This window comes from Dysidea avara, chromosome 12 (assembly GCF_963678975.1).
Source record: "Dysidea avara chromosome 12, odDysAvar1.4, whole genome shotgun sequence".
NCBI lineage: Eukaryota > Metazoa > Porifera > Demospongiae > Dictyoceratida > Dysideidae > Dysidea > Dysidea avara.
The window spans coordinates 2928813-3054279 of record NC_089283.1 but is presented as its reverse complement, the minus strand read 5'-3'; the positions used below and the strand labels follow the sequence as shown (position 1 = coordinate 3054279).

Below are 125467 nucleotides of genomic sequence, written 5' to 3'. Positions count from 1 at the left end.
AAAGCATTGGCTAACTGATAACCTGGGCAACAAAAAAGTAAGAAAACAAATAATCACATCTCAATATAAACTGTGCTACACTTTACAAAACTAGTTGGTGTGAAGACTATACTTAAATACCACTGTATTAGTTTGTAATTCCTAACAGATATTTCTTTATCATGAAATATTTCTCACTAATCTGATAAGTACAAAATACCCCATGGACATATGAGAAGGTATACAAAAAACTTGGTGCTAAGATTATGTATGAAAAACATCAGACTACAAACTCAGACATTTGTTTATTTTATTGGCTATCTTCAATGTTGCTACAAGCAAAATGCAATTACTACATTTAAGAGCATGAATTTGTAACAAGGTGAGCAACTAGTTAACTATCACCATCTAGTATTACAAACTAATCTCACTGGACAAAGAGATATTGTGAATTGAAGCCTGCATAATGTGGACCAGTTGGAACAAGTAATGGTTATAAAGGCATCCTGGTTTTACAGCTAAATTTTCAATATCCTTATTTTTTAAGATCAGGTATTACTGTATACAAGAAGGACGCAGCTGCTCTATGTTCTCTGCTTCATATCTATGACTGTGTCAACCATGAAATATCCCACAAGTTATGCAGTACGTCATAATGAAAGTTTGAGATACATTTTTTTTTATTTTAATCCTACACAGATGCGCTTACAGCATCACGGGGCTAGCCAGAAATATTTCAGGAAATCCTTGTGACATATTCCACAGTGGCAACATGGGCTGGGGAACTTATTACTAAGGCTTAAACAACACAACTGAGGCTACCAGTAATTTTAATACAAAGTAGAGCATGTCATGTCATGCCCTGTCCACAACTGTGAGTTCAGGAAGTTAAATGTCATCACTATGGCAATTGAATTATACACCTTAACACTACCAGCTGGAGAAAAGCAAAATATGTAGCAATCACTACAAGAGCTTGTTCAAGTACAGCTATAATTGAGCAACTTTTTTTCCTAAAGCAAAGCTTGTTTTACTACATTGCTTCTGTATACTTCCTTATTATTTGCAGACCAACGAGAACCAATCAGTTTGTTGTGAATTAAGAATAGAACTGTAACTTTTGAAATATTGTTGATGTAGCTTACCAATCACCATGCTACTTTAATCATGATGTACTCAGGATTGAAATGATCTTTAGGGTTTACCATATAAAGAAAGTATGGTGATTAAGTGGGTAACCAATTCTCTGTACTGATAAAATCTTTAGCTAATTATTAAGTAAACAATCTGTTAGTGTATGGTTTTAGGTTAATGGATTTAGACAAGTCAACCAATTTTAGAAGCAATATATTAATCTCAGTGAATAATTAAGCATTTCTTAAAAACAGATAATATGGGTTAGCTTTGTCAGGTGCCAACAGTTTTTCCTGTAACTAAAAATTCATTTATCATCGACTAAATTCAGCCATCTTCTATGTATCAAGCTGAATTTACAATGGTAAAAAAAATCCATTCACTTTGTGGTTGCTTTTTACAGGTGGCTTCCTGTAGTATTCTTGCAGGACAGTGTAAGTGGAGACAACTTTTATGCTTTGATTTTATTGTGACCTCTGGTTCCCCTTGAATGAAACATTATGACAATGGTAATATGAATGATATGCCTACTTCAATGGATAACATGATAAGGCCTCCTAATGGTTTACTGTTGGTGAACTCAACACTGGAACCCCACAGTGAGATGCCCTCAGAGTGTGCATATATATATATGTCCAAGACACTTGCTCTACTACATTCAGCTATCCCCAATATGAACACGGTTCACTTTCTTTAATTCCAATTCCTTGTATATATAAACCACTACTATGACATACTTATACTGGTATCACAATCCCAACCCTGTAGTGAAACCACACACAGCTTTAAGCCTTCTCACAGGTCCGGCCTAGTAAGATAGTATTTACAGAGAAAACCTGGCCTGTGTATTTAGGACCTCATGAACCAACTAAAAGTGTCCTGATGATCAAGAAGTCCTGATTTTTTCCAGGTTAGTTTACATGCTAATGGATACTTTGGGACCATCACCAAACGTCTAGATTATTAGATTAAGCAGATACCAATTGCTATGTCCTCACCTCCTGAATCAAAGTTAATTATCATGGTTCTATTTTGTTTTAGTGCACACAATCTTTAATGCAAATACTCATATTTGATTGGTTGCTGGCCAGGGATGTAAATCCCACAGATCCCTTTTGTTAAGGTCAATAGATCCCTGAGGCAATACAAAACATATGATCATCACATTCCTACCTGTAAATCTGACAATGTGTGGGCACTAATGGAGCCATTGCTACTGGAGGATGGTTTAGTAGTGTTTACTACTACATTTTCTCAATTGTTCCTATGAATATGAGCAGCTGTGAGATGTACGTAAAGTAGATACAATACACAAGGTCCCATGGAATTTAGACCATACATTGTACGGATGTATCTAGCACCTGAGCGTAGTAAGGAAATTCAGTGAGAAACCCTGTGTTTCAAAGTATGCCTCAGAATATCAATGAAATCAGAACACCTTAACAATCAGGACACTTATCCATGACCCCATTTGTATTAGTGTACAAACATGAACCCCCCTCATTGCAAAGAAATCAAGAAAAATTTCCAAATCCACCAAATTAATAAAAGCTTATAATGGCCAATACAGCATCTTCATAAAATAGTACGTTGGATCACATGAGACTCATGGGTAGCACTCAACTGGCAATTAAAGCACTGACAATAAAAGAATTTTATGATTGGAACTACAAATCACATTTGTTCTCCTTGACACTAACCTGATATACACAATAATTACATGGTGACTAGTATACTTTCATTGGATTGGTTGGTTGAATGGAGATACTGTGCACACGTTCACATGTACCTGTTACACTGAAATCTGTTCTATGTATTTTAGCAGGTGCCGTTGGGCAAAATGTTTCTGACCTATTATAAGAAGGTAGCTGATCTTATTGCACATAAATCATGTTTGGATTAATATATTTGGCAGCATGTAAATGGAATCAATTTGGGGATTTTTACAATGGCCAATTTAGACAGGCAAATTTAATATATATATACAAGTTACTTAGCTATATTCAAATATCACAAATACTCTCTGAAAATAATGACCTTTACATATATGGTATTACATAATGTAAACTACTTTTCTTCTAACATTTGGCAAGTAAAATACTTGACAAAGTCCTCATTAAGCATGAAAAGTTTTGTACACTATGTCTATTTATATGAAATGAACATCATTCAATTCACTATCCAGTGACAGATCTCATCATACAAAGAGTATATGTGACCGGATTTGCGAAAAGGTACCTTTTTCACACACAAAATTTGACCCATTTTTTGAACTTTGAAGTTTCATAACTTTTGTATCTTTGCATGTATTTGCCTGAAATTTTCCTTGAGTGCAGCTAAAGTATCTGGCTACAGTTTGAAACTAAGAGCAAGTTAATCAGTATAAGGAGTCAAATGTTGCATTATTTTGTTTGCTAACATGTAAAATGTGTGGAAAAGGTACCTTTTTGCAAATCCGGTCACATATGACAAAACGGCTGTCACACAATGTGAAAAAATTACTACAACCATTCTTTGTGGCTGGGTTAAAAACAGGTGAGCAGCTGTTGTTACGGTGATTGTTTAGACTCTTGATACATGATTTGGGTTAGGAAGGATTGTCCAGCTGATTTAGAAGCAATTAAGGCTAACACACATTCTATAAACAATACATGCAAAGCCAATAATATAGCAAAGAATTTTTCAGGCATAGCTAAATATCTCAGTATGAAATAACTCTAAAACAACACATCATCCAAAATAATTATCCCATTGATAATGTATCCTTGTGCATCAAAGTAACCGGTAACCATGGGAACAACCACTAAGAAAATAATACCCTTTCCACTGAGGCAGTTTATTACCATACAAGGAATACATCAACATTGTGTTAGCTGATTCCAGCCATGTCATAACCTTTACAAGTTGTTCTATACCTACACTACCACACAGTTGACAAGAATGTTCTAGCGATGAAACCGCTAACACCATCCATAGGATGTTCATTACAAATTTTACAAGTTTATAGTGAACTGGAAGCTATTAGGATAATTTAAAAATTAAAATTCTGTAAACTTTATTGTCATATAGCTGTACAATCTAATGTACTATAAAGTTTCTTAGGCACATAATATAAAACAAGTTGCCTCAGGTAAGAATTTATGCAGGTGATGATGTCACTATTGGTAGGAGATCTTATCTATAGAAGGTTGATTGTTGTAAAACATAAACATTATAGCTGCAACCATCACATGGCAAATCACTCAAAAACCACTAGATCCCATTTCTTACCCAGGTAGTTGTGCACTATCAATACTGTTTGTTACATCACTTGTACTAAAAACTTTCCATGTAACAAGTTAACACTAACAGTAAAATGACAGGTCATAGTGACGGTATAGTGTGAAAGTTGTGCCATTTGTAGGAAAAGCATGAAACATTTAATATCAATTGTTACAGTACTTGTAATGATCAATTTTGATATATATGTATATGTTATACTACAGATATCATGGTATTCGAAATATATACCAAAAGATATACAAACTTAGAAAAGATGTTATAGTGCGAGGCGAAGCCTCGCACTATGGCACCCTTTCCTAAATATGTATATCTTTTGGTATATATTTCGAATACCATGATATCTGTAGTATAATATGTTAATACAACATCTCGTCTCCCACTTGGAAGCAGTAACAGCAATTTCTAATGTTTTTACACCATTATTAGTACTGGTAAGTAATTCCTTGTGATTAGCATGCTCAAGGAGTATGCACATGTGTTGCAGCCTGCAATCTTCTTGAAAATCGGTCCAACAATCCATAGCAACTGTTGCTAGGCAACAAAATGTAAACCTGACCTAGTTACATGCTTTATGGTGGTTGCTTAGCAACCGTTGCTATGGTGTCAAAATCATTTCTAAAATCAGTAGTGGTTACCTAGCAACGGTTGCTAGGCAACGATGTTGTTGCTAGGTAACAGGTATTGGTTACTATGGTACCACTAGTTGTCAAGTCGGACATACCTAACTGGTAAAACAACTAAACACTATCAAAAAATTTTAGCCAATCAGATGCGTATATCAAATGTACAAGTGATATACTGATTCTATTGGCTAGTTTGCTGTAGTATATCAAAAATATACCACAAGCTGCTATTGGAGTTTTTCTACAGGACACGATATTGATGTTGTATTAATATATATATATACAGTATATATAGTTTCATCATAGATTTGACCTTTGGTGACTTTGCAGCCATTTTGTACTGAAAATTCAGTATATTTGTCTTCATCTCCCCGAATATTTCTCACTGCCAAAACTTGGCTCCAAATTAAAGGTGCTATCCAAGTGAATTTTGTTTGAAGTCAATGACTCATTCGAGTCCAGAAGTAAATTATTTTTAATAGTCATAAAATTCTTTAGATTTATCCACCCAATTACCTATGGGCAGATAACTTTATAGAATTTCATAGCTAACAAAAACTGATCATTACTTTGGAATGAAATTAGCTATATTGACTTAGCTCTTTTAGTAAGACCATTAGTTTGAAGCCATGTTTTAAGTGTGCCTCAGGGAGATTGGGACAAAAATGATGAATTCTTAAATATAAAAGTAACCATAAAGGTCACCAAATAATTGCTAATAGACTTTGACTGCTGTACACTAACAGAAACAATTCAGAGTAGCTATTCAAAAGCACACTCATTAATTTTAATGGCAACCGCAATGCTTCGCTATCAGCAGATGTACATGTGAGCTAAACCTCATTAACATCAAAATTTTCTATGGTACGCTATGTATGTATGACATACGTATGGAATCTAAACCAAACCTTGCCATGAAACTAACCTTTTTATAAGAAACAAAAATATTTAATTAGAAAACAATAATTATGCTATTTCAGTGAAATAAATGCCTATCATTTTTAATTACAATTTAATAGCTTATAATATAGGAATGCAAAATAAAATAGTTATATGACGTAGTTCCTGCTCCACGGTAGGCACCTGTTGTTTACGGTGATTATTCAGCCTTTAACCACCAGTGAATTTTACAAACTAAAGCAATCAAGTAATGGACAATGCAGCACCTTCATTAATAACATACATCACAACTTGCTGAGACTCATGGTAGCACTCAACTGGTAACTAAATCACTGATAAAAAGGAATTTTATGATTGGAACATCAAATCACATTTGATCTCCTTAACAATAACCTGCTATACTCCCCAGACTATTGTGACTATTATAAATTCAATGGATTGATTGGTTGAATGGATACATTGAGTAAGACTATGTACATGTACCCATGTGTAGCTACACTGAAATTAGTCTAATTCCAGTGGCTGTCATTGGGCAAAAATTTTTCTGACCTTATTAAGAAAGTGGCTGGATTTAGCAGGTCATATTGTAAATAAATCATATGTTTGGGGATTTAAGGTTGGTTGGTGATCTTATTAAGCAGGTGACTATAATAAATTTGTCTTTCAATTTGGGAATGACCAGTCTATTATAATTAAAGTACCTGGTAAAGGCAGAGCCTGTATACCAGAAGGCCTTATAAAGGCCTAAGATGTTTATATTAACTGCACTAAGTATGTTTGAAAAGTAGGAGAAAGAAGAAAAAATCCATGACTGGATCTGGGCAGCCTCGAACCTGCAGCCATCCGATCAACGCTCGAACGCTTACAGTAGTCTGCCAGGCGGTCAGGATATTTTCTTCTTACTATTTCATGTATTTGTATCCATAGGAACCCTAGAGAGTGACTTTAGTTTAGACAGGCTAATCTATATGCACAAGGTATACTTAGCTAAGTACAGTAGTTGTTTCAAATATCACAAAATGATGACCTTCACAAAATTCTTCTCTAACATTTGACAAGTAAAATACTTGAGAGAACTATAAGCATGAACTGTAGTCCTGTACACTCTGCCTGTTTATTTGAAATGAACATCATTCAATTGGCTATCCAGTGACAGATCATGCTCATGTGGGTGTATAACAAAACGGTTGTCACACGATGTGCAAAAATTGTGGAAAACCAACCACCTTTCAGTGTTGTTACAGTGTGTAGACTCTCCCAAGTAGCCCATTAAACAATCTGCCTGTTGATGTATGGTTTGGGCTAGGAAAGAATGTCCAGCCAGCCAATTTAGAAGCAATTACACATTTTGTGTGAAGATGTATAATTATAAGGTCAACAATATAGCAAAATATTTTTATCAGGCTGTACATACAGTTTCGCAAAATCGTACAGTAACTAAATATCTCAGTATAAAATAACTCTAAAACAACGCATCATCTAATATAATTATCCCATTGATAAATGTATCCATATGCATCAAAGTAACTAGTAACCATGGGAACAACCACTAAGAAAATTACCCTTTCCAGTACTCACTGAGGCAGTTTATTACCATACAAGGAATACACCAACATTGTGTTAGCTGATTCCAGCCATGTCATAACCTTTTACAAGTTGTTCTACCTACACTACCACACAATTGACAAGAATGTTATAGGGATGAACTGTTAGCACCATCCATAGGATGCTTGTTACAAGTTCTACAAATTTTACAAGTTTATAGTGACCTGGAAACTATTGTGATAATATTAAACATTATAACTCTGTAAACTTTATTGTCATAAAGCTGTACTAATCTAATGTACTAGGCTTATAAAATAAAACAAGTTGTTTCTGATAAGAATTTTCACAGGTAATGGTGTCACTATTGGTAGGAGATCTGATGATTTATGATGGTTGTGATGTTGGCTGCAACCATCACATGGCAGATCACTAATAATAAACATACAGTTTCATATGCTTCCACAGCATGTTGCCCCTATCCTGAACTGCACATGCCCACTAGATCCCATTTCTGAGACACTAAAATTCTTGGTGTACTATTAATGATGACATCACCTGTTAAAACTATCTATATTCAAGTTGCAACTAGTGTTTTTGAATACGCCAAATTGTTCCTGATGGCTAAAGTCTAATAGCAAATATTTTGAGGTGTGGTTACTAAGTAACTTAGTGTTCAGGTATACTGGACAATTTGGTGATAACAGAGTAGCATATTATGATTATTATAATTAAAGTACTTGGTAAAGGCAGAGCCTGTATACCAGAAGGCCTTATAAAGGCCTAAGATGTTTATATTAACTTCACTAAGTATGTTTTAAAAAGTAGAAGAAAGAAGAAAAAATCCATGACTGGACCTGGCAAGCTCAAACCTGCAGCCATCCGATTAATGCTCAAACGCTTACAGGAGTCTGCCAGGTGGTCAAGATATTTTCTTCTTACTATTTTCATGTATTTGTATCCATAGGAACCCTAGAGAGTGACTTATCATCTCCAAGTACCCCAAGTGGAACATTGTTTTATTATGATTAAAGTACTTGGTAAAGGCAGAGCCTGTATACCAGAAGGCCTTATAAAGGCCTAAGATGTTTATATTATTATTTAATTAAGTATGTTTTGAAAAGTAGGAGAAAGAAGAAAAAATCCATGACTGGACCTGGGCAGCCTCGAACCTGCAGCCATCCAATTAACGTTCGAAATATAGCATCTAATATATATAAATATTGTCATTTTTTGTACTTTGTGGGAAAAGCATCAAACTTGTACATAGACTATTAGACTGTGCTACCAATGACATTTATTTTTGGATATAGTTTTTTTTATCTTTCTTCTGTTTGGTGACCTTTATGGCTACTAATTTTATATTAAAATTTATGTCTATATACTACAAATGAGACCTATATATGTATATAAAATCTCAATGTTAATGAATTTAGCTCTGATAACAAAGCATTGTGGTTGTCACTAAATGAACACTGAAATGACACCTAACAAACAATATATATATACACTGTTTAACATCCTACGTCAGCTGGGCTGCATGCACTAACGCTCTATGGCAAGTATTAGAGCTATGCATAGTTTGGGGATAAATGGGGCAGTCCAGGACATTACTAGATGCTAGGTGCTAACTGCACCTGCATTTGCCCTAGTGAGGAATTTAGCTGCTCTATTTCTATTGCTATAGCCAGTACTTAGTTATATCAAGCAGCCTGACTGCTCCCTGACTGTTCTTGGCATGTTTGCTGCAACTTTAATCTTAACTCAGTATGAGCAATTCCAAATAGCGTCCCTTCTGCCACGAGTAGAGATCGCGTGATTGTGCAATGGTGTTGAGTATTAACAATTGTGGGTTTCAGTTCTATTAACTAGGATTCACTACCAACCATACCCGAGGCTTCCTTGTCTGTTAACCTTATTTACAGTGGTAACTGAATTGTGTATAATTTATGGGAACTAAACTAAACCTTGCCATGAAATTAATCTTCTTTTTTTTGTAAGCAAAAAACAATATTAGATAATAGCAAGAGTAAATAATAAAAGATCATTCCCCTTTATCATACACTCTTGATAATTCCTTTATTTTGGTGAAGTGTATGCCTACATATCACTTTACCATAAAATAGATCATGTGGCAATAAACAAAGCAGAAGGAATAAGTCATATGATGTAGTTTTGCAAGCATCTGTTGTTTACGGTGATTATTCAGCCTTCCAAGTACTATATATATAGCCCATTAAATACACTATTGTAGTGGCTCATTACATAAACTTCATGCTAGCTAGTACATGACATTATAGGATAATCAAGGTACTAGCTACATGCCAACGTACAAATTACATAGTAGTACATGCATTTCAACTTGTTGAGAGGTTTATGAAAAAAGTCATGGTGGGGTGACTGGGGTCCATAAATGATACATACAATTGTACACATACCGATGTGACATGTTTTAAACTGCTCCATAAGCAGTTTTTAAGTACTACAATATTACACAAGATACTTCAGTGTGTTAAATTCTACAAACGAAACTTCACGGTTCTACTATACTGAACAATCAGTACAGAATTCCCATTTCAGACCTTGAGCAAGACTAGAGAGATTCGTTAACGTTTTTCATCAATTTACTCTTCTGGCTCCTTACATTTAATCTCACTTTGTGACTTTGGCTGAACGTCTTAGATTTTATACTTCCATGCAAGTTTATAAGATCTTAACAAAGTTGTCACCCTCCTGCCTGCATACCACATTCAAATCTGCAATGTCTGTCACAGGCTGCACAGGGCGCAATTCACATCGCTTGTATATATGTGCCTGCTGTGCACTCAAAGTGTAGCCTCTATTATCATGGCACAACTATCTGGAACAGCCTGCCCACCTCGTGAACTGAAATGAAGTCATTAAACTAGCTTATTTAAGTTATATTTAATATTGTCATTGCTGTAATTGTATGCATGTACCTTTGTTAATGTATGCTTGTCCAGGGAACAGCTGAAAACAGCTTTAGCTGATGCTCTCTCTCTGCGTTTTAAATAAAAGGGAAAAGTCAGAAAACATTACTACAGCCTATACCCTCCTGTACATGGGGACTGTAACAAACTCCAACTGTCCATATCTAGTTTCTTGCTAAATTTCAGGCACACATGGGAAGTCAATACCCACAGTACAGCCCCCCTGTGGAAGACTAGTCCTATACCTACCAGAATCTGCCTGCATTATTTATGGGCGCCTGAAAAGTGCATAGGCAGCCTGCTGGATATGATAACCATGTAAGTGAAGGCTTGCTTTTGTGAAATACAAGCAGCATCATTCACACCTGTTGTGTTCTCCGGTTTATGAGATATGAGCAAACTTATAAATCACTTACAAAAGGCACAGCTTTTTAATAAACAGAGTGAGCAATACAATATTGTGACCTCCTTAATTCCTTACGGACTGTCTTCTCCCTGTTACAGTATTTAGTTCCTCAATAGCAGCTGCTTTATATGTACTATTGGATAGTCTCAAAAAAAGATCTTATCTTACTGATTACTCCTTGGTAGCGAGTGAAGGAAAGCTGGCTGAAACGAAGCTTGACTCATGTAAGCCATGCACATACATTCAAATACTTTTAGAGAATTTTGCATTTATACATCTATCCACATCTATGTGGGCAAAAGTTTTTATTGTGTGACAAGAAATGAAGCTCTTTAAGACATGTAAGCTTTGCTCTATTTGCGCTGGCTCTTAACACTGGGTTTGCAAACATGTAGTGAATGCCTTCTTAATGAGTTCTACAGGTGATTGAATGAGTGTGAAGCTACACTGCTGGCTTCTACATAAGTGTACCAAGAATACTGAATTAATAAGTTTGAAGTAGGCGTGTCCCTTTCACGTGCATAAGAATAAAGAGTACCCTTGAGACATTGTCTGGAGAATTTGTGTAAGAAAATATGACATTCAAACTATTACATTGATTAAAAGATGCCTCTTGTAAGCAATAATTAGTAATTAATGAAATACAGAATAGTTGATTAATTACATATGCATTATTATTTATCTCAGTATTTGCATGGCACTTTTTACCGGGCACCTGCAGCTGATTCTGTGAAATATGTCCACCGCTCTTTCCCTGAAAGATGTGAATAAGCTTACAAGTAAGCAAACAACAGAATGCATAGACAACTTACATAATTCCAGAGAACTAGTAATTGCTGATTTGTTAAAATGTATCCAGTCAATTTTCAGAGTAGACAGAGTACGTACACAAGAGTGTACTGGTGTACGGTCTTGTATTCTGCTACATAAAAGCTGCTGCACAACAAATGACTGGAAAGTGATTGCAGGTACATACTACAAGCACATGTCGTGGTAAATACTTCTGCATCATGTTACTGTCAACAATAACTCTTTACCGGCCAAGAAACTTCAAACACATTGTGTTATTGGAACTATGATAGCTACGTTATGTAGACAAGGCCCAAAATAGAAATGGATGATACTAAATCTCCATATAAGGCCAGGGAGATCACTTACGTACTGGAACAGCTTGTCCAACTTAATTTATCTGTCTGTAACACTCTGACTAGTAGTACAGCAATACACAATATATGTGCAGTATGGTAGCCACTGACACCAAGATGTCTGTGGTATCTGTGTGGGAACAAAGTATCTAGCACAGAATGCGGTAACATGATGTAAATAGTAACATAGAGTGTGCTACCAGCATGATGATGGCATGTGATCCAAAAATCTTATTATAGGGAAACAACCTTTTAGCAATCACCATGGTAAACTTGTATGGGTGCAGTAATATTGTATATCATTGTATTTTGAAAGGTTTCATCACTCAAGTGACAATTTAATTGGTACCACCAATAGCTAGTACATAGGTCAAGCAGTGATACTTCATTACATTAAAACATTCACGCCTTATATATTACTAATGAGAATGCTTGTAAGAAAAATTTTACTATGATTATAGTGCAGAATACACAGTACTGCATAAGATATAAATTGTACAGTGCATAAACATAATTAATTAAGTAATTGCTTGTTAACTTTAAAAAATAGTGTTATCAACGTATTATGAGATTAGTTTAATCACTTTTGTTTCTCCTGACAAGTTACTAGCACAAGCTAAGAATTGTTCATCACCATTGCTGTATAGTTCCCAGGAGGCTGCTCCATGTAATTTAATGGAGTGTACTGGGACAAACTGTTCTAATCCCTGATATTGATACACCACTGATGTGATTTCATCATTGTCATCTGGACCAGAGTTGGAAACTATGAGATAATGACTACAGCCAACTTTGAATGCCTCCCAGTCACTGGCCTTGAATGTTCTGATTTCTTGGTATGGTTTAAACTGTATTTGTGCAGTGTCCAGCTTATAGATGGTGGAGTGAACTGCTGTGTTGCTAGTCGTAGGGTTTAATATGCTTGATATCTGTGTTTGGGCAGTTGTTTGCTTTGTGTATGCTACGGTGTTAGCAACAACCAAATAGTGATTTCCGTTGACCTCAAAATACTCCCAATCAGTTGCTCCAATTGTTGGAATACTCTGCAAGGTACGGAACAGTTTAGTGTTAGAATCAAAGTAATAGATGGTAGAGTCTACCCTGGTTGTTGATCCATCAAGTACATTAGCCACAGCTAACAGGTCATATTGCTGGATCTTGAATTGTTCAATATCAATTGCTCCTTTAGTAGGGATTTGCTGGTACTCCACAAAGTTACTACCATCCCATTTGTAGATGACACTGTTGATGTTGTAATCTAAGCCTAGACCAACTGTTTTAGCATGATTGGCCACTGCCAAGTATGATACTCCTGAGATCTCAAAGGATTCAACATCTCTCGCCTTCAGCGTAGAAATCTTCTGGTGTAAAGTGAATTGTTTAGAGGTATAATCCCATTTGTACACTGGTGATGTGGTCCCAGCCTTGTTAGCTACAACTAATAGTGGAGTATTAGATGGTGTGGCTATTAGGAACTCAACTGCTTCAGCATTGTGTGTCTCAAAGTACTGGTAGAACACCCACTTGCCATTGACGAATAGATAGAGGAGTGAGTTTGTGGGTGCACTGCCATTATTCTGGTAAATTGCCACTGCTAAGAAAGAGCCAACTCCATCAATGATAAATTGTTTAACATGTGAAGATTTGATAAATGAATCGAGGTCTTGAGAAAGTTCCAAATAGTTCAGTTTCTTGGAACCTACAAAGGTAATAGGGAATATAATGTGTCATTCTGTGAACTTTTATTATAATTCTCTTACAATGTTTGTTATTTTCAGTAGTCGGCTGCACATATCCTATTATGCTCCACTCATGATATGGCTCCTCACACTTGTACAGGACACTGCTAGTGTAATTGTACCACAATAGTCCTTCAGAAGAATTGTCACAGTGTGGCCTACTACTCTCCAGATGCACCACAGCTTCTCCACCGCAACAACTCTGGTATTGACTAGTGGGTGAAATTTCCAAATGATCAATGATTCCCTAAAATGACACAGAGTTTGTATTTTGAAGGACATATACTCTTTAGCTCCATAAATTGTAGATTATATATACCATTTTACAGTTTTAGACACAATTCTTATTCTTACCACAAATACTGGAGATGTGATTCCTCCCAAGTGAAATGATCCATTGTTACTCACAGGGTATGCATTGGTATGAGTTAGTGGTAGAGTTTGTGTAGTAGCACAGTCAATGGTGACAGTAACAGAGTTGAGGGTGACTGAGATTACAATCTTGTGAGTCTCAAACAAATCAAAGATTTCAGCTGGAGCATTAAACTGAAAAGTTTGAGACTGGTACTCCACCCTTAGTTTATTGTCTTCTGGCTCAAAGCAAAGAGCCAAAGCTGCTTCACTGTCTGTGGCTGGGTTATCAAAGTAGAACAAGCATCTGTCCTTTCTGTTCTTCCCACTAGAGCTGTAGCTGATGCACATAGTGAATTCACTGGATAGTCCACATGGAAATAATTCTTTAGCAGGAAACTTGACATTGCTGTGCCTCTCCAAGTTGATTTCACCATTCTTCCCAATGTGACTGACAATATCAACCAGTTTGTGAGAGTAATCTACAATAGCAAGCAATACATTAATAACATTTGCAGCTATTTCACTACCTCACTCTTACCACTGCAGCTAGTAGTAGCTGGAACTACTCTGGTTAGCAGCGAGCTAGCCAAGATCAAAAGCAGAAATTTCAGCATCTTCAAATTCTCTTCACTACTATGACAGCATAGATGAGTGATATACAGTGAGCTTTTTATAGTATTCTATTGAATTCTTACAAGTGCAGCATAAGATAGCATTGTTACTTCCTGTTATTTGAGCTGTTAGTGATATATTAAATGATTGTGAGTTCTGAGCAGCCATATACACACTGAGGCCGATGACTAGTGATAACTGAGTTCTCCATCACATTCCACGTGTATTAGCAGCTAGGCCTGAAATGGTATACTTCATTTGTTTGGTAAACTAGTCCCTACCACAACTGAAGCTGTTGTCAACTTTGTATGGAGACCATCCTTGTTAAATGTGAACTGGTATTACAGATCTACACCTCTACCAAGCTGTACACATTATATATACATGCGTACCTTATCATTGCTCTATTCATTAACAAGGTTTGTATATGTATGTTCTAATAAATAACCTTAATACTTCCCATCTGATCATATTGTAAATAGCCAGCCAGGAAGAAAACTGGTTTAAAATTCCGACCAGTTTTACTACAGACACATTAAACTACATTTAAATCATTGGAACTGATGTTGTTGTTTACTGACCTAACAATAGTCCCTTTGTCTGAGTGGATATAGTGTGATAGGTATGTTGTCAACTGTCAGTCTTCATCACAAGAATGCTTGTTATAATTATTCACTATATGTTCAACTGCACATCAAACAGCTTTTGTGTTAGCTTTGTCTATCATGTGGTTGGTAAGTTTTGCTTTCAATGTAGTGAAGGAATTTCATCACAATTCTCCATTCTCCATGGCAATCTTACCATAGAAATGATGTATTGCATTCATGATGGAGTCATTGTGCACCTGCACTCAGGAGCCAAAAAGTGCCAAATCTGCTACACCATGAAGCTAAAATTTGATCATGTAGCTAATGCCACAAAAGCAGATTAACCTATGTATGTAGTAGATCCAGTTCTTTGAGTGTAGATAAGTGGGAGAATTTGTTTTTCTGCCATATTTTATGAGACAGTGACGTGAGTATTAAAACTTTTATGAGGGGGTAAAGAGTATGATATATAACCACTAAAATTATGCATTATTTGAGCAAGTATGAACATCAAAGCATTACACCGTACCAGTTAGAGTGTGCCCTGACTTTTCATTACCATATACAGTATGTTTTCTTTGTATGCTCCCCCCTCAAACAAATAGCTTCTCACACAAGAAAAGGTTACGTAGTAAGTCAATCTTCCTTGTAATAACAATAATAATATTTTAAGCCTATCAAGTTATCCAATCAAGTAGGAATGAAGTGTGCACCTGTTCAGTGGCTACAATGACTGCATACACTACAGCCATCACTATAATTAGGTAGGAATTTTGTTAGTTGTGTATCCTGTATATATACAAAATTTTTAAAATTAAATGACCTAATACTGACATATCTCACTATACAAAAACAATTTATCAATTAAAATGATTTTAAATTCATTGTGTGTGTGTGTGTGCAAGACGTGATCCTGCTATGTAGTAGAATGGATAAACAACTATTACTTGTATAATAAGTTAATTGCTGCCTATTACTTTTATACTCCTTATAGCCATAACAATATGAAGTGGTTGCTATATATCCCATTCTGCTTGTGTGTCTCTTGTCTGTAGCCAAGGTTGTTAATTGTCGTTACTAGAGCGAAGAGTTGCTCAAAATGATGTTGCAAGGAAGCCAAACAGTCACTGATACTAGATGTGAGCTGATGTGGTCCCAGATGTTGTGTTTTTATTCTGAAGAATATAACACTAAAAGAGGTCAACATATCCCACAACTGTATCAAGAAACTCCCTAACAAATTGAGCATAACGTTTTCTACAATCACATGTAAAGGATGAGGTTGTTTTCAGTGTGTGTTGTTAACTTGTTCTGCTATACATTAAATTTGCCACATAACAAGCTTACCTGACAATGGTTACTAACAACTGTGTATCATTAAATCTCAGCTCTAACTGCGCATCCACCTTGGAAACTTAAAATTTCAGATACAACTTTCTAACCAGCATGGACATAAATCAATTGTCTCATGATCAAAGCCCTGCTTTGCAAGACATCCAGTAGATTAATAATACGTAGTTTTATAGCTTTAATTTAGAGTGCATTGAACTACAATATATGTATGTTGTAATTAAAATTTATTTTTAATTTCAGGCACTGAACTGGAATACAATACAACACAATGTGTATATGTGTACACTGGTGTGTGTGATGGTACATTCACTCCTAGCAGTTTATCAATGTGTACTTCTTTGCAAATAATTACAATTTTAAGGTTTAATCATTTCTCATTAATGATTGTCTTCCTCTAACCATATATCAATCAATTCTATAGTACATAACTATGTAGAAAGCCATGCAAGCAAGCATCATTGGCTAGCCTGGATGAAATCCTTGTTATATATTCTCAAACAATGCTGCCAACTGTGCAACCACAAAACAAAGAACTTCTCACTAATGTGAGAAGCTGAAACTAAGGCTTAATCAACACAACAATTAGCAGTACAAATTTTGACCAGTATTTTAATACAAAAGTAATAAATTTAGTAGAACAAACAGGTTACTTGTGCCTTGTACAAATCTCCAAACCTTTAGGTATAACAGCACACAGCTCTAGAAAATTAATTTCTATGTTTTAGATGATTAAATTTCATCACTATGGCAAATGAATTACACCATAACAACAGTGCCACCTAGAGAAAAATACAAAGGAAAATATGTAGCAACTATACTACACAGCTTTGTTCAAGTACAGCTAAAATGAACAACTCCTTATAAGGTCATAATTCTTCCCTTAAAGCAAAGTTTGTTTGACTACATTTCCTATCTGTAGTTCCTATGATTACCAGACCAGAGGGAGTCAGTATTTTAAGCCACATAGCAACATTTATGCACAGCTGTAAACAAAGTATTGTCCATACAATTTAGCAATCAGCACTGCATGTAACCTGGATTGAAAAATAATATATATAGTTTAGCCATACAATGAAAGTATCACATAGTTAAGTATGGTGACCACACTATAATGAAGCCAACTTTTTGTGAAATAAGCATACGAACCTTTAAAATGTTCAGAAAATAATATAAAATAAATGCTGGCAAACTATGTTGCATATAATAAAAGCTAGCCCAACGAGTAAACAAAGAGCCAAACTGATCACTACCTAATGCCTAAAATAAACAGCTACATATCTCATTACAGGTCAACCTTACCCAAGTAGCATGATTTTAAAAAGCAAGTAATATTGGTAAACAAGCATTCAATAAAATTATATGGATTAGCCTTATCATGTGAACAGTTGTGTTTGTGTAATATTTTACACTAAATTCAGTTATCTTCATGTAAATTCAAAATGGCAAAACAAAATCATTCACTTTGTGTCTGCTTTTTGTAAACAAATTCTTGGGTTGAATTTAATTTACCAAAACCTTGCAGTTTTAGTTCACAGCTCTTCAATGACCCAGGTAAAACTTTTTAAATAAAACACCTGCTTTTGTCAACTCTCAATACATTCATGCAGTTATGCAGGTAATTCTGAATAGTCAGCTATTATTTTGGCCGGATCACACTAGCTACTGGGTGCAAGAAACTTAAGCGCTAACACCAGATGGTGTTTGAGCAGCTTTTATAGCATGGGTCACTGCACAAAACTAGGAAATGTAATGGAGTCATGGAGGATGGTTTAGTAGTGTTTCTGGTACATGCAGCTGTCCAACTAAACTGGGATCTAAAACATATATTTATACTACAATACACAGGGCTATATGGAATATCATAGGCCCTGTTGTATGACATCTGATAATGTGTAAATTCAATGAACTTTATAGTATGAACATTGTTTTAACTTTTGGAACTTAGGACACCTCAGTAATCAAGCCAGATAAAACCCTGGGACACTGTATTAGTGTACACACATTTAGACTCCTTAAATCAGCACACCTCACTAATAAGGACACCTTGATATAATCAGGACACTTGCCCATGGTTCCATTTGTATTAGTGTGCACACATTTAGACCCCTGAAATCAGGGCACATAAAGACATTTTGATAATCAAGACATTTGTCCATGTATGCATGGTCTCATTTGTATAGCTACATATAGCTACACACATTAAGGACGCCTCAATGATAATCTGACACTTATCCATGATAAGGGCTTCACTTCAGTCATCCTATAGATGATGTCAAAACCCTAATTAGGGGTTTGTTGATGTAGCTAATGCCCTTGAATAAGCTCAGCACAAGAAAACATCGATCACAAAAAGAGTTTAGTAAGTGACAAGGTAAAACAAAAGTTTGTAACTATTCAGCTACTCCTACTGTGAATGCAGATGCCACAATATCCTAATTCCTCACATTTTCAGTATTTAATATTTCAGCATCAGAGTTTCAGTTTTCAGACAGTAATGTGGCCTAGTTAATATGGTCTACAAATTTTGACTCAAGCCAAGTAAAATACTGAATTAGCCACCTACCAGGTATGTAAATCCCCCAAATTCCTTGTTAATTACGGCATCACTGTCTCTGTGGTATTACAAAACATGACAACTATACATGCTTGCCTGTAACATTGACAGTGTGTGGACACTAATGGAGCCATTGCTACTGGAGGATGGTTTAGCAGTGTTTTCTACTACATTTGTGTCCATTAATATGCTGAAAGCAGCTGTCCCATGAGATCTGTTAGAATGCAATAAATAGGATTCATGGTTTACAAATATATGTATGTAGCCATAGCATTTTTGCTATAGGTGGGGAAACATAATTTTGTGAACCACCAAACTGGTAAGACACTGACAGAAAAGAATTTTATGATTGCCGGAACACCAAATCACATTGGTTCTCCTTAACACTAACATATATACACAGCAATTACACAGACCATAGTGACTATTACACTTTCATTGGATTGATTGGTTGAATGAATATTGATCATGAATAGGTCTACCTATACACATGTCGGGTATACTGAAACCTGTTCTATTCTGGTGGCTGTGTTATAGGCTATTGTTTTGACCTGATTAAACAGTCAAACACTCACTAATAATCACTGGAAGCCAAACACAAACACTCACTGGAAGCCAAACACTCACTAATAATATATTTGAGCTGATGCAATCCCAGATGCTGTGTTCTTTATTCCAAAATATATGGCACTTACAGAGGTCAAATTATTTCACAGCAGTATCAAGAAACTCCCTAACAAACTGAACACAAAGTTTTCTACAATCATGTGTAAAGGATGAGTTAGAGATTGTTTTTAGTGTGTGTGTGTGTGTGTGTGCGTGCGTGCGTGCGTGCGTGCGTGTGTGTGTGTGTGATGTGTGTGTTGTTAATTTGTTCTGATATATATATATATATATATGTAATAGTTATACCACGGGCAAGAGTGTTTTACCTGATATATACGCACAAGCCCGAGGGTGAGTGCGTATATACAGGCAAAGCACGAGTGCCCATGGTATAACTATTTAAGCATACAGACTTGTCTAATTGGCAAAATGTTTGGTTTCTATGCCCTTCTCTTATATAGGGAACGAAGTAGGCTGTGATTGTGAGATTGAATTTTGCCAAACAAACTGTGATTGTGGGATTCAATTTTAATACATCAAACAGTAGTTTGATTTTACTTTTGCTAATATAGCAATGTTAAGAGACTAGTGTTAATTATGTTACTTTAATCACTACATTTACAAAAGCAAAAAACAAACTACTGTTGATGTATTAAAATTGAATCCCACAATCACAGCTTGTTTGGCAAAATTTAAACCCACAATCATAGCTTTCTTGCTTCCCTATATATGAGAAGAGAGATAAAGTATAACATCAAAGAAATCTAATGATTTCTGGATATAGTGTGCACTCCTATTAGGTGTGCAATAGCACTGGCTTAACGAGATATACGTACAGTGCATATATCTCGTTAACTTTTCTGAACCAGTGCAATATGTGATATATATGCACTGGCTTTCCTTTGATCTGAGGTGTGAAAGTGGTACATATATACATAAATATATACATTAAATTTGTCCAATAACAAACTGACCTTTTTTATCTGACAATCTCAACTATAGTTGGTCAATTTTGTATCATTAAATCTCAGCTTTCAGATCTTCTAAACAAATCAATTGTCTCAAAGCCCTGCTGTGCAAGACATCCTGTACATCAATACTAAATAAAAATAGTTTTATTGCTTTAATTTAGAGTTCGTTGAACTACAGATGACTTAATATATGTATGTTGTAATTAAAATTATATTTTTAACATGAAGAAAAGTTTCAGGCACTGAACTGCAATACAATACAACACAATGTGTGTATGTGTACACTGGTGTGTGTGATGGTACATTCACTCCTAGCAGTTTATCAATGTGTACTTTTCATTGCAGATGATTACAATATTTGCAAACAATTACAATTTTAAAGTTCAAGCATTTTGAATTCTTTAGTGCTAAACACAACCCACCATTCTTTTGACCAGGCCCATCTCTGAAGCAAAATCAGATCACCAAAGATTGTCTTCCTTTGACCATATCATATAGAAAGTCATGCAATCATGTGCTGGCCCAGAAGAAAGTTGTTATATGTTCTCAAACAACACTGTCAACTGTACAGCCCCAAAATAAAGAGTTTTCACTAATCTGATCATGAGAAGCTAGCTAAGGCTTAATCAACACAACAATTGGGACCAGTATTTTTAATATGAATTTAGCAGAGTAAGCAGGGTACTCATGCCCCATACAGATCTCCATAATCTTTAGCACACAGCTCTAGGCAATTGGATTCTGTTTTAGATGATTAAATTTCATCACTATGGCAAATGAATTACACCATAACAACAGTGCCACCTGGAAAATACAAAGGAAAATATGTAGCAACTTTGTTCAAGTACAGCTAAAATGAACAACTCCTTATAAGGTCATAATTCTTTCCATAAAGAAAATCTTGTTTGGCTACATTTCCTTCTATAGTTACCATGGCTACCAGACCAGTGGGAGTCAAAATTTGTATATGCATAAGTCATGTAGCAACATTCATGCATAGCTGTAACTTTTGAATTATTGTCCATACAGTTTAGCTATCAACACTGCATGTAACTTGGATTGAAATGATGCCTTTATAGCTATACAATGATAGCATCACATATTTAAGTGTGGTGACCATGTTATAATGAAGCCAACTTTCTGTGAAATAAGCATATGAATCTTTTTATATGTTGCCTAAAATTAAACACTGGCAAACCATATTGCATAAAACTCACATGAGTAAACAAAGAACAAAAATTGATTGCTACCTAATACTAACAAACCGAAAATAAATAGCTACAAATCTCATTAGAGAAATTATTCAACCTTACCCAAGTAGCACAGTCTGGTAAACAAGCATTCCACAAAATTAATACTTGTTATGTGCTAACAGTTGTGTATGTGTAACTAAATGCCAATACCTTCCACTAAATTCAGTAATCTTCCATGTCTCAAACTAAGTTCAAAATGACAAAGAGATCATTCACTTAATCTGTGTCTGCTTTTTGCAAGTAATTTCAAATTCTTAGGCTGAATTTAATTTATCAAACTCTTGCAGTTTTAGTTCAAGGATCTTCAACAACCCAAGTAAAACCTTTTAATAAAGCATCTTTAATTCCGGTCTGCTGAACTCAATAATCAAGCCAATTTAGATAAACTCAAGACACTTGCTCATGGCCTCATTTGTATTAGTGTACATACACTTACCTGAAATCAGGTAATAAGGACACTTTGATAATCAGAACACTTGTCCATGGCCCCATTTAGTGTACACACATTTAGACCCCTTAAACCAGGATATTTCGCAAAGAGGATAATCAGGATACTTGTCCATGGTCCCATTTGTATTAGCATACACACATTTGGACCCCTGAAATCAGGACACCTCACTAATAAGGACGTCTTAATAATCAGGACACTTGTCTGCTTGTTTGTGGTCCCATTTGACATGCATTAGTGTATGCACAGTTTAAAATCTCTATGAAGTCAGGATACCTCGCTAATCAGGGTCCATGTACCTTTGTATTACACATATCAAAGACACCTCACTGATAATCATGACACTTATCCCCATGCTAAGGGTTTGGTCACCTTTTAGATGATATTTGATATTTGTATATTGCCTTTTAAATGATATTTGGTTTTTTGATGTAATGCCCTTAAATGGACAGAGCACAAGAAAACACTGATCACGAATACAGTCAGTAAGTGGTAGGCCAAAATAAGTTTGTATTCAGCTATCCCCACTATGAATGCACTTTATTTAGATGCCACAATATTCTAATTCCTTGCTTTTCCAGTATATATAATTTAGCATTACCGCTTCAGTTTTCAGATTTAAATTTACTATTGTGACTTTTTTAAATATGCCATTTTTAAGACTCAGGCCAGGTGAAATACTGAATTAGCTGCCTACTAGCTTTGTAAATCCCACAAATCCCTTCACTATTGGATAATTTGGCCTTGAAAATCCAATGAAAGTTTCAAAAAAAAACTTATGAAAAGTCAAAATTTTATTGGTACAGCCCCAATGAATTTTTCTTTGTATTTTCATTGGAAAAATCAATGAAAGGATTCATTGGTAAAGTTTCAATGGATTTTCATGGGTTTAGTATGTGAAAAATGTAATGAATTTTTTTGGCCACTCATTGATATTTTCACTATTTCTTTCGTCTGGTTTTCATGTAGTTCTTGTTAATTTTAATGCGTCACTGTCTCTGTGGTATTGCAAACGTGACAACCACATTCCTGCCTGTAACATTGACAATGTGTGGGCACTAACGGAGCCATCACTACTTGAGGATGGTTTAGTAGTGTTTTCTACTACATTTCTTATGCTACAAGCAGCTATCCAACTAAACTGATCATGAAATCTGTAACATAGGGCTTAGGCCCTGCAAGGGAAGTAATCTCACAAATAGCTGATATATGTAGCTACAGCATTTTCACCAATGATTACAGGTTACTATCATGGGGAAACATAATTTGTAAACCAACAAACTGGTAGGGCTGATTGAAACATCAAATCACATTGACACTAAACATGGATCATGATGACTATTATACTTTCATGGGATTGAAAAGATACTGAGTAAGACTACACATGTGCCTGGTACACTGTAATCTATTCTATCCCGGTAGCTGACTTTTTACCTGGTTAAGCGATCTGTCTTTGCAGTAACCTTATGATTCAGGTAGCTAGATCATTTTGTAAACAATGACACATTAGGTAGCCAGTTTTGACAGGTGACCTCATTATACAGGTTCTACTGTTTACAGCTCAGTGAGATTGAAATATGTACTAGTTACTTAAATAGTGATTATGCTGCTCTATAAAACTACTAGATCTTTGACATATTTGTCATTACATACACAATGCAAACTCTCTTGCTTTCTATATGTAAGTAGACAAATACACCTGTTACCTACATTGTCCCTCAGTCCTATTCGTTTGGAATTAACACCAACTGATTCACTGCAGATTACATCATACAGGAAAAGTTCACCTTAGCAACATAGTGAAAATGGGTGTTGCACAATATACATGAAAAACCAACCACTATTCTTTGCAGCTTTAAAGCCAGTAGGTAGCTGTTGTTACGGTGATAGTTTAGACTCTCACAAGTAGTGCAATAAGTAAACGTTTTGGTATGGGGGCAAACAGCTAATTTATAATTATAAGTAGTTGGGGCTAAAACACATTATAACACAAAAGAAAAGAATTCTATAAAGAATAATAAAGAACAAAACTCCACACAACATGAATATCAGTAATTGAAAAAATGTGTTTATGCCTATCGAGGTGATAACCATGCATCAAAATAACCAATAATAAAGATTTTCATTTACAAATAATCACTAAAAAGATTATTTTACAACCACTGCGGCAATTAATTATCATACAAGGATTACACAACATTGTGTTAGCTGATTCCAGTCATGTTATAACCTTTTACAAGTTGTTATACCTACACTACCACATAAAATCTTCTAGATGAAACTGCTATCACCATTCATAGAATATTTTTTACAAATTCACTATCTGGATAGTGACCCATAGCCAGAAACAATCAGGATACTTTCCAATATTTTCAAGCAATTTTATTTTTGGTAATCCATCCACAAACTATATTATTTTCACTGCTGTGCTCCATGCAACAGGAAATTTTAGAATTGAAATGAGTATAATTCATCAAATTACAATAAGTAGCTTTAAAAGTAAGTGTCTAGATCGGCTATGATTCAGAAAAATTAAGTACTACTCAAGTTTTCCTTCCATAAAAACTTCTTGTTGTTCAGTAGTTAAAGCAACTAGTTTCATTATATACTGATTAAAGTAATGGTGCTACTATCTTTAGGATATGGTCCTTTGTAAAGGTTACTTTTAATTAGTACTTTAAATATGACTTGTGTGAATATTTTGTACTTTACATGGCTCTAAGCAAAGCATTGTAACTTACAATTAACTGTCCAGTTATAACTACAGTACAAGGAATGTGAAATAAATTGCTACACACCATAGTCTCTGTAGCACGCACCTGTTGTTTACAGTACATATAGTCCATTAAAATTAATACACCATAGCAAATTGTAGCAGCCCATTAAATAAAGCTTTGTAGATTATTATTATTATTATTAGCACTTTACAGTGACCAGCACTGAAGGTCTGACAGCAACATGTGCTGCAGCCTAAGGACTACCTACCCTACAAGGACTTAGACCTAGTGACTTAACTTACTGACTGAATAAGGTGTAACAGAAAAGGGGCCAAAGTAAGGAAAAAAATCCCTCCAACCCCAGGATTCGAACTGCAGGTCACCCAATGTCTAGTCGGGGCCACACTCAGTCTTCCTCCAGGAGGGATGGACTTTCTTCCTTAAACCTAGATATAAACTTTTATACTGGTACATAACATTATAAGTTACTAACTACAGTGAGAAACACAAATTGCATGTAATATTACATACAGTTCTAAGAATCGAGAGGCTGAGAGGTTTATGACAACCTGGAAAAAGACCATGATAATTTTTATATAGTAGCTATTGGGGTTACCCTGAAAGCCTGAATAGGAGGAATACTACATGTTACCGGGCACTATACTTACGATCTTTTCAAGTAAAAACAATGATACACACACTGTTTTGACAAGCAACATGCATTACATTCCACGAATCAAATTTCATAGCTCTACTAAACAACATAGAATGCCCAATTCCTATCTTGAGCAAAAAAATTTACCCACGTTACTCTTGTCTACCCAGCTAAATTCCAACTGCCCATGTGGTGAGGATCAGCTAGGTATGTAAGTCAAAAACCCATACCTTTACCCATGAAGGCATGTTCATGTGGAGTAACTGTACTGATTCTGATAAGTGCACAGGTGGCTGGCTGAATAGGTAAATGGCAGACATATTCGTATTCATATGTCTGCCCACATCCATGTTAGCAAGACATTTTATGATATGCAGCCAGTGTGTTTGTGAGGAATGAATGCTCTTCAAGACAAGCTTTGTTATGAGGTGATTTCTTTGTGCTGGTTCCAAATACAGGTGAAACAGGCTCTACAGGTGATGTAGTGATACTACACTGCTGGCTTGTAATGGTACCAAACAATTGAGTTTATGCACTGCCACATGAAAGAGCATGCCTAGATATTGTACATAAGAAAACATGATAGACAGCTATGAAACAGACGTTTACATTTCAGCCCCAAAGTATAGTGAAATCAGAACACACCATTGTAAGTAGTCTTGTACAATCGACCATGTTCGTAATATTATGATCGACCACTATACGTACTTGTTGAGCAAGTACAATCATAACCACTCATTGTAATAGCCATAATTATGTCATGGACAACTTTTGTTCTGTATAAACATCATGTTGCAAATAGACATTTAGCAGTAATGCTAATTTCTCTAAATGGAGTAAGATACGTAAAAATAACTGTTACACACCCCCTCCTCCCCTCTTAAGGTGTTTCCCAATAGTGAGTCATTGCCAGTTGTCAAAAACCAAATTCCCTACTGAGAAGTATTATACATAAGTTATCATTAACTTACTAATTGCTGGCACAACATTCTGTGAAAATTTCCATTCTACAAGACGGTGTAAAAAGAGTTGTTAAAATGAATTATCAACATGTCGGCATGTAACAACAACCAACTGTTATGTCTTGTGGCATCATACCATGTCCACATATTTATTTACTGACATATTTGTGTATTTATTGATATGCAACAGCTGGCTTTATAGGGTGTAAGGTTTCTAATAGTGAAGGCACTAGTTATTGACTTCACTGTCACCTACAAGTATATTATAGCATGAAGTGTTCGTGTATGACTAACATCAAACAGAAATTTACACTGTAAGATACAAACTTTGAGTTTAAACTTGAGCAAACCATTTTGGCAAACCAAAAGTAGTATTGTGGTAAATCATTCTGCACAAACTGGGAATTTTAGGCAGACTCCAAGCATCTCTTGTTATATACTTGCATCAGGGACACATACGTATGATTTTTATTTAATTGTAAAATTTTTAGCAACCACTCTGACTGAATACTGAATTCATCATTGCAAATCATTCTAAAGAGCCTTGATAGTTGCCATCTGGCTACCCAAAGATTTTATTCTCCAAATCACCAGAACTAGTAGACTGTCATTATCTTGTGATGCATGTAATTCATATGACTCAACATGATGATAATTTTTAAAAAAGAGTTTCATTTCTTTTCCAAGTTGAAACTACTGCAGCAAACATACCAAGCAGCTACGTTTATACAAAACCACATGATACAGGAGATGTACACAATGCACATACAACCTATGATGAAATGTGATCCATTAAGATTATAAAACAATACTTTGACAATCACCATGGTAATCTTGTATGGGTGCATGAGTTCCACTGATCTTGTTATCATTGTAATTTGAAAGATTTCACCCCCCCCCCAGTGAAAATTTGATCTATCCATAGTACCACCTATTGGTTAGTAGGCCAAGCATGCGGCAATTCTCTACTGAATTAAAAATAGCTAAAGAGTACATTTCCAAGGTTTCATTTGAAAGTACTTAAATTATTTCATGTAAAAAGGAAGACATTTAATTGTACAGTACATTAGATGACTGCTGTAGTATACTATTATATACACACATTACTTTAATCATTTAAAATTAAGCAATTACTTAATGTAAAACAGTGTTATCAATGTATTTATGACATTAGTTTAATCACTTTTGTTTCTCCTGACAAGTTACTAGCACAAGCTAAGAATTGTTCATCACCATCGCTGTATAGTTCCCAGGAAGCTGCTCCATGTAATTTAATGGAGTGTACTGGTACAAACTGTTCTAATCCCTGATATTGATATACCACTGATGTGATTTCATCATTGTCGTCTGGGCCAGAGTTGGAAACTATGAGATAATGACTACAGCCGACTTTGAATGCCTCCCAGTCACTGGCTTTAAATGTTTCAATCTCTTGGTATAGTTTAAACTGTACTTGAGCAGTGTCCAGCTTGTAAATTGTGGAATGAACTGGTGCGTTGCTAGTCGTAGGGTTTAATATCCCTGATAACTGTGTTGGGGCAGTTGCTTTCCTTGTGTATGCTACAGTGTTAGCAACTACCAAATAGTGATCTCCGTTGACCTCAAAATGCTCCCAATCTGTTGCTCCAATCGTTGGAATACTCTGCAAGGTACGGAACAATTTAGTGTTAGAATCAAAGAAGTAGATAGTAGAGTCCACCCTGGTCGTTGATCCATCAAGTACATTAGCCACTGCTAACAGGTCATATTGCTGGATCTTGAAATGTTCAAAATCAATTGCTCCTTTAGTAGGGATCTGCTGGTACTCCACAAAGTTACTACCATCCCATTTGTAGATGACACTGTTGATGTTGTACTGTAAGCCTAGACCAACAGTTTTAGCATGGTTGGCCACTGCCAAGTATGATACTCCTGAGATCTCAAAGGATTCAACATCTCTCGCCTTCGGTGTAGAAATCTTCTGGTGTAAAGTGAACTGTTTAGAGGTGTAATCCCATTTGTACACTGGTGATGTGGTCCCAGCCTTGTTAGCTACAACTAATAGTGGAGTATTAGATGGTGTGGCTATTAGGAATTCAATTGCTTGGGCATTGTGTGTCTCAAAGTACTGGTAGAACACCCACTTGCCATTATTGCCTTTTATGTAGAGGAGTGAGTTTGTGGGAACACTGTCATTATCCTGATAAATTGCCACTGCTAAGAAAGAGCCAACTCCATAAATCACGAACTGTTTAACATGTGAAGATTTGATAAATGAATCAAGGTCTTGTGAGAGCTCCAAATAGTTCAGCTTCTTAGAACCTATGTACGTATAAAGAAAAAAATATAATACACTATGCTACAGTATAACTACTTTACAATTATCTTACATTGATTATCATCACACAAAGCCTGGTAGACATCTCCTATTCTAGTCCACTCATTCTCCTCACACTTGTACAAGATGTTGTTAGTGTGGTTGTACCACAATAGTCCCTCAGTGGAGTTGTCACAGTGTGGCCTACCACTCCCCAGATTCTCTTTTCCACAACAACTCTGGTATTGACTGGTGGGAGAAATCTCCAACTGGTTGATGATACCCTAGGAGGGTGCAGAAGTGGTAATGTGGAGGACATGTTTTTTGTTTACCACTAGCTCTAGTTGTAAGATTACATACATTTCTGATTGTAGCTACTATTATATTCTTACCACAAATACTGGAGATGTGATTCCTCCCAAGTGAAATGTTCCTTCGTTGATAACAGGAGATGTGTTGCTGTGAGTTAGTGGTAGAGTTTGTGTAGTGGTAGAGTCGATGGTGACAGTAACAGAGTTGAGGGTGACTGTGACGACAATCTTGTGAGTTTGAAACAATTCAAAGATTTCCTCTGGAGCATCAAATCGCAAGTTTTGAGAGGGGCTCTCACTTCCATCCTTGTACTCCACCTTCATTTTATTTTCTTCTGGCTCAAAGCAAACAGCCAAAGCTGCTTGGCTGTCTGTGGCTGGGTTATTAAGGTAGAACAAGCATCTGTCCTTTCTGTTCTTCCCACTAGAACTGTAGCTGATGCACATGGTGAATTCACTGGGTAGTCCACATGGGAATAATTCTTTTGCAGGAAACTTTACTTTGCTGCTCTTGTCTAAGTTGATTTCCCCATTCTCCCCAATGTGACTGACAATATCAACCAGTTTGTGAGAATAATCTACAATAGCAAACAACACATTAATAACATCTGCAGCTATTTCACTACCTCACTCTTACCACTGCAGTTAGTAGTAGCTGGAACTGGTACTGCTTGTGTTAGCAGTGAACTAGCTAAAATCATCAACAGAAACTTCAACATCTTTGAAATTCTCTCCACTGTTTCTTTGCTAAACAGATGAGTAATAGACTTGGTTGCCACAGTTTGCCTTTTTATAGCTTTCTACTGAATTCTTATAAGTGCAGCATAAGATGACATTGCTACTTCCTGTTTTTTGAGGTGTCAGTGACATAAGTGATTGTGAATTCTGATAAGTCATACACCTCACATCTAAGGCCAATTGACTTGTACTAGCTGAGTTCTCCATCACATCCCATGTGTATTGCTACAGCTAGGCCTGACGTTGATAAACTATATAGGCCCTATAACACAAAGCCATTGTCATTCATAACAATGTGTGTAATGTCTTCAACTTAGTATGGAGGACATCTTTGTTAAACATGAACCATTACTGATGTATCTTTTTAATGGTATTGTGAGCGTTTTGCAAACCAACAGTGCCATGCTATACACATCACATACCTTATAACTATCATCACTCCATTTAGGTTTGCATGTGTACACTGTTGCACTAACTATAAATCATATTCTTCTTTCTCCTCTGATCATTCTGTTCAGTAGTGAGGTAGTACTTAAGAAATTTGGTTTAAAAGCTAGCAGCAGGTATTTTACAGCCACCACAATAAAAACTGAGATATCAGATATCATGATGTTGTTATTTTAGTAACCTACTAACAGTTCCTTATCAGACATAATCGTGTGCTGTGGAGAGTGTATAGTGTGAACTACCATCACAAGAATGCTGGTAAACATTATTCACAATTACACATTTAACAGATGTGGTTGGCAAGTTTCACTTTTAAGGTACTGAATGAATTTCATAAAAGTTCTCTGTCCAAACAAAATACCATAGCTTTGTTAATTTTTCATCGGGATACTTATAATCTGCTCTGTGCTGCACTGAAATTTACAACAGGATGATGTGAGACTAACAATTGTACTGTCCCATTCCTCCACAGAATCCAGTATGGTCTGTGGCTGCTGTAGGTGAGTGATACTTCACAATACTATGGAATCAAGAAGCGCATGCATGCGGAGTACAGAGGTGATGTGGTGATGTACACATGACAAGTGAAGTTACCTCATCAACAAGAGAAGTATGTAAGAATACTACACTTGTTACACGTGTATTAACAGTAGGGTAACGCCTGAGGGGGCTTATCTGCTGTTTGGACTAGGGACTTGGGCTTGTCAAAATCTTAGCTAACAACCCAGTATAGCCTACATTGGGTATCAAACCTGAAGCTAGATTTAATGATAGAAACTGATCTGCAGCTGTACCTCTCAGAATAGAAAACACCTGTTATTATAGCCTGAGGGGCTGTTTGAACTAGGGGCTTGGGCTTGTTAAAATCTTGTTAACAACCTTTTTGGATACAACAAAATGCTACATAAGGTATCAATCCTAAGAGAGGATTTACGAAAAAGCACAAAATCTGCCCCTTACAAATTTTCTTACCTGCTACAAATTTTCTTACCTGCCGGCTACACTAGCAACACATCCCATGGAGCCACCAATCATAATATGTATAATTACAGGGACTTGGGCATTAAATGGACATGGTGCACATGATCTTACCACTAATGGCATTATTCTAGTCCACTAGTCATCCAAGCATACCAGTAGTAGTGTAAGTGCTTTTCTAAGAATCCATTAATCACTGACAGCTGGTTCTCTTCATATGCTTTCCCCTCAAGCAAATAGTTTCCCATACAAATATTATGTTGGTAGTTGTTTACTTAGTCAATCTTCCTCGTAATAATAATATTTTAAGCCTATCAAGTTATCCAATCAAGTAGTAATAAAGTGTACGCTTGTGATTAAACTGCTCAGTAGCTACAATGACTGCATATCAATAGTAATCTGATTACCTTGTAATGTTTTACTTGTGGAGTTCTTGTCTAATAAATTTGACAGGTCTCTTTTGATCATGTGAATTCTAACCATAGAAGTTAGTTGGAATCCAATGTAGTCATGTTGTCTGTATTTTTTTTACTCTCAACCATTATGTAGATGTCTCAGTACATGGTCACCATGTAACCTCAGGCTAGTATGCTTTCAATAATAGTTCATAAATAAATTAACTAAAACAACTTAAACCTTGTATGTGCAAGACATGATCACAGTATGTAATGGAATGGCTGCACTTGTATTGGCTAATTGTTTTAGTCACAGTACTGTGTAGTGGTTACTGCATTTCGTATTCTATTTGTGTTCTTTATTGCTCATGTATGTAGCTAAGGGTCTGTACTAGAGTTAAGATGGCCGAAGAAGTAATCAAAGTTGCCACAATCACTAGCTATTAAGTCATTGCGAGTCAATGTCAATCCCAGATGTTGTGTTCTTTACATGTGGCAATTACAAATAGCTATCACAACTGTGTAAGATTAGCCATTCATCAATTACCCATAACAAGGTGACCTTGCTATTCAACAATCTCAATACTGGCTAAGTCTCAGCCCTAACCAGTTCACCCAGTTACCCAACACAATGTCCGTGATGGAAACACACAACCTTTTAACCAACAAAACTACTATACTCACTGCCAACCTACTTGACGACAATTGAAAATCAGTACTTATCAGAATATAGTGTTATAACTTCAAGAGTATGTTGTTCAATTACAAATTAAATTAAACTGTGTGATTAAAATTTTTAGCATGACGAAAAATTTATTAGGCACTGAACTGCAATACAATACAACACAATGTGTGTATGTGTACACTGGTGTGTGTGATGGTACATTCACTCCTAGCAGTTTATCAATGTGTACTTCAAATAATTACAATTTTAAGGAAAGTTTTCCTTTAATTTCAACTAGCGTTTGGAATTCTTTGGGGCCGAACGTGATCCTCCACCTCTTTGGCCGGAACCTGGAGGCCCATCTCGGCGAAATCCAGGACGCACACGCACAGCTTCGCTTGGTTTCTTCTTTTCAATGTTCAGTTGTTTGCCTCGAATTTTAGGTGGCTCCTTGTCCTTCTTAGCTAATATTGTCTTAACAGGTTTCTCGCTGTCAAACACAAGGAATGCAAAATTGTTGGGGTTATTTCTGATCTCCAAAATACGGCCATATTGCTCGAAAACATTTCTCAATTCTTGTTCAGTTGTGCTGGAAGGCAGACCACCCACAAATAGTTGGTAAGTATCTGGCACGGAACGACTGCTGTATCTCTTTGAGGATTCCTGGTTTCCAAAACCACCACCACGACTGCCACTGGACACATTCTCTGACAATGGCTTCTTGCGAGTCTCTTGAGGCAGTGGCTGACTGGTAACCTAGACAACAAAAATTTAAAAATAAAATAACCACATCTCACAAACTTGTTACATTTGCAAAACTATCTGGTGTGAAGACAATATGGATATAAATTTTTTTACATGTCACCCTGTTAGTTTGTACATTTTTTATCATGAAATATTTCACTAATCTGATAAATACAATACTCCATTAATAGTAAGAAGATACACAAAAGACTTGGAAAAACATCAAATTAACTCCAGATGTTTGTTTATATGCTACTTTCGTTGTTGCTACAGGCAAAATGCCATTCAATCGATTTGTGACATTTTAAGACGATGAATTAGTACACTAGTTAACTGTCACCGTCTAGTATTACATGCTAATCTCATTGAGCGAAGGGATGCCATGAAACCTGTATAATGTGATCACCTCAGAACCAACTAATAGCGTCTGGATTTTCCAAGTTAGTTGTACGTGTTCACATTCTCCAAGAGCAGGTATTACAATATACAAAGAGGCAGCTTGCTTTATATGCTCTGCTACCTTTGACTATCTACGATCGTGTCAACCAAATACGACAGAAATTATGTCAAATACATCAGTAACATCAAGCCCCAAAACAATGCCATTTTATTCCTATACACTTACAGATGCCAACAGCATCATGGTGCTGGCCTGGGATACTTTAGGAAATCCTTGCTACAGTCTACAACTGTACGGCTATATATGGTAACACAAATAACTTTTGAGCAAGAGGCTAGCCAAGACTTTATCAACACAAGCAAAAATGGCTAGGAGTAGTTTTAATATGAAAAGTAGAAACGTTACGCAGAGCAAACATTACAAATCCAGGAGGAATGAAAACACAGCTTTACTGGTTTTGGCAATTGAAATTCTACCAAGTTAAATTTCATCACTATGATAATTGAATTATTCCTTAACAACAGTACCAGCTGGAGAAAAGCAAAATGTGTAGCAACCACTACAAGCATTTGTTAAAGTACAGCTGTAATTCTCTCCCTAAAGCAAAACCCGTTTTACTACACTTGCTTTGGTACTTACTAGACCAACGAGAGGCATTAGTTATGAATTAAAACATACATAAGCCATGTAGCAGCATTCATCCACAGCTGTAAACAAAGTACTGTGACTTGCAAATTATTGTCCACACAGTTTAGCAATCAATGCTAATTCAATCGTGATGTAACCACCAAGACTGAAACCAAATTTTCTACATGAAAATCTTTTTTTTAACCCTTCAGATCTGGAATTCATTTTGAACATAAAATAATGTGTAAGTGTGTATTTTAGGCAGAACATCAGGTTTCTGTTACTGTACAACAGGATATTCTTAGACATGAAATGAAACTTACTTTCGTACACTATAATAACAGGTAAACAACAATAAAGAGTACTTTTGATGCAAAGCAATCAACGGCGTCTTTGCCAGAACTTGGTGACGCTTTCTCTGATACAAGCGTCCATTACAAGATCACGTGATCTATTGTATACCACTGGATTCTGTAGCACACGAAGATTCTAATGGCACTTAGTTTAAAGCCATAGCACAAAGTACGGCGAAGATATTCCTTGTTTACTGAAGCAGTACACAGCCATGACAGACATTTGATGAAGAAGGCTGTTTTATAAGTGGTATGATGAAAGGCGTTTTACCCAATTTCATCGATGCTTGGTGCCATTTTATTGTGGAGTTCATGGTGGGTAATGTAGTGGCTGTGGGATCTTTCTATCATCAATGCTTGCAAAGTTTTTTAGTTTGTATAGAGGCATGCGTCAAAGCCTAAATGTATGCTTACCGGATTCGAAGGGTTAAGTATGTCCACAAAATTGTTTAGTTCTTTCTGCTTGAAATAAAGGCAGGCAAATCATGTTGCACAAACCTCATGCCAAGAATAAAATTGGTCGCCATTTAATAGTTAAAAATTTATGAGTAAACAGCTGTCTTGTTGCACAGATCATTCAACCCTGGTCAGGTAGCCCATTATATAAACAATTTGTTGACAAATGGTTTTAGGATTAGACAAGCCTGTTTAACTAGTTAAATTAAAACAATTTCAGTAATCAAAGCATTCCATAGGTTAGCTTTGTCAGGTGTCAACAGTTTTGTGTACATTAACCAATATTCAATTATCAACCACTAAATTCGTCTAGCTGAATTTACAATGGTGAAAAAAACCCATTCATTTCGGTCGCTACTCTTTGCAGGTGGTTGGAATTGCTATGTTAAATTTAATTGCCAAAACCTCATAGACTTTACTGCACTTGAATGAAGAATAGTAAGTTTCACAATCTGTAGCTTCTCTTGCAGGTACTTTGTGGGATGGTGAATGATAAAGTGGAGGAGATTAAAATCTATGAAATGCTTTGGTTATATTTTGACCTCTGGTTTCCCCCACAAATGAAACATGATATTTAATGACAACAGTTATTCTATGGATACACTTGTGGGCAGTACTTCTACCTCAATGGATAACATAAGTTCTTTCAAATACCTAATGGATTACTGTTGGTGACCTCAACATGGGTACCATTGTAAAAGCACAATTTAAAGTGTACATATTCTGAGATAATCAATTACTATTGGTTATTTTCCACTCATAAAATTTATAATCTATGAAAAAAGTGTGTCGGTCAGGCCCGTGACACAACTAGTTAAGTTGACACATGAGGGTTCATTTTAATGTCACAACAACCACTAACCACTAGTATAATATATTTGTAATGATACATATCATGGATAAGAGTTCAGATCCCAGTATTGTGACTTTGTTAATATGGTCCCATTTGTACTAGTATACACAAGTTAAGATTCAAGTACTTTGATGGGTACTAGCAAGGATGTAAATCCTACAGATCTTTTATTAATTTAATAGATCACTGTCTCTGAGGCAACACAAAACATGATAATCACATGCCTGCCTCGCAATGTGTGGGCACTAAAGGAGCCATTGTCACTGTAGGATGGTTTAGTAGTGTTCTCTACTACATTATTGCTATGAGCAGCTGTACAGCTAAACTGATAGACCACCAACGCACAAGACTAAAACAATGTGCTTTATTTAGAACATAAATGAAAACTGAACTCAGGACACTTCAACAATAAGGACACCTTGATAATCGGTACACTTTCTTTCCATGGTAACATTTGTATAAGTTTACATTTAGACCTCTGAAATCAGGACACTGATAATCAATATACTTGACCATGGTTCCAATCACAAAGCCTTCTTTTTCATCAAATGATATATTACATGACTATTACTTAATTTGTGTGACATCATAGTCATGTGATACAAGAGATCATGTGATGCACTTTACCGGTTGAGGTTGCACAGAGGCGGCCAGCGGCTGCTGGATCACCTGACTGGTGGCGGGTGGCTGCTGTGACTTGGTGATGGTTGCTGTGGTAGCCTGACTAATACGACTGGCCCAGGACAGCTGTGCCTTTTCTTCCTCACTAGTAGGATAATCCTGATTAGTGCTCCCCACTGGAGTGCTTAATCTACCCTCCTCCGACTGTAATCCTGTGTCTGAATATAAGCACATCCCAGTATATAAGCATGTATATATCAGCATACACATGTGCATTTTGAGTGTACTTTAATTAGAATGAGTAACTAGATTATAAGGTCACTTGTATTGTAAAAATCTCCAAATGTGTCATTAATGTACAAAGTGACCAGCCTAATAAGGTGAGGAACATTTGCACACAAATGACTAGGATTTCATCAAGAGAAAAACATATCTGTTAATCACTAGAGCTGATCTCCTCGAGTCAAGGGTAACGGTAACACACTTGAACACTGATGGAAAAGAATTTTATGATTGGACCACTAAATCACATTTGTTCTCCTTGACACCAACCTGTTAAACACCCTACACAGCAATTTCACGGACCATGGATATGCTTACAACGGAAGCTGGCTCTGGTACACTGAAATCTGTTTTATTCTGGTGGCTACCTTTGCATTAAAATTTTCCCGACCTTTCTGCATTAGGCAAGTCACATAGCACATAAAGGATCCTTTGTTGATTGGTGACCTTATAGACCGTATTCTAAATGACGTCACGAAATAAAATGGCCACAGCTATTTGGGATATTCTAACAATTTCAAGTGAGAGTTCCAATGGGGCTTAAAGATTAAAATCACTATTGAGCTAGGTACAGTTATAAGGGTATAAAATCTATCCTCTAACACCATGTTAGAATTTTTCAGCTGGTTTTCAAGTTTAGAAGAAATACTATTGTTTCTTTGCTGCAATAACCAAACCTGGTAGTTTTGCCTCGATATCTTGTTTGTTAGCCTCTATATCAATCTTCAAAATCTCGATCGCCATTGGTGATAACACTCGAAAATATAAGAGTCCTCCAAATAGAAAATTCGTATGACATCATTTGGAATACGGTCTATTAAGCAGGTGGTCATATTAGGCAACATACAAACGACTCAATTGGGGATTTTTATAATGGCCAGTTCAGACAGATGACTATTACACAAGTTGCTAAGACATCTTTGATCACTGGAAAAAAAAAAAAGGTATGTATAGTGCCATGTAATGAAAATTCCTTACTTTTTACTTATGACAAGTGAAACACTTACAGCTTTCCTAACTTTTGAAAAAGCATGCAAACATATTGTCCTTATTACTATTCATTAGGAAAAAAACACCAAATGATTCATCATTCGATCACATCATACAAACCTCACGTGAGCAACATAAATGGCTGTCTCACAATGTGATTAAAAATTGGAAAACCAACTACCATTCTTTCGTGGGTTGAAAACAAGTGAGCAGCTGTTACGGTGATTGTTTAGACTCTCCCAGGTAGCCCATTAAGTAAGCTTTCTGTTAAAGTATGGTTTTGGGATAGGAAAGGCTGTTCAACCAGCTAATTTAGAAGCAATTAAGGTCAACACACATTTCATAAAACAAGATGTGCAAAAGAAAATACAGTGAAACCATGTTTTAATAGAGCCACCTTTGGGACCCACAATATGTGGCCCTATTAGTGAGGTGGCCACTAAGTGAGGTTTCACTGTAATAAAGAATTCTTCAAGTATACAGTCCTATAGAAAGAAATAATAATAAACTCTAAAACAACACATCATCCAATAAAACTATCCCATTGAAAAATATATTTACGTGCATCAAAGTAACCAGTAACCATGGGAACGACTACTAAAACTTATCCTTACTAATTACCACTGAGGCAGTTTATTACCATACAAGGAATACACCAACATTGTGTTAGCTGATTCCAGCCATGTCATAACCTTTACAAGTTGTTCTACCTACAGTTGACAAGGGTTGAAACCGCTAATACCATCCATAGGATGTTCATTACAAATGTATTATCCACATAGTGAAGTAGAAATGGAAATCTACTGGGGGATATTTGATGCAGGAAATCTTAGACTTTCAACTCTTTTATCTGTTGTTATTTGTTCCACATGACTGTAAACAAAAGCATATACCACAATTCATCATTTGTTTGCAGTACACCATTATTCCTGCTTCATAGCAAGCTCCAGTTGTTTACAGATTCAACCACATACTAGCCCATTAAATATACCATTGTAGTGGACCATTGAATCAAGCTTTGTGGGTAAACCATTGTAACATTAGGGAGAGTTTTTTGAGGTGGAAATAGTTTGTGGATCGCCACCACATCCAAACTTGAATTTTACTTATGTAGAATGATGCATTTATGATCTGAAAATGATGCTATTTTGATTGAAGCACAAAATTTGTGGGGGAACATTTTCACGGATAAAAGCCAATCTGCAAAATTTTACCCACTCGAAAAAAAGCCTCATTATATGGTAATAGAGTTACCAGCTACATTACCAAACACAAATTACGTAACATTACTAAGGGTTGAGAGGTTTGTCTGACGGAGTTTTGATAGGTAATCATGAAAGACACAAGTAACTGTATATATACCTAAGTGACATGTTTTATGCTGCTCCATATTCACAACTCCACTACACAGTGGAGAAGATTCAGGAGAATGTGCTTGTATAACTGATACACACCTACATGGTGCATACATGTTGAGCTGGGGTGACTGTATATACAGCAGGTGTATGTGTCCATGTGAGAAAAAAGTTTTATGATTAAACAAGTCAGTGTGTGAGATACGAGTGCTCTCCCAAACAGGTAATGGCGTTAAACGAAACAACACATAGCAAACACCTAACGGGCTCTAAAGGCATTTTTATGACTGAAACTACACTGCTGACTTCTAAAGGTACCAGGAATAGGCAACAGTTGAAGTTGAGAGATGTCTCTCTTATTTATGTATAAAAGAGCCCCTGGAGAGAAAATTTGCATAATACACGACATGCAAACTATTATAGAGCTTCCTATACTTAACCAAGTGGTAAGTAGGCTATAATGATTTTAAAGGTATATCTTATTCAGAGAGGTCAAGCATATGAACAAACGCTAGGTGATAAATCATCCCCCTTTTAGTCAGCAGTTTTCTAACAGTTCTTGTGTTCCAGTGCTCACACTAAGCTATAGGTATATATGGCTACCAGCAGCATGTTGATTGTTAAGGACAACAATTGTCAATCTATCCAAAACTGGCATTCAAATTTTTGGCTAATTAATACAGACTTAACAATGGCACATTCAACACAGGACTCTGAGGACTTTCTATCTACAAGAGCTTATATTGAAGGGTCGTTATAACGTATCCTCTACATGTAGATCACGCAAACAAGGATTAACAGCACCATCAACACTACCCCACATAGCTAATCTAACCAATACATATTTGCGGGTTATTACTACACAACAGTTGGGTTGTAAGGTTTCTAACAGTGAAGGCACCCGTTATCCACTTTACTACCACCTGCTAATAGCAACTATACCAAAAAGTCATTTCAGTAAGAAAGGAAACTTGGCAAATACATACTTCGTCAGCTTTTAACACAAGAAAAATCACAAAATTGTAAATCCAAACACGTACTCAAGAAATTCTAAAAGTTGCAATGGTTCGTCAACATTTTCTTCTGTCAAAATTTCCATTTTAAACATTCATTTAACAGTCACAAGACTTTCAAGGAGAGTAGTACAAGAACAATATTGCCACAAGCCATCAAATACAACAATTTAGTCATCATATAAGCATATACTAATAAATATGCACAAGTAGTTTGGTTCAAATTATTAATTTTAAAAAAAGTAGTCCAGTGATAAAATGTAGTGACAGAAGAGATATGAATGATGGTAGCAATGGGAAAAATCCCTACTTTCACATTGAACAAGTGGTGGAAACATGGGATTTTTCTACTACCATACAACAGAAAATCTTGATGAAAGAAATAGATCTGATTTATTGCTTTTCATCAAATTTAAATTCGTCAATATTTCCTGTTGTACAACAACAGTACCATCATTCATACACCTTGTTTCACTCCCTTTTTTACCACACTTCAAATTAATAACTTTTTAATTGTTAATTGTAACTTATTTTGTTATAGTATATCTATGATATACATGTGTGGCTGTGACTGCTTTATTAGAGTATTCTGATCTTGCTGCTGAGCTAGCCTTATGAATAGAATGACGTACAAAGTCGAAATTGGTACCAATGTGTTTGCCATGAATAGGGGAATTGATTACTGGGTAAGTTTGTCCTTCAATCACCTTTCTTCATTGCATAAAAAGGCAAAACATTTGAAGAAAGATTGATCGCTTCGACATGACGTAAACAAATGCCCATAACTGGCATGTGCTTGGATCTACTGTAACGAAACAAAGATTTTCGAACTCCTCTTGAGTAGGCAAATAAGATGATGCTCAGTTTTTTTATTATTGTTACTTCACTTAGAAATAGACATTCAAAAATTTACAGAATTTTATAATATTGTGCAAATATTTCACCCATTGTATTTGCTTTATACTGGAAATTTAGGCTTGCATAATTGTGTCGGGTTTTCACAAATCCGGTCACAAATGCTTTGAATAGTTTAGTGGCATCTAACTATGCTACCGTGTAACTAAACTATTTGAGGGGTAATAATTTTGAGGTTGACGCATATTATCAATGGTGGTGATAAAATTTTCGTGGATTTCATTTCAAGCAAACCCATATATTCCACGGATAATTTTTGCTGCTTTGTTCAAAACCTCAAAATCAAAAAGTATAAATATTTAGGCAATAGGAAAGTGTCAATATGAAAAATTAATGCTTTCATATGCTTTCCTTGCAAAAGATGACGATCATGTAATTGAGGATAAAAGGAAAGACAAAGTACAGAAGGCAGACACACCTGAGAACCAGAAAGGGTATGTCGCCACCCATAATTTGTTATTGTGGCATGAAACAATGGCTGTGCATTGCTACTTTATTATTTGGCCTCTAGCCTTACGACTATGGTCAGGCAGGTAGGCAGACCAAAAATTAGGTTTTGACAACTGTTAAAAACTCACTATCTGACCATCTGTTATTGATTTCTTGTTTTTAATGCTGGATTTGATGTTAAAACTATTCTGTGATTTTCATCATGTATGATAGTTCTATGATGGTTTTTAGAGAGAGCATTTTGCATGGCACCCATCTTGTAGGGGAAAGCCCTGAAGTCTAAATAGTACTACTGTACAACTTGATAACTAAATATGCCAAACAAAAGCCCATAAGCATCACCTTGCAGCACATATGGGCTCCTGGTGCCAATAAGCACCTCTTAGAATAAGTCAGTAAGCAGTTGAATCTATGCCAACAGGAGCCCATAAGTGTCACCTTGTAACGCTTATGAGTACTTGGTATCAATATGCACCTCCTAAACAATAAGCATACACCATTAAGTAAGCACCTGGTTCACTTGTCTTGTACGTAGTATCCGGAGAATTACTGGATCGTGGAGGCAGTAACTCAAGTGGGGTACTAGTCTCTGAAGAAGCAGAGTCAACATGTCCAGTAACGTCATTGTACTGTGTCCATGGCTCCTTCCCTGTATGACATGACCATGTTAACCCCCAATGGCTTATACATAGACACACAATAGAATTTACAACCAAAGTAAGACAACTGCAACACATAACTCTTGACATCGCAAAAGTATTGTGTTATTTCTCCAAAAAATGATGATAAAGTTTGACAGGATACTTGAGTTCTACTGTATTCATACTTCATCATAATGGTGTACATTTGTCAAGAAAACCAAGCTGTTTTATTTTATTTTTTAAAGATGGCGGTCGCCAATTTGTTACCCAACAGTCTTCATGTTTATCAAACAACCACAAGCAAACACTTGTGGTGGATGTATCCCTGTACAGAGGTAATATAGACAAATCTATTTCTTTACAATCTGTTCTTAGTGCCAAGGATCTGGCATAAGTCCATTACCAGATTCCTTCCCCCTTCCAGTTCAATATATTTGACCAAAAACGGATTTTTTTTTGCCAGCATTATGCTGAAATTGGACTCAGCGATCAACTGCTACTTTTAGCACTGCCATAATCCAAATGAAATGATTGTATGATACTAAACTCCATATAAGGTTAAGGGAATTACCCACCTGAGGGGGACTGCTCCACTGAAGACTGGCGGTTACCATTCTGCAAGCTGACATCAACTTCGTTTATCTGCTGCTGTGGGGACTGACCAGACTGATAGAGATCACTTGGCTGTGGCTACACATGGAACACCAGTAATATGACACAGTGTACACTCCTTTATATAATGGATGGAAAATGATCACTTGTATAGAAATAAACTGGCCAACAAAGAAAGATTATTAAAAAAAAATATTAAGAATCGAAAATAACAGACTAGAGCTCACCCTGCATATTAGTGACTGCACTATTAGCTAATTACTATGGTTATCAAATATTGCATAACACAATCAGTAGGATAGAATAAAGGGACAGTCCTGTACAATGAGGAAACCCACCTATCGGACAATATAAATATGGCTTCAATACGAGGTGGTCTTATTAACGAGGTCATGTACACCTTAGCAATGTTTGGGACAGTCTTGAGATGGGTAATTACTAGACATCATTTTATATGCAAATAGCTAAAGGTGGTTGGTTACCTGGACAACATCTTGTTCCCTCTCAGTCAACCCCTCATTATTCTCACTCTCACTGGTGACATCATAAGCATCGTCTTGGTAACGGAATATGTCATTGTGCACATAATACTTCTTAGGCGACTCTGGAGCGAGCACAAACGTCTGAACGAATGCCCTCATTGGCTGGCCATTCACTGACAACTCTCCCGTAACTTGAATGACAATCCCCTCCCCAAGTGTGGCATGGCTGTCCACCTGCTTTATCTTAGCATGTACGCTCTTAAAATTGATAGACAATATCTTCTCATGAATAGCCTGCAACAAGAAAAATACATAATACATGAGAGTAGACACTGCCAAGTGAGACAAGGACAGTTGGGAGTTTACTCCCCCAGTTAACACCAGGTGTTAAAACTGGGTGGGCTGCTTCCCCAGCTAACACCAGTCACCAGGTCCCCATTATACAGTTGGGATAGACAGGAGCAATGTAGTCAAGTTTCTTGCTCAAGGAAACAACAAACCTGGAACATTTCCATTACCAGTGCTACTGCACATTACTATCAAGAAGTACTGATAATCTGACATTAAAGCTTTAATGATGTTAACAAGTATGTTAAGGCACTACACTAATGGAATTAAAAGATTTCAAAACAACACAGTTAAGTTTCCCTATGTAATGACATAGCACTAATCCAAGGGTATTCCCTGAATGCTTGGCTTAAAGTACACCTATCCTAGTTAGCCACAGAATTCATGGTATATAGCTGCCAGGAATTATGCTTATATTATAGTAGAGCCTCTCTATATACAGGACACTAACTTTTATTATCAAAGTTTTCTCTTTTCTCACTTCAGTGATAAAACTCAGACCTGTTGGGACCAAAAATATTTGTCTTCTACTTTATAGTGACCTTTTTGTTAACTCCTTAATTAAGACAATTAGTTGTTAAGAGAGGTTTCACTACACAGAAGCACAAATCAGTCAACTACCCATGTACCTACCAAAGAAATTTTACAATTCTAACATTTTCTAGCATGCTTGTGCAAAGTTTTCTAGCATCACCGCCAGTAAGGACAACTGTTATGAAGCAGTGAATATAGTACAATATTAATTCTGTAAGGTGTAGCTAAAATTTAAAAACTTACAACAGCATTCCCCAGTGATATAAATAAATAGTCCATATACTTACTAAACAACCATTGACATACGAGTAAGCATGCATGGTGAATCACATGTACACACACTCCATACAATATGCACACACACTACGTTGAGTATATAGTACATCCACAAATTTACCTTCTGGCCAACCACAGGCTCTTCAGATCCTATCTCAGAACTACCATGAACATAGGAAGACTGGTCTAGATAAAATCTGTGTAACTGGACTGGATCCTTGTGAAGCTGGGTGTAGTACTGCTTGACAAAATGTGACCCCACAATCTGGGGATCATAGCTTCCCGCCATTGCCTCTGGAGAGCGGGAAAAACAGAAACATCCATCACTGTATTCTAATACTTTCACGCGGACGAACAACACGTGCTTTCATGAAAACAGTTTTATCAATCTTTAAACCTTATGTTAACAAGATGAAATAGTATTGGTGGGTTAGCACGGGTAGCTTTCACTAACAACAACCCACTTAAGGCAATAACATGTGACACGCGATATTTAAATAACTTTTACAAATATATTCAACCATTGCTTACCTGTTATAACGTATATATTAACTTAATCCCGTCTCGCTACTTATTAACTGGTTCCCAGGAACATTGAGCAAACGAAGACACGGCAAAACAAATGATAGCGAATATAATAAGATTCTACCTACGGAACAAAATATACTAGAAAATAAGTTATCTAATTTGCCTAACTAAATTGATTTCATTCAACTTAAGACTATTTTCATCATAGAGACGCGACACCAGCTATACAGTGTCCGCCATTTGCACACATCACACGTGCCAGCCTACTACTAATTTGAGTTAGATATCCAGAGATATACGGAAGCGTGTATGTTGGCGGGCGCCGTAATATAATTAAACTACTTAGTAACAATACATCTGTGTACATGTACACTAAAAAAGGTAAAAGGTACAAAACTTGTTAATATAGATTACATTTATGTACAAAACAGAATGGAAAGTTAAAAAAAAAATCATATAATTTGAGCATTGATTTGAGGGTCTATTTTCAAGTCCTGGGCAAGCTTCCTTAGTCTTCTCTTAATTCTCGCAGCTGTGAGGCGTGCATTAGAGTCCTGATACCAACACTCTTTTATCAGTGACTCCATAGACTTCAACACCTATAGAACAGGAGTATGGGATACCACTGTTCTTTACAAATATCAGGATTCTTCAATACATTATGTTTACCATGTGACCACAAAACCTTTATAAATATGACCAAGAAGCTATCAATTTTAACACTTGACACTGCAAAAACGGAATTCCAATTCACCACTACTATATCTACCTAGCAGTATTCTTATTTGTGCCCCATTGTTTTACTTACGTCACAGTTTCCCCAACGTGACGGAATTGGTGGTCTTTGCCCATCTACACCAACAACCTTCTTCATTTCCTCAAAGCTTGGATCATGTGGGACCATGTTACAAAACGGTACTTGATACTCGTCCACTTGTCCTTCGCCTAAACCACAATACATATATATATTACAATATGGTCTCATCAATACACTACACTCACCAGTACGCAGGCATAATTCCCACAGCACTAAACCAAGACAATAGATGTCAACATTGATGAATGATTCAAACACAGTCAAGTCAATAGTACCATTTAATATTTCAGGTGCTAAATACCGCACTGTGCCGTGTCTGTAAGTTGGTGGCATATTAATTGCTCTTGTTTTCGAGTCCATCTGGGCAGCCAACCCAAAATCAGCTAAGCAGCAAGTATAGTGTGTTTTCACTAAGATGTTTTTACTCTTCAAGTCACGATGTGCAATTGCCGGTTTGCCCTGCACTCCAAGGAACTCAGTGTGTAAATGTTGTAACCCGTTGCATATTGATAACGCAAGGGAGATCATTCTAGCAGGTGACAAAATATTTGAAGGATCTTCAACACTCAGATAGTCATAAAGGGAACCAAGTGGGTGATATTGTGTGATTAACCAGAGCTCTGTGACTCCATTATTGGATATCATGTCAGAAGCAATATAACCCAATACATTATCATGACGGATTGACACAATATTATATATCTCTTTCTCGCGGTTAAACGACTCTTCATCAACAGTTGAAAATATCTTCACAGCAACCAAATCATCCCGATAGTCTCCAACATAAACCTGTCCGTATCTGCCAGTACCAATGAGCTCACCAAGAACAATCTGTCTTGCTATGGTAACTTGCACCATTCGTGGTACACCTGATCCACTACCGGACGTCATGGTGCCATCATCAAAATCAGGACTGACAGAGATTCTGTCATTGTGGTGACTAGGGCCTCCATTTTGTATTAGCTGTGTTGACCTACGATTCCTCCGCCCTATCCATTTTAAAATGATCAGTCCAACAACAACACCAGCAACTAGTATTACCACTACCACACACACTGCAATGATTATATGTTGACTGGAACTACTATCATCACTTGAGGTAGCACCTACAGCTGTAAAACAAATATTACCAGCACCATACTGCAGCTATCACTAACTTACTTGAAGTTGGGGTTGGGGCAGTAGTTGGGGTTGCGGTAGTAGTAGTTAAGATGATAGTTGGTACTGGAGGGTTGGTTATATTATTACAAAGTGATGTAGTGCAGCATAACTGATACTCATTTTGTGTTGAAAAGTTGAGACATGGAATCCCTGTTGTCGTATAACATTGTTGCTTACAAAAAGCTACATGTGTGGTACTATTGTATATATCAATATCACAATGTATACTACAATAATGGTGCTCTTGTGTTACATCAATTTCACATTTGGCAATATCATAACCATCTGTCCTTCCACAGGTGACACAATCTGTGTGAAGTAAAGAAGCAGTGTTGTCATTGTTATGTGTAATACTTGTTAATATAGTTATAAGTCAAGTCAATTACACAACAAAGATGTCCTAAAAGTATGGACATAAGGACTGTATATGCACAGAAATTCCTTTCATTAACAAACCATGCGTCCACATGCAAGCACACACACAGCATGCATACACCGTGCAAACAATTGAGAATTAATAATCATACAGTATGGTAGTACAGTAAATTAGGGTCATGGAGGTTTGTACTTCCTCACAAAAAATATTGACCAGAAACCAACCTCCCCACAATACCATCATGGCGCCTTGCCATACAACCAAGCCCAAAAGTGCCTTCAGTACGACCCAAAAAACTTGCTACTTGAAAATAAAGTTATTCAGTAGAATTTTCTGACTGACTGACTGACTGACTGACATGCCTTCAGACAAGCGTAACTCATTAACAGCTACAGCTGTGAACTAGATTTTTTCACTGTTCAGTGTTGCTTCAGCCCAACAGGTGTCTTTTGACATACCCCACATCCTTCCTGTGTCCCATTTATCTTTGCTGACAGTGCAAAGTATTGGTGATGGCTTTCCTATGAATTGCTTGAGTTTTCCATTGTGACTGGCAGAGGTCCTTCTCGTAGTGTTCTTTGTTTGTAATGCTGTGTAACAGGTTGAACATAGCTGAAAATGAAGTATACAGTATGGAGCATGTGTAAGACGAATACAATAAGTCAGGTACTATTCAAACTTCTAATGTGGTATGCATTGGTTAACCAGTCATAATATGTTACAAAAAAAAAAGTATATAGAAGGAAAATTTTTGCATCATTTGACCTCTAGAAGCTAAATGAGGCTAATAAAATGGAGGTGAGGCTGCTAACTGGAGAGTAACCTGTGGTCTGGAGGGATGTTGGCACTCCATTTGACACACAATCTCATCAACTAGCACTCTGGCCAGGGTCTCAGAATATGATGTGATCCCTATAGGTACCTTATGTGTGGATGAAGTAGTGCAGTGTCCACCATTGCTAGCAAAATTCAGTAACTGTAGCATGATGTGTGTGTGTGTAGTGTGTGTGTGTGTGTAGTGTGTGTGTGTGTGTGTAGTGTGTGTAGTGTGTGTGTGTGTGTGTGTGTGTGTGTGTGTGTGTGTGTGTGTGTGTGTGTGTGTGTGTGTGTGTGTGTGTGTGTGTGTGTGTGTGTGTGTGTGTGTGCTAGCAAAACTCAGTAACTGTAGCATGATGTGTGTGTGTAGTGTGTGTGTGTGTGTGTGTGTGTGTGTGTGTGTGTGTGTGTGTGTGTGTGTGTGTGTGTGTGTGTGTGTGTGTGTGTGTGTATGTGTGTCCACACTGCCAGCCTCCTCATAGTGGACATGGTAACACATCGCTTGTAGATGATGTGCAATGCCCCTGACTGTGACATGTGGTGGAAACCAAGAAACTCTCTTGCGTTGGCCTTGCAAGCCAACAAGAGGGCTTATCATTCATGCATACAGCATACTTTGCACAAGGCAGACCATGTCTCTGACTTAGGTCCCTGCAGTTGTCCTATAGCCTATCCACAAGAGAGATGATAGTGTCCAGACAAGCAGAAGAAGTGTGGTGTGCATGTGTGTGTACTAGTGTGCATGCGCGTGTGTGTATGTAGTGTTTGCGTTGTACACATGTGTTGTATGTGCAATGATTTCAGTTACTATCACATAACACCATTAAAACATTCTCATAAGCTGAAGAAATGCATATTTATTATCCCATGACAGATAAATTTCACAGATAGGCTATTTTGTCAAAGTAGGAAGAAAAGTAAAAGTCACATGATCTATTATTGTACTTGCAGCCATTGTACCATTAAAGAAATGGTACAATTTCATTTCAGAGGCCTCAGCCTCATCAAAAGGTTACAAATTGCCAGCTGGTGTGTACAAGTTTGTTAAACTTGTTAGCCTCAAATCTATTTCATCAACACTACATGCCTGCTAGGGAACCACTGGAAAGGTTTCTTCAGACATCACAAAATATTATACAAACCCAACTCTATCATCATTAGAAATGTGGATTAGATACAGTATGTTCTAAACTCAAGCTTCCATTCTTCCACTAAATTAGGCTGTGGCTCTAGTTCTACTTAGTATAGTATGTTCACGTTGAGCTGAATCCTCAAAAACATTTAATAACTCATGGATGATGCAATTACACACAATCTTGAAATTTGGCTGATTTGTAGTACTGTTTGACCCGCTAAAAATATTTCAAAATCTTTTTGTTCAAATGTTTGACATAATATTTACAGCCAATCAAAATTTTCACAATACATTTCCTGTGGGGAAGCCATATAAGTACAGTGTCTATTACAGCCCTTTCCCGAACTTGTATTGGAGCCAAACCGTACGTGTCTGTTGTTGACACCTTTGCTGTTACCAATAATCATCTGGTTGATTGAAATGTTAACTGTTGAGAAAAAATCCACTTTTGATTTTTAGCTGTTTTTCAGGATTCAGCTCAACGTGAACATACTATAGCAGATCACTATCTCACCTCCCTTTTAATTAGTGAGATCATTAGTTAATGAGACAAGATTGTGCAATTCAACTGAAATTTGGTGGATTTGATTTCATTGGCTTGCTATACGTTGATGTGGCAGAACTAAAAAACTTCGAACAAGAGTATTATGTGATGAAATGAATGGCAATTTTTACCAATTGAATACGTAATTGTGAACAAAACAACCAAATATTTTAAGCATTATTTCTGAACACTGAAGGGAGTAAGGTAAAGCCTAAAAGCAATTTCTATCTCTTCTAAAATTCGTTTTGCAACATTACAAAACAAAATAGCCGTGCCAGTGTGGGGAGTTCGTACAGGAAGGTATTGGGTGAAATGGTGATTCCCTATGACAGTGTTTATAAATTCGAAAAAGGATGAAGGTGAGGCATATAGTATACAAAGCAATACAAATAAGCCTATTTGTTAAAATTTTCTGTCTGCTTTCCTTGTTGAAGTGCGTTTTGCATTGTCACGACAATTATAGACACACACATCTATGATCTATGGTCACGGTACGTGTAGTACTTCTAAACTTTATTACCTCGTGGTTCCAAGTGTAGAAAACTAGACAAACATTCATTTTGAATACTGCGTGTTAAAGTCTCTGAAGCCCCCACATTAACAGGACTATTTTGTCAATTATGACATCAAATTTCGTCATTGTGGATATCAACCATTGTGTTAATGAATTGAATAAACCAATAGTTATATATCCCAAATTATTATTTCAACACTAATATATATGATACAGTTGCTATGTACCAGCAAAGAACGGTAAAGGCTGTGATAACTGTTCAACCGTAAATGCAATGCTTTCTACAGGGCCTATCTTGCCATCCAATGTTGTTACAGATAAAACAAGGAGATGGTGCTCTGGCCAAACAATATTATAAACTCAGCACTGCTCTAAGGCTTAAAAAACAATGTAAGACACATTCATGCATGCCAACATTATTTTCAGCATCAACCATGTCTATGACTGGTGATGATTGGTTGTTTCCAATTCATACTGAAACCACTAGTATGACCTCTCTACAATTCATGTTTGTGTTCATGAAATGTGTGTATCTGTGTCTTGTGTACTACATTACCTACCAAGAGAGAATCTTGTAAGTCTATATATAAAGTTGAAAAGCCATCTGTCTGTCTGTTTACATTCCTTTGACGTCAGGTATAACAAATGCATGTATCAAAGCAGTTGCTGTGTCAAACAAAGCACTCATCATCATCTAAGAATTACATTGCTTTAACAAATCTTCTAACTGGTACGTCCTCTAGAGAGCATTGAAGACAATGGTGTAGATGAGAACTTGACCTACATTACTGTCTAAACCAAACAGCCCTAGCACTGGCCCATAGAACTGATGGATAATATGGAATTTAAAATTGTTTTGCATGTGGGCAGTTTAATGGCCCTGCATGTATAGGGCAGGTACCAATGCTAGTGTGGTATACATGGAATGAAATAGATACTTCACCCACAAGAGGTGCCCAGACATAGCCACTTCACACCTTAAAATTACACCTCCATACGAATAATCTGTGATAACAATTAGATAAGACAGAGTCTTTTCATATAATACATTTGACTTTCTTTCTTTTTTTTTTTACAAAAAATGAAAGAACTAACAACATTGTTAATATCAAGTGATGTCATTTTCATATGCAAATTCTCTGCATTCTTGGAGGTCATGTAGAGCATTTCAGTATGAGTCCCAGTCCACGAAATAGAGGATATGCACGCTATATTATAAAGAAAAATGATCAATTAAAGTAGTGCGGTGGTGCTTTCCAAAAAAGTTGATGGTGAATGACTATCAAAAATTTGTGAAAATCCCATACAAAGTATGGGTAGCAAATACGGCTCAGACTATAACTCATCACTAATGCTACGGGCAGGCTTCTCTCACCAGTTATACTATCCCCTGGGTAGAAGAAATCACTGCTCTGTAAGAAGCGCTGATACTGCCACACTATGAATCAATTCGCACTTCATTCACCGTCAAAAGATCACATGCTTATTTATTAGAATGTTTTCAGTATGCATATCCTCTATACAATAGACTAAGTTAATTTTTTTCTGAAAAAACTCATTCGTATGGCTCCTCTTTTATCTGCACATATACAAGCAACAAAGGCTTGTTAAACATTATCTCCTCTTTTTCATGTGGCAGTATACTGCTAGTAGGTGGGCATTAAATGACACAGTCACATGGAATAACTGTACCATATTATCAGGAGTTCATGAACTCTTGATATTATACCTCTGATTAGATTTGTAAAGGATGGATAACTTTCAAATGGAGTAGTGTAACATTACCATATTAGTTGAAAAATTTAGCAACTTGTAGTCATGTTTGCTGGAATGTAACTTATGCTATATAAGAGTATTCACAACATTCTCACCAGTTATCCGCAAATTTCATTTCAAAGATAAATACAGATATACCACAGGAAGTGTGTCACAAGAAAAATATAGTATCTCAGGAAGTACATATGAAACCAAATACATACTTCCTCACTACTACACTGACTTTACAAATGGAATCATTGAAGCATTCTCTGATCTACTGTTGCAATCTTAATATATGGAGCTGTGGCTCTCTGCCTGAGAAAATTGATATTTGATCTAATTTCAACTTGTCATAATAGAAATTCCTCAATACCAAAATGGCAGGTTCTAAAGATGAACTTTTCAGGAATCACAAACTCGTTCATTCTCACATCAGTGCACACATTATTAAATTCAAATTTCCACATTACTGTTGAAGCCTGTTCTATGGTAACCATAGAGAGGAAACCTTTAGACACAGCTCATTTAAAACTGATTATCAAAATGACACTATTTTAACAAGTCACATGTGGCAATACCATTACTCCATACAACAGATACCCTCAAAGTTACATTAGTGAAACAATAGAGTAGCCAGCTCTTTGTGAATACCAGGGCATTTATTAGTCACTTACAGGGCTTCATGACCAGACCATACCTCCTATTAATAATTGTGAAGATATTAGTCAGCAAGATAGGGCTCAATGAAGTTCCATAGAAAAAGTTGTACATTTCCACTAAAATCCGATTCAACTGTTGGCATCAAACTTCAAACAGGAATTAAATATACTATTGCCAAGAGTAAATTTACTCTTGCTGTTGCTGTGTCCAGCAAATAACAGTAAGGACTATGATCACAACTTTGTCTCACCAGTCCATCACAAAAAAGGAGCAATGCAGTCGTCGATTAGCTGTGGTGGTAGATATAGTAAGATAATTAATTCATTCATACCAACATCACTTTCAGTACCAACCAAGCCTTTGCTGGTGATGATAGGTTGTTTCTTGTCCAAACCATACTAAAACCACTAATCTGGCTTCTCAAAAATTCATTTTCGTAGTCATGAAGTAGGTACCAACAGCATATGTGTTAATTATCTACAGTATCTTGACCAAGAGAATCATGTAATAGTCTAAATGTGGCTGGAGATTGTCTCAACAGTACATGGAGCGAAATAGATACTTCACCCACTACAAGTGCTCAGACATAACCACTTCACACCTTAACAAGACACCTCTAAAACAGAGTCAACGGGCACTCAATCACAACACTACTTTGTAGCAACAAAGCTTCTTAGAATACATTACCATGTACACCTCTGTAGTAAAGATCAGACAAGTTAAAGAATGTTTAATGTCCACCTATAGGTGGAGTCTCGCATATTTTTAGAATGCCAGTAGCAACACCCAGTAGCTCAAGATACCAAGATATTTGACAGAGTTCAGCACCATGAAATGAACGCATGCATAACAACAGAGCCATGTGCTAAATTTTCCTGGAAAAACTGAAATACAAATATAATATTTTTCTGAATTCAAGGAAAAAGTCAGATACTCAAAAGGAAGTACTCCATGATGTCAAAACGTTCACTAACTTGGTGACATAACTGATTTTTGTATACAATTTGTTAGACAGGACATGACCACATACAAATTTGTTATGATATTTTTCAAATTCTTACTAAGTTATGTTAATGACATTAAGAGATAATATTTTAACTGGTCACCACAATTGGTGCTGTTAATATAGAGTAAACAGAATCGTGGAGTAACTGGAGTTCATTTGAGACACCTATTTCTCAGATGGTTGGTGTGTGCTTGCACTTGTAAGAGCCTAGACACAGACATTCATCACTAACGAAAAGATGAAAGTATAATAAAAGTTGTAAAGTTGAACTATAAGGATGTCAGACAGAACTATGATCTAAGATTGTATAACAACTTCTTGTCAACATCTCTTCAAAAACAGTTTGGTAGCTATATGATCTTGTGTCAAGAATGTTGGGGAGGTATGACCAAACAGTATAATCAACCATGACAGTAATTGTATCTGGTTGTAATAAGCTAAACTAAATTAATCAATGTGGTTATAGGGCTTGGCAAGTAATCAACAATAATTAATTCTATTCATCATCTGAAGTTCTTAAACTACTGGGAAAGCCATCTTATCACGAAAATTATACTTTTAAGAAACTATAATTTTGTTAAGTTGCACTAACAAAAGGATGAATTACGTTTCCCGGGATCTACAACCTGTCAATTGGTCAATTTTTCCACGTGTTCACGAATAACCACACTACATCAATAATTAACACACACAATCTATAATAACTCACCCGATAACTTAACGAGAAGGGCACACATACACAAAAGCACTACACAGCTCGACTTCATGTTTTCTTTGGGTATCAAATTCAATCGGTAATCTTCGCCAAGATAAATTTTAAATTGTAGCGCGTATAAATATTATTTCACGTGTTTAACTTATCGCCCCCGGTTGAAGGTGTAAGTAAGCGTGGTAATCGGCACAACTAGTGGAATAATGCGATGGCGGAGTCCCCAGAAGAGTACACTACTAAACTGATCCACTCGACAAAAAAAGGATTAACTGGCGAAGTGCTGATAGCCAGTCCAGTCTCTTATGTCAAGTTTTAGGCATTGAATATTGTGATTTACCGGACCAAAGCTCAAAACTTGGTACAGTTATTCCTTAGGATGTACAAAGTGATTTTAGAAGGGGTGCCACCATGAACTCACCCTGCACCCCTTTGTACGACAGCTATTTTCAACAATCTGCGAAATTAAAACCCATCATATTTACTATATTGAATAACTTATGTTTTGCTAAACACATCTCTACGTTTAATAATTCCTATTTGTGAGTGAGCACTCCATGACATCCCGTTATAGTTTCATTGAAATATCATGGCTCTCTAAAGATAAAAGGCTTACACCAAAAAATTAAGTTTAGCGAAAATTAAAATCGCTAAAGTTTAAATATAGCTAATTTTGAGAATTTTCTATCAACAATAATGTCTAAATTTCCACTACTTTTTGGCCAATCACTATACATCTGTTTATATCTCCTTGGGGGGCAAGCAAGGTCAACCTCAGAATTAACAAGGTTTCAGAGAGCAATGATAGAGAAAATCTTTGGCTTTAATCTTTTGCCGGGTTACCTGTGTATGTTGTCTATTAATTATGTACAGTTGCTGATCATAGCTATCTATTAATAAGCTGAAGGTGTACATACAGGTTTATTTATTAGCCAGTCTTCTATTAGCACTATTATGTTCAGGAAATATAATTCTCTAGATTTAATGTTATGTTTAAAGCACAGATTTCAAATGATTTACAAAAGTCTACAGCATATACTGTGTAAGTTACTACTTAATGAAGAGTGTTGAATGTAAGTAGCTATTACAGTACTTTCAATCCTGCAACTATGTGTACTGTAACAGCTAGAGACTATAAGAGCTAAAATTAATGATCATTAACAATATGGGACAACGAGGAGGTTACACAGCTCTGGACGGTACTTAATCAGAGAATCTGTGTAGACTTTTAAAAATCATTAGCATTACAATGGACTCACCATTAGCTGCTTTTGTCACCTCTTGGAATCTGAGTAATGGTTAGCTGTGTATAAGGGTTCTAAGCCTTCATCTCTTAATTGGTTAAAAACATGAACTTACAAAAAGTTTTGCATATGACAAAGATTATTTTTCAATGTGGAGCCACCTCAGATTTGACTTTTACAGGAATTTAGCATTCAAACACTGTCACTAAATCACATTTACGTGATCCAAAATCCACAAAATTGGTTTCAAATTGGGGAATTAATATCCCACTAGTTTAGTAAGCATGTGGACTATTACAGTGATTATACTCAATATGTTACCATTGGACAGAATATTGTATGGCACACACTATTAGACTTACATGCATGCATATTGCACTTCAGTGTCACTGGATTTCTGTCACCCCGGTGACAATGGTATATATAACATCAACTGCTGCTTAATTGGATGAAGTTTCTGTGAGCTTTCTAAGCACTTCTGAATTAGGAGCAAGAGACTGGTGTGTTGTTTGTGGTTCAGAAAATCATACATGCATGTAGCCCCACCCCTTGTCAATGTAAAGAAGTAGATTTATATGTTTCCAGCATGGCATTTGTCATAAGTTAATCAGTAATTCACAGAACATGGAAACTTGGCTATGTGGTAAAAAATATGACATTGGATCAGCGATGACCATGTCACATGAGGATGGGTAGTTATACATTTGCATCAAGATATATCCTAGCTTCTTCTAAAAGACTTGTGGCAGGTCAGGAGTTAGCTAGGTATAGAATTTTGGTGACACTCCACAGACATACACACAAGTTAAAAGAAAAAAACTTCTTTCACTGTTATGTGCCTGGTCTGGTGTGGCTATATCCATGCCAGTGGAACACTAGACCACCTGAGTTATCCACCTGGGGGCAAAACATCTCCCAGGTGAAGATGTAGGTAGTAGACAGCCAAAATCCCATCTGGATCTCATCCATTTTGTGAGGTTACACTGACAGTTGGATTTCAGTAGTAGCACACACGTACGTACGCACACACACACACACACACACACGATGTTTAATGAACTATAGTGATAGTCATAGTTATTACTTGTACACGTGTAGGAGATTGATCATTTAGGTGGGAGGGAAGAGGGAGTACCACATAAAGTACTAGTATCATTGAGTTGACATGACTGAACAACATCAACATGTACACACTACAGCCACCCAGGAAATATGTTACACTAATGTGTGGACATTAATGAGTTCCTCCCCACAATTACCTCAAATATTCAACACATCAGTGATAAATATTTCAGTGTGATTGCATTTATAGCAGCAAAAATTAATTGTTTGGAACAATATATCTTCAATATTACTTAATTAGGGCTGTTCAGTCTATTGAAAGTCTCTATACCATCAATCTATGTATGTGCCATAACTTTTACTACTTATAAATAGGGTCTCATCATTTCTAGAAGATAATATACTAAACAAATTAATGATTTCGGACTACCATGTATCATTATAGTGATTTGTAACTACTTTCTGTGTACCCATCTGCCACTGTTTAGGTGGCTTTCCACTTTTGTCTTTGTTATGCTGTGATCACTCAACATACAAAATAATAATATACAGTAATAGCTAAGTTTGGAAGTCTACAGTAAAGTGGTTGTTATTAAAGTTTGTAATGCTATACTGGGCAATTTACAAGACCTACAATTGCAATTTCCTGGACTATATTTAGCTGTAATGGAATAATTATACAAGTTTCTACAGCTTCACAATTATTGTTATATTATGTTGTTTACAGAAGGGACTAACTCCTCTACATGATGCATGCCTGGAATGCCACAGTGATATTGTTTTGCTGTTACTCAGTTTTGGTGCTCACATCATGGCCAGGAGCAAAGTGAGTGTCACTTGTTACATATAATGCTATGACTCTGTATATGTTGTAGGATGGCTGGACATGTGCTATGTGTGCGTGCAGTTCAGGTCATGGACAGTTGGCTCAAATGTTGTTTGCGGCAGGTTGTGACGTCAATGCACTTAGCCAAGTAAGCAATACACTTCAGTCAACATCTCAACAACTTGTTCATCTTTATACAGCATGACTTGTCGGCATTACACATAGTTGCTTGGAAGGGACATGTACATGTAATAGAGATACTGATAGCTGAAGGATCAGCTTTAGACCAAAAGAGCAAAGTATTCCTTGATATATATTCATGCTTGTATTGCAAAGATTTTTATGATAGAATGGCAAGACTGCACTTGATCTAGCCAGGGATGAAGGACATCAAGAGTGTTGTGTAGTACTGGAGGCTGCAATGGGAATGGTTAGTGTGAAACTACCTAGATAACTGTGTAGGACGATTCATGGGTGTTGTCTTGCTTCACTACTTTGTCACATAGACCATTGTATCCCTACAGTTTAGCTGATTCAAAATACTCACATGGTATGTAAACAATTGTTTCACAAGTCCCTGAAGTCATCTTAACAGTGTTCCCAATTTGGGTATAGATATTTAGAGGGGTGTGTGTGTGGAGGGAGGGGTAGTTTAAGATGCTCAAATCATGCTCTAACTAGGTACCTTGAAGAAGATACAGGTGTAATTGTGTATCTCAAACCTTAAACAAAAGCAATAAAAGTAGAAAGAGGAAGAGCTAAGCTAAGTCAATTTAATTTTTTTTTGTATCTATATACTAGGAGCTTTAAAATCAATCAAATACTCCAATAGAACAGTCAGTTACTCCTCAATATTTATAAAGTTCTGGTGGTAAAAGACCAGTGTGCAATTTTCTCTGCACTTGATTGTACCCTGCCATAATGAGGTTGAAATTCCATGGTGATGATAGCTATTTCGTATAATAAATTAATGACACTTATTGGTGCTGTAAAACTACCTGTTGATAGATAGTGAAAACAATAAATAAATCTTCAGATTATTATGTTCTGTTGCAACTTTAAATTCCAGTGAAATTTGAGGTACCTTTATTTAAAACAAACAAAACTACAGCTTTGGGAGAGGTGCAACATACACATTATTATTATTATTATTTATTACAGGTAATTTATAAGGCTAAACAGCCTGTTACACCTGATCAACAGGTAAAAAAAGTACAAGTAGACTAATTACATACATTTATACATAGTGTTAGATGAATATTGGTCAATCAATTTCTTAAAATCATCAACTGATGCTGCACATGCTACTTCTTGGGGTAAATTATTCCATGGTTCAACAACTCTTCTTGTAAAAAAAATATTTCCTGGCATCTGTTCTTGAAAAATATTTAAATAGCTTAAATGTATGACCTCTGGTATGGGTAATGGGTGAAAAAGTAAAAAAATCAGAATGGTCTATATCATACTTATCATGTAGCATATTGTAGACAGCAATCATGTCACCTCTATAACGTCTATAATGTAATGATGGCAAGTTAAGTACTTTCAATCGTTCCTCGTAGTCAAGATTTCCACATGACAAAAAGATGACCACACAGAGGCATAGAATCTGGCAGGGAAGCTGGTGCCCCTATTGACTTAATGATCTTAATTGAAGAATATCAACATACTCTAATAGAACAGTCAGTTACATACAATTGCCAATCTTAGGAAGCTTTTGAAAAATTTATCTCCCTCAAACCTTCCCTAGAGATAGAACATGCTTACATGCTGAATGTGACACTGCTTTATTTCCAAGATCCTTTCCCCCTATCTAATGTGTACTTGCTATGGCTATGTCACAAACTGTATCAACTTGGATCTGATTGCAAACTGAGAATTTAGCAACCTGCTTTGCTAGACACACCCCTAAGCTGAGCACATACATGTCTGTATTGCCTAACCAGCAAAACTTTTTCTCTAGAACTGTATTGTGAGCATTTTCTATCTAATGACTTGTGTACTTATCAACAGAACACTACAGATCTGTCAGTGAGATTGAAAGCTGATGAGGGTCAGCTGAAAGTTGTTCAGGAGAAGTTACAGTTCAGCCAGGAGAGTTTCAGTGAGCTGCTCAAGAAGGAGAAGAAACAATGGGAAAATGAAGTTGTCGTAATGAAGAAACAGCATGTAAAAGAAATTAACAATCTCAAAGAAGAGATAACTGTTTTGACTGACAAACTAACATCAAAAATGGCACTGGTAATACCGTTTCCTCAAGTTGAGTTATCTGGTCCTGAAAGTCCACGTCCTATAAGAAAACATAAGAAATCTTCTCACCACCCAAGAAGAAGACCCACAGAACTACCCAGTACACTTACAACACATTTAATGACACCAGTCGATTCTCATCTGAACAAATCAGCTGATAACTTAGCTCAATGGGGAAGCATGGATAATGTTGACAGTGATGATGGAGCAGCAGCAAAAATGAGCACCAAATTGAGTATCACTGAACTGGTTGAGGAGAGTCTTAGGAAACCAGAAGGTATGGCTTCTATTAGGAAGGAGTTGAAGGAAGCCAATTGACACCAAGAATACAACGCAAGTTTGGACCAGGCAAAAGACCTCCTCCACTGAAAGAAGGGTAGTCAGTCAATTACCAGTCATCATCTTGGTAACAGAATATCTCATTGTGCACATAGTACTTCTTAGGCAACTCTGGAGTGAGCACAAACGTCTGAACAAATGCCCTCATTGGCTGGCCATTCACTGACAACTCTCCTGTAACTTGAATGACACCAAGTGTGGCATAGCTGTCCACCTGCTTTATCTTAGCATGTACGTTCTTAAAATTGACAGACAATATCTTCTCATAAATAGCCTGCAACAAGGAAAATACATGAGAGTAAGCAAATAGCTACACTGCCAAGTGAGACAAGAGCGTTTACTCCCCCAGTTAATATCAAGTATTAAAATTGGGTTGCTGCTTCCCCAGTTAACACCAAACCACCAGGTCCCATTATACAGTTGGATAGACAGCAGCAATGTAGTAAAGTTTCTTGCTAAAGGAAACAACAACAGCGGACCTGGAACCTTTCTATTACCAGTGCTACTGCACATTACTATCAAGAAGTACTGATAATCTGACATTAAAACTTTAATGATGTTAACAAGTATGTTAAGGCACTACACTAATGGAATTAAAAGGTTTCAAAACAACACAGTTAAATTTCCCTATGTAATGACATAGCACTAATCCAAGGGTATTCCCTAAATGCTTGGCTTAAAGTACACCTACCCTAGTTAGCCACAGAATTCATGGCAGCTGTCAGGAATTATGCTTATATTATAGTAGAACCTCTCTATATACAGGACACTAACTTTTATAATCAAAATTTTCTCTTTTCTCAGTGATAAAATTGAGATCTGTTGTACCAAAATCTTCATCTTCTCTTATAGTGACATGAAGACTCTTATAGTGACATTTTTGTTAACTCCTTAATTAAGACAAATAGTTGTTAAGAGACGTTTCACTACACAGAAGCACAAATCAGTCAACTACCCTTGTACCTACCAAAGAAATTTTACAATTCCAACATGCTTACGCAAAGTTTATAGTTAGTTTAATGGGCCAAAGTCAAAATCAATTATGTTTACACCAATAGAAAACATTTTTTTAGCATAACTGCCAGTTTGTAAAACAGCACCGACAACTGTTATGAAACAGTGAATATAGCATAATATTAATTCTGTAAGGTGTAGCTAAAATTTAAACTTACAGCAGTATTCCCCAGTATATTGTACAGGTAAATAGTCAATATGTTTACTAAACAACCATTGACATACGAGTAAGCATGCATGGTGTATCACATGTACACACACCCATACAATATGCACACACGCACGTACTACATTGAATATACAGTACATACACAAATTTACCTTCTGACCAACCACAGGCTCTTCAGATCCTATCTCAGAACTACCATGAACATAGGACGAAGTGTCCTTCACTTCCAGAAATATTGTTGACGACTATGGAAATTTGGCTATTATTATTAGAAATATAGAAAGTTTGTTGGAAATTCAGAAATGTGTAACTGAAATTTTAAATACATAAATCCGTACAATCAAATTTAAAAAAAAAAAATTGGCATCGAATTTTGATGTGTAAGTTATACTGCATGGATTTATATGATGAGGCTTAGAATGTTTACTGTATAAGATTGAACATTCTGGAATTACAGGCAACCTTCTTAGATGGATTGATGGATTTCTATCCAATAGGAGACAACGTGTTGTTTTAAATGGGGGAAAAATCGTGTTAGCAAGATGTGAAGAGTGGTGTTCCACAAGGATCAATTCTAGGATCTCTTCTCTTCCTTATTTATGTTAATCACATGCCAGAATCCATCTCAAGTCACATGTTTTTATTTGCAGACGATACCAAGTTATACAAACTATTTCCACATTGGCAGACCATGTACAACTCCAAACTGATTTAGGATAATCTAGCCAAATGGTGTGATGCGTGGCAACTGAATTTCAATGTTAGTAAATGTAAAGTGATTCACTTTGGTCGAGCCACACACAGCTTTGGAGGCTACTATCTTAATGGTGTCTCATTGGACTCGGTTAATTGTCATAAGGACTTGAGTATTATATATTTGATGTGAATTTAAGGTTCCACCAACACGCTTCTGAAGTAGCTATGAAAGTGAACAGGGTATTGGCTTGTATGAAAAGAAGCGTTATCGATTTGAATGAATTTATACTGTCACGATTATACAAATCAATGGTTCAACCAATATTAGAATACGGAAATGTAATTTGGGGACCCCATTATGTATTAGATCAATGTAAACTTGAGGGTGTGCAATGGCGTGCTACAAACTAGTACCATCTTTAAGAGACAAGTCTTACATAGATAAACTGACATCAATGAATTTACCATCTCTTTTATACAGGCACAGACGTGGTGACTTAATATTTCTTTTCAAGATGTTGAATGGCTACTTCAATCTGGATTACTCCAACTTTTTCACTCTTTCCCACAATACACAAACTAGAGGTCATGCATATAAATTACTTAAGCCCCCTGCCCATCTTTCATGTCGGGTCAACTATTTTGGTACTAGAGTAATAATGACTAGAACAATCTTACAAGTGATATTGTAGGAAATTATAATTTTAAATCAGCTATAGATAATTACTTTTATGACTATAGATTTATGTTAATGTAATAATTTTATTCATAGTTAATTTTTGTTTATTGCATTTAATTTATGTATGTATAGTATGTAATTGAATGTGTGGCACACTCACTATCAAAAGCTTTTTGCAGGTCCATGTAAATAACATCAACAGGTACTCCTTGATCAAGTGATTTTGTTAAAATATCCATAACATGAAGTAACTGGGTAGTGCACGAATGGCCCCTAAAAAGCCAAATTGGTGGGATGTCAACAAATATGTGTGTATACACGAGGCGAGATGCAAGGAAGAGGGGTCACTGTCAATAGTGTATAGATTATAAACGCACTCTCAAGCGCACTAGCATGTATCCATAGTCTGCTTCGTAAATTTGTTGTATACCTTTGAGTTGATTCGATTCTCACAGCGCAAAGGCCACAGTGTAAGTCGTTTGGTGAGTCCGTGGATTACTGACGAGATTTCTGAGAACTGGCACCCTCGCCCCAACCATGATAGAGTCATGACTGCTTACAGACCGCAGTGAACTGCTCAGCTTGGCTTGAACCCATGCTGAAACCACAGCTCATCTAATGCAGTAGCCTAAGGCACAGAATATACTACAACTCAAGTTACAACTTCGAAATTTGGTGAAAATTTATCCAGAAATCACATTTGGGTTGGCAAATTTTTATATTTCAAAATGCCATTGATGGATTTTGTATGTGAAGGACCTCCCAACATGAGAAGACTGGTCTAGATAAAATCTGTGCAACTGGACTGGATCCTTGTGAAGCTGGGTGTAGTACTGTTTGACAAAATGTGACCCCACAATCTGGGGAACATAGCTTCCCGCCATTGCCTCTAGAGGGCAGGAAATACATCTCATCAAGCAATGTATTCTAATACTTTCATGCATACGAACAACACATGCTTTCATGAAAACAGTTTTATCAATCTTTAAACCTTATGTAGGGTCCGCAACGCGAAAAATCGATATCCTCTAATCAACTACCTAACTATTGTCATGTGTTAGGCTAAGTGTAACTTGAATAACACCAGCGCGGCAGCCAAGTTTGTCACTTTCTTCTGGTAGAAAACGATACAAATGTCTTAAAATCACGTGATTTTTCGTTGCAGCAGTCGGTAGGGTTCTCCGTATGCCACGATATTCACTCTCAACGTTGTTCAAGTAGTTGATTCAAGTAGTTGATTCAACTACTTGCGATTGATTCAATCACGTGATTCAAGTAGTTGTTCAAGTAGTTGTTCAAGTAGTTCAACTGACCAATAAAATCAAACCACCAACTCAAAGTATTGGTGGTTTGATTTTATTGGTCAGTTTCCGGTGGAAGCACGATCTGTGCAGCTTTTTGACGATAGACAAAATGTTTCTTGCTCTGGAGCACAGGACAAGCAGAGCAACAACTGCGCCGTGGGTCAGCAATGACCAGTACTAGGTAAAGTACCTGCATGCGGAGTATGGTTATAATTGAAGCTTGTTAGCCACCTGGCTGAGCCATCTATATGCTGAAATAAGTCTGCCAAAATGACGCGATTTTTGCAAACAAATACCAGAATGGTTGATACATCAGTGAGACAGTCTCCAACAGCAAGGATACAAAACTTATAAATACCTAACAATACGGCTATCTCGCCCAGTAAACGCATAGAGCAATCCAATGCATGAAATAGGCACTCACGTGATCGATATTCAAATCTCGGAAAATACAACCATAATTTATTCCAATGACATTAAAATCACTTGGAATCAGGTGACAATCAGTTTGTGTGCATTAGGTTCAACATCTCGATTAGCCCAGCAGTCTGAGACTCTCCCTATGATGCCATCACTGTGTGACAGCACAAAACACAGCCCAGACCACGCCTAAGTGATAATTGTTCACTTATGCGTGGTCTGGGCTGTTATTAACATAAATATTTACAAAAGGAGCACACTGCATGACTCCTATTCAGAAATGAAAGCGATTTCGTGGGTATTTCCGCGATTTGAATTTGGATCACGTGAGTGCCTATTTCATGCATTGGATTGCTCTATGCGTTTACTGGGCGAGATAGCCGTATTGTTAGGTGTTTATAAGTTTTGTATCCTTGCTGTTGGAGACTGTCTCACTGGTGTATCAACCATTCTGGTATTTGTTTGCAAAAATGGCGTCATTTTGGCCGAATTTCAGCATGTAGATGGCTCAGCCAGATGGCTAACAAGCTTCAATTATAATCGTACTCCGCATGCAGGTACTTTACCTAGTATTGGTCATTGCTGACCCACGGCGCAGTTGTTGCTCTGCTTGTCCTGTGCTCCAGAGCAAGAAACATTTTGTCTGTCGTCAAAAAGCTGCACAGATCGTGCTTCCACCGGAAACTGACCAATAAAATCAAACCACCAATACTTTGAGTTGATGATAGACTACTTGAACAATGTTGAGAGTGAATATCGTGGCATACGAAGACCCCTACGAACTGCTAGTCTGGCGTAGCCACTGAGACCTTTTAAAAAATAAAAGGTCTGGCGTGAACTGCTGCAACGAAAAATCACGTGGTTTTAAGACATTTGTATCGTTTTCTACCTGAATAAAGCGACAAACTTGGCTGCCACGCTGGTGTTATTCAAGTTACACTTAGCCTAACACATGACAATAGTTAGGTAGTTGATTGGAGGATGTCGATTTTTCGCGTTGCGGACCCTACCTTATGTTAACAAGATGAAATAGTATTGGTGGGTTAACACGGGTAGCTTTCACTAACAACAACCCACGTAAGGCAATAATAACATGCAACACGCGATATTTAAATAACTTTTACAAATATCTTCACCCATTGCTTGCTATCTTAACTGGTTCCCAGGAACATTGAGCAACAAATGATAGCGAACATAATAAGATTCTACCTACGGAACAAAATACAGTGGAACCTCAGTTATCTGGACCCCACTTATCCGGATTCTCGGTTAACCGAACTACGGAAATGATTGCTCTATTAGAGTAGTGACTGTTCTATTAGAGTAGTTGAAAATATAGGTATTTTCAAAAAAAATTATCTTCATGCTATTTTAAGGTTATTTATACACAGTTTCAGAGATACGGACTTTTCAGACTTATGGACCACTTCTGGTCCCAAGGGGTTCGGATAACTGAGGTTCCACTGTACTAGAAAATAAGTTATCTAATTTGCCTAACTAAATTGATTTCATTCAACTTAAGATGCGAAATGTATTGTGGCGCGAATTATAAAAATTTCTAACAACCGTTGCTAGTCTGTCACTTGTGAGGTTTACTTTTCAATGGTTATTGGGACAAATGCACTTACTTGGTCATCACACTTTACCAAATAAGAGAATCTCTGTCAAAAGCTAGGATCTGGCCTACTCTAAGGGTCGCTTGGAGTCTGGTGGCCTTGTTTGATTGCTGGTATTTCCAGCTGTCCAGCACTTTAACACCTAGTGGTGGCAAGGGCAGTCCATCTAGCCCAGGAAAAAAAAAGGTTAGAAACAAACATTAAATACTAGCTCTAAGTTGGACTAGCGTAATATCAGAGAGAAAACCATCAGTTTTATTGATGAAAAACACAGTAACAGTATAATTATATCCTCGGACACATGCTACCACAAATAGGGCAATATATAAGCCCCACAAGTGGGCATGGCAAGGGTAACAAAAAAATACAAAAAAACAGCATTACATATACACTTTAATAGTCGTGAACATTAACAATTTTGAGGACGGCTATGCTAGTTTATACAAGTGACTAACCTAGCAAACCTGTTCCATTCTACACTGAACCATTGAGAATGGCTGTAGCCTTCACTCGCGTACCTCACAAACGTCTGACAAGCAACGGTTGTTAAGCATTTTATGAAAATACGTCATAACACATCATGCGTACAATCACACATGCCAGCCTACTACTAATTTGAGTTAAATATCCAGAGATATACGGAAGCATGTATGTTGGCGGGCGCCACAATATAGTTAAACTACTTGGAAACGATATAGTAAAACTTCATTTTGAGTGCACATATACACTAAAAAGGTAAAAAACTTGTTAGTAAATATAGAATAGATTTATGTACAAAACAGAGTGGAAAGTTGAAAAAAAAATCATACAATTTGAGCATTGATTTGAGGGTCTATCTTCAAGTCCTGGGAAAGCTTCCTTAGTCTTCTCTTAATTCTCGCAGCTGTGAGACGTGCATTAGAGTCCTGATACCAACACTCTTTTATCAGTGACTCCATAGACTTCAACACCTATAGAACAGGAGTATGGAATACCACTGTCCTTTACAAATATCAGGATTCTTCAATACAATGTGTGCACCATGTTACCACAAAACCTTTATAAATACAAGTACACGAAAAAATTTGGAATTTTCAACTAGAGTAGGGACCATAACACATCAATAAAGAGTACTGAAACAAGTTGGAGTAGTCCGTGATATTAAATCATAGTAAAACAATAAGAAGTGTTATATCCCTATACTGTGCTCAAGATACCATAACAGAAATGCACAGTAGGGATATAACACTTCTTATTGTTTTACTGTGGCTTAATATCATGGACTACTTCAACTTGTTTCAGTACTTTTATTGATGTACTATGGCCCCTACTCTAGTTGAAAATTCCAAATTTTTTTGTGTACTTGTTTGTTAACTTTTTTTGTAAATAATTTTATTATGACTGGTGAACCCACGCATACCGCATCTGAAATGCCCAGCCCCTTATTGTCTGAAAAGTGAACTATCCATTACGCTTCGTTGCCAGCTATGCTCAACCGTTTGCAGGGCTGGAGCCCAGAGATTTTGATTGGTCCAGCCATCCATGGACTGCAATGAAGGTCACAGTCATGCACACTACTCAGCTTTTATTGATATAATATGATCTGTAAATCAGAGATTATCTGCTTTGGTGTGTTACTTAACTGCATGTGCTATAAGTACACACAGCATGCTAAGCTAGAGGGGTCAGAGGGCATGCTCCCTCAGGGAAACTTTTGAAAATAGATACTCTGAAATAGCAATGCAAAGTCTCTTCTTTTTGTTAACATCAACGGTAATTTTGTGTTCGATTACCAATTAATTGGGTTTCATATCTGACTATTATAAGCTAGTATCTATTTTGTTTTCATGATGTATACAAAAATTTCGCGTCGTTTGTAGCTGCATAATAATGCATGATATGCATGATCAATTAGCTCAATACAGCGTGCCATGCAGATGACTCACTGGAGGCAGTTAACACAGATGTCATGGCTAGTGCTGAATGCTTTATTAGAGTATCACGATGACTAGAGTATATTTTGATGACTGCTCTATTAGAGAATCTTGATCTTTTCACTAAAATCAAGTAGCTGAAAAGTGATTGGTTGGACCGTGGGTTCTGGCCCTGACTCATTGCACAGCATTTTGAATCAAGAACTGTTCGTAAAGCACCTCTGCAATCCATGAAAGAAATCATACCACGCACCCCAATTATATTAATTATCGTCTGAAAAGTGAAGTATCCATTAAGCTTCGTTTTCAGCTATGTTCAACCCATTACACAGCAGTACACATCAAGAACCGTTTGAAAAGCACCTCTACTTTCAAAATAGCTGCTATGACAAATACGGACGATTTCTGTTACGAAGGGAAGCCATCACGTGCTATAGCCAAATTGACACTTTTGCTGTCAGCAAAGATGAATGGGACACAAAAGAGGACACTGGTAAGTCCATGAAGAAAGAATGTATTGTACATACTGCGGTATGCCAAAAGGCACATGTCGGGCTGAAGCAACGTCGAACAGTGAAAAAATCAAGCCCGTAGTCTTAGCCGTTATCAAGTTATACTTGTCTGAAGGTATCAGTCAGTCAGTTACTCAGTCAGTCAGTTACTCAGTCAGTCAGTAGAAAATTCCGTTGAATGAAAAAAAATTTAAATTCCATAGCAACTCGTTGAAAGCGTTTCGGGTCAATCTGAAAGCTTTTTTGGGCTTAGTTTTACCTAGCCAATACTGCTTCATTGTCGTCTGGGAAAATTGAGGTTTTTTTCGGGTGATATTATTTCATGGGCCACGCCTACTCCTTTGTGGTCCCTACTATACAGTACTATCTAATATATGATGACCAAGAAGCCATCAGTCGTAACGCATGACACTGTTAAAATGGAATTCCAATTCACCACTACTATATCTACTTAGCAGTATTCTTATTTGTGCCCCATTGTTTTACTTACGTCACAGTTTCCCCAACGTGACGGAATTGGTGGTCTTTGCCCATCTACACCAACAACCTTCTTCATTTCCTCAAAGCTTGGATCATGTGGGACCATGTTACAAAACGGTACTTGATACTCGTCCACCTGTTCTTCACCTAAACCACAATACATATATATTACAATATGGTCTCATCAATCAATACATTACACTCACCAGTACGCAGGCATACTTCCCACAGGACCAAACCAAGACAGTAGATGTCAACATTGACGAATGATTCAAACACAGTCAAGTCAATAGTACCATTCAATATCTCAGGTGCTAGATACCGTACTGTGCCGTGTCTGTAAGTTGGTGGCATATCAATTGCTCTTGTTTTCGAGTCCATCTGGGCAGCTAACCCAAAATCAGCCAAACAGCAAGTATAGTTTGTTTTCACTAAGATGTTTTTACTCTTCAAGTCACGATGTGCGATTGCCGGCTTGCCCTGCACTCCAAGGAACTCAGTGTGTAAATGTAGTAACCCGTTGCATATTGATAATGCAAGGGAGATCATTCTGGCAGTGGACAAAATATTTGAAGGATCTTCAACACTCAGAAAGTCATAGAGGGACCCAAGTGGGTGATACTGTGTGATTAACCAGAGTTCTGTGACTCCATTATTGGATATCATGTCAGAAGCAATATAACCCAATACATTATCATGACGGATTGACACAATATTGTATATCTCTTTCTCGCGGTTAAAAGATTCTTCATCAACGGTTGAAAATATCTTCACAGCAACCAAATCATCTCGATAGTCTCCAACATACACCTGTCCGTATCTGCCAGTACCAATGAGCTCACGAAGAACAATCTGTCTTGCTATGGTAACTTGTACCATTCGTGGTACACCTGATCCACTACCGGACGTCATGGTGCCATCAAAATTAGGACTGACAGAGATTCTGTCATTATGGTGAGTAGGACCTCCATTTTGTATTAGCTGAGTTGACCTATGTCTCCTTCTCTCTAACCATTTTAACATGATCAGTCCACCAACAACGCCAGCAACTAGTATCACCACTACCACACACACTGCAATGATTATATGTTGACTTGAACTATTATTATCACTTGAGGTAGTACCTACAGCTGTAAATAAAAATTACCAGCACCATACTGCAGTTATCACTAACTTACTTGAAGTTGGGGTTGGAGTAGTAGCTGGGATTGGGGTAGTAGCTTGGGTTGGGGTAGTAGTTGATAAGACGTTAGTTAGTACTGAAGAGATGGTTATATTATTACAAAGTGATGTAGTGCAGCATAACTGATAGTGGTTTCCTTCTGTAATGTTGTAACATGGAATCGCTATTGACATATGACATTCTTGCCTACAACTAGCTACATGTGTGCTACTATTGTGTAAACGAATATTACAATATATACTACAGTAATGGCCCGCTATTGTTGCATCAATTTCACATGTGTCAATATTAGATCCGGCTGCTGTCCTTCCACAGGTGACACAATCTGTGTGAAGTAAAGAAGCAGTTGTGTCATTATTATATGTAAACATTATTACATGCAGTTATACTTGTTAATACAGTTATAAGCCAAGTCAATTACACAACAAAGATGTCCTAAAATTATGGACATAAGGAGTCTGTTCATGGTACTGTATATGCACAGAAATTCCCTTCCCTAACAAAGCATGCATCCGTGTGCAAGCACACACACACAACACGCACATACCATGCAATAATCATACAGTGTGGTAGTAGGAGTTTGTACTTCCTCACAAAAATATTGACCAGAAACCAACCTCCCAATAATACAATCATGGCACCTCCATAAATGTCTAGGATTGCCACAGAATTTCTTGATTTCCTTTATCCTTTTTATGTATTAGAGAATCAGTTTGATGTCTTAGTGTCCTAAATGACCTAAAGGACACTTGGCATGTACTGCATGTCTTTTGTTCTGAGACACATGGAATACAGTACCTTGCCATGCAACCAAGCCCGAAAGTACCTTCACTACAACCCAAAAAAACTTGCTATAGAATCTTCAAAAATACGATTATTCAGTAGAATTTTCTCCTGACTGACTGACAGTGCCTTCATACAAGCGTAACTCATTAACAGCTACGGCTGCTAACTTGATTTTTCACTGCTTCAGCCCAACAGGTACCTTTTGGCATACCTCACATGTGTCCCATTTATCTTTGATGACAGTGCAAAGTATCACCAAGGAGTATATAATAGTAACCAAGAGTATCGAACGAGTGTATTACCTCGTGATTAATGATTGTGTGAAGTAACACAGATATTTCAGTAATTGTTCGTTTACATTGCCATTAAGGGTTGCTATATTTAGCCCAATTCAGCCACCATACCAAGTGAAAACATGATAGCGTTACAGGGAAATAGCTAATGTTAAAGTTCTGGCACTGCCAAGCAGATCCCTGAAGGCGTGATAACATGCTTGTTTGTGCAACCATTGTTTTAGCGAGCTGCAATTATCTTGGGTCCTTACTACACTTTCCTTGTACAATAACTGTTGAATACTTGGTTGAATAACAGGCAAAGAAAGACTTGTTGCTACGTACACATTTCTAATTACCATTTCGCATAAACAAACTATTATTAAATATCCATGTTATTTATGCAATTGTTAATCAATCACGGGCTAATACACCATTCAACACTCTTGGTTTCTATTATATACTCTTGGTATCGGTGATGACTTTCCTATGAATTGTCCATTGTGACTGGCAGAGGTCCTTCTCGTAGTGTTCTTCGCTTGTAATGTTGTGTAACGGGTTGAACATAGCTGAAAACAAAGTGTACAGTATGGAGAATGCGTTCAGATGAATGCAATATGTCTGGCAACATTCTTACTTCTAATGTAGTGTGTGTTGGTTTATAATAATGTTACAAAAAAACAAAACAAAAAAAGTAGAAGGAATTTTTTTTGCATTAATTTGATCTCTAGAAGCTAAATGAGGTTATCATCTACAATAGAATAGAAACCTGTGCCGAGGTTGCTAGCTAGAAAGTAACCTGTGGTCTGGAGGCATGTTGGCAGACACACAATCACATCAACTAGCACTCTGGCCAGGGTCTCAGGATATGATGTGATGCCTATAGGTTCCTTATGTGTGGATGAAGTAGTGCAGTGTCCACCACTGCTAGTAAAACCTTGCATGGTGTGTGTGTGTGTGTAGTGCATGCGTGCGTGTGCATCCACATGCCAACCTCCTCATAGTGGACATGGTAACACATCACTTGTAGGTGATGTGAATAATGGCAGTGCCCTGACTCTACCATGTGGTGGAGACGAGGAAACTGGTGGCCTTGCAAGCCAACAAGAGGGCTTATCTTTCACACATACAGCATGCTTTGCACAAAACAGACCAAGTCTCTGACTCAGGTCCCTACAATTGTCCTATAGCCTATCCACTCTCCTGGCCTAAACTTCAATAGCTTGCAAAATAGGTTAGGTGAGGTCTCTCTCCTAGCCTATGGCTTGTAAATGGGTTATTAGAGCATCCCTTGATTAGGTGATTGTGTACCTTCCAAAGAGCGGAAAGGATGATCTCAAGAGAGATGATAGTGTCCAGACAAGCAGAAGTGTGGTGTGCACGTGTGTGTAGTGCATGTATATGCATGTATGTGGTGTTAGTGTTTTGCACGCGTGTGTTGTGTGTGTATTATTTTCAGTTACTATCACATAACACAACTTTTAACCATTAAAACATCAAGACACACGGTAGTGTGTCGTGCGGCCCAAGCAGCCGGCGCGCAACACCTGTGAGTATATTGACAGGAAGAATGAAAACACAATTTTTGCACCTCTGTAGCTCTGTGCTGTCTTGATAAAACAAGACGATTTGTGCTGTGGACACTCCTTCCAACTTCAGTACTCCACATTCCAAATTTGAGCAAAATCGCTTCAAGCGTTCCCAAGATATGCGACTTCAAAAATTGGCTTAGTTTCTTCGTTTTTCTTCTTATTTTTCTTCCTCTTTTCGCACACTTACAAAAACCGCTATAAACGTGAACGCAGTATCCAAATGCCTTGAAATTTGGCACACAGAAGGGGGGTATAAAGGCGCATCTTTGTACCAATGTTGGCTGGAATAAGATAAACAGGCAAAGAGTTATTAGCGATTATTCACGAAAAATAACACCAATATATTGTCACGCCTACAGGGTAAACCACGTACGGGAAGAAGCTGAAAATCGGTGGGTGAATAGGTTAACTATTGAACCTCAAACCTTTTGTGGTTTGAAAGAAATCGAGCTAGAAACCAGGAAGATAGAACGAAAAAACCAACAGTGTGTAACAATTACGCAATCAAGATTAACTAATAAAAAAAAAGACTACTTTCCACATCCACCAGAAAAACCGCTTGGGGTAATGCTTTGAAATTCGCTGTACAGATGGAGTAATCATCTTAGAAAGGATCTTCAATGGTGTAGAAGAATCAGACTTGAAGCCACGGAGTTATAACACGAAATCAAACTTGATGTAGCAAGTGCGAGATTGAGATACTCTAATAGAGCGGTCACCCTAATAGAGCAGTCACCCTGAAAAGAATTTAACAGATCAGCTAGAAACTAGTAACCTGTATAGAGATAAGCTACAAACAATTCACCCTGTAGAGAGATCATCTAGAAGAAGCTACCTTGTAGGGAGTTCAACTACATAGTTCAGCTAGAAGAATTCACCTTGTAGAGAGTTCAGCTACAAAGAAACCACCATGTAGAGAGTTCAGCTACAAACAAATCGCCCTGTAGAGGAATCAGCTAGAAGAAATTACCCTGTACAGAGTTCAGCTACAGATAAACCATCATGTAGAGAGTTCAGCTGCAAACAAATCACCTGTAGAGAGTTCAGCTACAAACAAATTACCCTGTAGAAAGGTCAGCTAGAAGAAGTTACTTAATGCCCACCTACAGGTGGAGTCTCATATTTTTAGAATACCAGTAGCAATAGCCAGTAACTCTCTTAACAAGATACCAAGTTAGCTACTACGTATCTTTGACAGAGTTCAGCACTGTTAAATGCAATGTATGCATGATAAGAGAGCCATGTGCAAAATTTTTCCTGGAAAAACTAGAATACCCACTGACTTTGTATATAAATAAAACCATGGATTTAAGGAAATGTCAGATACTCAAAAGGAAGTACTCCATGATGTCAATAAGTTCACTAACTTGGTGACATAACTGATTTGTAGACAATTTGCTAGACAGGACCAGAACAGAACAATCAATCAGAACAGAACAATCCTTGCACTCCTGGACTCTCCTTTCTTCACGAAGCGACCACTATTTTACATCCTTTTTGTTTGCGTTCATATCTCGCAAACGGTTGGACCCAGAGTTAAAATCTAGATGCCATCTTGTCGAGTATGATCTGGGGAATCTGTTGAACTTTATCCCAGGTCCATGCACTATAGTATGCGGACGTTATGGCTTCGATAAAGAATTACACATTTTAAAACAGAATTGCTTTGTTAAAAACCGGTTCGTTTACCCCTTTCCCCTTCACCCAAATGCTTAAACCTAAATATCATTCGATTCCCCATTCATAAGGAATTCGTTAAACTTTATCCCACCCCCATATCTCGAAGCATGCGGACTATTTCTCAGATGGTTGGTGCATGCTTGCACTTGTGAGAGCCTAGACACAGACATTCATCACTAACGTAAAGACAAAAGTATAATAAAAGTTGCAAAGTTGAACTATAAGGCTGTCAGACAGAACTATGATCTAAGATTGTATAACAACTTCTTGTCAACATCTCTTCAAATACAGTTTGGTAGCTATATTAAGAATGTTGGGGAGCTCACAACCACACAGTATAACAGTAACCATATCTGGTTGTAATAAGCTTAAAATAAATTAATCAATGTGGTTATAGGGCTTGGAAAGTAATTTTAAGTCTCATCTTAACCTACTGAGCAAGCCACCTTATCACGAAAATTATACTTCTAAGAAACTATAATTTTGTAAAACTACACTAACAAGAGGATGGATTACGTTTCCCGCGATGCACAAACCATCAATTCGTCAATTTCACCACATGTTCACGAATAACCACACTACACCAATAATTAACACATACGTCTATAATAACTCACCTGATAACTTCACGAGAAGGGCACACATACACAGAAACACTAAACAGCTCGACTTCATGGGTATCAAGTTCAATCGGTAACTCGATCGGTATTAAACCTTACTTAACTAGTTGCGGTTTCTATGACCCGAGCTATGACCAACCAATACTATTATATGAATACATATGAGGCTCGTGTGGAGGAATGGGTGTGTCAGGGTGGAATGGCTGAATTGTCTTGTATTGTTACCGTGTTTTTCAGGTTTCTTGCGAAAATCAAAGCATAATCATAATCATAAACGTGATCAAACACGTGATCTGTAATTCAAATATCTCGAACGTGCAAGGTATTTAAAGTGAATACTCGCACCTTTTGCCAATCATTGTACACGTTCAAGTATTGCTAGTATGCTGCAAGATATGTAAGCCTTGCCAGTTCGAAGCACGGATCACGTGTTTGATCACGTTAATGCTTTGATTTTCGCCAGAAACCTGAAAAACACGGTATTGTGTAGCTACACAGCTTCTAATAGTTCTTGAGCGACAACAAAAACAAACGAAATCACGTGCATAGAATTTCGACCAATCAAATCGATTTATTTTTGAACTTCAAACTATAATTACCACACGTGACTTCCGTTTTAAATTTGTCGACGCGCAAGAACTATTAGAACCTGTGTAGTTCTTGCGCGACAACAAAAACAAGCGAAATCACGTGCATAGGATTTCGACCAATCAAATCGATTCATTTTTTAACTTCAAACTGTAATTACCACACGTGACTTCCGCTTTAAATTTGTCGACGCGCAAGAACTATTAGAACCTGTGTAACCATATTCCTGGTTTAGGGGACACGTGAGGATCTCACGTGATCCGGGAGACAATTCAGCCACTACAAATCTTCATTACAAACTCATGTGGTAAACAACCCACAGCCGTCCATATTCTGACACCCTGAACCCATGTCACATTAACCATACCAGGTTAGGCATGATCAATGGAGACGAATTTAGGTGAATTAAAGGGAGGGAGGGTGGGAAAAGCAGCTTCCCAGCTCACTACGGTTTGTCTGTTGAACGTCGCTAAGTAACCAGTTGGCGGGCGCCTCGATATTATTTAAAATTCCCGCCCACACTATGTTGGTACACGTGACTGCACTGTTGTTCATATTTCCAGATCAACAGTGCTAGCTATATGAATGTAAACAACCTTCTAGTTAACACTGTTTAGGCCACTCCAAATAAATTTTCTGTTTCCCGTCCTGGACTCAGGCATATTTGTATGCGGGCGGGCGGTCCATTTCCATTATTTATAAAATTGGCTAGCTTTTCAAGCCATTATTTGCCTGGCACAACCAAAAAGGCTGCATAAAAGCATGCTTATAAGTTTGTTCCTTCCTTTGTAGTTGCAAAAATAACACAAACGTGAAGTTTGTGCTGACTTGATAGCACTGCTGACACGTGAGCTGACACTGGTTAAAGATAGCTTTTACTGAGCCTATCAGTATGCAAGAATAACCAGAAAATAATGGAAGAATACGGAATAATGAAATATTTAGAGCTGGCAGTATGGGAAACAGATAATTTATTTGGAGTGGCCTTAACCTGTGGTTAAACTTGTACAAGATAAAATTAAATTTTAGCGCGTATAAATATTATTTCACGTGAAGTTGTTTAACTTAGCGCCCCCGGTTGGGAGGTGTAGGCGTGGTAATCGGCACAACTAGTGGAATAATGCGATGGCGGAGTCCCCAGAAGAGTACACTACTAAACTGATCCACGTGGCAAAGAAAGGATTAACTGGCGAAGTGCTGAGGTTGTTGCGCAAAAACGAGTTAGAATGCGCCGCCGTTTGCGACAAGGTAAACACCAAAAATGGCATTTCACTTGGCTGTTGTTTATAATGTACTGAGCCTAAAGCAATAGATAGCATGTTTAATTGTTTTGTGAACGATTTACTATGCAAGTGGGCGTTTCTTGCCCCACCCCCTAACAAATGCAAGCTGCCATGGTGCTTGTTTCACGTGATAAGACCCCCATTGATAACATAGTCACTGACCATAGGAAGTAACTCATGAATACCCATAGCCTGTTAGTAAAGGAAATCCTGTGTAGCTATATAGTTAGCTACTAAAATCTATACATACACAAATTTATTATCAATCACTGTCCCACTTGTCCAGTGATCAAATCACAAATGTTCTGTCGATTTTGTAGCATGGAAGAAACTGTCTCCACTTGGCAGCGATCTATGGTCACTTTGATACGACCTTAGCCATCCTGCAAACATCACTGATTGACATCAACTCTACCAACAGCGTGAGTGCAATTGTATACCCGGCAACGTGGCATTGTTAGATTTGACTGGCTTGCTGGGTGGGACCACTTTTAGTAAGCATGTGGACTATTGCAGAGATTATACTCAATATGCTACCACTGGACAATATATTGTATGGCACACACTGTTAAACTTACATGCATGCATATTGCACTTCAGTGTCACTGGATTTCTGTCACTCGGGTGACAATGGTATATATAACATCAACTGCTGCTTAATTGGATGAAGTTTCTGTGAGCTTTTTTAAGCACTTCTGAATTAGAAGCAAGGGACTGGTGTGTTGTTTGTGGTTCCAGAAAATCATGTGTGCATGTAGCTCTCCACCCCTTGTCAATGTGAAGAAGCCGGTACATTTATATGTTTCCAACATTGCATTTGTCATAAGCTAGTCCAAGTGATTCATAGAGCATGGGAACTTGTTGACTGTGTGGTGATAATATGACATTAGGTCAGTGATGACCATGTCACATGAGGATGGGTAGTTATACATTTGTGTTGAGATATATCCTTCTAAAAGACTTGTGGCAGGTCAGGAGTTAGCTAGGGTTAGAATTTTGGTGACACATACTCCACGGACATACAGAAAAGAAAAAAAGGCTGCTTTGACTGTCATGTACCTGCTCTGGTGTGGCTATATCCATGCCAGTGGAATACTAGACCACCTGAGTTATCCACCTGGGGGCAAAGCATCTCCCAGGTGAAGATGTAGGTAGTAGGGAGCCAAAATCCCATTTGGATCCCATTCATTTTGTGAGGTTACACTGACAGTTGGATTTCAGTATGGACAGTTGGCATTTCAGTACACACAAATGCATGCACACACACACACACACACACACCCGCACGCACACACACACACACACACACACACACACACACACACACACACACACACACACACACACACACACACACACACACACACACACACACACACACACAAGATGTTTAATGAACCATAATGATAGTCATAGTTATTACTGTATACGTGTAGGAGATTGATTATTTAGGTGGGAGAGAAGAGGGAGCACCACATAAAGTACTAGTATCATTGAGTTGACATGACTGAACAACATCAACATGTACACACTACAGCCACCCAGGAAATATGTTACACTAATGTGTGACCATTATTGAGTTCCTCCCCACAATTACCTCAAATATTTAACACATCAGTGATAAATACTTCAGTGTGATTGCATTCATAACATATCAAAAAATAATTGTTTGAAAAAGCAACTTCAAGATTGTTTGAATCTATTGAAGGTCTCAGCCATCAAACTATGTATCATAACTTTTACTACTTATTAATAGGTAACTGGGAAATGTGGGAATCACTATTTCAAGAAGATATTATGCTGAACAAATTAATGATTTTGGGCTACTGTTATTACAGTGATTATAGTAACTACTTTCTGTACCCAACTGCCACTGTTTAAGTGGCTTTCCTCATTTATCTTTGTTATGTTGTAGTCACCAAAAATAGATAAGCTAAGTTTGGTGTAGTGTGGTTGTTATTAAAGTAGTTTGTTATGTTTTACTTGGCAATTTCTTGCAAGACCTACAAATGCAATTTCCTGGACTATAATGGAATAATTATACAAGTTTCTACACTGAGCTTTACAATTATTGTTATATTATGTTGTTTACAGAAGGGACTAACTCCTCTACATGATGCATGCCTGGAATGCCACAGTGATATTGTTTTGCTGTTACTCAGTTTTGGTGCTCACATCATGGCCAGGAGCAAAGTGAGTGTCACTTGTTACATATAATGCTATGACCCTGTATGTGTTGTAGGATGGCTGGACATGTGCTATGTGCGCGTGCAGTTCAGGTCATGGACAGTTGGCTCAAATGTTGTTTGCGGCAGGTTGTGACGTCAATGCACTTAGCCGAGTAAGCAATACACTTCAGTCAACATGTCAACAACTTGTTCATTTTTCTATAGCATGACTTGTCGGCATTACACATAGCTGCTTGGAAGGGACATGTACATGTTGTAGAGATACTGATAGCTGAAGGATCAGCTTTAGACCAAAAGAGCAAAGTATTCCTTGATGTATACTAATGATGTATTGTGAAGATTTTTATGTTAGAATGGCAAGACTGCACTTGATCTAGCCAGGGATGAAGGACATCAAGAGTGTTGTGCAGTGCTGGAGGCTGCAATGGGAATGGTTAGTGTGAAACTACCTAGATAACTGTGTAGGACGATACGTAGGTCTTGCCTTGCTTCACTACTGCACATAGACCACTGTATCCCTACAGTTTAGATGATTCAAAATACTCACATGGTATGTAAACAATTGTTTCACAAGTCCCTGAAGTCATCTTTGCAGTGTGCCCAAATTGGGTATAGATATTTAGAGTGTGTGTGTTGGGGGGGGGGGGGGGGGGGGGGATAGTTTAAGATGCTCCAAAGTTTTTTTACCATGCTCTAACTAGGTACCTTGAAGAAGATACAGGTGTAATTGTGCATCTCAATTAAACCTTAAACAAAAGCAATAAAAGTAGAAAGAGGAAGAGCTAAGCTATGTCAATTTAATTTTTTGTATCTACTAGCATTCAAAATCAATCAAATACTCTAATAGAACAGTCAGTTACTCCTTAATGTTTTATGAAATTCTGGTGGTAAAAGACCAGTGTGCCATTTTCTCTGCACTTGATTGTGTGCCAAACATCCTGCCCAACTGAGTTTGACTACATACCTTGTTCATGTACTGATGATAGCTAAACTAAATTTAGCAACTCTAATACTTTATTATGTCTTAAAAAGAGAAACTGACCCTAATGACACTCATTGATGCTACAAAACTACTTGTCGATAGATACTGAAAACTAAAAATGAATTTTCAGATTATTATGTCCTGTTGCAACAACATTTAATTCCTGTGAAAATTGAGGTACTTTATTTAAAACAAACACAACTACAGCTTTGGGAGAGGTGCAACATGTACATGACAAAAATATGACCACACACAGGCATAGGAATCTGGGCAGGGGAGCTGGTGCCCCTATTGACTTTATGATCTTAATTGAAAAATATCAACATACTCTAATAGAACAGTCAATACAATCCTATCTTGAAAAACTTATCTCCCTTAAACCCTTCCTAGAGATAGAGCATGCTTTACATGTTGAATGTGCATTAGCAATGCCTTACTTCCATGATCACTTCCCCCTATCTAACATGTCTGCTATGACTATGCCACATACTGTATCAATTTGGATCTTATTGCAAAGAATTTAGCAACCTGCTGTGCTAGACACACTCCTAAGCTGAGCACAGTATACATGTCTGTATTGCCTAACCAGCAAAAGTTTTGTATGTAGAAGTGTGTTGGGAGCATTTTTCTATCTTATGACTTGTGTACTTTTCAACAGAATACTACAGATATGTCAGTGAGATTGAAAGCTGTTGAGGGTCAGCTGAAAGTTGTTCAGGAGAAGTTACAGTTCAGCCAGGAGAGTTTCAGTGAGCTCCTCAAGAAGGAGAAGAAACAATGGGAAAATGAAGTTGCCCTAATGAAGGAACAGCATGTAAAAAAAATTAACAATCTCAAAGAAGAGATAACTGTTTTGACTGACAAACTAACATCAAAAATGGCACTGGGTATACCATTTCCTCAAGTTGAGTTATCTGGTCCTGAAAGTCCACGTCCTATAAGGAAACATAAGAAATCTTCTCACCACCCAAGAAGAAGACCCACAGAACTACCCAGTACACTTACAACACATTTAATAACACCAGTCGATTCTCGTCTGAGCAAATCAGCTGATAACTTAGCTCAATGGGGAAGCATGGATAATGTTGACAGTGATGATGGAGCAACAAAAATGAACACCAAATTGAGTATCACTGAACTGGTTGAGGAGAGCCTTAGGAAACCAGAAAGTATGGCTTCTATTAGGAAGGAGTTGAAGGAAGCCAAATTGACACCAAAAATGCAACGCAAGTTTGGACCATGTACAGGACCTCCTCCACTAAAAGAAGTACAGGTAGTTGTCAGCCCCAGTGATGAGATAAAGACATCTCCACTAACACAGGCACATTCACAGGCAGACCAGTCCAATAAACAATGACTATAAAACTATGAAGTCATATATACAACATGTTTGGTTTTATAATATTACTGTTGCTATTAAAGTAAGCACATTAGTATGTGTACAGCTAGCTCAGTATACTTTAGCGAACGTAATACGTACCTAAAAAATCACTGAAGTTTTGATGCCAGTATTGTGTGCTTTGGTCATCATTGGGGCCAAATTTTCCTGACCTCATTATGTGCATGTGTAATGTAGTGTCTGTTATCCTTTTGCAAAGTGATGGTCACTTTTATTTCTGGCACAGACAGACGAAGAGTTCTATAGAGTTTTTGACATAAAACCATGAGCATGCATATGTAGATAATAAGAAACACTTCTTGCGCACAGGACAACACGACTTGAGGTGATAATTCATGCAGCAGTGTTACTATAGCATATGAGGTGTATCATGTACCCAGGAGAAAATTCAGCTATATATATGTATGTGGTGCATAATGTTGTATACCACACACCGTCTGTATAAAAACGATGGGATTATATAGTAGATGCAGGCCGATCCTGTTATGTCAGCATATTTTATATAACATTAATTTTTCAAGTGCAATATTTTTAGTGATGCTATCCCCAACAATATGTACAAGAACTTTATACATGATACACATATTATGATTGTGTGTACAGAACACTAAAATTAATTAATATCATTCTGACCACCTACAGCTGGTCTTGCCACATAATTAAGAATGAAAGTTTCACAAAGAATGTTCTTACAGTGTAGCTAGCTAGTTTCTAAACTCTTTAGTTTGTTAGAAGTAATTCGTTACTCCGTTTACTCCTTAACTTCATCCACATCACCACAACACATCCAGTAACAATAGCTACCACTAACACTACAACTACCACACACACTGCAATAACAATGTGAATATGAACATCATCAGAAGTGTCTTTGTTGGTCCCAACTGGACCTGTAAACCAAACATCACACAACACATATACTCAGTTGATAGTAAGGTGATCAACTTACTTGATGTAGGACTGGGAGTAAATGATGTGGGACTGGGAGTAAATGATGTTGGTAAAAATACACTTGTTATGTTATTGCAATATGGTGTAGTACAGCACAATTGAAAGTGGTCTGGTGTTGTCATGTTGTTGCATGGAAAAAAGGAGTCGATATGGCAGTATAGTGAACAATGAGCAGCGCTTGCATTTACTCTATCACAGTTAATAGTACAATACTGGTCCTCATCTGGGTTAATTTCACATGTTTCCACTGCAGGACCATACGGTGTATGATAACATGGGATGCATTCTGTAAGTAGAAAAACACAAGTCAATAATACCACTTGGTAGATTTAATAGAGAGCTTAAAATAAATGTGACTATACTGAATAACGTACCATAATATAAGTACAACAGGTTTCAACCCTTCTGCATGTGATCAACCTATACTATACAGTTGATGTGTAGCTAACTGTCATGTCTATATACAGGCATAAAAGTCTTTCCATGACAAATATAGCTATAAAAAATTAGTTTCCTCTTCCACTATCCTTCTTTTAAGTTGCATGTAGGCCTTATTACAGTGGAACCTCTACCTTGTGATCATGATATGCTAAAGTGTTTTTAGCAATGAGGTGTTCTCATTTCAGGAGTCTAAATGTACGTATGCATACACATATGGGACCATAGTATCCTGATTATCAACATGTCCACATTATAGACTGTCCTATTTGATGAATTGCTTTCTCGGAGCAGTTGGAAAGAAAAGGGCATGGGACTTCCTTACACAAGGGAGTAGCTTTAAAGTCAATGATGGCATTATTAATAACAACTAAAGACCACTTATATAGGCAATTCACCTAGGCCCTTGTTAATAACTCTTGTTACACGAGCCAGCTTCACAAACATTTAGTAGCGCTGTAAATGCCTCTTTAAATGCCAGAACTGTTTATAATTATGATACAGGCAAGAACAAGTGAGTTACATGTTTTAACATTACTAAGTATGTTCAATTCAGTACCTCTAACACAAGATTTGGTTCATCTCAAAAAATGATTCACCACAGATGTTCAACTACTATTTTTACTTTCACCGCCTACCACATCTATGGAATTCTCTGCCAAGAATAGATTTATCTCTTCCCATTTGCATTATCAAGTGTAAACTCTATAACTACATGTGGAAACACTTTATCCAAAATTTTGATGACACTGATGTGCATTCTTTTCATTGCAACTGCCCTTGTTGCCACTGTGTCACAGCATCAATGACACCCTTGCACAGAGAACTTACCTAATTAATTATTTTATTTTTGTATTTCCCTTTTTCTCTAGATTGAGTCCCTGGCAGCACTTGCCAGTGGCTCTCAGTACCTTTATGTGTACTGTCAAACATTATAAGAATATCCCATCGTTAAATTTAGTATAGACGATTCAGGCATGGAAATATGTTTACAACATAAAAATATGCTTGTTCCAATACAAAAGCATTGGGAGTGAACACATGTTAACCCCTCTAATATACTGATTTAGTGGGAGCTCAGGTGAAGGCGAACCAACTATGGATTTCTGTTTACATGAGGAATTATCAATCCAAACCCAATGATAAAACAAATAGTCCGGTAAAACAAGTGGCTTTTTTTTGGCTGAACCTTGCAATATGGTCTATAGTCTATTTTATGCCACAAAATATTTCTCCATACTATGGACTACTCAAAACCACCTGCTGGACCTCCATCAGCATTGGGATATTAACTCAGGAATTTCTAGTATTTTGGTCATTCCACGCTAAATAATCATAGAAATTAAAATGCTAACCCACTCGTTTCAAATTTCTTCAAGATTGGCACAAAGACAGTGCATCATGAGTCAAAGTCATACACCAAGTTTCATTTGATTTCTTTGATCACATTCCGTTTTATGCCTGTTTGCTTTGCTGGTATTTTGCTGCATTTGTGATTGTGCAATACTTCTAATATTATGAAACCTGTCCAACTGGATCACTGTATAATAAGGTCACCTGATTTAAACTGACCATTGTAACAGTCTCCTGATTGTGTCACTTGTGTACACAGTGACTTTAACATGTTTAATGCAACCACCTCCTTAATAAGGCAGGCCTGGCAGAGGTGACCGGAATGAACAAGTTCACTATTACTTTTATGTTGAGCAATTAATTAAATTTACACTAGTTCTGTTTTCAACATCAGCTTGACTTTCTGCCTTGAATAGAGCATAATTATGTATGATGGGATCCATGCCAAAAAAATTGCCAAGCTGCAGACAGATTAGCCAAACTGTGAAGTAAATCACCAAGATATTGCTGCAATAATTAAAATTTCAGCTAGATCATACTTTTAGTTTATAGCTAACTCTGAATGATACAGTTGTAGTACCACTACACCCTTTGCACAGCTTGACTGTTATGGATTTGTTGTAACCAAGCACTGTCCCTGTCTACCACTGCATTTCATAGAACATCAGTTGTATATGTATGTAAATGTGTGCATTTAGCATGCACTATAATGAAATATTTGTAAAACCAAATTTGTACCACATGTGTGCCACACACATACATATGACAGGCTGTTGCTGACTCCAATATATGCTGTCGATAAATGCCAATAGAGGAAACTGTTAGTGGAACAAATAGGTGGCACTGAGCAGGAAAGACTTTTAAGCCTAATTTTTTACTGCAATATAATGCGATTTAATGTAATTTATTGCAACGCAATAAATTGAAGTTAACATGCCTTGGTGTGGGCGTAGAATGTATACAGTGCAAATCTACATACCATACCATAGTAAATGAAGCCAGCATTCTTTAGTGATAAACTAGCCTTTCAGGTAAAGTAATTAAATTCAGTAACACAGAATCCTTGAGTTGACTGTAAGGTCCATTAGAGAGGCATTGTATATTAGCAGTGCTAGCACCACAAACTGAAATCAACACTTGTTTCAGGTAAAAGTTGAACCAATCTTGTAGGATACATGAAACGTAATGATGTCATAATGATTAATTGTAATAAACAGGTTTGAGATCATGAGATCATGCCATAGTACATGGCGTGTTGGCAGACAGAAAAACTTTTTTCCCTCCCTCCCACCCAAAACCATGCATTAAGTATATGTGCCAGTGCATATGTTGTTGTATGCACTTTGTATGGTGGTCAACATAATGTATATAAATTATATATATATAATAATAATAATAAAATAAAAATTGAACCTTTGTATGCATAACTTAGTTACATTGTTTGCTTGGTTGTGCATCCAATTACTGATATTGAACTTAGATACACATATATAGTTAAACGGCAACTGAGGACTAAGGGCAGGTGGATGAAGTGCTAATTATCTGTGCATGGCCAAACCAAACCAATTACACTAAATTTAACTTATATGATTATTCATTGGTTGCTGCTATCACGTTGTGTTACTATGCATATATGGTGCGTTGCTGCAATCTTGTACTAATTGGAACACATATTTGCTTCGTGGTCAACTGTAAATCCAGTTATGCCATATCCACAATGCTTGTCTGCGTGGCTTGTGCAAAAGTTATTACACCCTACTCCAACAATTTCCTCAGTTGCCCTTTCCCCAAAGTACTTGTGTATAGATATCTGTATGAATGTTATTTGTGTTTTGTGCTGTTATGTATATTTATGGCAATGGTGCAATGTTATGTGGTAGATATTTGCATGAGTGTTTGTTTGTTTGGTGTTGTTGCATACACTTTATGGCTTTGTGGAAAATGTTATTGTGGTTAGAACTAGGAAAAAGTAGGCAATAGAGCTAGGTGCGGTGGAAGGGTGGTGTGTATAGCTAGGAAAACATTATATAGTTGTGTCTATTTTGTATGCACACATACTAAATACATGGTAAGTGGTGATTGCACCCCGGGGGTGTGCACTGCTCGAATATGCCGAGTGCACACTGCCCCGGACTGTTTCCACACCAATCAACATGTTAATGCTCTTAAAGGCTGGATTTGTGTCTTCCACACGCAATTGCCAATTGTATGAATAACTTTGTTTCTGTCCTCCAGTGCTCTATGTTATGGCTTACAGCTGACAAAATTTCAATCAATAACTTATTTCAAATCTAAATTAAGTTGAAGTAGTAAAATTTGGTGTGTGGAAGACCTTTCTTACAAATTTGGTCACAAAATGGTACATTGAGCACTTTTATATCATTGAAAGTTCTCTCTTACATGCAAAATTGTAAGGTTACTAAAATTCTCATGCAAGAGGAACAGCATGCAAGTGTAGGAGAATAGCACACCTTTGATTTGATGACCATTTCAGTGAAAATAACAAAAGGTACAGACAGAAGTGATTGAGAACAGACATAACTTCAGTACAAAGGGAATGTCATGATCTATTTACTGTACATAAAAAATATTGATTAAGAGGTAGCACAGTCATACATACGTGTGTTTGTATCCTATATTAAATATAGCTAGAGGCTCTCACAACACTCTTCTGGACACTCACTATACTGTTCTTATTGGAAAGTTGTCCTGATCTCAGAGGCTTCAGAATAGTATTGTGAGAGCCTCTAGCTATATACTATCCACACAAAAACAGCCAAGCTGTGAAAAATGGTGCGGCCTTAAAAACCTGGGTGAAAAAAGTTGTGAAATCAAAGGTGGGACCTTAGTCAAAATAATATTCGGGTTATCACGAAGTCCACCTGTCAGGGTATATAGGGGGTACAAGAGGCAGCTACTGAACTGCATGGATACCACATATGATGCCCCAAATAAGGCATAACTTCCATTATTTCTTGAAAATAACCTAAGTGAGCTAGATGATAGTGGAACAGGTGTGAAGAATCTAAACACCAGGCAGTTAATAAGCATAGATGAAGAACACACATATGCTATTCACTGTATGTATATAGTGAGTACTTTGTGACATACTCTGCAAGTATATAGCAAGTCAAGTTATTGAGCTTACATTTGATGATCTACATACATGTACATTAACTTCTTTACGTATAAAACTCGAATTCTATCTTTAGCACCAATGTTATGGAACATTTTTTAATACTGCACTTGATAAATTGTTTGCTCTTCATGGACTTTAGCTGGAGAAAGGGTGTATTAACTGAGCTTTACCACACCAGAAAAACTAAAAGCGGCAAATCATTATCACTGAGACACTTGATTCTATCATGATTTAGAAGCATTCAACAGGAAAAGGCCAGAATTAAATTTCCTACCAGAAAACTGTGTTTGTTCTCTCAAGTCTAACAGTAATGGTAACCAACATAGTATAGCTTAAGCTGAAACAAACTTTTTTTTAAAATAAGCAGACTAAAGAAATTCAAGAAAGCAAATGTGACTGGGCCGGTGAATATAGGGCATGTGAATATAGGGCCTGTGAATATAGGGCATGTGAATATAGGGCCTGTGAATATAGGGCATGTGAATATAGGACCTGTGAATATAGGACCTGTGAATATAGGGCCTGTGAATATAGGGCCTGTGAATATAGGGCCTGTGAATATAGGGCCTGTGAATATAGGGTCTGTGAATATAGGGCCTGTGAATATAGGACCTGTGAATATAGGACCTGTGAATATAGGGCCTGTGAATATAGGGCCTGTGAATATAGGGCCTGTGAATATAGGGCCTGTGAATATAGGGCATGTGAATATAGGGCCTGTGAATATAGGGCCTGTGAATATAGGGCATGTGAATATAGGGTCTGTGAATATAGGGCATGTGAATATAGGACCTGTGAATATAGGACCTGTGAATATAGGGCCTGTGAATATAGGGCCTGTGAATATAGGGTCTGTGAATATAAGGTCTGTGAATATAGGGTCTGTGAATATAAGGTCTGTGAATATAGGACCTGTGAATATAGGACCTGTGAATATAGGACCTGTGAATATAGGGTCTGTGAATATAGGGCATGTGAATATAGGACCTGTGAATATAGGGTCTGTGAATATAGGGCATGTGAATATAGGACCTGTGAATATAGGGTCTGTGAATATAGGATCTGTGAATATAGGGCCTGTGAATATAGGGCCTGTGAATATAGGGTCTGTGAATATAGGGCCTGTGAATATAGGACCTGTAAATATAGGGCCTGTGAATATAGGGCCTGTGAATATAGGGCCTGTGAATATAGGGCATGTGAATATAGGGCATGTGAATATAGGGCCTGTGAATATAGGACCTGTGAATATAGGGCCTGTGAATATAGGGCCTGTGAATATAGGGTCTGTGAATATAGGGCATGTGAATATAGGACCTGTGAATATAGGACCTGTGAATATAGGGCCTGTGAACATAGGGCCTGTGAATATAGGGTCTGTGAATATAGGGTCTGTGAATATAGGACCTGTGAATATAGGACCTGTGAATATAGGACCTGTGAATATAGGGTCTGTGAATATAGGGCATGTGAATATAGGACCTGTGAATATAGGACTTGTGAATATAGGGCCTGTGAATATAGGGCCTGTGAATATAGGGTCTGTGAATATAGGGCATGTGAATATAGGACCTGTGAATATAGGACCTGTGAATATAGGGCCTGTGAATATAGGGCCTGTGAATATAGGGTCTGTGAATATAGGGCATGTGAATATAGGACCTGTGAATATAGGGTCTGTGAATATAGGGTCTGTGAATATAGGGCATGTGAATATAGGGCCTGTGAATATAGGGCATGTGAATATAGGGCATGTGAATATAGGGCATGTGAATATAGGGCCTGTGAATATAGGACCTGTGAATATAGGGCCTGTGAATATAGGGCCTGTGAATATAGGGCATGTGAATATAGGACCTGTGAATATAGGACCTGTGAATATAGGGCCTGTGAATATAGGGCCTGTGAATATAGGGCATGTGAATATAGGGCCTGTGAATATAGGACCTGTGAATATAGGGCATGTGAATATAGGGCATGTGAATATAGGGCCTGTGAATATAGGGCATGTGAATATAGGGCATGTGAATATAGGGCCTGTGAATATAGGACCTGTGAATATAGGGCCTGTGAATATAGGGCCTGTGAATATAGGACCTGTGAATATAGGACCTGTGAATATAGGGCCTGTGAATATAGGGCCTGTGAATATAGGGCCTGTGAATATAGGGCCTGTGAATATAGGGCCTGTGAATATAGGGCCTGTGAATATAGGGCCTGTGAATATAGGGCCTGTGAATATAGGGCCTGTGAATATAGGGCATGTGAGCACATAAAATTTGCCTACTTTTCAAACGTTAATCGCCCATAACTTTATGTACCAATGTGCTATAACTTTGAAACTTTAAGCAGGTACTAAGCAATAGATTGCATGGCTTTATAATACAAATAACAGAATGCAAATATTTTACTCCAGTACTGAGATACGTCCTGTTATGTGATAGGGTGTGGTTTGTTCCTGCAGGGCTCATGACAATTATTGAGACATACGTAACTACGGTATGCATAATGATGTCTTCAGGGGTTTATGGGACTATTTAATTATTCAGTTCTTTTTGAGACTAATTGTAATACCTCAGATTTGTTAAATGGTCAGGTAATGAAACAATTTTGGGTAAAACTGAAATCTACAGAAGTTATTTTGTGAAGTTTGTATGGTTGCTATACAGCTAATTAAACTTTGGTTGCTATGGCAAGGCTGACACCTGTCCAGCAGATGGGATATTGTTTTAGGTATACAGGGCAATCCAAAAGTGCATTAAAATAAACTATAGACCATTTTGCAAACTTCACCCTGTTGTCTGCCAGACTAAAAGGAAAAATCGTTTATTCAATTGATAATTTTCAAAGTAGCTACCTGGAGTTTTCATCATTTTTCATGTTTGTAAACTGACAGATACAATCTCAGTTCATTTTCATTACCATTAACTGTGTGAATATACTGTAAGTGATGAACGTTTGGTGAATCAGCATGCAAAGTTTGGCAAACAAAAGTTAAGTTGGTGACAAATTTGGCAAATTTGTAGTTATAGCTTTGAACAAATACACTAAATAGCTGATTGGTGAATAAAGTTTGGCGAATTTCCCTGATTTGTCAATTGCGCCAAACTTTATTGAAACTGGATTATTCATGGGTTTTTCCATTGCTGTGCTATTAGTAATGAACAGGATGACTCCAATAAATTTTATGGTTTTTAGGTGGTTTCACTAGCCACTTCTCTGACAGGATACTGAATTACACACAGACACAACAGATTGTCATGTCTTAATTAGCAACACTTCTATAGTTTTAAAAATAGAAATCTGGCTATATAATAAATGCCATCAATTTTTTCATAAAGTCATAAATATGATTTGCTGTTACATGCATGATATTCTCACAACCAAAAATTATCTTTGCTCGGAACTGTAGCAAAAGACAACAGAAAACCAATTTCTTTCCTTATTTTATTTAGCTAATTATTACTTTTTCATGCCAATATGCATAGATCCTCTTTGTATCACTTGCACAAGACCAAGGAGTAATGTGTTATATATTAATGCCTTTCTCTATTTGTATATAAATAATGCAGTAGCTGCTATATAACAGAATTCAGATTGCCGGCTAGAGGTGTACCGATACTTGGATTGGCTAAAATATCATCCACCGATATGGCAATTTTACCAATATTGGTATTGGTACAGGACTGATATCTACTGTATAAATAGCAATAGTTTGTGGATAAACGGATTATATATTGGCTTTCTACATCATCCATGTGGCTGTTTAGTTGTTCACTTTACAACAAGTGTTACACTACAAGAAGCCATATAAATACACGACACCACAAGAAGCCATATAAAACACATGATTCTAGTATTTGTTGCCAGAAAGCTTATCACAGTCTTTACAAATGAAGCAGTTATACAATACCTTGGTAATGAAAATAGGAGTCACAAGATAACCAAGGAAACTTACTGTACTAGCTTCTCACAAGCCATTAAAATGCTAAGTAATGCAGAAATATCCATTTAAGGCTTCATGGGAGTGTACATAGAAATGTTTATGGGTACCTAATTTCCTTGATTGCACAATAGAAACCCAAGCTATATAACCACCACAGGCAGAGTATAGCAATGAATAGTTGTGTAGGGTATGTAAATGTACACTTTCGTTTGCTTAAACCTGTAATGCAAATATCGGATCAACTATGATCAGTTATCGGTTTGTTTTGGTGGCATCAATATCGGATATCGGTACACGCCAAAAACCCATATTGGTACACCTCTATTGCAGGCAATGTTAATTCCCACATAGCTAATTTGTATAAGTTTGATCAATAATAGTTTATTTCTCTTTTGTTCTATGACGTTAAAGCTTGTAATTTCTCAAAATTTGTAGCTATGTAGCTATAGGTACTAATTTCAGCTCTTTGAACATGCAAATGTCATACTGACATATACAGTAGCTATAGCTAGCAGCCAAGCAGAATGTTCGGGATTTAGGCCTAGTGTGCCCTCTAGTAACAGCAGCACCGCTCCTCCTCTTAACAACATGGACACTCTAGGGCCTAAAGTCTGTGTTCAAAATTGCAGGAACTTAGCAAAAATTACCCCTCTTTCAAAGTATTGTATATTCATCTGATTTTCAAATCATCGCTTTATCTAAAACTTGGCTGTCCAATTCCTTAGCTGATCTTGAAATTTTACCCCAGGCTTACTCCATTTACAGAAAAGACAGCCCACGTGGTGGTGGTGTTATGCTGGCAATAAGTGACAAACTACCTATCAAACAGATTCCAAGTCCTGATAACCTTGAAGTAGTAATTGTCTCTGTCTCCTTTAACGAATCAGATGTCATGTTCTGCATGGTGTATGCACCCCCAAATGCCACTACTGACTACCACAAAGACCTTTCCAACTATTCAGCTACAACTACTTCCCTACCAACCCCACTCTTGTGATTTCAATTTGCCTAACATAAACTGGGCAACACTTACTGGTAGTACTCTGATCTCCAAAAACTTTTGTGAGTGCATTTTCGAGTCAAACTTATTTCAACTTGTGCATGGAATTTCCAACTCATACATGTGGTAATATATCAAACCTCATCTTCATAAATTGTCCTGAACGCTTAATAGATTTATCTGTGCATCCTCCAGAATATCAATGCACTGTATCAGACCATTATCTTGTTACTGTTGCTACCAACTTTGAATCCTTAACATCACCTCCAACTTCACTAAACGTTTTTTTACAGTTTTACCAAAGGTGATTTCAATAGCTTAACAGAGTACCTATCAAACTGTGATCTTACTTCACTTAACAATTCTTCTGATGTCGAAGAAATATGGAACACCTTAAGAAACTATCTCCTGACTGACACTGAACATTTTATCCCTAAGGTGAGACTACATACTCAACAATTTCCCACTCCCCAACTGCATCATTTTCACAAGTGTCTCCATACACTTAAATGTAAATACATCAAACAACCAACATCAATAAATTTTAACGACTGACCAAAATAATTTCCACTCCCCAACTGTGTCATACTCACAAATGTCTTCGTACACTACAATGCAAATACATCAAGCATCCAACATCAAATAACTTTCAATGACTGTCCAAAGTACAAGATTCTTTCCGATCTGCATGCATTTCTGCAAAGTCTATGATTGAGCAAAGCCTAATACGCAATTTTGCCACCAAAAGACATTAAAGTGTTCCATTTTATCAAAGAATTCACAAAGTCACATATCCTGTCTCCCCAACTGCACAATGACTCCACCACAGCTGTGACAAACTTTGACAAGGCTGACCAATGCTTTTACTCTACTGTTATTAAAGTAACTTCTGTCTACTCAACAAGGCTTGTGGCATTGACAACATCCCTCCAATTTATTTTAAAGAACTGCGCATTTGCCCTTGCTCTACCTATTCACTATCTGTTCACTACCAGTATTAACAGTGGAACTATACTCAACTGAATGGAAATTGCACAAAATAACTGCTGTATACAAACCTGGAGACAAAACCTCTGTTAAAAACTACCGTCCAATCTCATTCCTTTGTGTCATATCAAAAGTTCTTGAAAGATTAATAAGATATTCAACCAACTACATTACACAATATTAATTTGGATTTCAAAGAAATGACTACTTATTTACTTCAATCAGCTTGTTACATCTACAGATGAGATTGATGCAATCTACGTAGACTTCCAGAAGGCATTTGATAGTGTGCCACATAATGAACTTCTGGTCAAATTGTGGAATTTAGGTATCACTGGCACCTTATGGAGCTGGTACCTAAACAACAGATCCCATTGTGTTCTGTAGACAATAATCTGTCTCTCTACCAGTAATTTCTGCTGTGCCAGAGGGAAGCATATCGGGCCCTCTGCTCCTCCTAATTTTCATCAATGATTTACCATCTATCATTTATTTACCTTACAGCTACTTGAATTCGCAGACAACACAAAGTGTTTCAGACAAATTACTTCCTCTTTTGACATCAAACTTCTTCAAAAAGACCTCAATTAATTATTCAACTGGACTGTTAATAATTTTGTTTCATTAATATGGGGTGCCGTTTGTACCAAAATTGTGCAAAAATGCCATATTTATAAACTATAACCATACTTTATAAATCAATGTACTACTTTATAAATCATGGACATATATTTTATAAATCATATGCAAGATTTATAAACCAAATACCTGATTTATAAATCATTGACATACTTTATAAACTATAACATTGATTTATATAAATTATACATGTGATTTGTAAACTATAACACTTATTTATAAATTATAATATTAATTTATATATCAATGCACTACTTTATAAATCATGTGTATAGTTTATAAATCATACACATGATTTATAAATCAATAACATACTTTATGACTATACATGCATAATTTATAAATCATCATTATGATTTATAAATTGCACACGTCAGATTAATAAATCATAAGTATATTTTACAAACCATCATCACGAGTGACTTAGTTTGGTTATTGTTGTATTTTATAATCATTGTCGTACTTTATAAATTTAACACATACTTTACAAATCACATGTACAATTTACTTTTGTAAACTAGTACTATGATGTATAAATCAATAGTGTAATTTAGTAGCCGTACATTGTTGTTTAGTATCGATAGTTAGAATTCATATCAATATTACTTAGATGTGCATCAAATGGAAAGCATTTGTGGCATGTGATCCAGCACAGGATTCAGCTAACTTAGTACAAGCTTTGACAGCTGTTGTGAGCGCTTGCACTAACGAGAGCAACCCACAAAGTGGAGTATCACTATTACCAATGCCCCTGTAATTGTTGTGGATAACTCCCCTGCCAGTATTTAATCTGACGTGTGCAATTTATAAATCATAATGATGATTTATAAATTATGCATGTATAGCTCATAAAGTATGTTATTGATTTATAAATCATGTGTATGATTTATAAACTATACACATGATTTATAAAGTAGTGCATTGATATATAAATTAATATTATAATTTATAAATCAGTGTTTATACTTTACAAATAAGTGTTATAGTTTACAAATCACATGTATAATTTATATAAATCAATGTTATAGTTTATAAAGTATGTCAATGATTTATAAATCAGGTATATGGTTTATAAATCATGCATATGATTTATAAAACATATGTCCATGATTTATAAAGTAGTGCATTGATTTATAAAGCATGGTTATAGTTTATAAATATGGCATTTTTGCACAATTTTGGTACAAACGGCACCCCATACATTTAACCTATCTAAGTTTGTGTTTATGAGCTTCCATCAGCAATTCAATTCCTCTTACAATGTCAACGGTCACACAATTACTGAACCCTTTAGATGTAAAGATCTTGGCATTGTCAGCTTTTACCAACTCACTCACTTGGCAAGACCACTATGAAATGATCTCCTCCAAGGCATACTGATCTCTAGATTTATTGCATAGAGTATTTAAAGACTCTCATTGTATGGGGTGCCATTTGTGCCAAAATAGTACAAAAACACCTTATTTATAAACTATAACCATACTTTATAAATCAATACACTACTTTATAAAGTATAGACATATACTTTATAAATCATACACATACTTTATAAATCATAGACATATACTTTATAAATCATACTTATACTTTATAAACCATACACGTAATTTGTAAATTATTAACATACTTTATAAACATGATTTATTATGTATTTAGCATTTCAATAAGCAATCACGAACACACGATATTATCATTTGGTAACGATTGTCAGTAATCGATAAAGTAATTTTGCGCACGTTTACTTCGCACGTGCAGCTTTTAAAGCGGGTCTTACCGGGTCACACAAGTTTTGGAACAAGTGTTTTTACCATTCACTGGGGCTATATAGCGCAGAACCAACTACGTCACAGCAATGTGTACCACAGACTGGATCCATGGTCCAACAGTCGATCTCGGCTCTGAGGTCAGCCACCTCACTTGGCCATGCTGAGTTGCTCGTGACAACCACTTTCTCTCCGGCTCTTATTGCTTCTTCAACAAGGTATTTAACCAAGTTGTTACATGTGTTAGCTACTTTCGAAGTTGCCTGCTTGAGGCAAGTTAATTAACTAACCTGAATTGGGGTGAATGGAATATAAAGTGTTACTTATAGTATTATTGTTTTTTATTGTTATTTCCGGGCTAGATGGACTGCCCTTGCCACCATCCCCAGCACTAGTTGGCATGTGCTGGACAACTAAGAGACAGAAGGTTGGACTCAGTAGTCCCTGTTTTCATCACAGTGGCCCATCTCTCTGGAGAGATGTTAGCAGATCGTAGCAAGATGGACCTACTACCACTGATACACACTGTTGTTGAGGGCAACAGAGAGAAGGACAGTGTGCAGGCCAGAGTACAGCTGTATGCAGTTGAATCTCAATGAAACAGTAGGTCAGCCAAACATCTATAGAAAACTATGGCTTCTTTTCCCATTCCCTAGTAGTAGGGGTAAAAGAAGCGTGCTCTATTTCTCTGAAGAAGGGTAGCTAACACAAAAGGCTAGCCTGTACAAGGTGGTCCCCAACACAGAACATACATACACACATACAGTTTATCTGTTTATGATTACTGCAGGGGCGTACGCAGTAATTTTGAAAAGGGTTTCCCCTACAGCTAAGTGACTGTTACATTAGAGTAGTTTATATTATCTGACTGCTTTATTAGAGTATCTCAATCTTTTCACCAAAATCATAATTCAGAACAATGCTGCAGGTGTTGCCATCATGTTAGAAACTATTATTTAACTATGTAAAAGTCCTGTTCCGTGATAGATTCCACATTCTGGAAACCTGAAGTTTCAATTTCTTTTATTTTTCAAGTACTGTGTAAAATCCAAAGGGGTTTCCTGAAACCCCCTCAATACATCCCTGTTACTGGGCAATCAGCACAGATGATGTGCCCAAGAAAAAAGGAAACTACAGTATTAGGTACAATTATGTAATTATTATTAGACACAAATACAAAACAAAATTAAACTACTTACGCTGACTAGCTATATTTAACAATCACACAAATGACCACACAATTACAAACTAAATACTTAAGCCTATACGTAAAACTTCCTGCAGTTAGCTGAGACAAAACTGCCAATGGTGTAGAGTTCCATAACATTGGTGCAACCACAAAAAAGGAGTGTGTGGCCTAAATGCGTTAATAGTTAATGGCACTAGGTTCAAAGTCAAAGAATGTGACCTTGTGGCTAACATATTGACTCGGAATTGAAAATATTTTTAAAAATCAATAGCTGTTCTCTTATGAAAGATGTAGTAGAGTATCCAAATAGATAATTTTCGATGAGCTTTGGGCAAGGGCCATCGCAGTTTGCAATAGAATATATGGACCATTTTGGCATGCCTGATTGTGGAGTTCTTGTACACAAACATTTGACTACTTTTCAAGTCTTTCTGCAATGGCCCTAAGTAGTAACATACATTATTAGTAGTTTGGAGTATGCACGTACTGTCTACAACTAGCCTGAGCCAAACTTGAATACATTATTAATATGCTTTTACCTCTTTATGCTTTATTTTGGCAAACAATGGTCTAATTGGTATAAGCTACACCTCACATCAGAGATGATGGACAATGATGTTGAATGTGAAATTTGGTCAATTTTTCAAGGAACAATGCAAAATGATTCCAATTTTTCATTTCTGTACCTGCAAGTGACAGGTGTTGGTGCAAAATCATTAACTATACCATTGCAAAGCTCATCTTTTAATGGACTCCACAGCAGGTGGCTCGCTTCTCTAGCCACTTGGGCACAATATTATTTATATACGGGCACAAGCTGACCTTCACTACACCACTGAAGAGGGGTAGAGGTGTACACATATAATTTAATTTGCAGACTAATTACATAATTAATTCTTCATGTAGGGTGATCAAGGGGATATTGAAGTGAACAGTCCTGTGGAAACTTACTCTGCATCAACACAATCCCCATCACAAATACCACAATCTCCAACACCAATGCAACCTCTATGTTACCATTTGTGCCTTTTTCACCAGTACCACTGCTGCCACCTCTATAGCTACCGATACAATGATATGCTTATCAGGGAACCAGAGAAGGGCCTATTGATAGTGCTGTTATAAAGCATGTGATTCAGCAACATCAGTTACGTGCAATAAAATTTTCAAACAATGAGGATGTTCAAAGGATCAATATCAGAAGATCACAAGTATATTCTGATGCCCTGCAACATTTTTCAAAGAAGGTGTTTGATGTAGAGAAATTATTGAAAGCGTGCTTCATAAGACAAGAAGTAATTGATCTGGGAATCCTATTTCATGATGTCATGGCTGTTGCTAATGACATTTACTGTACTGTTGGAAAAATGCTTTCAACATTTTCAACTCACAGGGTATGGAGAAGTTTAACAGAAATACTCTAAGACAAGTTACATTTCTTAATAGAAATTAGGTGCTAAGTATATAAAATTGTACACATTGTTACGACATAGCTATAATACAATATCAATTATAGGTGACATGTGTTACTGTTGATTTGTAAAATTAGTGTTGTCCTAGTATTTACATTGCTCATAAAATTGTTTTCAAAATCTGTACAACCTGTTCCAGGGTAATAAGCTCATTAACAACCTGTTTGCATTTTTCTTACAGTGCAGTTGTATTGGTGGCTAAAAGGACATACAAAAAACCATGCCAACAATCTCTACAAGGTCCGTCTCCTCTGGATTAAAAACCATGCCAACAATCTTGTAGTCTGCTTGTTAATCCAGATTACTTTTTGAGGCATGATACTGCACTCGGTGGCCTGTAAATCATCTAGGTACAGTTGCATGGGAGTCATGTCACCCTCAGTTGACCGCAGAGTTCCAGCCACCTTGAAAGTCAGCCAATGCTTCGTTTATTTGAGTTGAAATTAAACATCAATACTACACCACAGGCAATAACGTAGCTAGATGCCTTGTTGAGATGTTCAAGTCTCGCTTTGAGGAGCCGGAGCCAAGACAACTGGTGGCATCACATCATGGATGCTTAGGCCACTACAATGAGATAACTTGTTTCTCATCAACTTCTCATAGAGTAGCACATGCGGGCGGGCGGGTTATCTCATTATTTCATTATTGCACAAACCATAGCTATAAATTGCAGGATGTATATATTTGTACAAAACCAATATAATAATCCTTTATTTTAGGTAATTGGCAGGTACACACCAAGCAATGGTGCACACTGAGGGTAAAACTCCAAGTTCACATAAGCTTCAACTTTAGTAACAAAGCTTTCATTTCCTTTACGAGAGCTCCACCAGTCTTGGGGTCATTTACCATACCCCAGTACAGCAAAAACAGCAGCAGCAGCAGCAGCAGCAGCAACAGCAGCACTGAGCAGTAGCAAACATCAGCAAACATGCAGCAGCAGGGTTAGCACGTGTAGGATGGTCAGTCTTATTAGGGGGGAGGGGCTGTCTTATGCACTAAAGCTACTATGACTCTTAGATATGCACATAGGGCATGCAGGTCACGGTACCAATGCTAGTGTATAGTCTACTGTACACTGTAGTCACAGTGTTGATGCCTTGATGGTTTTTGATGCTCCAGAAAGCACTCTAATCAACACAGAAGTAAAAAACACTAATAAATGGTGTCTGTATCTCAATGGGGTTGTAATTTTCCATGGAAATAGTGCTTTTCTACATGATAAGTCCACTACCACAATACTCAAAAAAGTTATGCTGCAATCTCGTGCACTAATGAGTGCGCATGGGCAAAAGAAAACTTTGGTGCGGGCGGTTGATGAGAAACAAGTTATCTCATTGTAGTGGCCTTACGGAGGAAGCTACACTGTTGTATGCTAGATCCGTACGTTTTGTACTTGGTTCTGTGCTATTGCCCCAGCAAATGTTAAAAACGCTTGTTCCAAAGCTTGTGATAACCCGGTACGACATCCACCATCCTGCTTTCGGTTGCACGTGCGAGGGTTTATTCTACACGTGCACAAAGGTATCGATTATTGACAATCATTACCAAACGATAATATCATGTGTTTTTGGAAATACTAAATGCCTAATAAATCATGTTTATAAAGTATGTTAATAGTTTACAAATTACGTGTATGGTTTATAAAGTATATGCATGATTTGTAAAGTATATGCATGATTTGTAAAGTATAAGTATGATTTATAAAGTATATGTCTATGATTTATAAAGTATGTGTATGATTTATAAAGTATATGTCTATACTTTATAAAGTAGTGTATTGATTTATAAAGTATGGTTATAGTTTATAAATAAGGTGTTTTTGTACTATTTTGGCACACAAATGGCACCCCATATCATTGTGCTCAGGCCTGAAAATCATTGTGCATCACCCTAATTAAATTCAAATTCTTGTACTGTTCTACACTGTGGAGGCCATATCTGCTAAAGGACATTGAAGGTACAACCATAGATACTACACCCACCTGGGGTGTAGTATCTATGATACAACGAAGACCCACCAAATTTTATTTTTGTCTAATTACCATTCAGACTACAGAACTAGACTGGTTTACTGCCGTTAATGTATATTTATCAAATCGCCAACATATTATACTTTATCAAATCCATCAAACATCCATCTGCTAAATTCAACATCCTAAATCATGTAAACTTTACTACCGGTACTATGCTGGCACAATACTCTACCCCAAGACAGCCCAATCAACCACATTATGAATTCATATTTTTATCGCTTACCCAAATTTTGGAACTCCCTACCAATCATTGACTTGTCTAAAATCTTTAGAAGTAATGCACTTGTCAATTTCATGCCCCACCCCCGAGCCCACCCCCCCACCCCCGGGGGTGGTGGGGGAATACAGGGGATTTGACAAATCGTGGTGTCAAATTCCCCACTACTGGGGCAAAATCGGCTGTCAAATCCCCACTATGTCCCCACCCCCTAGTAGAGGTGTACCGATAATCGGATCGGCTACAATATCGGCCACCGATATGGTACTTTTTACCAATATCGGTATAGGTACAGAACAGCAGAAGGACCGATATCGCTACCGATATTTATACAGTAGCAATAGTTTGTACATAAACGGATTATGCATTGGTTTTCTACGTTATCCATGTGGCTCTGGCCATTTATGCTCTGGCTTATTGTTCACTCTGCAACAAGCGATACGCTACGAGAAGCCATATAAATACACGCGATTCTAGTGTTTGTTGCTGGAAAGCTTATCACAGTCTTTACAAATGAAGCAGTTATAGAGTACCTTTGTAATAAAAGAAGAATCATAGGATAGTTCAACTATATACCAAATGTAAATGTATGTAATAACCTTAGCCAGCTAACTTAATTTGATTGTAATTTTATACATTCAATTGTAATTGTAAGTTGTACGTATACTTTTTCTGGCTGTGGACACCAGTTGCCCACAGACCATTAATGCAGGCCTTGCCTGCATTAAAAAGCAGTTAAAATAAAAATAATAAAATAAAATAGGATAACGGAAACTTGCTGTACCAGCTTTCTCACAAGGCATTAGAATGCGGAGTAATGCAGAAATGTCCGTTTTAGGCTTCATGGGAGTATACATAAAAATGTTTGAGGGTGCCTAATTGTCTGGATTGCACAATAGAAACCCAAGCTACCACCACAGGCAGAGTATAGCAATGAATACATGCACATGTTGTTGTAGGGTAGGTAAATGTACACTTTTGTTTGCTTAAAATGTTAATGCAAATATTGGATCGAATATCGGTTATCGGCTTCTTTTGGTTACATCAATATCGGATATCGGTACATGCCAAAAACCCATATCGGTACACCTCTACCCCCTAGTAGGGGATTTGACAACACCTCAAGGATAAGCGCATATTTCATGCATGCAACTAATAATTAACCTGGTATACACCTGTAGCTAGTAAAATTATAGTGAGTACGATTTAATTGTTTAGAAATGCAACTACCGAAAAATCAGTCAGTGAATTGGAGAACTGTCAATTGCCCCAGGGGTGGGGACAAGAAGCAATGTCAAATCCCCACTTGGGGTGTGGGGACACCCGGGGGTGGGGGGGTGGGGCATGAAATTGACAAGTGCATAATTAAAGTGAAGTTGAAGAAATTTTTTGGAATCACTTTCTAGCCAATTTTGATAATTCCATATGTAGATTTCACTATCTATGCATGTCCTTGATACTCCAAGACTCCTGCATCGGCCAAACACTATAATTACTTGTAATGGATTATAAACAAACTAAAGTAGTTAGATAAGTTAGTTAATTATACAGGCTATAGCAGGACAGAAGACCCGAGAATTGTATGTCCCCTGCAAGCTCAAGTTTAAGCTAGCTATAGCTACCTCAATTCTGTAAAGCAATTTATTATTCATAGCTATATACACCGTATATAGCTATACATACACTTGCTCACCAGAAAGCATCATCAACCAAGTGGTGTACGTACACAGCCACAATAACTTCATATCCTCCACCTTGTCCTCCACTGAATGTAATTTCGATTAGTCTATCAATAGACTAGGCCAACCTCGTGATCAACTGCGCTGTGGGTGATTAGCTCAGTACTAATGATATCGATTGCCGCTGAAATTCGTAGCTGCCATTCTCTTCGCCGATAACACAGACAATAAAAGGCGTCAGAGGGTTGGCTGACCATGGCTTCACTGTAATCTCGCCCCCACACCACGTGACGTAGTCTGGAGGCATTTAACGAAGGGACGGGCGCCCCCAGACTATCCTACCCCCACCTAGGGCATACTGGGATTTGATAGGTCAAATTTCTAGTGGGGCAATGCCTAACTGTTAATCAAATCCTTCACATTCGTCACATCCTCATCCTGGTAATCATGATACTGCTAGAAGCATTTGCTGTACACTGTGCATTGCTAATTAATTTCCAAGTACAGGAACCGAATTTCAAAGACGGCTATAAATTCAAAAAATACAGAAAATTTATTCCAGAGATGCCCATGCACACTCAGGGGCGGATCCAGGGGGGGGCTTTGGGGGCTGAAGCCCCCCCCCCCCCCCCCCCCCTCCTTCATATTTAGGCTTTACTTGATCAATATGCTGAGCATTATAATTGGGGCACGACCAATTTAGAGGTTAGCTATTTAGAATTTTTTTTTTCACTGAGTCACTGTCAATAACTAACTTTTTTCCATGTAGCAAAAGGATAACACACACACACACACACACACACACACACACACACACACACACACACACACACACACACACACACACACACACACACATACGCACACATGAGTCAAACATCTTCTTCCACAACTGGATGGAGGGCCCATTAGTGGAGGACAGTCTTTGCATTATATCTCCAAAGGCATAATGAGAGTTGCTGGAGTTGAACAGTGCTGCATGCATGGTCTGGCCAGGTGAGACAAACTAGCTATTGCATTGATTATGCATGTCAAAAATTGTAAAACTGTATGCATACGAAGTTTATCATGGGTTATCTAAAATTTATATGTGAAACATGTTGATTTTAATGTCATTGGAAGCATGTCATGTGTCATGTCTAAGGGACTTATATAGAAACATGTCTAAGGAACAAGAAATGTAATTGCGGATATCACTCATACGGGCTCCCGAAATTTTGGCATATTTATTATTTTGCTTGGAAGTGAGTGTGACTGTAATACCAATCATTATCTTGTGTGTACGATGCCAAATTAAGTTTAGGTGAAGGTACAGAAGAGATTTAAAAACCTGAACAATATAGAAATGCAGCACATGTTACTGTCAGACCTTCAGTGCTGGTAGACCTTCAGTGCTGGTCACTGTAAAGTGCTATGAATAACAATAACAATAATAAATTGCCAATAAACTATAGGTTTTAGATAAACCCAATGGCATGGTTATGACATTGCATCTCAAACTCATTTCTGATCGGTAGCTAAATGGTCCAAAGGTAATTTTCTCTAAACTTCCACATATACTACTTAGCTACAAAGGAAAATTCTTAAATTATGTAGCCTTGGATTAAGGTTAGTACGAGTGTTTCATGTTAGATTCAATCATTTTCCTCTGATTGTAAGAAAACTTTCTTCTGAAGTGTTTGGAATGCCAAGAGAGTAACTTGGTGGTTTTGCCTGGTTTGACTGTTTGAGTGAGATGTGAAACCTAGAGTTAGCTGTACCAGAAGAGAGGCTACTTCTGCTTCAAGTTAAGGCTATAGTCTAACCAGAAGCCTCCAAAAACATCTATTCCATGCAGAGAGCCATCTCTATTATCTAAGCCGCCCATCATTACGACATACACTGACTCACTATATTCATGGCAATCTCCACTGCATATGCTTAAAACAAAGGTTGATCAATAGCAGTGACAGGAATTTGTCCTGGATTGAGATATTCAACTGCTTGTCTCACAGGGAGTGGTGGTAGGTTCGTGATCTAAGTGTGTCTTAATTGCTTTAACAGTAGAATCAGAATAGCTTTTTTCCTGTTAAAGAGAATGATCTGACTGACAGTAAGGCATTCATGTTTATCTTGATCTTAAGTTGGGGGAATTGAAAATGTTATGAGTGTGATTTGACACTAGAAGACAGTGAATTCTCTTGACAATTCAGTGTGAAACTTCCAGTGAAGTGAACATCTTTTCAAATAATCAATGCCGCTTTTAGCCAGTATGCAAATTGCTTTGTCTAAAAACACAATAATAGAGTTTCTGTCATCATATACTATTCTTGTGCACCTGGGAAGCATTTCCTTTAGCTTAAACACCATGTTTTTCAAATAGTAAAGCATTGAATGACTTCCATACAACAAAGCAACCATCAAGCAAATAAGCTAGTACAGGAATTTGATTTATAGAAATCAAGTTACGTATATACATCACTACTATAGAGAAATTTACAAGTGCTCCTATAGGTCAATATTGATCAGTATATATGCATGCCATAAGAAAGTGTTATACAAAATTTGGGAGATTTTGTCTCCTCAACAATGGCATTGCTAACAAATGGCACTAAGTATGCATAGCTAGGACCTTTCATTATACCTGTGACTTTGTAGAAGAAAAAGTACTAACAGTTTATGATCCATTATTGTCACAAATAACAGCTAAAGTTAGTAGAAATATAGTTTTCTGCTGTGGATGGAGCCAAGTTCTTGGTGCAGATTCAACACTCCACAAAAGGTGACATCAATAAGTACAGGAAGTAAGACTCTTGACAATGGTACAATCATGATGCTGAATGCATCACAAGGATTTTAAGCAGCAACAGCTACATGCATGCTGTACAGTGAGTCATTGATGGAGATTGAGGGATGGCTGGTTTTTGCCTTGGCCTTTCTAGTAAGGTTTCAGTGATGTATATGGAAAATTTGAAAGGGTTTCGTGAGGTGGCTATTCAGTTAGCTAATCTGATTAATAATTTTACACTACATGACTGTTTTATTAGAGTATATTTAGGCTGCATTTGTTTCAAAAAATCAGTCTAATACAGTAAAACTAGTTTGGTGTATATAGCTATATCACAGCCAACTGATTAAACATCCTGAAACAGATGTACCCTTCTATGCAGGAGTGGATTGCTGATTTCAAAGACCTAAAGTTTCAGTAGCTACTCTAAGTACAGTGTGGCCAGAAGGACCACTGAAGATGGAACAACAAAGGTGGTCCACAAATTGCACCTGAAGGGACTGCCAAAACCATAGAATATGATATCCATGCAATTGACTTTCATTGTACAAAACAAAATCCGCAATCAAATATGTACACCAGGCCACGTACACATGTAATTAGAAATAATTGTACAGTATGTTCAGCTCTGCTGTTACAGGCAAATTATATCCATCTGGAAGACATACAAAAGCAAAGCCAGTAGCTATGCATATATACATAAATGATTTTAGCACACGGTAGCCCCATCACATTAACTATGCTAGATAACCGTTTTTAAGTTCCTACCTACAATCAATGAACTACTCTGCAAATATGATTAAGACTTTTGTACACAAATTTCTTTCAATCCCGGCCATAATAACTGAGCCAATAAAATTCTCCCTATGTAGCTATCCACTCACATTTCACAATTTGTGCAAAGAATTATAAACAATTTGAATTGTTACAATACCATAATTCCACTTGCTGGCACACCTAGATCAAGGAAAATATGCTTTAGGGGTTGTATATCACTGTGGTCAGGAATATATAACTGGTAGTGCTGGTTTTAAGAACCTTTAGCAGGGAATAGGATTAAATCTAAAATCAAATCCCAGACCAGACCAGGTGAGTATCTTAATCCCCAGGCCAACTTGTAATTTAGGAAAGTACTTAAAGAGCCACATAACCTGGACAAAATATTGTTCTCTGACATCAGCATACTTTATTAGAGTGATGAAATGATTGATGCGTAACTATAGTTATACCCAAGTAAGATGATAGGTGCAATAAATATGTTTATGTTGTCTAACAGTAATGAAATTGTATAGGGCAAATGTAAACATGCTATATGAGCTCAGCTCAGTCAAGCTAGTATAGTATGATATTTACTCGGTAAAGTTTAGTAAGAATGTTGAAAGTTTGTTTTATGACTTAATTGTTATCCTTCGATGTTGTACTGCAGTAAATAGATGGTTTCAGTTACTTTCAGAGAATTCTTTTGATTGGTCAATGAAGCCTTTGAAGCTTCTTTGAGGAATACCAAACTGAAGACATATATTAGTCGACTGATGAGCTTCTCAGTAGATTGTATTGAAACCTTGCACTCAAGCACGGTTTCTTCCCAAGATCATCATCACTATAGCAACTCTTAAAACACATGCGTCATAGTATTGTTTGTTATAGCATGTCAGATATCAAACAAGTCAATCTGAGTTGACATCATCATCATGCATAGCTGGAAACTAGTATTATCATTATCATTAGTATTACATAATATGTGTTGTTATGTTATCATGTCAGATTGAACAAGTTGCTGGAGCTACATGCAGGTATAGCTATAAATTCTATGTAGTCAGTGTAATTGTCAATATCTATACATGTTATGCTTTAAAATTTATAGTGTAGATATATAGGTACTTATGCAATCATATAGGGTTTTAAATTGGAGGATAGATTTAGTCGTTTTACAATGTTCTTTGTCTGAATTTTGCCACTAACAGTTCATTGTTTTATGGACTGTTTTGTTTCATCCACATCACCACAACATATCCAGTAACAATAGCTATCACTAACACTACAACTACCACACACACTGCAATAACAATGTGAAAATGAACATCATCAAAAGTGTCCTTGTTGGTCCCAACTGAATCTGTAAACCAAAAGACATACCCAAGTGCTAGTGAGGTTACTTGATGTGGGACTGGGTCTTTGAGTAGAACTGAGTTTAAGAGTGGAAGTAGTGTGTCTTACAGTGGATGATGAAGTGAGAGCAGAAGACACCAGTGTGGAAGATGATGAGGATAAAAGTGGAACACTTGTTTTATTATTACAATATGGTGTAGCACAACATAGCTGATACTGGTCTGATGTTGTAGTGTTCTCACATGGAATAATGGGATTTGTATAACAACTATATATACAAGAAATATGGGTGGGATTATCTGGATCCACTACTTCACAATGTACACGACAGTACTGATCAATATCAGGATCAATGTCACATGTTCTCAGTGCAGGTCCATCAGTCCACATACATGGAACATATTCTGTGAAAGAGAATACAGTAACATGTATAAAAATTTGTGTTAGCTAGCATAAATTTTTTACCAAGTGTATATATATACATAATGGCATATAATGCATATGGTTCCTCTTCACACAGTTCCTCCCAGCTGGGATATACTATTGATTGACAATTAGGTACATAAATGCTAGTGTATAAAGGCATTAAACTGTAGATCATGACAAAGTTATGTTCAAGCTGCATATGTCTGTTTAGCAGCTACCATCTACCCTTGTATCAAGTGACAATATCAACTGCTCAACAGAATTATCTGATGCAGCTACACAACCAAATGTGTTACATGCATTGATATTTGATAATTAAATTCAACCACATCGGCTAAGGCAGTATAAAATGTCTTTATATGTGGTGCCTTTCTTGATACCAAACAAACTTCCTTTATCTGTTGGAATATGAGATAGAGACAGTGTGTACATGCAAATGTATTCTCCGGCATTCCTGTATATATATGCATATACATGTCAGAAATGCTATTGAAATGACTGAGGCTGCACATGTAGCCAGGTTGACTTTAAAACACAGACAAATAACCTCAGTGATTTGATATTCTAGAACACACCAACATACATTTGCCACGAAATGAGATCTAAAACTTTCTCTGCTAAATTTACTTAAACTGACCACAATGATTGAATTCCAACATCATGATATAACAGTATTAGATTAAACTGGAACTACATGTGTATGTGTAAAAGCTATGATAAGGTACATGCAGATATGTATATATATCCGGTCTGTATATGATTTAGAAATACAAACTACAGTCATTCCTGAGCTCCTTCAATGACTTCACAATTTTTATTAAGAAAGTGACCTAAATTTCTCAGTATGTAATTCTACACTGTAAATTCAGAAGTTTGAAGTTCATATCAAAATAGCCACAGGAATTAGCTATCTCAAAACTACTCCTTACGATATTCATACATTTGATTTCGGTATACACAAGACACCTACTTAGGAAACTCTACCCATTGCTGTCAACAGTAGCTACAATTACAAGTGCTTCCTTTAGTAACTGTTACATTATATATGACTCCCATGCATTCATGTATGCATATGGCTACATTAACATCATACTGCTATAGGTATTTTGTAGCACAGTATATAGCTAGCTATACCCGGCTGTATGTAGCAACTGGCCTGCTACTATGCATTGGAGCACGTTGTATATATGTATAGCTATAACATGATAGTTATAGACCAGATACATTTTATTCGACAACTTCAATTATCTGTGTCAGATAGAATCTTGGCAAGAAAATTTGTAGCTACAAATTCTAGATCTGTATAATTCAGATGGATATGGAAAATTTAATGACACCATCACCGAGTGTTACCAGACACTGTGAGAAGGTTTCAGTTTAAACAGCTGTTTGTTAGGGTATTACTTCATGTAATTAACTTTAATAACAACCAAAGCTTCTTTTAGACCACAAGATAGATAATGTTCAAAGCTAATTTATTACAGCTAGTCCTAAGAAGTAAACTGCTATCTTTTACTAAGGTTTGTAACAGTTTGCCATACATGCCAGTAAAGAAATAAAAGACTTGGACAGATCATCTTGTAGCTCAAGTTTGGATTAAATTACTGAATGCTAATCACGAGCTATGCAATATAAAATTTGATGATGATTGCCTAAGGCATGCAAAAATGTAGTCTTATAGTCTGATAATGCAACGCCATGCATGCACACAGCTACATGAAACATGTTGATACAATATAACTACCAGAGTGCTTGTTATGCATGGATATCCACGACATACTTCACTACCAAATTTAGTTAATGGCAAGCCATCTAGCTACAATCATTCAGATGTAAAACTGCATAGTACAACAGTCAGAGAGATGCAACATATACATGAAAGAAAGGTGACTACATAAAAGGCATAAGGATCTGGCGGCAGGCTGGACTAGGGGAGCTGGTGCCCCTATTGATTTTACGATCTTAATCTGAAAAATATCAACATACTCTAATAGGACAGTCAGTTACATAAAATTGCTCATCTCAGAAAGCTTTTAAAAAACATTATCCCTCCCTAGAGATATAGCATGCTTTACATGTTGAATGTGTCTTAGCAATGCTTTATGCCCCCCTATCTATTATGTCTTATGCCACATACTGTATCAACTTGAACTGATCTTAATATATACTCAAAATCACTGAAGTTTTGATGCCAGTATTGTGTATTTTGGTCATCTTTGGGCCAAATTTTGGATGGATGTGAGTGTGACTGTAATACCAATCATACCTTGTGTGTACGAGGCTAAATTAAGTTTAGGTGGGTACAGGAGAAGTTTAAACCTGATCAATAGAAATTGCCAATAAACTTAATATGTATTGTGGGTTTTAGATAAACCCAGTGGTATATGGTATGGCATTGCATCTCAAACTCATTTCTGATCAGTAATTAACATGGTCCAAGGCAAGTTTCTCTAAACTTCCACATAGCTACTTACAAAGGAAGATTCTTAAATTATGTAACCTTGGATAAAGATTAGTATGAGTGTTTCATGTTAGAACCAAATGATTCAATCATTTTCCTCTAATTGTAGAAAACTTTCTTCTGAAGTGTCTGGAGAGCCAAGAGAGTAACTTAGTGGGATTGTCTGGTTTGAGTGAGATGTGAAACCTTTCAAGAGTTAGCTGTACCAGAAGAGAAGCCACTTCTGCTTCAAGTTAAGGCTATAGTCTAACCAGAAGCCTCGAAAACATCTCCTAGTGTATTCCATGCAGAGAGCCATCTCTATTGTCTAAGCCACCCATCATTACGACACATACTGACTCACTATATTCATGCATTTGGTAATCTCCACTGCATAAGCTTAAAACAAAGGTTGATCAATAGCAGTGACAGGAATTTGTCCTGGATTGAAATATTCAACTGCTTGTCTCACAGGGAGTGGTGGTAGATTCATTATCTAAGCCTGCCTTAATTGCTTTAACAGTAGAATCAGAATAGCTTTTTTCATGTTAAAGGGAATGATCTGACTGACAGTGAGGCATTCATGTTTATCTTGATCTTTAAGTTGGGGGCATTAAAAATATAGTATGATTTGAGATTAGAAGACAGTGAATTCTCTGACAATTTGGTGTGAAACTTCCAGTGAAGTGAACATCTTTTCAAATAATCAATGCCACTTAAGCCAGCATGCATTCTTTGTCTAAAACGCAATAATAGAGTTTCTGTCATCATATACTATTCTTGTGCACCTGGGAAGAATTTCATCAAAAATTCCCTTTAGCTTAAACACCATGTTTTTCAATTAGTAAAGCATTGAATGACTTCTGTGCAACAAAGCAACCATCAAGCAAATAAGCTAGTACAGGAATTTGATTTATAGAAATCAAGTTACGTATATACATCACTACTATAGAGAAATTTACAAGTGTTCCTATAGGTCAATATTGATCAGTATATGCATGCCAAAAGAAAGTGTTATACAAAATTTGGGAGATTTTTCCTCCTCAACAATGGCATTGCTAACAAGTGGCACTAATTATGCATAGCTAGGACCTTTCATTATACCTGTGACTTTGTGGAAAAAAGAACTAACAGTTTATGATCCATTACTGTCACAAATAACAAGTAAAGTTAGTAGAAATACAGTTTTCTGCTGTGGATGGAGCCAATTGCAAGTTCTTGGTGCAGATTCAACACTCCACAAAAGGTGACATCAATAAGTACAGGAAGTAAGACTCTTGACAATGGTACAATGCTGAATGCATCAAAAGGATTTTAAGCAGAAACAGCTACATGCTGTACAGTGAGTCAGTGATGGAGATTGAGGGATGGCTGGTTTCTGCCTTGGTCTTTCTAGTAAGGTTTCAGCGGTGTATATGGAAAATTTGAAAGAGTTTCGTGAGGTGACTGTTCATCTAGCTAATCTAATTAATAATTTTTACACTACATGACTGTTTTATTAGAGTATATTTAAGTTTCATTTGTTTCAAAATTCAAACTGATACAGTAAAACTAGTTTGGTGTATATAGCTATATCACAGCCAACTAATTAAACATCCTGAAATAGATGTACCCTTTTATGCAGGAATGGATTGCTGATTTCAAAGACTTAAAGTCTCAGCAGCTACTCCAAGTACAGTGTGGCCAGGAGGACCAATGATGATGGAACAACAAAGGTGGTCCGCAAATTGCACCTGAAGGGACTGCCAAAACTGTAGATTATGATGTCCATGCAATCAATCTTCATTATACAAAACAAAATCTGCAATCAAATATGTACACCAGGCCATGTACACATGGAATTAGAGATAATTGTATGCTATTACAGGTGAACTTTATCCATCTGAGCCATCTTAAGAACATATACAAGCATGAACCAGTAGCTATGTGCATGTACATAAATGATTTTAGCCCACACCAGTTCCATCTTATTCGAAACCTAGATAACTGTTTTTTAAGTTCATACATACAATGAATGAACTCAGATGATATATACTGCAAAATATGAATACTGGTGCCTTAAGACTCTTGTACACAAATTTCTTTCAATTCTATATAATAACTGAGCCAATAAAATTCTTCCTATGTAACTATCCACTCAAATTTCACAATTTGTGTAAAGAATTATATACAATTTGAATTGTGGCAATACCATAATTCCACTTGCACACCTAGATCAAGACTGGTATTATATCCCTGTGGTCAGGAATATAGCTATAGTATGCGGCTTAGTGCTGGCTTTAAGAACCTTTAGCAGAGAGCAGGATTTTGCCATGAAATTTTGGATTAAATGCAAAACAACTAATCCCAGACCAGGTTAATCCCCAGACCAACTTGTAATTTAGGAAAGTACTTTAAGAGCCACACAACCTGGACAAAATATTGTCCTTTAACATCAGCATACTTTAGAGTGACGAAATGATTGATGTGTAACTATAGTTATACCCAAGTAAGATGATAGGTGCAATAAATATGTTTATGTTGTCTAACAGTAATGGAATTGTATAGGGCAAATGTAAACATGATATATGAGCTCAGCTCAGTCAAGCTAGTATAGTATGATATTTACACAGTAAAGTTTAGTAAGAATGGTGAAAGTTTGTTTTATAACTTAATTGCTATTCTTTGCAGTAAATAGATGGTTTCAGTTACTTTCAGAGAATTCTTTAGATTGGTCAATAAAACCTTTGACGTTTCTTTGAGGATTACCAAACAGAATATATGTATTAGTCAACTGACAAGCTTCTCTGTAGAATGTATTGAAACCTCACACTCAAGCACAGTTTCTTCCCAAGACCATCAACGCCATAGCAACTCATAAAATGCATGCATCATGTCAGATATTGAACAAGTTAACATGTATAGCTGGAACTAGTATTATCATTATCATTAGTATATATATAATATGTGTTGTTGTGTTATCATGTCAGATTGAACAAGTTGCTGGAGCTACATGCAGGTATAGCTATAAACTGTATGTAGTCAGTGTAATTGTCAATGTCTATATATACATCAGTGTTATGCTTTAAAATTTATAGTGTATAGATATAGCTATGTATACGTATGCAATCGTATGGAGTCTAAGTAGGAGGATAGGTTTAGTCGTTCTACAATGTTCTTTGTCTGAATTTTGCTATTAATAGTTCATTGTTTAGTTGACTCTTTTGTTTCATCCACATCACCGCAACATATCCAGTAACAATAGCTATCACTAACACTACAGCTACCACACACACTGCAATAACAATGTGAAAGTGAACATCATCAGTAGTGTCCTTGTTGGTCCCAACTGGATCTGTAGACAACACATAAGACATACACAAGTGTTAGTGAGGTGACTATATAACTTACTTGATGTGGGACTGGGTCTTTGAGTAGAACTGAGTTTAAGAGTGGGAGTAGTGAGTCTTACAGTGGATGATGAAGTGAGAACAGAAGATGCCAGTGTGGAAGATGATGAGGATAAAAGTGGAACACCTGTTTTATTATTACAATATGGTGTGTCACAACATAGCTGATACTGGTCTGATGTTGTAGTGTTCTCACATGGAATAATGGGATTTGTATAACAACTATATATACAAGAAATATGGGTGGGATTATCTGGATCCACTACTTCACAATGTACACGACAGTACTGATCAATATCAGGATCAATATCACATGTTCTCAGTACAGGTCCATCAGTCCACATACATGGAACACATTCTGGGAAAGAGAATACGGTAACGTGTATAAAAGTTTGTGTTAGCTATATTGTACATGTATAAAAGTTTACCAAGTATACGCATTATGGCATATAATGCATAAAGCTACACACAATTCCTGCTGGCTGGGATGTGACAATTAAGTACATAGATGCATGCTAGTGTATAGAGGCATTAAACTGTAAAGTTATGTTCAAGCTGCATATTTAATAATGCTATTCTGGTCTGTTTAGCAGCTACCATCTGCTCTTGTATCAAGTGACAATATCAACTGCTCAACAGAATTATATGATGCAACTACACAACCAATGTGTTACATGCATTGATATTTGATATTTACATGTAAATTCAACCACATCGGCTAAGGCAGTATAAAATGTCTGTGTATATAGTTCCTTTCTTGATACCAAACAAACTTCCTTTATCTGTTGCATACCATGGAATATGAGATAGAGACAGTGTGTACATGCAATTGTATTTTCCAGCATTCGTGTATATATATATATATATATATATGTATATATATATATGCATATGTGTGTGTGTGTGTGTGTGTGTGTGTGTGTGCATGTCAGAAATGCTATTGAAATGACTGAGGCTGCACATGTAGCCAGGTTGACTTTATACACAGACAAATAACTTCAGTGATTTGATATTCTAGAAACACACTAACATAGATTTGCCACGAAATGAGATCTAAAACTTTCTCTGCTAAATTTACTTAAACTGACCACATTGATTGAATTCCAACATCATGATTATTAGATATAACACTATTAGATTAAACTGAAACTACATGTGTATGTGTAAAAGCTATGATATGCTACATGCAGATATGTATAAACATCCGGGTCTATATGATTTAGAAATACAAACTACAGTCATTCCTAGCTAACTGCAACTCCTTTGATAACTTCACATTTTTATTTAGAGTATTACCTAAATTTCTATGTAATTCTACACTGTAAATTTAGAAGTTTGAAGTTCATATCAAAATAGCCACAGGAATTAGCTATCTCAAAACTACTCCTTACAATATTCATACATTTGATTTCAGTGTACACAAGACACCTACTTAGGAAACACTACCCGTTGCTGTCAATAGTAGCTACAATTACAAGTGCTTCCCTTAGTAACTGTATACATTATAATGACTCCCATGCATTCATGTATGCATATGGCTACATTAATATCATACTACTATAAGTATTTTGTAGCACAGTATATAGCCAGCTGTATGTAGCAACTGGCATGCATTGGAGCACGTTGTATAGCTATAACATGATGGTTATAGACAGTATTGGGAGTAACGCGTTACGTAATATTATTACTTTCGTGGTACCTAAGTAATATAACGAAATACGCTATAAAAACAGGTAATATAACTCAAGTTACTTTACTTACAAATGTAACGCGTTACCTAAGTAATATAGTTACTGTAACAAGTCTAATATTATGTAATATTATTACTGCAAGTAACGAAGTTACTAATCTCATTAGTAATCTACTGAGTAACGCCTAGCCACTACAAAGTAATGAAGCATACTGAATGAAGCTTATTCACCAGCTACTTGCTTATAATCAAGATTTGCACATTGCCCAACAGCGAAATCATGTCACGTGATAAGGTGGTAGTTTCACATGTGACAGCTTAAGGCTGTGGACACAAAGTAATATAATATGTAATATTATTATAGTTACTTTATTTTATGGGTAATATGTAACTGTAACTAAATAGTTCAGTTACAAGTAATATGTAATATGTAACTAGTTACTTTTAAAAAGTAACTTGCCCAACACTGGTTATAGACCAGATATATTTTATTTGACAACTTCAATCATCTGTGTCAGATAGATTCTTGGCAAAAAAATTTGTAGCTACAAATTCTAGATCTGTATAATTCAGATGGATATGGGAAATTTAATGATACCATCACGAGTGTTACCAGGCACTGTGAGAAGGTTTCAGTTTAAACAGCTGTTTGCTAGGATATTACTTTATGTAATTAACTTTAATAACAACCAAAGCTTCTTCTAGACCACAAGATAGATAATGTTCAAAGCTAATTTATTACAGCTAGTCCTAAGAAGTAAACTACTATCTTTTACTAAGGTTTGTAATAATTTGCCATACATGCTAGCAAAGAGGCACAGCTCATGTAGTTTGGATTAAATTACTCATTGCTAATCACGAGCTATGCAATATAGAATCCATAAAATTTGATGATTACCTAAGGCATGCAAAAATGTAATCATGTAGTCTGGTAATACGACACCATGCATGCACACAGCTACATAAAACATGCTAATACTATATAACTGCCAAAGCACTTGTCATGCATGGATATCCACGACGTGCTTCACTACCAAATTTAATTAATGGCAAGCCATCTAGCTATAATTATAACTGCACAGCTGAAGTAGCTAGCTACATACAGCTGCTGTGCTAGCATTGAGTGTTACACAACATATGGCCGTGCAGAATAGACTACAAGTGACTTGTGTAACTTAGTACACCCTACGTAGCTAGCTAGCTTTAGGTAGCCATAGCTACTCTCTAGATTTGAGATCACAGATGTGGGACATGATGTGTATGCATGTATGGTGCACTGCCTGGCATGCAGATAATCAATCAGCTCTGCAGGCAGCTAAAACAGAAAACTCAAGTTAGATCCAAACTAAGTTTTCTGTTTTATCTAAGCCGGTTTATCATTAATTTGCTCTATCAAAGGAGTGAGTACAATACTGAATAGCTATACTCCCATAGTTGACAATGTGTTAAAGTTTCACTCCCACCTCAGCATAGCTATAGCTACCGTGTATACAGGCTACACAAATTATCACTGCCCGGCACGGACAGGCCTCAGTGATACTGAGCTACCTACTAACTGCTCACCTGACAGCTTCATCAACACGGTACACGTGCACAACGACAACAAATAAACCAAATTCATCAGTGTCCTCTCGCCAACTGGGAGTAGCTACTGGGCGGAGAGGCTCCGCACTCTGCCCTTCGGACTGCCGGATTAGTTACTTTATCTCCTCTACAGCTACGCCAGTAGCCACGATTGTGTGGTAGTTGTTTCACAAATATTGATATATTCTCCGTGTATGGCTGCTATATTCATTCCTGACGTGTGCCACTGCCCACTAGCTCGTGAGAAAGGCACGACTAGGAAAGGTAAGCACCCCTTACAAAATGCGCCGGGAATTATAGTTGCTAAGCGCACTTCGTTTGTTAGCGCCAGTGACCGAGCGCCAGACCATAGATGGCCAGACGGGACGTACAGTATTATCAGGGATATATAGTACTTGTAAACTTACTGCCTAGTGGTCTATATTATCAAGAGTATATAATGGGGGCCTATGGTAGCTATCAGTTCACTCTTGATGGTATTATATCAGTATCATGAACCACGATAGTGGGTTCATAAGGGATCGCCCATGTTTTTTTTTGTTTTTTTTGCAAAAATCCTAATAGAACGCACACCTAAAAACTACCTTGAAAAGCATCCTTCAACTCAAAACAGCCCTCTGGTAGTTCTTTGCAATGAGTATAGGCCCACTAGTAAGTATCAAGTGAAAAGGAAACAGGATGTGTATTTCTGAGAAAACTGAAATAGCTATGCCCATTTGTTCATATTGTTCTTATTATTCTTTCACAGGCATAGCGAAGTTTACAAGGAGAATCCTGGGATAAAAAGTGGCAAGGCTTGCTGAATAGTCTGGTTATGGCCAAATTAGTGTAGCTACCAACTTATGGAAGTGGACTGAATAACTTGTTCATAGATGTAATTAATGATGCTGGTCTTGAGCAGTTTGTACAGTTTCCAACACGTCAGAATAGTGTATTGGACTTAGTATTTTCTTCTTACCCAAGAATTTCTGATCTTGACGTTGTACCTGGTATTTCTGATCATGATGCTATAATATTTGATTTTGACATAATTCATAAACCAACATCAAGTAGAAACCAACACAAAGTTGCTTTATACCATAAAGGAGATATTCAATCAATAAAAGATGATATCATAACCTTTAGAAATGCTTTCCTGCTCAGTAACCCTCAGTCTAGATCTGTTGATCAGCTATGGCAAGAGTTTACACTGTGAAAAAGGTGGGATATAAGATGGTATTTCCAGTGGCTTATTGAATACAAATAAGCCTTAATATAAACCCTATATTATACTCATGTTATACTTTAGTATAATGCATGCTATATTATTACATATATGGTTTCAGTTTATTTACCACATTACTTAAAATAGCTTATATCAAATATAATGCCCACACTATACCATCACATATATGGTTTCAGTATGTTTAACACATTAACTAAAGCCTTACATGTGATTGTTAGTATAATACAGGTTATATCAAGCTTTTTTTTATTCAATAAGCCACTGGAAATACCATCTTATATCCCTCTTTTTTCACAGTGTTAAGCAAACAGTTCACAAGGCTGTTCTTGATCATGTTCCACACAAAGTAAATAAATCAAGTAATAGACTGCCATGGATAAATAGACAAATGAAAAAGGATATGAAAGTTCGAAAACGTTTGTACAACAAAGCTAAAAGAACCGCTTTAGAATCTGATTGGGATGCTTATCGTAAATTAAAGAATTCTATAAATTCGAAAGTGAGAGCAGCACACAATAACTATTACAGCAGATTATTTAATAACTCCTTCAGTGGAAATCGTCGACAATTTTGGAAGTACATCAGAGCCAAAAAACAAGATAAACATGATATTCCGACATTACTTATAGGTGACCAAACAATCCATCATGCAAAAGACAAAGCAAATGCTTTGAATAATCACTTTAAATCTGTGTTTACAAAGGAAAACTTGTTAACAATGCCTACTATGGATAGCAATACTGAAGTACCCAACATGCCTGATATATCTATCTCACAATCTGGAATACATAAGTTACTTATAACACTTGATACAAATAAAGCTAGTGGTCCAGACCGCATATCCCCTTACATCTTGAAGCATTGCGCAGATGAAATAACACCAATTTTACACATAATTTTCAATCATTCTCTGTCAACTAACTCATTGCCATCTGATTGGTTAAAAGCCAATATATGTCCAGTATTCAAGAAAGGTAACCACAGTAGTGTTAATAATTATCGTCCCATATCTTTGACCTCCATTTGTGCAAAGGTTATGGAACACATTATATATCATTCCATCATCAACCATCTAAACGAAAACAACATATTAATTGAAAATCAACATGGGTTCAGATCTAATCATTCATGCATAACTCAACTAATTACTCTTACAGAAGACATGTCCTTTGCTCTAGACCATCAGAAACAAATAGATATCATCCTATTGGATTTTCCTAAAGCATTCGATACAGTACCACACCAACGCTTAATGACCAAACTAAGATATTATGGAATTAATGGCAGTACTTATAACTGGATCCAAACTTGGCTTACCTAACGTACTCAGTGTGTTGTTTTAAATAGTGAATCCTCTAGTCCAGTGTCGGTAATGTCTGGGGTACCACAAGGCACAGTTCTTGGACCTCTAATGTTCCTATTGTATATAAATGACATAACTAAAAGACATCAACTCACCACTCCGCCTGTTCGCTGATGATTGCTTGCTTTATAGAGTTATCAATAGTGTAGAAGACATCAACAGACTTCAAGAAGATTTAAATAAACTGTCAGAATGGGCCGATACTTGGCAACTTAAGTTCAATATTAGTAAATGTACAGTTATACGTTGCACGAGATCCTTATCACCACTCACTTACGACTACACACTTCACAGTCACATACTAGATATATCTGATCAGCATATGTACCTAGGAGTCTTAATTCATAAATCACTATCTTGGTCACCTCACATATCAAATGTTGTCAATAAAGCATCTAGAACACTCAATTTCTTAAAACGCAATCTAAACAAATGTTCAAAACAAGTTAAAGAATCAGCTTACCTAACAATGGTGAGACCACAACTAGAGTATGCATCTGCTGTCTGGGATCCCTACCACATTGGAGATATTTCAGAGTTAGAGAAAGTACAACGAAGAGCAGCGCGCTGGGTGTTGAATGACTATGGCAGATTCAGTTCAGTTTCTCTAATGTTAGATCAGCTGAAATGGCCTACATTACAAATTCGTCGGAAATTATCTAGGTTACAAATATTGCATAAGATACACTACCAACAGTTATCACTCCAAATTCCTCATTATTACTTACCAAAAACAAAAACCAACAAGACAATACCACCATCTTCACTATATTTTACCTACCTCATCCACCACGGCATACCAAAACAGCTATTTCTCAAGAACAATAAACGAGTGGAACATACTACCAACTGATACAATTGAAATTGCAGATACTGATCTATTTACAGCTAGACTCCAATCATATTATTGTACCTAATGTATTTGTTTATGTGATTCCTGAGCACACCAGCAGGGCTGACTGCTCAGTAAACAATAATAATAATAATAATAATAATAATAGATCATTGTGCGTGTCCATGACCTATGTTTCATTTCGTTTTCAAATGGAAACAGCCCAAACCGGGCCGTTCTTGCCAAAGCGCTATTACGCTCGAGAAGCCATACAAGATCGCGCTCAAAGTTAAGTCATAGACCGGTATATATTATCTATGCCGACTATGGTTAGGCCACTCCAATTTGTTTTTATGTTTCTGGTCATCTGAAGTTTAGTTTTAGATGCGGGAGGGCGGAATTCAGCAATAAAGCAACAATGAGGTGACTGCTCAATTAGAGTATTTTTGTGATTTACTGACTGTTCTATTAGAGTATACTGAGTCGATCCTACTATGCACTCTGCCCATTTCTTGCAGGTTTTCACTGATAAAAGACATTATAGTGACACATAAGCAGTTAGATTTAGCATGTTTGTAGCAGCCCAATATTTGTCTCTGAAATCCAGCTTTTCAAAAATCTGATGCGGGCATATTCCCCATGTATTTCTGAAATTTCACTTTCTGTAAAAAAGGATGCGGGCGGTGGACCAGAAACATAATTACCAATTGGAGTGGCCTTAAGTTATTTGGTGTGCGCTGCTTGTGGTTAATTTATTAAACTCAGTATAGGCCAGGAAGCTTAATCTGGGCTGATGACTTTGTTGCAAGGTGGTTTACCGCTCCGTGATTATTGTACGTGGGCGGATTAAATATTCTAATAGAGCAGTCATGTAAATACTCTAATAATGCAGTCAAGTGTATAGCTAACAACAATCCTTGCACTGAATTTGACAGCTATTAAAGGCACCAGTAATGTAAATTGTAACTCAGACTCTCAGTCTGTTTGCACATTGCAATTTGATCAGTTTCATGTTTGTACTGAAACGTTGACGGCATTACTATGCAGAATGCAAAATTACACTATTCACCACAGCCTTCATTATCAATTTTAAAAATCCATGTTAATTTGTACACATGATATTGTAGTCAATAGTGTGAGAAGATATTGCTGAGGAGATAATATGTTCCAACAACTTGCAGCAAATACTAGTCAATGATATAGGTCTATAGTTTGATGAGTACACAGGCCTTTCTTGTATATTGGTGTTACATATGTCCTCTTCCAGTCTGAAGGGAGATGTATATAATGCAGTCAATTTAGTTTTTTTTATTAAGGCTTTACAGCGCAAGTGCTGAAGATCTGTAGGACACCTGGTCCTACAGCCTGTTGAAAGTTGTTACAGAAAGTGTGTTCGAAAAGGTGGAGAAAGGAGAAAAAATTGTATAACAACAATCCTTGCACTGAATTTGACAGCTATTAAAGGCACCAGTAATGTAAATTGTAGCTCGTATTAGGAGACTCTCAGTCTGTATGCACATTGCAATTTGATCAGTTTCATGTTTGTACTGAAATGTTGACGGTGTTACTATGCAGAATGCAAAATTACACTATTCACACAGTCTTCTTCATAATCCATTACTGAATTAATAAAAAGTACACTAACTAGATGAATAAAAAAGTGGAAATTTTAAAATGGGAATAGGGATCATTGAAAAAGCCACAAAATAAGAAGGGATCGCTGGGGTGGTAATGTAAACCACAAATCCCTATTTTGACTCACTTCAAAATGACAGAGCATGTAAGTAAAGATTTATGACAGAGAGTCAAAATAGGGATTTGTGGTTTACATTACCACCCCAGTGATCCCTTCTTGTTTTGTGGCTTTTTTTCAGTGATCCCTATTCCCATTCTAAACTTTCCAATTTTTTATTCATCTTCTAGTATAGCGGTGGACTGAGTTTACCAAACAGTGTGTTTACAACCAGAATGCACTACTGAATTAAGTTTCTGAATAATATTCTTTTTTGTTTTGGAAGGAAGCAAAATGCTGACTACATCCAATGAAAAAAAAGGATAGATATAAAATAGTTGGGGGATATTTACAGATTATTAACTAGAGTGTGTGCATTTATTACAAGGTCTTTGTCATAGGGTAGATTGTTCCATTCTTTAATAGTTCTGTAAAAATAATTCATTTGGTATTTTGTGGTGTTGGCTGCTGGCAGTATAAGTCTGAGTGGCTGGTATGTCTTGTGCTGTTGGATTGTGGTAGAAAGTAAGTTGGGCATTTGTAATGCTCGCTCCTGCTGGTGAATAATTCTGCAAAATAAATGCTTTACGCCTCTGTTCCAGTGTGGTCCAATTAAGATTAACTAGCATTGTTGTTACACTACTCTGAAAACTGTAATCTGACTGTACCTATTTCGCTGCTCACCTCTGAACCATTTCAAGTTTGTAAATTAAGTTTTGTTGATGTGGATCCCAGACTTGACTGGCATATTCAAGAATTGGTTGCACAAGTGTTGTGTAAGCATCTGATTATACCTTGCCGTTACATTTACTTAGATTTCTTTTTGTAAAATTCAACATCCTGGTGACTTTGTTTGTAATGTTATTAATGTGAGGTGCCCATGAGAGTGAATTGTCTAGAAGTGTCCCTAAATACTTGTATGTGTTGCTGGATTTGATGGTCTGGTTGTTTAATGTATAGTTATTTATGAGAGGTAGATGACATCTCGTAAATCTCAGTAAGACACACTTGTTGATATTAAACTTCGTCTGCCACCTCTGTGTCCATCTAGAAATTTTGTCAATATCTTTTTGTAGCAGAACCATGTCGTCTTCATTACTAATTGTTCGGTAGACAACACAATCATCCGCAAAAAGTTGAATAGATGACATTATTCGTTTTCATCTTACAGTAGATTGTGTTGGTCCATTAATCATCACTAAGGTGGAGAATTTGGCAATCAAGTATCTACCTCGAAGTGCTTCAAGAGTTTTCCTGTACTGTGCTCTCCTAGCATTTCCTTAACTGTTAAGCATTGCAAACTAAGTCTGTTGGCCAACATCTCTCAATCAACTGATCCTATCTTTCAGGAATTAGCTCTACAACTTGATTTTGGTTCTGGAATGCTTCAGATTAATGATAAACATCATGGAATTCTCACTCAAGCCAGAGTACAGTTAAACTCCATTCCTTCTGCTAAGAAACTTTACCATGCTTGTAAGAAAGTTGCAACTACTGAGGAAAAGGCACTGTGTACACAAAAGCTATGCTGCTTCCATCAACTCACTTATTATGGAACAGACTGTTACTTGGATTTCATCGAGGCCAACTTTCGTTCTTCCTGAGAGCCTCCTCTGATACTCTCCCAACCCCAATGAATTTACAACACTAGAAAATTCAAATAAGTTCTAATTGTCAACTCTGTAACTGTCTTCTACTTACGTCTGCACATATTTTGAACAGCTGTCCCATTGTACTGCAACAAGGCAGATACACCTACCAACATGATCAAGTCTTACTTAGTATATTGTGGTGATACCAATGCTTTTACTGATTTAAAGATTACAGAGCTTGTTACACTCCCATATCTCCCTTAAGAGTTGATATTCAATCTTACTAGACTTCCGATCCCACCATTGATCTTGACCACCTCATATCGACCTGATATCATAATTTACAATGTGGAAAGGCGTGAGATTTGACTTCTGGAACTTACTTGTCCATTTAATTCTGCCAAACATTTACAGGCAGCTCAGGAACGGAAAGATTGAATATCAACTCTTAATCTCAGAGTTGGATCGCCTGAGCTATGTTAGTCAGTACTCAACTATTGAAATTGGTTGTTTGGGTCATTATCTTTCAGAGTCCATTAGGGCCCTACAAACAACCATTCAGCAGTCTGCAGCAATTTGTTGAGCCGTATTAGATAAAGCTGCTCAGCAAGCAATTAGCTCATCTCAACAAATGTGTTTGGCTCGCGATTGTGTCGATTGGAACACTTGAAGTATTAAACTTGTCTTACTAGTTCTTGTTGTCTTATCCTGTATCCTTTATTTCTTTTATTTTTATTGTCTCCTTACCATGCCTATACTGTGCTTTTTATACATTAGTATAGTCGCATGTGTCCGAGGTGTATTGTAACTGTATATGTGTTTTGAACATCTTGATGATGGTTTTCTCTCTCAGTAAGGAGTCACAGTGACTGCTCAAATCATTTGGACTTCCAGCAAGCAGTTCGATCCAGAGACAAGGATAAAATACATGCAGTTTATATACATGAGACTATGTGAACTACATGAGTACATGTCGAGGTACATGTAGCCTAGTAGTCTAGTAGTGTAGAAAGAGACCACAGCTGACAAAAATCATCTATTTTTAAAATGTCCATTAACAGCACCACCCACTGCTGACAGTCATAGATTTGGGAATATATAGTCTATGTGACAGTGAACTACTTTAATATGGACACTCCATCTGACACACTAGCTAGTATCACGTGGTGGGTTGTGATTGAGGAGAGGATGGCTCATAAAGATCAGAAGAAACCCCACAATTGCAAGGAGAACACGGAAGAACACTTGACCTTTACCAAACAAGAACTAGCTAACTAAAGAATGTCTCAAGACTACACAACATGAGGCAGACAAATCAAGTGATAATTTTACTCAAACTTGCTTTACTACTCATGAAGAGGCGAGGAGAAATAAACATCACAAACTTATAAAAGAGATCTAAACACCACAAAACACCAACTAGCCAACACTTGTGAGAAACTTTCACATGCTGAAGAACAGTGTGTTACATTAGCTACCAGAATGGATGAAGCACTAGCTAACATGGAGAGAAAAATAACTGACATTGAAGCTGCTGCTCAGAAGAGGAAGTCAAACAGAAAAGTGATTGATGTAATACAAAAAATGTCACAATAACAGAACTATGGATGGCACATCTTAATAGTGCAGCAGCGACACTATTGTCAGTTGACCAGTCTACTCCAATAATCGTGAATATGTGACTATGGTAGCAAGAGATCTAGATCACATGCAATTAGCTGGTACAGTGCCGACTCATTCTATACTCATCACAATGGGTATAAACCATGTTTAAGTGTTGATGCTGCTGGATATGGTACAGCAAGTCTAACCCATTTATTGGTTTACCTG

At 36.9% G+C, this 125467-nt stretch overlaps 10 protein-coding genes and 1 long non-coding RNA gene across 15 annotated transcripts; 2 read left to right on the top strand and 9 right to left on the bottom strand.

The window, feature by feature from the left end:
* Positions 1-12377: 12377 nt before the first annotated feature.
* LOC136241184 (thrombospondin-type laminin G domain and EAR repeat-containing protein-like) lies at positions 12378-14685 on the bottom strand. Its single transcript, XM_066032361.1, has 4 exons — positions 14594-14685; positions 14056-14534; positions 13723-13948; positions 12378-13661 (listed from the first exon to the last, which is right to left on the bottom strand). Exons 1-4 carry the CDS (start codon positions 14667-14669, stop codon positions 12526-12528), a joined length of 1917 nt encoding a protein of 638 aa, XP_065888433.1. The 5' UTR covers positions 14670-14685; the 3' UTR covers positions 12378-12525.
* Positions 14686-27792: 13107 nt separating this feature from the next.
* LOC136241183 (thrombospondin-type laminin G domain and EAR repeat-containing protein-like) lies at positions 27793-30590 on the bottom strand. The gene is made up of 5 exons (XM_066032360.1): positions 30541-30590; positions 30018-30380; positions 29462-29958; positions 29143-29353; positions 27793-29074 (listed from the first exon to the last, which is right to left on the bottom strand). The coding sequence occupies exons 2-5, from the start codon at positions 30097-30099 to the stop codon at positions 27936-27938; spliced, it is 1929 nt and encodes a 642-aa protein (XP_065888432.1). The 5' UTR covers positions 30100-30380; positions 30541-30590; the 3' UTR covers positions 27793-27935.
* A 2049-nt stretch (positions 30591-32639) lies between these two features.
* On the bottom strand, positions 32640-45358 carry LOC136241506 (ras GTPase-activating protein-binding protein 2-like). Its single transcript, XM_066032728.1, has 7 exons — positions 45086-45358; positions 44676-44848; positions 43397-43690; positions 42878-42992; positions 42173-42310; positions 36663-36874; positions 32640-33358 (listed from the first exon to the last, which is right to left on the bottom strand). Exons 2-7 carry the CDS (start codon positions 44841-44843, stop codon positions 32897-32899), a joined length of 1389 nt encoding a protein of 462 aa, XP_065888800.1. The 5' UTR covers positions 44844-44848; positions 45086-45358; the 3' UTR covers positions 32640-32896.
* Positions 45359-45390: 32 nt separating this feature from the next.
* Positions 45391-54705, bottom strand: LOC136241505 (activin receptor type-1-like). 2 transcript variants are annotated; one of them, XM_066032725.1, is made up of 5 exons: positions 54579-54705; positions 47061-47369; positions 46085-47011; positions 45891-46027; positions 45391-45681 (listed from the first exon to the last, which is right to left on the bottom strand). In XM_066032725.1, the coding sequence occupies exons 1-5, from the start codon at positions 54634-54636 to the stop codon at positions 45535-45537; spliced, it is 1578 nt and encodes a 525-aa protein (XP_065888797.1). In that variant the 5' UTR covers positions 54637-54705; the 3' UTR covers positions 45391-45534. The 2 variants fall into 2 exon arrangements, with proteins under 2 accessions (XP_065888797.1, XP_065888798.1); XM_066032726.1 differs by lacking the exon at positions 54579-54705 and adding an exon at positions 47895-48186.
* Positions 54706-54713: 8 nt separating this feature from the next.
* Positions 54714-63060, top strand: LOC136241507 (ankyrin repeat domain-containing protein 50-like). 2 transcript variants are annotated; one of them, XR_010694310.1, is made up of 7 exons: positions 54714-54939; positions 57612-57710; positions 57760-57858; positions 57911-58009; positions 58060-58140; positions 59724-60865; positions 61652-63060. XR_010694310.1 is itself a non-coding variant. In XM_066032729.1 (6 exons), exons 2-6 carry the CDS (start codon positions 57696-57698, stop codon positions 60276-60278), a joined length of 849 nt encoding a protein of 282 aa, XP_065888801.1. In that variant the 5' UTR covers positions 54714-54939; positions 57612-57695; the 3' UTR covers positions 60279-61061. The 2 variants fall into 2 exon arrangements, 1 of the variants encoding a protein (XP_065888801.1); XM_066032729.1 differs by lacking the exon at positions 61652-63060 and having other exon boundaries at positions 59724-61061.
* LOC136241508 (ras GTPase-activating protein-binding protein 2-like) lies at positions 58781-64073 on the bottom strand. The gene is made up of 3 exons (XM_066032730.1): positions 63625-64073; positions 61635-61700; positions 58781-60573 (listed from the first exon to the last, which is right to left on the bottom strand). The coding sequence occupies exons 1-3, from the start codon at positions 63820-63822 to the stop codon at positions 60349-60351; spliced, it is 489 nt and encodes a 162-aa protein (XP_065888802.1). The 5' UTR covers positions 63823-64073; the 3' UTR covers positions 58781-60348.
* Positions 64074-66885: 2812 nt separating this feature from the next.
* LOC136241504 (activin receptor type-1-like) lies at positions 66886-75391 on the bottom strand. 2 transcript variants are annotated; one of them, XM_066032723.1, is made up of 5 exons: positions 75233-75391; positions 70281-70610; positions 69309-70232; positions 69113-69249; positions 66886-67147 (listed from the first exon to the last, which is right to left on the bottom strand). In XM_066032723.1, exons 1-5 carry the CDS (start codon positions 75288-75290, stop codon positions 67001-67003), a joined length of 1596 nt encoding a protein of 531 aa, XP_065888795.1. In that variant the 5' UTR covers positions 75291-75391; the 3' UTR covers positions 66886-67000. The 2 variants fall into 2 exon arrangements, with proteins under 2 accessions (XP_065888795.1, XP_065888796.1); XM_066032724.1 differs by having other exon boundaries at positions 69309-70226.
* Positions 75392-76861: 1470 nt separating this feature from the next.
* LOC136241502 (ankyrin repeat domain-containing protein 50-like) lies at positions 76862-81725 on the top strand. The gene is made up of 7 exons (XM_066032722.1): positions 76862-77071; positions 77427-77528; positions 79201-79299; positions 79349-79447; positions 79500-79598; positions 79648-79728; positions 80936-81725. Exons 1-7 carry the CDS (start codon positions 76949-76951, stop codon positions 81632-81634), a joined length of 1302 nt encoding a protein of 433 aa, XP_065888794.1. The 5' UTR covers positions 76862-76948; the 3' UTR covers positions 81635-81725.
* Positions 81726-82233: 508 nt separating this feature from the next.
* LOC136241501 (uncharacterized) lies at positions 82234-102733 on the bottom strand. The gene is made up of 3 exons (XM_066032721.1): positions 102503-102733; positions 82626-82913; positions 82234-82566 (listed from the first exon to the last, which is right to left on the bottom strand). Exons 1-3 carry the CDS (start codon positions 102552-102554, stop codon positions 82397-82399), a joined length of 510 nt encoding a protein of 169 aa, XP_065888793.1. The 5' UTR covers positions 102555-102733; the 3' UTR covers positions 82234-82396.
* A 10406-nt stretch (positions 102734-113139) lies between these two features.
* On the bottom strand, positions 113140-117112 carry LOC136240508 (uncharacterized). Its single transcript, XM_066031501.1, has 3 exons — positions 116873-117112; positions 113621-113977; positions 113140-113564 (listed from the first exon to the last, which is right to left on the bottom strand). Exons 1-3 carry the CDS (start codon positions 116928-116930, stop codon positions 113377-113379), a joined length of 603 nt encoding a protein of 200 aa, XP_065887573.1. The 5' UTR covers positions 116931-117112; the 3' UTR covers positions 113140-113376.
* A 2012-nt stretch (positions 117113-119124) lies between these two features.
* LOC136240922 (uncharacterized) lies at positions 119125-119813 on the bottom strand. 2 transcript variants are annotated; one of them, XR_010694025.1, is made up of 3 exons: positions 119577-119813; positions 119445-119526; positions 119125-119190 (listed from the first exon to the last, which is right to left on the bottom strand). It is a non-coding gene; the product is annotated as an uncharacterized lncRNA (long non-coding RNA). The 2 variants fall into 2 exon arrangements; XR_010694026.1 differs by lacking the exon at positions 119125-119190 and adding an exon at positions 119345-119379.
* Between the last annotated feature and the right edge of the window lie 5654 nt (positions 119814-125467).

Bases quoted from the DNA above. Each gene is read 5' to 3' on its own strand.
- LOC136241184 (XM_066032361.1), bottom strand. From the start codon at position 14,669: ATGCTGAAATTTCTGCTTTTGATCTTGGCTAGCTCGCTGCTAACCAGA. The intron at 14,535-14,593 runs GTAAGAGTGAGG...TTGCTATTGTAG, and splicing joins AGCTACTACTAGCTGCAGTG to ATTACTCTCACAAACTGGTT. The intron at 13,662-13,722 runs GTAAGAGAATTA...TTACCTTTGTAG, and splicing joins TACTGAAAATAACAAACATT to GTTCCAAGAAACTGAACTAT.
- LOC136241507 (XM_066032729.1), top strand. The intron at 57,859-57,910 runs GTAAGCAATACA...ATCTTTATACAG, and splicing joins ACGTCAATGCACTTAGCCAA to CATGACTTGTCGGCATTACA. The intron at 58,010-58,059 runs GTATTCCTTGAT...TTTTTATGATAG, and splicing joins CTTTAGACCAAAAGAGCAAA to AATGGCAAGACTGCACTTGA.
- LOC136241504 (XM_066032723.1), bottom strand. From the start codon at position 75,290: ATGAAGTCGAGCTGTTTAGTGTTTCTGTGTATGTGTGCCCTTCTCGTG. The intron at 70,611-75,232 runs GTGAGTTATTAT...TACTTCACACAG, and splicing joins CCTTCTCGTGAAGTTATCAG to ATTGTGTCACCTGTGGAAGG. The intron at 70,233-70,280 runs GTAAGTTAGTGA...TTTTATTTACAG, and splicing joins TACTCCAACCCCAACTTCAA to CTGTAGGTACTACCTCAAGT.
- LOC136241506 (XM_066032728.1), bottom strand. From the start codon at position 44,843: ATGGCGGGAAGCTATGATCCCCAGATTGTGGGGTCACATTTTGTCAAG. The intron at 36,875-42,172 runs GTGCTTACTTAA...GCTTATATTCAG, and splicing joins GTACAAGACAAGTGAACCAG to ACACAGGATTACAGTCGGAG. The intron at 33,359-36,662 runs GTAAAGTGCATC...TTTGTTGTCTAG, and splicing joins CCTCTGTGCAACCTCAACCG to GTTACCAGTCAGCCACTGCC.
- LOC136241505 (XM_066032725.1), bottom strand. From the start codon at position 54,636: ATGAAGTCGAGCTGTGTAGTGCTTTTGTGTATGTGTGCCCTTCTCGTT. The intron at 46,028-46,084 runs GTGAGTGTAGTG...ATTGTGGTTTAG, and splicing joins GGAATTATGCCTGCGTACTG to GCGAAGGACAAGTGGACGAG. The intron at 45,682-45,890 runs GTAAGTAAAACA...CCTGTTCTATAG, and splicing joins CACGTTGGGGAAACTGTGAC to GTGTTGAAGTCTATGGAGTC.
- LOC136241183 (XM_066032360.1), bottom strand. From the start codon at position 30,099: ATGTTGAAGTTTCTGTTGATGATTTTAGCTAGTTCACTGCTAACACAA. The intron at 29,959-30,017 runs GTAAGAGTGAGG...TTGCTATTGTAG, and splicing joins AGCTACTACTAACTGCAGTG to ATTATTCTCACAAACTGGTT. The intron at 29,354-29,461 runs GTAAGAATATAA...GCACCCTCCTAG, and splicing joins TCACATCTCCAGTATTTGTG to GGTATCATCAACCAGTTGGA.
- LOC136240508 (XM_066031501.1), bottom strand. From the start codon at position 116,930: ATGAATTTGGTTTATTTGTTGTCGTTGTGCACGTGTACCGTGTTGATG. The intron at 113,978-116,872 runs GTGAGCAGTTAG...TCTCTTTCCCAG, and splicing joins CGTGTTGATGAAGCTGTCAG to AATGTGTTCCATGTATGTGG. The intron at 113,565-113,620 runs GTAAGTTATATA...TGTTGTCTACAG, and splicing joins AAGACCCAGTCCCACATCAA to ATCCAGTTGGGACCAACAAG.
- LOC136241502 (XM_066032722.1), top strand. From the start codon at position 76,949: ATGGCGGAGTCCCCAGAAGAGTACACTACTAAACTGATCCACGTGGCA. The intron at 79,448-79,499 runs GTAAGCAATACA...ATTTTTCTATAG, and splicing joins ACGTCAATGCACTTAGCCGA to CATGACTTGTCGGCATTACA. The intron at 79,599-79,647 runs GTATTCCTTGAT...TTTTTATGTTAG, and splicing joins CTTTAGACCAAAAGAGCAAA to AATGGCAAGACTGCACTTGA.
- LOC136241508 (XM_066032730.1), bottom strand. From the start codon at position 63,822: ATGAAAGCATGTGTTGTTCGTATGCATGAAAGTATTAGAATACATTGC. The intron at 61,701-63,624 runs GTTGGGAGGTCC...CTGGAAGTGAAG, and splicing joins ATCTAGACCAGTCTTCTCAT to GACACTTCGTCCTATGTTCA. The intron at 60,574-61,634 runs GTAAATTTGTGT...TCCTTGTTGCAG, and splicing joins AGCCTGTGGTTGGTCAGAAG to GCTATTTATGAGAAGATATT.
- LOC136241501 (XM_066032721.1), bottom strand. From the start codon at position 102,554: ATGAAGTTATTGTGGCTGTGTACGTACACCACTTGGTTGATGATGCTT. The intron at 82,914-102,502 runs GTGAGCAAGTGT...TTCTACTTACAG, and splicing joins TTGGTTGATGATGCTTTCTG to AATGCATCCCATGTTATCAT. The intron at 82,567-82,625 runs GTAAGTTGATCA...TTTGGTTTACAG, and splicing joins TACTCCCAGTCCTACATCAA to GTCCAGTTGGGACCAACAAA.